This window comes from Trachypithecus francoisi, unplaced genomic scaffold (assembly GCF_009764315.1).
Source record: "Trachypithecus francoisi isolate TF-2019V2 unplaced genomic scaffold, Tfra_2.0 Lachesis_group8, whole genome shotgun sequence".
NCBI classification, from domain to species: domain Eukaryota; kingdom Metazoa; phylum Chordata; class Mammalia; order Primates; family Cercopithecidae; genus Trachypithecus; species Trachypithecus francoisi.
This window is the reverse complement of record NW_022681473.1, coordinates 1,023,772-1,140,368: the sequence shown is the minus strand read 5'-3', so window position 1 is coordinate 1,140,368 and position 116,597 is coordinate 1,023,772. Positions and strand designations below refer to the sequence as shown.

Here is a 116,597-nt window from a genome sequence, read left to right as displayed (position 1 = left end):
CTTCTTTTTCAAAGTTGTTTTGGATTTTCTAGATCTGTTGCATTTTCATATGAATTTTAGCAATACTTTATCAATTCCGTAGAGCCACTGGGATTTTGATTGGGGTTGTATTGAATCTCTAGACCAGTAAGGGGAGAATTAACATCTTAAAGATATTAAGTCTTAACATGAACAAAATGTATCTTTCCATTTATTTAGCTATTCTTTAATCCCTCAGGCATATTTTGTATATTTATTTATTTATTTATTTATTTATTTTTTGAGACAAGAGTCTTGCTCCGTCACCCAGGCTGAAGTGCAGTGGCGCAATCTCGGCTCACTACAACCACCTCTGGGGTTCAAGGGTCTCTTGTGCCTCAGCCTCCTGAGTAGCTGGGATTACAGGCATGCACCACCATGCCTGGCGAATTCTTTTGAATTTTAATAGAGACAGGGTTTCACCACATTGCCCTGGGTGGTCTCAAACTCCTGAGCTCAGTCGATCCGCCCGCCTCCGCCTCCCAAAGTGCTGGGATTACGGGAGTGAGCCACCCCTCCCAGCCTGTAATTTTCAATATGTAAGTTTTGCACATTTTTGTCAGATTTATTTCTAAGTATTTAAGTTTTTGATGTTATTAATAGAATTGCTTTTTATTTAGTGTATGATTGTTTGTTACTGTAGAAATACAACAGTTTTTTTTTACTTCCCTTAAATCTGCAAACTTGCTAAACTCACTAATTACTTCTAGTAGCTACTGCATTCTACAGATTGTGCTACTGCATTCTACATTTCTACAAAACTGTAGAAGTACAACAGTTTTTTTTTGTTTTTTTTTTTTTACTTCCCTTAAAGTCTGCAAACTTGCTAAACTCACTAATTATTTGTAGTAGCTACTGCATTCTACAGATTTTGTAGGATTTTCTACGTAGGCAATCATTTGTCTGTGAATGAAAACAGTTTTCCTTACTTTTCAATTGGGCACCTTTTTTCTTTTTCTTGCCTGATTGTCCTGTCTCTAGCCTGCATTGCAGTGTTTAGTAGAAGTAATTAAAGTGGACATCCCTGCCTCGCTCCTGATCTTAGGATCTTAGGGGAAAGCATTCCTTCTTTCACGATTGGGTACAATGTCAGCTGTATGTTTTTTGCAGACGCCCTTTATCAGATCGAGGGAATTCCCTTCTATTCCTGTGTTGCAGAAAGCTAATATCTGGAATGGATTTTGGATTTTGTCAAATGCTTTTTCTGCCTCTATTGCGATGATCATCTGGTTTTTCTATTAATGTGGTAAATTACATTGCAGGATAATTTTCAAATACTAAACCACTCTTGCATTCCTGAAATAAATGCCACTTTGTCATGATGTATTATCCTTACTATACACTGATAAATTCAATTTGCTCACATTTTTGTTGAGAATTTTGTGTGTGGTTTGTGAAGGCTATTGGTTTTCTCTTTTCTTTTCTTACCATGTATTTGTCTGATGATAGTACCAGCATATGCTGTGGCTTCATGGAATGAGCTGGAAAGTATTTCCTCCTACACTATTTTCTGGAAGAGTCTCTGTAAAATTGATGTTATTTCTTTCTCAAATATTCGTATATGTTTGAGACTTATTATTATTATTATTATTATTTTTTTTTTTTTTTGAGGCAGAGTCTCGCTCTGTCGCCCGGACTGGAGTGCAGTGGCCGGATCTCAGCTCCCTGCAAGCTCCGCCTCCCGGGTTCCCGCCATTCTCCTGCCTCAGCCTCCGGAGTAGCTGGGACTACAGGCGCCGCCACCTCGCCCGACTAGTTTTTGTATTTTTAGTAGAGACAGGGTTTCACCGTGTTAGCCAGGATGGTCTCGATCTCCTGACCTCGTGATCCACCCGTCTCGGCCTCCCAAAGTGCTGGGATTACAGGCTTGAGCCACCGTGCCCGGCCGAGACTTATTATTATGAGATTCACCAGTGAAGCCTTTGAGTCTGGAGTTTTGTTTGTAGAAAGATTTTTTCTTTTTATTTAACTTCTTTAATAAATAAAAGAATATTTTTTTCTATTTTTTCTGGAGTGAGTTTTGATAATTTGTCATTCAAGAAATATGTCTATTTCATTTTGTTGCACTTAAGTAAAGCTGTTCATAACATTCCCTTATTATTCTTTTAATGTGTGTAGACTCTGTAATGATGCCTCCTTTCCCATTCCTGGTACTGGTAATTTGTGTTTTCTTTTTTTTTGAGACGGAGTCTCGCTCTGTCGCCCAGGCTGGAGTGCAGTGGCCGGATCTCAGCTCACTGCAAGCTCCGCCTCCCGGGTTTACGCCATTCTCTCGCCTCAGCCTCCCGAGTAGCTGGGACTACAGGCGCCCGCCATCTCGCCCGGCTAATTTTGTATTTTTTTAGTAGAGACGGGGTTTCACCGTGTTAGCCAGGATGGTCTCGATCTCCTGACCTCGTGATCCGCCCGTCTCGGCCTTCCAAAGTGCTGGGATTACAGGCTTGAGCCACCGCGCCCGGCCTGTGTTTTCTATATTGTTTTTCCTGCTCAGTCTACCCAGAGGTTTATCAATTTTATTTACCTTCTCAAAAATGAGCTTTGGTTTTTACTGATTTTCTCTGTGGTCTGTTTTCTAGTTCATTTGATTTCTGCTGTGACCTTTATTTATTATTTTCTGCTTCCTTAGAACTTAATTTGCTCTTCTTTTTCTAATGTCTAAAGAAAAATACTAATATCAGTTATTTGAGACCTTCCCTCTTTTTTAATGTAGATATTTAGTGCTATGAATTTCCACTTAAATACAGCATTAGCTGCATCCCACAAAACATAATACATGTTTTTATCTTCATTCAGTTCAAAACACTACCTAATTTTCCTTTTGATTTCTTCTTTGACACATGGGATATTTAGTAGTATGTTAGTTTCCAAATATAATGGGAATTTTGCAGATAGCTTTTTACTGTTGATTTCTAATTTTAATTCCATTTTGGTTAGAGAACCTACTCATTTTAGACTTCTTTTCTGGCCCAGAATGTGGTCTATCTTGATACACATTCAATGTATTCTGCTGGCGTTGGGTGGAGTTTTCTATAAATGTCAGCCGGATCAAGTTGTTTGATAGTGTTGTTCAAATCTTCTACCTGAACTAAGCTTCTCTATTTGTTTTATGGAATGCTGAGAAAAGACTGTTGAAATCTCCAGCTACAGTTGTGAATTTGCCTGCTTCTCCTTGCAGTTCCATCAGGTTTTGGTCTTTTGAAGCAAAACTTTAAAAGTATTTTGAAACTCTATAACTAAGTGTACAAATGTTTAGGATTTATATGTCCTCTTGATTTATTTATCCCATTATCATTATAAAATAGCCCACTTATCCCTGGCAATGTGAAGGCAAAACACTTCTGAGTACTCTACTCGGTATCCTGTCAATTCTGTGGTTTTTCACTCTAAATGGTGGGAATAGGAACTATTCCTGGCCCTGTGTTAGCTTGCAATGTTATTTCTGAAATTCTTTTTTTTTTTTTTTTTTTTTGAGGCGGAGTCTCGCTCTGTCGCCCGGACTGGAGTGCAGTGGCCGGATCTCAGCTCACTGCAAGCTCTGCCTCCCGGGTTTACGCCATTCTCCTGCCTCAGCCTCCCGAGTAGCTGGGACTACAGGCGCCCGCCACCTCGCCCAGCTAGTTTTTTGTATTTTTAGTAGAGACGGGGTTTCACCGTGTTAGCCAGGATGGTCTCGATCTCCTGACCTCGTGATCCACCCGTCTCGGCCTCCCAAAGTGCTGGGATTACAGGCTTGAGCCACCGCGCCCGGCCCTGAAATTCTTTCCTTGGCTAGCTTCATCAGATGCATGTACTCATCAGTACTGAGCTGAAGACGCAAGAAGGAGCCTCTGCAGGCCTCTGTTCCTCTTTCACTGTGCAGCTCTCTCCTCCCTGGCACTCTGCCCTGAGAACTCCAGCTTTCCTGTCCTCCCTGGACTCCCAGCGAAGTGTCCTCAGCTCAGGGAGACCACATGTCTTTGCTTATGTTACACATCCCTGTGCTGCAGCCTGGAAACTCTCTAGGTGGTACACAGAGGCAATCACAGGGCTCACCTCATTTGCTTTCTGTCTTGGGGATTGCCGAACTTTACTGTCTTTTAAGTCTGATGTCTTGAAAACTGCTGCTTAAGATATTTGCCTGGATTTTATAAACATATGCAAGTGGTTCTGTGAACACCGACTTTATTGTCTCTGCACTGCACAGTGTTCCAAAGTGTATACTTGTCACATTTTGTTTATTAATTCTTCTAAAGATGAATAATTAGGCTACCAACTTCTGCTACACAAATAACTGTGCAAAAACAGCCTTGAATGCATTCCCGGGTGAGTCAGTGTGAGCCTGTTTACAGGGTGCGCTCTACGCTCTCAAGAGACAGCGCTCACAGGGCACATTTACTTTTACTAAGCACGTCCACATTACTTCTCAGAGATCCTCCACCAGTTCCTACTCAGGGCTACAAGAGCCTCCCTTCTCATCAATTCCCACCCAAACTTGACATCCAACCCCTTTCTAATTTTTACTGAGGGATGTAAATTGGTATGTCAGTGTTGTTTTCTTTATCGTATTGTGAGAAAACATTTTAATGGTCCATTTTCAAGGCATGATAAATCTAAGCACTGGCAGCCAGCCTGTGGATGGAACAAACCATACGGCTCATGCACCTGGAAGGTCATGAGTATGTACATGAGAATGTAGAGGAGGGGTCGGCCATAAAAGGGAAGAAAGTTTCATTATTGGCAAATCGAAACTTAAGTGGGGAAGGGGACGGGGTATAACCTTATAAGGGGGAAAATGAAACTCAGGTGATGTCGGGGAAGATTGTAACTCTGTAGTACTCGACCAATGAGGACGTGGGAGAGGGTTTGTGTGCTAGGAGATCAATTACCTGCTGTAACTGCCCCAGGTGTGCCTGCCTACCAGACATCTGATCTTGCAAGACTGCCATTAAAAGTCTTGCTGGCTGGGCACGGTGGCTCACGCCTGTAATCCCAGCACTTTGGGAGGCCGAGGCTGGCGGATCACAAGGTCAGGAGATTGAGACCATCCTGGTTAACACGGTGAAACCCCATCTCTACTAAAAATACAAAAAATTAGCCGGGTGTAGTGGTGGCACATATTAAGCACTCAAACGTGTTTTGTGTCATTATTACTCAAGAATCCCACTGAAAGTTATGCAGAAAACTTGTCTGGGGCTCTTGGTACATTAGAATGTTCCATGACTATTCAGACCCATGTGTACCATTATGAGTTGAAATCTAGAAACAGAAAGACCAAGGGGAGTGGAACACCCATGACAACATGGAACGGGGCTGGAAGCATTGATGGTTCCACAGGCAGATGACCTCACTCAGGTGATTCGCAGGGTCAGGGTCCATGCATATCAAGCTCTGGATGTTGGCATCAGCTATCTAAGGGAATGTAAGCAATTACTTGGAGCATCTAACATTTAAGTCAGAATTTTCTTTACAGTCTACACTTAGAACATTCACTTAACTCATTCACTTAACTCTGCCCCTCCTTTGTAAAGAGTCCATTCATTACAATCTTTCCAGTCGTCTTTTCCAGCTATCTTCATATTATTGATTTCTAATTTAATGTGGTCTGAGAGTACAACAGAAATCTATCTGGCCAGACCCCAGGCCTCCAGCATTGCCCCTTCTCTTTTTTTTTTTTTTTGAGACGAAATCTCGCTCTGTAGCCCAGGCTAGAGTGCAGTGGCGTGATCTCGGCTCACTACAACCTTTGCCTCCTGGCTTCAAGTGATTCTTCTGCCTCACCCTCCCGATTAGCTGGGATTACAGGCATCTGCCACCACGCCGGGCTAATTTTTGTATTTTTAGTAGAGACAGGGTTTCACCATGTTGGTCAGGCTGGTCTCAAACTCCTGACCTTGTGATCTGCCCACCTCGGCCTCCCAAAGTGCTGGGATTACAGGTGTGAGCCACCACGCCCGGCCGCCCCTTCTTTAATTCTCTTGACAAAGATGTCGTCTCTGCTTACCTCTAAGGCCACACCACTCCACTCCTCAAAGCCCCATGACGATGACTCATTGTTATACATTGTGATGGTTCCTAATGCTCACGCTAGCATTTTTTTTTTCTTCAATTATTTCTTCTCTGATGCTCTTCCTTTCTTTATGTGGATCTGAGTTTCTGACCTGTGTTATTTTCCTTCTGTCTGAAGAACTTCTTTTAGCATTTCTAGCAAGGCAAGTGTACTGGCAACAAATTCTCCCGATTTTGTTTGTCTGAGAAAGTCTGTGTTTCTCCTTTACTTGTAAAGGATTTTCACAGGATACAGAATTCTAGGTTGGTGCAGTTTTATTTTCCTTTCAACACTTTAAATATTTCACTCCACATTCCTCTTACTTGCATGGTTTCCGAGGAGAAGTCAGATGGAATCATTATCTTTACCCCTCTGTAGGTGTATTGGGGAAATTATCAGGCATAATCACTTCAAAGGTTGCTTCTGTTTTTTTGTTTGTTGTTTTGTTTTGTTTTGTTTTTGAGACGGAGTCTTGATCTTGTTGACCAGGCTGGAGTGCAGTGGTGCAATCTTGGCTCATTGCAAGCCCCACCTCCCAGGTTCAAGCAATTCTCCTGCCTCAGCCTCCTGAGTAGCTGGGATTACAGGCGCCCACCACCACGCCTGGCTAATTTTTGTATTTTTAGTAGAGATGGGGTTTCACCATGTTGGCCAGGCTGGTCTCAAACTCCTGACCTTGTGATCCGCCCGCCTCAGCCTCCCAAAGTGCTGGGATTACAGGCGTGAGCCACTGCACCTGGCCTCCTCTGTGTGCTTTTAAGAGTTTCTCCTTGCTTTCTGTTATCAGCAGTATGAATATGACATGACGAAGTGTTTTGTTTATTTGTTTGGAATCCATTGCTTCCTAAATATTTTGTTTGGTGCCTACCATTAATTTGGATAATTATTGGCCATTATTTCTTCAGATTTTCTGCCTCATTCTCCTTTTTTCTTCTGGAATTCTAATAATGCATAAGTCAGATCATGTGGCTGTAAGATAAGTGGCTTAAAACAACACACACTTATCTCAGAGTTTCTGTGGGGGCAGGAGTTCAGGCACAGCTTAGCTGGCTTATTATTGGATCTTACGAGGCTACAGTTAAGGTGTCAGCTGGGTTGCATTCTCATCTGGAGGCTTGACAGGGGAAGGATCAAAGCCCCCTCAGATTCTTGGCAGAATTTGTTTCCTTGAAGTTGTAGGAATTATGGCACCTTGCTTCTCACCCAGCAAATGAGAGACCCTTGAGAATGAGTCTGCGAGCAAGATGGAGTCTTGTATAACATCAGGTGATCGGGGAGGGACATCCTATCACCACTGCCATATTCTGTTGTTTGAAAGCATGCCACAGGCTCTGTCCACCCTCAAGACGAGAGGATTATTCAAGGATGTGAACACCAGGAGGCAGGGATCACGCATCTACCTTAAAACCTGTCCACCCCATAGGGGAAGAATATTAAGGCAAGAGCTGAATCTAGTGTTTAGCGGAGATCCTGGAGATATAGATTTTAGGATCATCAGTATATGGATGGCATTTAAAGGACTGAACTGGATGAGCTCACTGAAGATGTGGATAGAAAAGATGTACAAGGACTGAGGCCTGAGGCAAGGCACCCTGATGTTAAGGAGTCAAAGTGTTACCAGTGTGCCCTGGGATCTTGTAATCTCCCAGGATAGAAATAGAGATCAGCAGTGGTAGCAGCAAGGAGAAAGACAAAGCTTTATTTTGCTTGTGCACAAGCAAGTCAGCACCGTGAAAGGAAAACGGTGGGCTACGCCCCCCCCTCACCCGGGGGGGGGGGGGGGTGGCACGTGGGTTAGTTTCACAGGGAAGGGATTGGTCCAGGCACGGATGGGAGGGGTTTGTCTAGCGCTTCTCAGGAGCTTTGCATGCTTCTTCATGCGTCGCATGCAACATTCACATTTTAAATCTCTACCCCAGGTGTGATTTTTAGCATGAAAATGAGGAAGGGGGCCGGGCGCGGTGGCTCAAGCCTGTAATCCCAGCACTTTGGGAGGCCGAGACGGGCGGATCACGAGGTCAGGAGATCGAGACCATCCTGGCTAACATGGTGAAACCCCATCTCTACTAAAAAAAATACAAAAAAAACTAGCCGGGCGACATGGCGGGCGCCTGTAGTCCCAGCTGCTTGGGAGGCTGAGGCAGGAGAATGGTGTAAACCAGGAGGCGGAGCTTGCAGTGAGCTGAGACCCGCCACTGCACTCCAGCCTGGGCGGCAGAGCGAGACTCCGTCTCAAAAAAAAAAAAAAAAAAAAGAAAATGAGGAAGGGGTAACTATAGTTGAAATTTAAGTCTAACTGCACATGTGGAACCCCGGGGAAGTCCCTTGGCTCCTAAAGCAAGAACTTGTGCTTAATAGTTTCTTGGGTCTTGTGCTGTGGATTGGCTGGAAGTTAAGCTACAACTTAAGGAAGGGGCTTTTGTTCTTTTCCTCTAAACCCCGTCAAAACAGGCAAGTGGCCAGGTTGCCGGTTTCAGAAGGAGAGACGGGTAACTGAGACTTGAAGATGTGGTCTCCGGGATAAGAGGAAAGTGAGAGACGCATGGTGTCCTGGATGGGGAGTGAAGAAAGCGTGTCTAGCAGTAATGACTATCGATTCTGCTGTAGTTCCCGGACGACGAGGACTGAGAACTGACCACTAACAATGTAGAGATCACAGACAAGAGTTTTTGGTGGAGTGGTTGTGTTACTGGTAAAGGGTCCTGATCCAGACCCCCAAAAAGAGTTCTTGGATCTTGTGCAAGAAAGAATTCCAGGCCAGTCCACAGAGTAAAGTGAAAACAAGTTTATTAAGACAGCGAAGGAATAAAAGAATGGCTACTCCATAGAGCAGGATGTTCCCAAAAGCACGAGGAGGAAGGCGTCCACCTGGATACAACGCTTGTTTATATGTAAGATAAAAGCCAAAAAACATCACGTGGGAGACGTGCTGTACTACCTGGGCTCGTCAAACAAAGGACTGCTAATCTTTGCGTAAGGCCTGTCCTCTGCGAGCATCTATATCATTATCTTTATTTTTATTTATTTATTTATTTATTTTTTTTGAGACAGAGTCTCGCTCCATCGCCCAGGCTGGAGTGCAGTGGCCGGATCTCAGCTCACTGCAAGCTCCGCCTCCCGGGTTTACGCCATTCTCCTGCCTCAGCCTCCCAAGCAGCTGGGACTACAGGCGCCGCCACCTCGCCCGGCTAGTTTTTTGTATTTTTTAGTAGAGACGGGGTTTCACGGTGTTAGCCAGGATGGTCTCGATCTCCTGACCTCGTGATCCACCCGTCTCGGCCTCCCAAAGTGCTGGGATTACAGGCTTGAGCCACCGCGCCCGGCCATATATCATTATCTTTAAAGCGAAACTTCAACTAAGAATGCTTTTTGTTCTTAAGATACCCGGACATCAGGACCGAAGTCCCGGGTCTGCTGGGTAAACATTAACTTGTGCCCGTGACCGTAAACGCGCGATTCCTGGGGATGCAGCGAGCGGGGTTCGGCCTCAGTTTACCCAGCGCTGTTGGAGCTGGAGTCGCTCTGGCTGGAGCGCCTGACCGCGGGGGGCGAGGTCAGGCCGGACTGGGGTTCGCAGCGAGCAGGAGGGGAGCGGGGCCCCTGCGGAGCGGCGCCGCGGGGAGGTCGAGGGCAGGGCGGGCTCGAACTCGGGCTCTTCTGGCAGCGCCTCCATCCCCGTTCTGTTCACCCGGCAGCCTCCCCGTGGAGGAACCGCGCCCCATCTTTAGCCCTTTGACACAGAAAGGCCCTTCCTCCCGCAGTCAGCTGAGGGAAAGATCGCGCTGGAGGGGATGTCGGGCCTGCCCCTGTTTTGTTCCGGGCCACAGTTCCCTCCCTTCTCCGTGCGGGCCGCACGGCCGCAGGTCACCCCCGCCAGGTGGCCAGGTCCTGCCGCCACTCAGCAGAGGACCGAGGAGGAGCCAAACTGCCCAGACTGCAGCGCCGCCACACTCGGGTCCGAGCCGACAGCCGTCACGACTGGGCATGCGCAGATGGCCCCGCCGGGAGCCATTTCGCTGAGCTGCGGGGCTCGAGGAGAGAGCGGGTGCGCAGGCGCCGGGCAAGAGGCTGTGCCCGCCCGACACTGGAGCGCGCGTGCGCGAGAGAGCCGGAAGGGGCGGTGCCTGGAGCGGCGCCTGCGCAGTGGAGTGGTCCCGGGGGCGGGGCGCGGCGGCTGTCAGCTGACTGTGGTGGCGGCGGCCTCTAGGTGACAACTGTGTCCGTCGCAGGCTCCGGCAGGGGCGCAGGAGGTCGCCCGGCGCGTCACTTTCGGGTCGGCGAGCCACGGGGGCCACCGCAGCACCATGGCGACCACCGTCAGCACTCAGCGCGGGCCGGTGAGGCCGCCAGGCGGGGGTCGGGCGGGGGCGGCGACCTGCGGCTGCGGGAAGGGCCTGGGGCCCGGGCTACTGCTCAGCGGCGGCGGGCGGGTCGGCTCCTCCGCTCTCCTGGGACACACGGGGCGCCCGGCCGGCCGGAGGGGAGCGGCGGCTCCCCACCTCGGGGCGGGGCGGGACGGACGGACGTGCCCACGCTGCGGGAGGCTTGAGCTCCTGGTCGCTCCCGGGCAGAGCTTTGGGGAGGCGGCCCCGGGGGAGGGGGCCTGCGCCCGTGGCGAGCCCCAGATGGAGGTAGGCCCCGTGCCCCATGGTCCCCCAGAGGAGGCAGGCGCCGCTCCCTAATAGTCCCCAGATGGAGGAGGGTCCGGTGCCCAGATGGAGGCGGGCCCCGAGCTCTGATGGTCTCCCAAATGGAGGAGGGCCCCGCACCCTAATGGTCCCCCAAGTGGAGACGGGCGCGCACCCTGGTGGCCCCCCAGGTGGAGACCAGCCTACACTCTAGTTGGTCCCATAGATGGAGGCTGTTTCCTCTTTCTCCCTTACGCAGAGTGAGGGTAGTGGTGACTACTACTTGGGCCCAATTGTGTCCCCAGTTAGTGGCCACCGCGCAAAGCCTCAGTTTCTTCATTTGCAAATGAGAGGATAGGCGCCAAGAACTTCAGAGAACCTTTCCTGCTCTGAATTCTCTCCAGAGGGTTGCCTGTCAGTTTCTTCTATAGCATTAATATTGCAGGAGAGCTGGTGTAGACTGACTCGGAGATGATGGGCTCCTGGCGTGAGTGGCCTCCGGGCTCACTGTTAGGGCGTTCTTGCATTGCTGTAGAGGAAAACCAGAGACTGGGTAATTTGTAAGAAAAGAGATTTAATTGGCTCCCAGTTCTGCAGGCTGTACAGGTAGCATGGTGCCGGCATCTGCTCCTGGGGAGGCCTCTGGAAGCTTCCAGTCATGGCGGAAGGCCAAGTGGGAGCTTGCACGTCACATGGCGAAAGCAGCGAGAGAGTTGGGGGTGGGGAGGTGCCACACACCTTTTAATGACCAGACCTCGTGAGAACTCACTATCACCAGGACGGCACCAACCCACGAGGGATCTGTCCCTGTGACCCACAGGCCCGCCCTGCCAGGCCCTACCTCCAACGCGGAGGTCATAATTCAGCGTGAGATTTGGCGGGGCCACAGATTCAAACCGTGCCATTCAGAGGCTGGGCTGGGCGGGCTGTCCTGAGCGGCACAGTTTTTATCAACAGTGGCTCTAAACCTGCCGTGGGCGGAAAAAGTCCTCTTTAGGATGTTCCCAGGTCCCTGCACTCGTGCAGCCCAGTACTGGACATGGTGGAGGGTCACCAGGGCTCCCCACCCTTAACACTGTATCCACAGGGTCTAGTGTTTCTCCTGAGGAGAGAATTCTTCAGGTAGAACATTTTTTCTGTGTTTAGAATGAAGCCCCAGGTTTTGGGCATAGATGCTTTTTCTGAGGACTTTGAAAGAAACCTCCTGACACTTACGAGACTCAGGTGTGGAGGCTGCGGGTCGGCAGAGGTCCTGGACGGCCTCTGAGACTCAGGTGTGGAGGCTGCGGGTCGGCAGAGGTCCTGGACGGCCTCTGAGACTCAGGTGTGGAGGCTGCGGGTCGGCAGAGGTCCTGGACGGCCTCTGAGACTCAGGTGTGGAGGCTGCGGGTCGGCAGAGGTCCTGGACGGCCTCTGAGACTCAGGTGTGGAGGCTGCGGGTCGGCAGAGGTCCTGGATGGCCTCTGAGACTCAGGTGTGGAGGCTGCGGGTCGGCAGAGGTCCTGCATGGCCTCTGATGTCAGCGTCTCCACCTCTTCATCTTCGCTCCAGCACAGTGAGTCCCTGCAGGTGGTTATGGCAGTGAGGTGCTCCTTTCTGCCTAACCGGAGGCTCATAGCAACAAGGGAACCAGCACCCTGCCTTTGTGTCCTCCTGGAGAGCCGGGGGGCATGGTGGCCGGGCAGGATGGCCCCTTCCTTGCTGTGTGGTCTGGGAGACATCCTCAGCCTCCTGGGAACTTGTCCCTCATCTGGAACCCCACTGGGGTGTAGGGCTGGGTTTGAATTCATCAGGTGCTGAGCACTCACGGAGCAGTGGGAGGCAGGCCCTTCCTGTTCTGAGGGCACCGGTGTGCAGCCCTGCTACGCCCGCAATGAGGAAGTGGGAGCGGCAGGAGATTTTCTCACATGTAGGGCCCGTGCTGACAAGTGCTGAGGTGTCGTTAGCATCTCCTCTTGCCTGGTGCCTCCTGGGCTGTTTCCCTCACGTAGACGAGCAGGCACTTCAGGGGCACCCCCGCTGCCCAGTAAATGCACAGTAACATCAGATCTGGCTCAGAGCTGCCAGGGTCTCCAAGAAGGTGGTGTCAGCGACGGGGGTCTCGAGTGCTGCTTGGAGTATCTGTGACTTAATCAACCAGCGTTACCGACTGTGACGTTTAGGATGGCCACGATACAGGGGCAACCAGGTGGTTCCTGCCACCGGGATCTTACAGGGCAGCACGGTAGACATGGCAGCACATAAGGACAGTGGAGCCTTGTGGTGACGGCCCGGTGGGTCTGTGATCTTAAACCTCAGGTGCTGGGAGAGTTCATAAATGGTGACTTCACCAGGGCTGGGTGTTGGGGTGAGGACGTGACATCTCTCCTGAGCTTGGAGGAGGAATGGGAGTTGGGGGGTGGGCTGGGAGGGGAGTGCACGGAAAACAGAGGTGTGGGGTCTGGAGGTTGAGAGGAGGGAACCCCAGGGGCTGAGGATGGAGGGAGGCAGGAGCTGGTGGCCACAGGAGGGTCCTGGGCACAGGAGGGCTGGACTTGGCCCTGGGGTTTATCAGATCAGCGCAGCACTCTGTAAAGTGTTGCCCGGCACATGCCCGCTGCAGGGCCCGCCTTGGCGCTGGCCTGCTTCACTGAGCATGTCCCACCCCAGCCCCTCTGAATTAACTCATAGTGGTCCTTTAGCCAGTGTCTCGACACTATTTATCGTGTCCTCCTCTTTCTGTTACCCTTGTGGTGCTGGGGAGGCAGGAGGTTAAGCAGATGCTCGGCTTTCCAGCAGAGAGAGATGTTCCCCAGGGTCCAGGGGCAGGACTCTGGCTCGGGAGACCCTGACTGTGGTCTAGCTGTTGCCTCCCCCTGGTGATGAGGGGAGACAGCAAGATCCCACGTGCCCTGCCGTGAAGGAGCAGAGGCCGCTAATGGGGCCCTGGGAGGTTCTTTTGTCCTTGGGTAGAGGGAGCTTCAGGGGCCCGGGTGGGTAGGTGTGGAGAGGACGTGTGTGAAGCTAGCCAGCCCGCTGTCGTTCTGAGAGAATCATACCGTGTTTAGATCTTCAGGATACTGTTTCCGTGAATAGCCACTAAGGGATGCTTCAGCCCTGTGCAGTGCTTCCCTCACTTTTCAAAAAGGCCAGTGTTTTGGAAAGATAACCTTTTTTCAATATAGTCTGCTTATTATCAGAAAGCACGCAAGGAGTACCGTGTGGGCCCCTGCCTTCTGCAGTGAGAACTCGGGACGTTTGCAGGAGACTCTGCCTTCAGCCACCGCGGCGCCATCGGCTAGAGAGGCCTCCTTGGTAGAGGTGGGTGCGCCGTGCTGGGTCCAGGCTGCTCCTACTCCTTGTCCTGCTTTTGGAGGTGCATGGTTGACCAGCTGGAGGTGGCCTGGCCCCTCCTCTCCTCCCTGTGAGGCCTGTGCCTGTCCAGGTCCCCTCACTCTTCACGTCGCTGATAATTCCTGCCAAATCGGTGACTTCATTAGGGATGGTAGAGGGTAGTTTCTGAACTTTATCACTTATTCAGTGTTTATTAACTGGGATTGTTTGTAAAGATTAGCTTTCCCCATCAACCAGTGTCAACCTGTTGTCCTGAAATACAGTTTGTGAAGGAAAGGCAAGTGAAATGCATTTCCTTTACCTTTCCATGCCTCAAGGAGAGAATTGGTTTTCCTTGTAGGTGTGCGTGGACTTTCTCTCCCGAGTGTGGTGAGGAGCCCCAGGATTTTCCTGCATCCTGTGTGTCTGAGCCAGTGGCACTCACCCGTCCCCACTGGCTCAGGTGGGCTGTTGCTGGGTGGGCGTCTGTTCCTGCCGGCTGCACCTGAGCCAGTGGGGAACGCACTCAACGCCTGCCCATGCGCCCTTTCTCTTTGGGTCCCTGTGAACGTTTGTGCTGGGTTTTTTAGGCCGGGTTGTGAGTGTGGACAGGTGTAGAATTGCTGTGCTTGCCTGGAAATCAGATCTCTTCACTGGGTGGGGACCCATGGGCTTCTTGGAAGATAAAGGTCTTTTGCTTTTAATTATTTTGTCTGATACTGGCATGGCCACTCCAGCTATCTTTTAGAGAGTATTCACCTAGTATTTTTTCCTTCTTTGATTTTACATTTTTTTGAAAAGTCAAATCTAAGAAATCTAAGTCTTTTGATGGGAACATGCTAGTTTCATTTTTCTGGTTATAGACGTCTAGATGGATACACAGATTTACAGATTTTTTAGTTGTTTTCTTTTGTGCTTTTATTTGTCCTACATTTTCTTGTTTCTTTTTCTCTCATTGCCTTCTTTTGGATTTATTAAACGAAGTTTTAAAAAATTCAGTTGTTTATCTCAAGTACATGCACACTGTGCTGGGAAAGTGCGGGGGCTCTCCTGGAAATGGTAACATGCACTTATCAGCTTCTGCTGTGAGGGAGTCTCAGAGTGAACTCTGGCTCCGGAGGCTGCCCGACTGAAAAATAATTAAAGAAGAAGTTAATCATTGTCTGTGCTGCCTCCTGATCCACGCAGAGACCTCGGCTGCCCCGTCCCGGCGCCGGTGCTGCTGTGCCTTGTGTGGGCGCCGCCTCCCCTTGGGGCTCCCACAGGAACGTCCTGCAGGAACGTGTTATTTCTCTCGAGTCAGTGCTTGTTTGGATTCCTTCTGTGTTTCTCTTTTCTTATCCCTTCTGTGTCTCAGGCCTTCCATTTGGGGTCACTTTCCTTTAGCTTCAGGTTCATCTTTTAGAAATTTCTTTGCTGGCAAACTTGATTTTTGCTTGTAAATGCCTTTTCTCTGTGTCCTGACGGCTATTTTTGTGTGTGTGGAACTCCAGGTGGACAGTCATCCAGGTGGACGGTACTCCAGGTGGACGGTCCCTTGTCCTCAGTGCCTCGAAGGTGGGACCCTGCCCCCTCCTGGCTCCCAGAGTGGCTGCTGAGCGGTCGGGGAGTGGACGTCTCTTCCTCCGGTTCCTTCGTTTTTGTCCCCTCTTTGCTGCGTTCTGAATACACTGCCTCTGACCTGCCTCCCAGTTCACTTGAGGCCTTTCTTTTTTTTTTTTTTTTAACATGGCGTGTCGCGCTGTCGCCCAGGCTGGAGTGCAGTGGTGCGATCTCAACTCATTGCAACCTCTACCTCCTGGGTTCAAGCAGTTCTCCTGCCTCAGCCTCCCGAGTAGCTGGGATTACAGGTGCCCACCACCATACCCGGCTAATTTTTGTATTTTTAGTAGAGACGGGGTTTCACCATGTTGGCCAGGCTGTTCTCGAACTCCTGGTCTCAAGTGATCTGCCCACCTTGGCCTCCCAAAGTGTTGGGATTTCAGGCGTGAGCCCCTGCGCCCGGCCCTAACCTCTGTTCATCTGGGCCTCTCACACTGTCCCTCCACCTGCCCGACAGGCCCCTGGTTAGGCCTGCTGTGCAAGCGTTTCCTGTCCCTGAGTCACCGTCTCCAGATCCTGCAGGCCGTGCCCTGGCGCGCCGTGCTGGTGAGGACTGCCCTGCTGCCCTGCGGGAAGTGCAGCTTGCCCCTGCCACCCGGCCTTGCCCTGTTTCTGTGCACAGCACCTCCTGCCATCAGCATATGGTGTAACTCGTGTTGCGTCCCATTTGTCTTCCACTGAAGTGTGAGCACCACGGGAGCGGGGGTCCTCCAGCACCTTACCGTGGAAGCCTCAGGCACACAGTGACACGCAGAGGCTGCTGCAGTGCGCACCCCGTGCCCAGCGCCCAGGGCCTGCCATGTCACACGCCATCCCTCTCTGGACCTCTGTCCGCCCTTGGCCCGCTGCTTGACTGGCTTTTGTTTCGTCTGAATGAGGACGGGTTTTCCGCCTCTGCCTTGCTTGACCGTCCCAGCACTTAGGATGCAAGGCTGTGTGCCGTGGAGTTCCTGGCGGAGACCCCATTTAAAGTCGCTTGTTCTGTAGTCAGCTTTTATGATTTATGCTCATTCTTATTCCGTCCTGTCGTCTTCCCTTTCACCCCTCTTCAGCTTACATGGGTTCATTTCAATACTGTCATCTCCCAGCTCCCCTTATGCAAATTCTAGTGTTCGTTTGGAGACTTCAGCAGAGCCGGGGAACCTCCTGGCATGTTGGCTTTGAAGCGCCTGTTGTGTTCTGTGTAATTAAAGGAAGAGGGGAGGGGGTGCCAGGAAGAGGGAAGGAAAGCCCTGTCTGAGGAAGGCCGCGGAAGGTAAGACAAGGCACAGCGAATGAGTGCTCAGCGAGGGCTCCTGGGAGGGGGCTGCTGAGCGGCTGTGCAGGGAGGATGTGGGAACTGGGGACACAGTCACCAGTGCCCGTCCACACTGGCATGGGAGCTGCCTTGCCAAGAGCAGATGCATGAAATGCCACTTGTTTGCTCCAGGGTTGTTTACTGAACATGCCAGTGCCAGGAGGTTGGCGTGGAGCATGAGGGCCGAGGCTGGCTGGAGTGCCAGGGGCTGCAGGGTGGGGGACTAGTCCAGCTTTTGGAGGTCGGTGCTGTGAAGGGTGGTAGGTGAGGCAGCCAGCAGCTGGGTGGGCGTGGGGAATTGCAGTTTTCCTTCCAGCCTTGTTTTGGAAAATGCTAACCTACAGGGCAATGGCAGTGGCCACCGTTGAGCACCGGTGAGGCCTTCACCTCTGCGGGGCTCCCCTGTTGGCCATGAGTGTGCGGCGCGGGGCATTTGCAGGCCGGCCCTTCAGTCTCTGAAACTCTGTGCACTGAGGGGTCAGTCAGCCGGGCAGAGGGACCGCGAGGGCCACCCAGGGTCTGTCCTGACTGCCCACGGCCCTGTGTCTCAGCCCGGGTGCGCGTTCCTGCCCTCTCGCACCCCTGGGTCTGGATGGGAATCACACAGGTGTGCGGGCGTCAGGTGGACGGGCCGTTTCTCTTGGGCCATAATGAGCTCTGACCTGGATGTGAACCTAGCAGCAGACGTTCCCCTGTAGAACCAGGGCATGGAGCAGGCCCCTTGCAGGGTCTTCAAGGCAGGGCCGGCCCCTCAGACACCGCAGGGAGGCTGGCGATGCCTGGGCTCCAGGTTCTCAGCTTCATCTGGGCCAACTGTGCCGTTCTACGTGAGTCCTGGGGCCCTGACCGAGTCTGGCGCTCCCTTCCTAGCAGACACTCAGACCTCACCCAAGAGTCTTGTGAGACTGACTTCCGCCCGTATCCCCAGGTGTTCCGGTTACGGCAGATGTATTTCTCTCTTGTTTTATTAGCTTCCTCTGTGCCTTTAGCCACGAGCCTCGCCCAGGTCTTCCTGCTGTGGGTCCCACTCTGAAAGTCACGTTGAATCATGGCTGCGTTAGGAACTGGTGAAACCCAGGGCTTGGGGTACAGAGTTTCACTAGTTGGGCTTCCGTGTTGGGTCCTCCATGGGCTGGCTTTGTGGCTTCAGGAGCCCTTAACGCTTTTTCTCAATGTGGGGGTGATATTGACCCTGAGAGGGCAAAAGGGGTTCTTGGGGGAGGAAACTCCTGGGATTTGACAGCTGTGTGTGCCTCCCCAGCTCAGCTCCTGGATTTTTTGTTCCTTAGTATTTCCTTGTCCCCTGGGTTTTCTGGGTGTCCCCAGCACGTGGATCCAAAGTTCTCAGAAGCCCACGACACGTGTGCGAGCTCAGGCCTGCTGTGAGGTGGGCGGGGAGGGTGGGCAGGCGCCCGTGGATGCTGTTTGTGTGGGATCCTCAGTGCTGGTGTGAGACTCTGGGTTGGAGAATTGAATGACAATTGTTGACATTTTGTGATTTAATTCCACTAAACGTATTTAGCCCATCGCTAATGATGTCAGTATGCTCAAAGAATACCAAGCAGCCAGTTAAAAAGTACTTCTCACATCAAGCAAAAGCTTCAGTTCACTAAGGATAGTTTTTACTGTGTTTATATAAGTTGTTTATTTGTACGTGTGATTTGATACATTACAATTTATGTAAATAAATTACACTCAGCGCTGCTCAGCACATAGTCATGAAGTGTTAGAAGCGTTTTAGTTTTTAATTGAACTTAATTTGACTTAGTTATGCTAACCTGGCATTAGCGCTGAGACTCGTTAGAGCCTTGCTTGCAGTGTTTACGTGCCAAGTGCAGGTGCACGCATGGCACACAAACACAAACAGCAGCTCCACAGCCTCATAGCATCATGGAGTGGGGATGGTGAGAAGGTGTAAAAAGGCTCCACAGAGGGCCAGTCGTGGAAGTGGCCAGGAAACCCTGGCGTCCTGCCGCCCGCACGTGGCCAGCTGTGCTCCCGGGGCGTCCGTGGTGTGGTTCCTCAGGTTGATGTCTCCTGGCAGGACTGAGGCCAGGACTGTGTGTGTTCAGGACTCCAAGTCCTGGGCGGAGCAGGGCTCTTCCTGGGCTCTTTCGGGCAGAAAGTGGGGCCTCAGGAAGCAGCGGCTCTCTCAGTTGGAAACATGTCACAGGAATATTCACAGTGGGTGCTTGTTTAATCTGTGTGCTTAAGAAGAAAAAATTAGCTTTGGGTTGACTACACACGTTACATGACAAAAAAAGAAGAATTAAGACTTTATTTCTGTGCCAAAAGTAAAACTTAGACTTGAAGGGAAATTGTTTTAAATTAGAAGTGAATTTTGGCGATCTCTTTTCTTTGATGTGGAAAGGTGCTGCAATGGTTTAGAGCTCTGGCGTCAGCAAGGGAGGAATGGTCGTCAGTCACAGGCGTGGGTCGTGATCCTCTGAGAGCACCACAGGGGGAGGAGAGTCAGCAAGTCCGAGAAATGTGAAGTTACATTTTTAAACTGTATTTAAAACGGACTAATATTTATAAAAGTAGCTTTTATTTTCAGAGAAGATAAAACGCAGAGCGCTCTGTGGGATGAGAGCCCTACACTGTCCTTTTTATTTTAAAAGTAATTCACGAATGTGGTTTTAAAAAAGTTTCTAAAAATAACTAGCAGGATATGAAAGTATAAATAAAGAACCTTCCCTGCCCGTGTCCCTCGAGTTCCATTCTTGAATGCTCCTCCAGAGCTGGTCTCGACAGAGGCCTCCTTATGGCTCCCCCAGCAGGTCGTGCTGTGCCTCCGCCTCCATCCCCCGGGTCTCCTTGTGTTCCAGGCGGGGACTTCTGGCTCCGGTTGAGGCCGCATGTCCCTGCGTTGGGTGGATGTGCCTGGCTGGTGGACAGGGCGTTTTGACGGCACAGGGGATGCAGCCGCAGGCATCCCGTGCTCACGTGCCGGAGTGAGCTCTGACATGGGACTGGTTCCCGAAGTGGAATTATCAGCCTTCACACAGGCGTTTAAACTTACTTGTTAGTGTTGGACTCAGTATGTACATCTAGTACATGGAAGCACAATTCTAGAAAAATCTCTATTATGGCCGGGCGCGGTGGCTCAAGCCTGTAATCCCAGCACTTTGGGAGGCCGAGACGGGCGGATCACGAGGTCAGGAGATCAAGACCATCCTGGCTAACATGGTGAAACCCCGTCTCTACTAAAAAATACAAAAAACTAGCCGGGCGAGGTGGCGGGCGCCTGTAGTCCCAGCTACTCGGGAGGCTGAGGCAGGAGAATGGCGGGAACCCGGGAGGCGGAGCTTGCAGTGAGCTGAGATCCGGCCACTGCACTCCAGCCCGGGCCACAGAGCAAGACTCCGTCTCAAAAAAAAAAAAAAAAAAAAATCCATTATGTATCAGGAGTAATCATTTTTGTTTTCGTATTTCCAAGCCTTTGAACCAGGATACAGCATATGTTTGTGACCATTGGAACATCTCCTCCATCATAATATGGCAAGAGTAAATTTTAGGATTAGCACTGAATTTAAAAAATAAATTCGGCCGGGCGCGGTGGCTCAAGCCTGTAATCCCAGCACTTTGGGAGTCCGAGACGGGTGGATCACAAGGTCAGGAGATCGAGACCATCCTGGCTAACACGGTGAAACCCCGTCTCTACTAAAAAATACAAAAAACTAGCTGGGCGAGGTGGCGGGCGCCTGTAGTCCCAGCTACTTGGGAGGCTGAGGCAGGAGAATGGCGTGAACCCAGGAGGCGGAGCTTGCAGTGAGCTGAGATCCGGCCACTGCACTCCAGCCCGGGTGACAGAACGAGACTCCGTCTCAAAAAAAAAAAAAAAAATTCAAAATAGATGTTTACTGAGTGTCATCACTGAAACAATAGGGTTTACTTCAGCGCCTGGACTCCCCTGTGACTCATGGAGTGTGAACTGGTGGAACTCCCTCCTCCCCGTTTGAAGGGCTTCGCTCTCAGCTGAGAAACGAGGGCATTGCAGCCACCGGGAGCCGCCTCTCCCTGGTAGGCGGGGCAGCAGGTTGCATAACCAGTGTTTGTATGGGGAGGACTGAAGCCCTCTCCTCCCACTCCTCTCTTCTTCTTGCTCTCTTTAGGTTATGTGGAATATTTTTCTGAAAAACCTTGAATTTTGTAGTGTTCAGTTTTATGTGGAATTGAAAAGCTGGCACGAAGAAGTCCTGTGTGTCTCACCCGCGTTCCCTGGCCAACACGCCCCTCACCGGGAACAGCTCTCGCAGCTGTGGTGCTGACCTGGGGCGTGACTGCTGGCTCCAGGTTTTGTTTGGATGTCCTGGTTTTTTGATGACTGTCCCCTGCTGTCCCAGGACCCCACTTGGCGTGTAGCCTTTGTGTCCCCGTCTCCAGTCTGGGGCCGTCTCTCAGGCTTCCCTTGTGTTTTGGGACCCTGACAGTTTGAGGAGGACTGACGGGTCGGGGATGTAGTCAGATGTCTCTTAATCGGGGTGTGGGTTTTGGGGAAGAAACCCAGAGGTGAGACGTGCGTCATCTCGGGTAGCCGGACGCACCCTCGCCACGTGGTGCTGGCCACGGTCCCCGGGCTGCGTGGGCTGACAAGCTGCATCCTTGGGGGCTGCTTCTGCCCGTTCCGTGTTCTGTCCACAAGGCTTATGTTAACAGCCCTCGTCTCCTCTTCATCATTGGATGGTTCAATCCTTGTTGGAGATGACACTTGATCATGAGGCCTTTGGGTATAGTTCTATTTTCTCCCAGCAACGAGCAGTTCCGTTGTCTTGAATGGACATGCAGAGCAAGGAGGTGGAGTGGAGCTTTGGGCGCCTCCAAGTACCAGGACAGCCAGGAGCCAGAACGGCGAGGGACCCACAGTGCTCCCTCAGAGGCCTCTGTGAACCCCACTTCCACACACCCTGTCACCACCCACACCCTTTCCCTGACCAGCTTCTCCATGCTGCTGTTTCCGGGACACGAGCCGCCTGTCTGTCCTGCACCTGTGCCCAGGAGGACACGAGCCGCCTGTCTGTCCCCCACGTGTGCCCGGGAGGACACGAGCCGCCTGTCTGTCCCACACCTGTGCCCGGGAGGACACGAGCCGCCTGTCTGTCCCGCACCTGTGCCCGGGAGGACACGAGCCGCCTGTCTGTCCCCCACGTGTGCCCGGGAGGACACGAGCCGCCTGTCTGTCCCACACCTGTGCCCGGGAGGACACGAGCCGCCTGTCTGTCCCGCACCTGTGCCCGGGAGGACACGAGCCGCCTGTCTGTCCCCCACGTGTGCCCGGGAGGACACGAGCCGCCTGTCTGTCCCCCACGTGTGCCCGGGAGGACACGAGCCGCCTGTCTGTCCCGCCCCTGTGCCCGGGAGGACACGAGCCGCCTGTCTGTCCCCCATGTGTGCCCGGGAGGACACGAGCCGCCTGTCTGTCCCCCACGTGTGCCCGGGAGGACACGAGCCGCCTGTCCCGCCCTTGTGCCCGGGAGGACACGAGCCGCCTGTCTGTCCCGCACCTGTGCCTGGGAGGACACGAGCCGCCTGTCTGTCCCGTACCTCTCTACCTGGGAGGACACGAGCCGCTTGTCTGTCCCCCATATGTGCCCAGGAGGATATGAGCCACCTGTCTGTCCCCGATGTGTGCCCAGGAGGACACAAGCTGCCTGTCTGGCACGTGTGCCCAGGAGGACATGAGCCACCTGTCTGTTCCCACGTGTGCCCAGGAGGATATGAGCCACCTGTCTCCCCCATGTGTGCCCCAGAGGACACGAGCCACCTGTCTGTCCCCCATGTGTGTCCAGGAGGACATGAGCCGCCTGTCTGTCCCCACGTGTGCCCAGGAGATGCAGTGCTTTTCCTGCAGTGTCCCCGGAACTGTGTGTGTGGCACGCAGGAAGCAATTGTCACAAATAAACAGGAATTTGGCCTGTGTATATTAATCCCGAGAACTTGGTTAGCACGAGTCTGTTTCTGCAAGATAACCCATTCCTGGTGAGCAGACAGAGTTAGTGATAGAGTCTGCAGGCATGGGCTGTGCGAGGGCCCTGTGAAGTTGGCAGGGAGGCGCGTCCTGCATGGCCAGGTGTCCCCCGGGGAGAGAACTCTGGGCTGTGAATTCCTTTGGGAGGCAGGTGAGGGGCCCTGGCCTTCTGTACCCCAGTGTTTCCTGTGTGCCAACAGGAACAGGTGCTTAGCATCTCGTGCCACGGGGCCTCTCAGCACCCTCCTGAGCCAGAGCTTGCTGGTAAGCTGTACAGCGCCTCATGAGAGGCTGCCCGGAGGAGGCTGGCCTGGGACTCCTGGCGTGGGCCCGCTCCCCTCAGGCACCTCGGCACCCCCTTGCTTGTCCGTCAGGGGGTCCCTTCAGGCCCTGGCCTGTGCCACACCCTCCAGAGGTGAAGCCGGGGTGCTCTGCTGCTCTCACAAGACGGCTTCTCTCATGGGGCAAAGGTCACTCGTGACGTACCCCGGTCAAAAACGGGGTAAAGTGTGGGGAAAGGCACGAAGTGTGTGTTGAGTTTTAGAGAAGAGTGGTTGAGCACACTCCGCGCTGGCTGCTCGGGTTGGGGCGCAGCCTGCAGGGAGCTCCCCAGACCCGGGGGCCTGAGGCCGTAACCGCGCGGAGCAGTGCTGGGTTGTCCGGCTCCCTTCTGTTTGCTCCCGTTGGTTGTGCATGCAGCGCTGACTGGCTTCTGCTCTCCAGGCCTTAGGTGGGGACACAGGTGAGGAGCTAGACCCTCGTGGGGTCCTTTGAAGTGCCAGGCGGCCAGAGCACAGCAGGTGCAGGGCTGAACTCAGAACCTCCTGGAGCCCTGCCTGGCACCGTGTCGTTGGGAGTCTGTGGCACAGGCGGGTATGAGTTTCTGGTCTGCACGGCAGAGGCGTCTGGTGGCCTCAGCACATGCACTTTGCCTAAGTTCACGTCCAACACACCCAGGGTTCCAGGTTTCCACTCGGTATTTCCTGAAAACAACTGCCCAGGGTACTGGTGCTGGTCGGGGCTGCAGATGGCTGGGTCTCCGCGGCTGGTGTCTCCACCCCACTCCACCAGCAGCCAGGCCTGCCCTCCGGGCCTCGTCAGCCGCCATTCACTGTGGAGGGTGGTTCTTACCCCAGACCCCTTCGGCTGCAGCAGGTGTGCGGGTGGTTTCAGGTTGGCATTGCCCTGCCCGGGCCCATACTCTCTCCTCCCCTTAGGGGCAGCAGCGGTGGACAGAGGGTCGAGGAGAGACGGGATGCAGAGCGGGGAGGTCTTTCGTGGTGGTTTGGAATTAATTTACTTCCTGTGTTCATCTGGGGTACTTTTGAATTTCAGCTGTTTCATGTTGAAACATTTGGAGTATATCAGCAGAGGGTTTTCCAGATCACTTTAGACCTGAGGTTCAGATTTTCTCTCATTCATTTGTATGACCAAGTGACCTGCAGTTCCATGACCCTGCCTTTATCTGTGGACAAGGAGAAGGAAGCCATGGGCACATGTGGTGTAAGGGAGACCCTTTAAAATGACCTGAAAACCCACCTGACCGGGCTTTAAGGACAGGAACCTGTTTTTAGCGGCAGAAATCTGCATTTGGGGGTCTCCTGAGTAAGGGCTGCACCTGTGCCGCTAGGGGCCAGGCCCCAGGCTGGACGCCCTTGACCCCTGGGTTTAGAGATGAGGAAACGGAGGTTGAGCACAGTCCAGGACTTGATTAGGAAATGGGTGGGGGCGGGGCCGGGTCTCGGGAATGCTGGGGCAGCTGCTATCGGGCTGCTTTGTGTCCTCACCCTGACTTACTGCCTCTCTGGTCCCCGGCCCCGCAGGTGTACATCGGGGAGCTCCCGCAGGACTTCCTCCGCATCACGCCCACACAACAGCAGCGGCAGGTCCAGCTGGACGCGCAGGCGGCCCAGCAGCTGCAGTACGGAGGCGCCGTGGGCACCGTGGGCCGACTGAACATCACTGTGGTTCAGGTGGGCCTTGGGGCACCCTCCTGCCTGCCTGGGGCTGGTGCACTCAGGTGGGGTGGGATTGAGGATTTTGGCGTTTACACTGCATTTCCTAAGCGGGCAAACGGAACTTCCGATTCCCGCTTTTCCTGAAACGTGTGATGTTGAAAACGATCTGTGTGAAAAATATTGGCATTGACCCCGGGTTCTGCCAAACATAACTCAAATGATGAGTAGTGGGTGTAGGTGGCATCCGCTCCGTGTAGGGTCCAACCGGCTCCACCACGAGGCTTGAGGATGCCCCAGGACGCCTCCCGGGCCCCTGCCGGCAGCTGGAGGAGGCGCCGCTGGCCCCCCACCACTTGGTGTGTGCTACACGAGTGGCTTCCTGTTGGCCCCAGTGCCGGTGCCCGCACCCTCCCCTCCCCACAGAGCAGCCCTCGGTTAGCCTCAGGGCTGGACACCGGCCACCAGGACGTGGTCACTCAGTGGACTTTCAAGTGAAAGCCAAAATCGGCAGATTGAACACCGATTTTGATCACACCAAAACATGCCGTAAGACCACAGGAAAGGAAACGCATTGTGAGCGACGCAGGCTTTTGTAGAAATGCACAAATACAGCAGGCAGAAGAGTCGCTGCGGACCTCACAAATAAGATTTGGTTTCAGGGGCTTCACGTGGTGTGGTGGGCACAGCTGCGCTGTCACCCCTTCCTTGCAGCGTGTCTCAGACCCTTGCCTGTGCAGCTGTTTCTCTGCTGGTGTGGCCCATCCCTCTGCCCACCCAGTGAACTCCTGTAAGCCCATGCTTTCCTGCCCCAGCTGCCACCAGGCCACCTAGTGCCATCACCCATTCTCAGCCGCCACCTCCTGGCAGGGCCTGGTGACCGCAGGGCACTCCGCCTCACACAGTTCAAACTCCAGACCTGGCTGGGCCTTGGAGGTGGCCCTGGCATTGCCCACGCCTCCGGCCCCCGTTGGTCTTCTCCCACATCCTGGAGCCCACTGCAGGCAGCCTGTCTGTTTCCTCCACGTGAGTTCACCCAGCTTCCATGCCACAGCTCCAGTGGTGGGGACATTCCTGCCTCCTCACTGGGCCACGTAGCTCAGCACCCGCTTCCTGCTTCTCTTGGCTTCTGGGCAGCTGCACATGTGGTTCCCTGCTTGCCTCCCCTGGCTGCTTCCCCTCATTGTCTCCTGGGGCCCCCATGGGATGCCAAGGGGTCTGGTCCTCAGCCCTTCTCCCCTCTCTGCCCATACACCCCAGTGACTCCTGCGTCCCTGTGGGTCTAAACACCTGTGTGCTGTCCCCGGCCTGAGCCAGGCACTCAGCTCCACCCCAGATTCCTAGGTACAGACCATGGCCACATGGCCTCCCCGGGTGTCCTGTGGGCACGCCGGACGCCATGTGCCCAAGGTGGACCTCTCAAGCCACCCTCCCAGCTTCTCCCCCATGTCTGCAGGTGGCTGCCCCACACTCTGGAAGCTGAGGCCCAAAGCTCTGGTGCTCCTGGTGCTCCTGGTGCTCCACGGTTCATCTCTGCTTCTTGCCCTTCAGGCCTGACCCTCAGCACAGGCGCCACCTTCCGCCGGTCCAGGCGGCGAGCCCCCTGCACCACCCACTGCCTCCGCTCAGCCACTGGCATGTGGCCAGAGTAGGTCACTCCCTGCACAGGCCTTTCTCGTGGGCATTGTCCTGCCGAGGCTTCTCAAGCCGGGGCCCATGTTTTGCCTCCCCCTGGTCACTCCTGACCTTCCTGTTCCCTGGCCGTTCTCTTCCCGCTTCCTGCAGCTCTTCCTCCAGATCCTGCAGCCCATGCATTTGGTCCTCCGAGCTGGTCACTCCCTGCAGTGGTAGCACCGTCTGCCGTGCCGTGTGTCTGCCGCACGTCTCTTGCCCATTGTCGGGGAGGCAGCGGTGCCTGCGTGTCCCCACAGTGCCCGCAGTGCCCGCAGCGTCTGCCGCATCACAACAGCATGTGGTTGTGAGGGGTCACAGTGAATGGGCAGGTGCTTCCGTAAACATCAAGGAGGTCACTTGAGTAGAGCAGTTGATGTCACAGGACGCTCCTCCTAGAGTTTTGTAGCCACAGTGCAGAGGGCAGTGGGAGGAGACGGGAATGACAGGACAAGGCTGAGTGGCAGAAGCGGGCAGGACCCAGTGTGAACGGGTGTTGGTGACGGGCACAGGGATGCTGGCAGCGGGAGTCCTACGTGCCGCCTGGAAAGCTGGCTTTGCTCAAAGCCTTTAAAGTTAATAATAATAAAAAGTCTTAGTAACTAGGCAGAAACAGCACAGTTACCTGAAAGCTTTGGAACATCACGCTGGTCTCAGACTTTCCTGCTACATACCTTCCAGAAAATAGGGCAATTTCTAAGGAGTTTAGAGAGCGGAGTTTTGAGTGTAAGAGCTGATCTAGCAGATCTGTGGGTGTGCAGCAGAAGGGAATTGGAAGCTGCTAGAGGCTGAGCATGCTTGTCACCCAGGAGCTTCCAGAAAACTGTCACTCCATAGTATTCCAGAGTACGCTCCGGCCACCCAAGAAACATGCTAAAATTAAGGACCCAAGAATGGGGCAGTTTTGACATAAAGGGGCCGGCCACAGCTTTGGTTAGAAGTGAAAGGAGGGGCCAGGTGCGGTGGCTCAAGCCTGTAATCCCAGCACTTTGGGAGGCCGAGACGGACGGATCATGAGGTCGGGAGATCGAGACCATCCTGGCTAACACGGTGAAACCCCATCTCTACTAAAAATACAAACAAATTAGGTGTGGTGACGGGCGCCTGTAGTCCCAGCTACTGGGGAGGCTGAGGCAGGAGAATGGCGTGAACCCGGGAGGCAGAGCTTGCAGTGAGCCGAGATCGTGCTACTGCACTCCAGCCTGGGCGACAGAGCAAGACTCCGCCTCAAAAAAAAAAAAAAAAAAAAGAAGTGAAAGGAGGGAACTTGTATGTGGAAGAGAATAGAAAACAGAAGATCTGGCAGTCCAGAGATGTGGGTACAGGAGGGGATAGTTCAGCTGTGCAGCGGGGGGTGGCGAGGATGGGACGGCTGTGCCCTCAGAGGGGGGCGGTGAGGATAGGGCAGCGGTACCCTCAGGATTCACTGAGGACGGAGTGGCAGTGCTCTCAGAGGGGGCGGTGAGGACAGGGTGGTGGTGCCCTCAGAGAGGGTTCAGCGAGGATGGGATGACTGTGCCCTCAGAGGGGGGTTGGTGAGGACGGGGCGGCCATGCCTTCAGAGGGGGTCACCGAGGACTGGGTGGCTGTGCCCTCAGAGGGGGGCGGTGAGGATGGGGTGGTCGTGCCTTCAGAGAGAGGGCAGAGGACGGGGAGGCCGTGCCCTCAGAGGGGTCGGGGGGCAGCGTCTGGACTCTGTTACACTGGGAAGGAGGAACTGGTGGGCTCCATGTGGCTGGGAGGGCCGGGATGGCTCCTGGGGTCTCTGTCACCAGCTCCTGGGGGTGAGCCAGGTTGGCCGCAGAAGAGCGGGTGGCAGCAGTGCGGGGAGGCCATCTGCGTTCCAGGGAGGACGCTGTAATTACAGGCAGCCGGAGCTGCAGGGGTGAACCCAACCCAGCTCACAAGGGCTTTTCTCCTGATTTTTCCTTGTAAAAGTTTTACAGTTTTAGGTTTTATATTTGAACCTGCCATCCACGTTGAGTTTGTTTCCTGAACAATCATCTTATGTGCCACAGTCTTCTGTCTTACGTGCCATGGTCTTCTGTCTTATTCTGAATATTCATTCCCTGTAACACACGTTCACTCCCACCCCGGGGACCTCAAATGTCCCAGCCCAGCCGAGTGCCTGGCCTGAAGTCGAATCTCATGGTCTACATGTGATGTGGCTCCTTATGATTGTGAGACACAAGAAAGACAAGTTCCTGTCCCCAAAATGCCTACTCCAATAGCACAGGCAAGGCTGCTGCCTTCATGACGGGACTTCATGATGGGAGGAAAGCAGCCACGTGGCGTCTGAACACGCACAGCAGGCGTCCTCGCTCCCACCTGGAGCAGGGATGCACCTCTCCCGGGTCACCGCGCTCCGGGGCGGGTTCACGCCCCCTGTCTCCCGGTTGTCACACTCCCTGTCTCCCGGGTCGTCGCGCTCCGGGGTGGGTTCACGCTCCCAGTCGTGCTCTGGCTCTCAGCTCTGTCCTGGGACCACCTCCTCTTTCCCTCCTCAGCTGCTTCTGAGGAACTTAGAGCGTGCGCCCTTCGTGGCGGCTGAGTGGCGGCCTCAGCTGTGTCTGTGAGCGTTGTCGGTTTCTGCTGTCCAGGATGAGCCACGTGCTTTGTCTCAGAACTGCACGATTCATCTGTGGCTCGGTCTTCTTGCTCCTGGCCTCCTGGGAAGCAGGTCACAGTCGTGTTTGGGCGACTCTGAGTGTCTGTAGTCTGTATGTTAGGAAAAGGCCTCATGGAAGGGTTCAGGGAGGCAGACGGCCTAGAGAACCCGCCCTCTCCCGATGGTTGGCACCTCCTTTTCCTGACATTGGCTTCATTCCAGGCAAAGTTGGCCAAGAATTATGGCATGACCCGCATGGACCCCTACTGCCGACTGCGCCTGGGCTATGCAGTGTATGAGACACCCACGGCACACAATGGCGCCAAGAATCCCCGCTGGAATAAGGTCATCCACTGCACGGTGCCCCCAGGCGTGGACTCCTTCTATCTCGAAATCTTCGATGAGGTGAGAGGGACATGCCGGCTATTATGGGAGGCCGCACGTGGCTGAGCGTGGCTGCCGTGGGAACACACCTGCCCACACAACCACGTTCCTGGCTGGCTTCGAGGTGTGGGTCCCCACTGGGTGTTTCATTGGGTGCGTAACAGGGTCCTGCTCTCCCCAAGGAATGTGAAAAAGAGATTGTTTCCAGCTCCTTGAACACCCTTACATTTGGAAACATCCCCAGTGACAAGCATGACCCAGGGACAGAGCGTGCACGTGTCCCCTCCATTGGGCAGGTGCACTGGGTCTGGCCGCTCACCAGCAGGTGGGATTTCCAGCGAGTCCGGCCGCCTGCCGGGTGGGAAAGCTGTTCTTGATGGTGCGAGTGGCTGTGACCGTTGAGGGTCCTGAGTCCTGTCCATGGCTGCACCTGCAGCGCTTCTGAGGCAGAGTCAGGAGGTCAGAGGGGATGTGGCGAGGCTGCTGCTCCGTGTGGTCCCGGCACCTCGCACCTGTGCCATTGGGAGGCTAGGGAGCCTGGGTTGGGGCTAGGGAGCAGTGTGGGGCAGCCAGGCCAGCAGATGGCCAGTCCTCCCTGCCTGGGCCCTGCCTTTTCCTCCTGGCTTTTCTCTCCCCATCCCTACCTGCTTTCCCCTCCCTGGCCCTCAGAAGAGTAGAGAGCGCATGGGAAGTACAGAGGCAGCTGTGGGAGGCAGACCCCATGTCCTGTCCAGCCTGCGCCCCGGCTGCTCTGGTTTTTGGGAGGTGGCAGCCGGTGGAGCAAGGATGGGGCCCCGAGGGCTGGGGAGGAGCAACCAGTGTCCCTGAATTGGAACTGGAGGGGGACAGCAGCCCAGGACCTCACTTTCCCCAGCCCCAGACCTAGCCCTGGCCCTGGCCCATCCTGGTGGAGAGAGGGAAGGATCGTTGATAAACGATCGTGAAGCCTGTGCTGCCTGAGGGGTCTCATTGATGGGGTGCTGGTGCAGGTGGGAGCCCTGTGCCACCGATGAGATGGGGACTCGAGACAGGCCCATGATGATGAGACCACAGGGGTAGGGCGGCCCTTCCCTGATGCCTGGGGCATCTCCCTCTTCTCCCCCAGAGAGCCTTCTCCATGGACGACCGCATCGCGTGGACCCACATCACCATCCCCGAGTCCCTGAGGCAAGGCAAGGTGGAGGACAAGTGGTACAGCCTGAGCGGGAGGCAGGGGGACGACAAGGAGGGCATGATCAACCTCGTCATGTCCTACGCGGTGAGCTGCCGGCCTGATATCAGGGGCATCGGGGAGGGGCGGGACGCGTCAGGGGCATTGGGGTGGGGCGGGGCGGGTCAGGGTATGTTGGGACACGTCGGGGCAGTGCCACCCCGCAGACACCCTGGTCTCTTTCCTGGAGGCACTGAGTCCGTAAAACAGCAGGGCTCAGTGTTCTGAGGACAGAGGGCAGGGCCCTGGGTGGTTTGGTGGCAGAGAGGGGCTGCCCCGCCCACTGCTCCTGCCCGTCAGTTCTGTCTGGAGAAACAGCATCGGGGTTGTGTTCCTGAGATGGGCCCACCCTTTGTGGTAGTCTGCACTGCAGGCCCCTGTGTCCTCGGAGGCCCCTCACAGCCCTTCCAAGCTCTGCCCTTAGGGTCCAGCTGAGCAGCCCTCCAGGGTCTGAGATACAGCCCTGGGCCCTGCAGGACACCAGGCTCCTCCCCACAGGGCAGGCACTGGCCAGGGTGTGGAAGGGCATCTCTGGAGATGTGGGGGAAGCCTGGGGGCTGCCGCACTCAGGGTCAGGAAGTCGAGGCCTGGCCGTGGGGCCAGCACGTCAGCCACCCTGGCTCCCAGCCATCTACATCCTCAGGACACCTGCAGCTCCTGGGGGCATCAGGAGGGCCAGTTAGAGGCTCCAGGACGTAGAACTCCTGCCGTCTTCTCTGTATTATCACTCAGAGTTTTTTAGGTTGTTACTGAAAAATGGTGCTGTGGGAAATGCAAGGCCCATGTGACGGCAGAGAGGGCGCAGCAGGGAGCCGCTCTTCTGGGCGATCTTGACTCTTCCCACTCCCTTTTTTGTTAACGTTGGGATATTTTAAAGCAAGACCCAGCCATGAGTGACCATGTGTAAATGCCTCAGGACGCAGCTTTAACCGACGCTTCATACGCAGAACCATCATGATGCCTCAGTGACTACCTGCAGGCGACAGTTTTAATCTCAGAGACCACAGCAGTGCAGTGACTTATCTGAAGTGGACAGTTTTAAACTCAGACACCACAGCTGTGCAGTGTGGTTCCCCCCAGGCCCACTTGACACCTACACTGGGATGTCCCTCCTGACACCATCCTCTCTCTGTCACATCCCAGTTAGTGGGGGGTCTGTAAGCCCGAGCCATGTCACCTCCTGGATGTGAGGAGGTGTGGTATGGGGGTGGGAGTGGGCCCTGGCATCCCCTGTGCACTCAGGGCTCACAGCCGGGTTCGGGGCTGGCATGGGGAGGGCGATTCCCGAGGTTCTGATGGGTAGATGTTCCTTCCTGACCCCGGGACCATCTCCACTGTGTTCCAGCTGCTGCCAGCTGCCATGGTGATGCCACCCCAGCCTGTGGTCCTGATGCCGACGGTGTACCAGCAGGGCGTCGGCTACGTGCCCATCACAGGTGTGTGTGCCCCCTCCTCCTCGGTGCCTCTCCCCTGGTAGAAACCCCAGGGCCTAGGGCAGGCGTGGGAGGAGGGAACAGGGCTTAGAGCACCGGCAGGGGACGTCATCCGTTCTAGAATCCTGCAGACGTGCCGACTGCGTGCAGATCCTTCCAGGCTAGGGAGCCAAGGGTTACGTTTGAATTTTGTTTGCGTATCCAGAGAATAGAATTGTTTTTTTTCTAATTGCTGGCAGAAATGAGATGAGTTGAAAGTTTCAGAGGTGTGGAAGTGGAACTGAAACCCCGTCGTGCCCAGCTCTCCGCAGGAGAACCTCACACCCCTGTCGGGCGACGCATGCTCTACATTGCGCTGTTGCGGCCATTGTTGTGTGTCCCTGTTAAGAGCGAGCAGCCGGTGGCTGCAGCAACAGCAAGCGAGAATGTCGCTTTTCACACTGTTGCATTTTCGGTCCAGCTGTGACTGTCATAGCAGCTGGTGCAAGGCCGGCCCCTACCATGGACGGGCCCAGCCATCCTCAGCAGGCCGGGGGTCAGCAGCCCCTGAGAGGAGGTGCTCGGGGGGTGCCTGTGGTCACCCTGGTTCTCCTCCCAAGGTGGCCTCTCTCATTCCGGGGAGCTGGTGTCCAAGCAGAGCGTGGGTCCCTCTGCACTGAGGGACCAGGGCGCTGGGGATGCGTGGTGGTGTTGGGGGAGGGTCTCGGGACCTGCGTGAGGCCCCGGCTGCTTGTGCTCAGGGGCTGCTTTGGAGTTGGGGTGGGACAGAGCTGCTGGCAGGCGAGAGTGCTATCAGGCCGGTGCTGGTGTCCAGCCCAGCTGGAGTGGAGAGGCCTGGTCAGAGCACCCCAGTCCTGCCAGCGTCCCGCACAGATGCAGAAAGGCCACCTTGGGAGTCAGGACGTTGCCCTAGACCCACCTGATGTGGCCTGAAACCCAGCCTGACGGTGGGGAGGAGGAGACAGCGCTGGGAGACTCTGGGCTGTTCAGGACATTCCCTGACGAAACTCTTGTGAGAACAGCATGACCGCGCCCTCACTTGCTCACGTCGCAGACTGTTTCCAAGTAAAGCCGCCTGCGCAGGTGCCAGGGCTGCCTTTCTCCAGGGGAAAGAGCAGAGCCCGTGTCTGAGCAGGGCCTCTGTGGTGTCCAGTGTCTTAGAAAACCACCAGCCTGGGGCCGGGCACGGTGGCTCACGCCTGTAATCCCAGCACTTTGGGAGGCTGAAGCGGGAGGATCACGAGGTCGGGAGATCAAGACCATCCTGACCAACACGGTGAAACCCCATCTCCACTAAAAATACAAACAAATTAGCCGGGCGAGGTGGTGGCGCCTGTAGTCCCAACTACTCGGGAGGCTGAGGCAGGAGAATGGTGTGAACCCAGGAGGTGGAGGTTGCAGTGAGCCAAGATTGCGCCACTGCATTCTAGCCTGGTGACAGAGTGAGACTCCCTCTCAAAAAAAAAAAAAAAAGAAAAGAAAGAAAACCACCAGCCCAGCGGAGGCCGTACCTGCGCCCCGTCGCTGAGGAAACAATGCTTCATAGGAAGTGACCGGAGGTGAGCCAGAAACGCAGAAGCAGCCGTTAGGCGTTCTGAGTTAGAGGAGGGCGGGCGTCTGGGTAAGCGGAAGAGCCAGCACCGTGGCAGAGAAACGGGGGCGAGCACGGGAGCCCCGCAGGTGTTCCTGAGCCTGGAGCCTGGCCAGGGGAGCTCTGCTGCCCTGGGGGCCCTGTTGTGCCCTGGGTGCCCCTGGAGTGGCTCCTGGGGGTTCTGGTTTGTCACTGGGAGAGCCCAGAGCCGCCGTTGTGGGGTGGAAGTGCCTTCTGTGGCGTGCAGTTCGTGGCGCTAGTGAGGTTCTGTCTGGTTGTCCTGAGCTGGAGACAGATGGGCAACCTGAAAGAACAGAGACCCAGGCCCTCCAGCTTCCTGAGGCTGGAAGTCCAAGCCCCGGCAGGCAGGGCCGCTCACTCGCCAAGGCTGTGGGGAGGATCCTCCCCGTCTCCTCCAGCTTCTGGGCCGGGCGCTCCGTAGCTGCCACCTCCTCCTCCCTTGAGGACCCCAGTCCCTGGATTGCGGGCCCGCCCGCCCCAGCGTGCCGTCATCCTCACCTGCTCACATCTGCAGAGACTCCATCTTAAGACCCCCCCCTGCAGGTTAGGACTCGGCCTGTCTTTTTGGGGGGTGCAGTTCCATCGACTGGATACAGCGCCGGGGTGTATCTGGCTGGAAGAGCATTCAGATGACAGAGAACATTGATTGACATACCTCTTTCTGGTTCCTATCCTTAATTCTCTTTGTAGATGCCTTTCAAGTTTGCCCTAAAACGCTTGTTTAGGAAAGGCTAGATTTCTTTATAAACAGACTTTGAAATTTTCTTTTGATAGACATTGTAAATTTTGAAACAGCCGCACACTTCATAGGAAAGTTACCAAGGAGATGCAGGGACATCTGCCAGAGCCCGTGAGGACTCGTCCACCTGCCGCCCCACCGGAGCCCCCAGCCCCACGCCCCACCCCCAGGCGTGCGTTTCCCATAAGCAGGGGCGTTCCTGGCACAGGACGGCCGTCCAGATGAAGGTGACACTGTCCCCTGCTTGGACCCCGTCTGAGTGTCCTGGGGGTCGCAGCGTCCAGGCCGGGGTTGCTGTCCCTCTGTGGCCTTGCCTCCCTTGGCCTGAAGGGGTCCCCATCTTGCTCCTGGGGTGTGCTCTGGTCAGGGACCTGGTGGGGCTGCTGACGTGGCCTTGCAGGGTAGGGCTGAGTCTCCCCAGGGCTGCTGGCAGGGCCCCCGCATTTTACTCGGTGCAGATTCCACCCAGCGCAGGGCTAGTGGTGTGACTTGCTCACCTCTCACAGTGGGCTCCGCCTGGCCGCTTCCCGGGAGCTAGAAAGTGTCCGTGTGGGAGGCTCCACAGGACCGCGGGGAGATCCCGCCCTTGTCGACCCTTGAGTTTATCCGACTTCTTCAGCAATGTGGGTTTGCAGTTTCCTGTTTTATTCCGTGGGTCAGAATCCTGTACGAATGGTGTTTATTTTTTCACTCAAATTATCCCCGATTTGGCCAGAGGGAGCCCCTCGGGCAGGGTCTTTGTTCTTTGGGCTCCTCCGATCCTTCTTGGGCCGGCTTCCTGCTTCCTGGCACTGCAGGAAGCCCCTGGCTCTCTGCGTTTCTGGCCTCAGCCCTGGCGTTAGCTGTCCTCCCAGGAGCCCTGGTTCCCATTAGGAGAGCATTGCTTTGAGGAGCCTTTGAAGTATTTTTTAACTGTCCTAACAGCACTGTAGAGTGTGAATAAGGCGCCCTTCTTCACTGGAAGCTGATGCCCTGATTTTCCTCTGAGTACCCTAATTTCTGAGTGTCTGTGATCACAGCCCGTCCTCCCAGCAGCCACTGCCAGCTGGAGGGCGAAGTCTGCAGAGACCTCGGGGAGGCTGGCGGCTGCGTGCTCAGGGCGTCTCGGGCCGACCGGTCAAGCGCGGCGGATTCACACCAGGGTTTTCTTCTCAGAAGTGGAATCTCAAAGTGCATCTTGGCCAGAGCACGTGTCTCGCCCACAGCTTCAACTGTTTAGGACTCACGTAGTGTGGAAGGCTGTGCCGCTGCTCTGCCTGGCTGCGTGGCTTCGGGCCTGCGTGTCTGCACGGCAGCCTGGCGAAGCCCTCTGCGGAGGCGGGGCTGCGGGAGCTGGCCAGGAAGGGAGGGCCAGCGTCTCAGGACCCTGCTTCTCACCGGCCCCTTCAGCCGCTCGCTCATTCAGCTGCCGCCTGCTGGGCGCTGCCCAGAGACTCCTGCGCGGGGTGCAGGTCTCGGGGACTCACTGTGCATGTTGGGTGGGCTCAGGCCCCGAGAGCCTCCTGTGTTGTCTGAGCCTGGCTGCCACCTCTGTGGAGACTGAGGGCTGAACGCTGGCCGAGCCCTCGCCAGGACTATCCATTTTCCTCAGTGAAAAACCAGAGTCCCCCACAAAGCAGCTCCGAAGCCAGGTGTGCTGAGGTCAGGCCGTCTCTTTCACAAAAAGAAAGTGTAACCACAACAGTGAGGAAGGGAGGCTGAGACACAAAGCACAGCTTGATCATTAAAGCTTTTATGCCACGATCATGGCCTGAAAAGAACAGTTTTAAGTTTTGATTTTTTTAAACCAAGTATTATTTTGATTAGATATTTTACAGATTTCAAATAATTAGTGGCAGGCATCATGTGATTATAGCGGGGTTTTTAGCCTCAATTTTAAAGAAACATCTAGGCGTGAAGCATCTGGAAACCATGTGGCCTCATGAAGCGCGTTCTCTTCCACGGAGCTGCAGGGTGGACAGAGACCGCCAGGTTGGTGACGGCAGCCAACTGCTCAATTTCCTGTGCGTTCTCCACACGTGAGAAACCAGTGCAGTCGCCACTGGGCCTCAGCCCTGCCTGCACTGTTCCTCCAGCTGTCCCTGGCAAGGAGGGGCACTCAGGCTGTAGGCACTGCCAGGGGTCTGCCCTGAGAGTCCCCACGAGACTGACAGGCTCCGAGGCGGATGGTGGCGCCGGCCGCGCTGTCCTCTGGGGCCCTCCTTGCTTTCCCTCCTCCGTGTTGCTTTCCACCTCCTTCTGCCTGGTGGTGGGAGGAGAGTCGGCATGGAAAGTGGGCTGTCCAGTGCCTCCCCAGCCCGGGCTTGGACAGGCAGCACCAGAGCGTACATCGGCTCATTCTCTGCTCACCATGGCTGCAGCTGCCAGTTGATGCTGTTTCTGTCTGTCCCCTTGTGCGCCTCCGTTTCACACAGGCCTGGAGTGCTTTTCTCTGGGTGAGGGGACAGAGCTGCTGCCCTGCGTCCTCAGCAGCACAGTCCCTCCCGTCATCCTGGCCTGCGTCTCTGTGGGCTCAACCCCCACTGGTTTCTGTGGAGCCGACCAGACTGTGATGTGGATGCCTGTCCACAAAGTATGAAAGCAAAGCTGCTGTAATCCCAGCACTTTGGGAGGCCGAGACGGGCGGATCACGAGGTCAGGAGATCGAGACCATCCTGGCTAACACGGTGAAACCCCGTCTCTACTAAAAATACAAAAAACTAGCTGGGCGAGGTGGCGGGCGCCTGTAGTCCCAGCTGCTCGGGAGGCTGAGGCAGGAGAATGGCGTGAACCCGGGAGGCGGAGCTTGCAGGGAGCTGAGATCCGGCCACTGCACTCCAGTCCGGGCGACAGAGCGAGACACCGCCTCAAAAAAAAAAAAAAAAAAAAAAAAAGCAAAGCTGAATGCGCAGGTGCACGCCTGCTGCCGGGACAGACAAGAGGGAGGTCCATAGAGAACGTGCACGCGTGGCACCATGCATGGGAACAGCCAGCGTTCACAGCGCCCATGAGTTCCAGAGAGGGCCAGCCCAGGGCTCACCCGACGGCCCAGGCGTGCTCCCCCTCCCAGGTGGAATTCCAGCAAACACGGAGTTTGCAGCTGAGCAGCGCGTGTCGTTTAAAGTACGAAACGGTTCCATTCAAAATGAGAATTGGATGCCTAAGTTTCCCAGACTGTCACTTAGAGCTCTCTGCTGTTGGGTTTGTTACCCGCTCACTGAGTCGCTGTGAAACAATCACGTGGGTTTCTTCTTTGTGACACGCTCTGGAGTGAGAAGAGCAACAAGCCTTGGGGGTTCTGGAACGGTCTCTGAGCTGGGTGGTAGTCCTCACCTGCTCTTTGGATGTCTTTCCACTCTCGTGCGAGACGTCTGGGGCCCAGAGCCACATGCCTTCAGCCTGAGCAGGGCCGATGCTCCCCTGCCCACCCGCGGCCGGGGCTCATCGTGCTGTGTGGTCTGAGGTCAGGACGTTCTCGGAGCAGTTTTTCCTGAATGGAAAAGGGACAGGTTTTGGTTTTCCGGGGTACCGTTTTTGTCAGTAGAGTATTTGATTTTGCCGAGGTATGACAGCAGATTCACGCAGCATGAAGAACGTGAGTGAGGTGGGGCCTGTCCTGTGCTGCACGTCCGTCCGCGTGGGTGCAGGTGGCTGGTGGGGCTGAGTGCGGTAGACAGCGGGGACACAGCAAAGCCGCCCACCACTCCTCCCAGGGCCGCTACAGGTGGGGTCTGGGCTGCCCCCGGCTCCCATGGCATCCTCTCTGCCCACGTTTCGAGGAATTTGCTCTCCGCCAGGCCCCAGAGCTCCTGGTCTGTCCTCCTGAAGTCCCCAGGCAGCCCTGACGCGGGGCACTCACTGTTCCCGGAGGGCTGGATGGACATGTCACACTTGGTGACCAGGATGGGTCAGGCTCAGGCCAGGCACATGGCCTCTGCCCTGCAGGGAGGAGGGGAATGAGCCGGGCCACTGCCCCTCGGCCCACACCGTGGAAGCACTCACCTCTTCCCCAGGGTGCCTGGTCCCGAGTGTGTTGGGGCCGTGCTGTCGGGACTCACTTGAGGGCCAGTTGGCGCCACATCCCCTCGTTGTCAGCAGAGCGGGTTTCTCAGGCGCCCCAGGCCCTGACGTCACAGCGTCACAGTCCCCATCGTAGATTTTGCAGCAATCTCCCCTCCTGTCCCTTCTCCATCAGACTGGAAAAGGCTGGAGAGAGTGGCAGTGCCCAGCTCTGTTCCTCTTGTGGCCATGCTGTGGGGAGCCGTGTGGGCAGGGACAGGTGATGGCTGAGCTCCTGCCCTCCTGCCGACTGGGGCACCCGGAAAGCCACGGGGGTCCCGGGGGTCCCTCCAGGACAGGTAGCGGCTGAGCCTTTGTCTTGTTTGAGGAAGAAGAAAGGGTGGTGAGGGTGGCCACGTCCCCACCTGGCCGTGGTTTGGTTCATTTTGCCTCATTGCTGAAAGGCTGATCAGCGTGGGGATGATGCTTTCCCAGTGAGGTGAGGTGTCCGTTGGCCAGGACAAGAGGCAGGCGTGGGTATGGAGAAAAGGTGGGCCTGGCCCGGAGAGAGCCGAGAAGCAGAGGAGGCAGGGATGGGTGTAGAGGAAGTGTCGGCCTGGCCTGGAAGGAGCCGGGAAGCGGCGGCTTTCCTTGCTGAGGAGCCCTGGCCTTTACAGCAGCTGCTGGAGGCTCAGTGGCCAGCTCCGTCCGCTCTGTTTCCACCGCTGCAGGTCCTTGTTGCCGGTGTTGGTTCAGGCCAGAGTTGAAATGGCTTCTGTTGCCTTTAGGGTCCTCCGAGTGTAGAAAGGAACAAAAGTCCTATCCTAAGATTGGGGCTCTAGCACTCCAATGAGTCTAGCTGGGAGACCGTTCGTGCTTTTAAAGGTGAACGAATGGGTGCGTGGTGAACCCTTGCCCTGCTCCAGCTGCTGCTGCAGGAGGAGCTCTGTGCCTCGCTGGTCGCTGAGCCCTGCGCACGCTGCCTGTGCTCAGGGCTGCTTGTGGTTTTAGGGAGCGGCCACCAGGCTGGGAGGCGAGTCTTAAGTCCGGCCACACCATGCCTTTGGGGTGTGTGCGCTGCAGTGGCTGAACCACTGTGCAGCTCCTGCTGGATAGATTGCATCTCAGTGTGTCCACCCGCATCAGACACAAGGCAAGGGGCCTGCGTAGCTGTGGGGTGGTGATGCCAGGAACCCTGGACGGTGGCCCCAGTACACTGAGGGTCCCCGGTGCACCACACCTGCTGCCCGACTTGCGTGATTTTTGTGAGCATTTTCTTGGTGTAGTTTGTATGTGTGTGTGTGGTTGTCATTCTGGGCATCGGCTGCAGCTTTGCTGAGGTCTTCAGTGCCTGTGGTGTGATTGCTCCCCACCAGCACACAGTTTAGTGACACACCGGCCAAGCTGCAAAAGCATCTTGTAGAATGCCTGATAAAGGAGGAGGCTCAGACCCTGCAGTGTTTGGATCAGCGGGCGTGACATTTTGCGTAGTCCGTCCCCAGATGAAGAGAAGGCTGTGTGCCCTCTGGTCAGTGAAGACGAGCATGTACACTGCAAATTCACAAGTTCTGAAGGGATTAAAATACCACTCCCCAGCCTGCTAGTTAGAAAACAGGCTCGGGTGAGATTTGAAAGATCAAACTTTGATTTTTGTGTGGAAGGAACATGAGTCAGTGAAGGAGGCGTCTCAGAGACCCCTGCCCCGCCTTCCCTGTGGCTATGCCTGGGGACCCCTGCCCCGCCTTCCCCGTGGCTGTGCCTGGGTTTGCTGTTTGAGGGTTTGTGTTTCCAGGGTGTCCTGCGGGACTGGTGTTTGCTGAGACCCGAGGTGGCCCCTCCCTCAGGAAGGCCGGTGGGATGCGTTGTGTTCTTCCTTCAGCAGGAGCTAGTGTGGCACTTCTGGAACCTTCCGATGTTTTTACCAAACTTGATCTTTGCTTCCAGGGATGCCCGCCGTCTGCAGCCCCGGCATGGTGCCCGTGGCCCTGCCCCCGGCCGCCGTGAACGCCCAGCCCCGCTGTAGTGAGGAGGACCTGAAAGCCATCCAGGACATGTTCCCCAACATGGACCAGGAGGTGATCCGCTCCGTGCTGGAAGCCCAGCGAGGGAACAAGGACGCTGCCATTAACTCTCTGCTGCAGATGGGGGAGGAGCCGTAGAGCCTCCGCCTCGCTGCTGTGTCACCCCAGCTCTTTGGACACGCCGACTGGGCGCTCCCCAAGGAATGCTGTCCCAACAAGATCCCCGTGACACAGCACCCTGTCGCCCCTCCCGTGGACGTCTGGGCTGCCCCGCCCAGGCCTGCTCTTGGATGCATGGGGTTTTCGGTTCCTGGCGGCCCAGGACGGGGCGGGGGCTCCCTTCGCCTCTTGTGCTGGGAGGTCTCAGCTCATTCTCCTGTCCCCAGGACGTGCGTCTCCCCTTCTCATGCTGTTCTGGAAAATGTTCTTGCTGTAGAGAGCAGCTGCTTCTGCCAGGGTGTTGGAGGTGGTGGAGCGCCTTCTGATTCCATTCATGGCATTTTGTGATGTGATGTAATTGGAATAGAGCTGTTGATTTAAGGCACACACAATCCCTCACACTGATTTGTGGGTTTTTTTTAGAACTTCCCAGCCGAAAACTCACGTCTTTGCCCTAACGCGCTTTGCTGTGAGCCTGGCCCCTGCCCAGGGCTTGGGTCTGGTGAGCCGAGCCGCCTCCTGTGGATGGCATGGGGCCGGCCTCTGGCTGGCTCACCTGGCCACTGTCCAGCCAGCCTTGTGACAGACTCCAGCCTGAAGGCAGGATGAACCCACACCTGGCATGAGGAGGGGAGCCTGGCACAGTTGGCCGGGCTCTGCCTGATTGCCAGCCAGCGGGCATCTGAAGCCCAGTCCTTCACCCGCGGGAGGCTGCCATCCGTCTGTCCTGCTGCTCACGCCAGCTCCGTGGGTGCCCTCCCAGGGGGCTTCTCTTCTCAACAGGCCTTGCAAGGCTGGGGTGGGAGGTGATAGAGGCAGCACGTGCATGATTCTGAGAGGGGTTGCGGCACTGCCAGCTGACTGCTGATGACAGCTTGGGCAGCTGCTGTGCCCGGGACCTAGGTTCAGTGTGGGCGAGGGAAGCCTGGCGAACGTGGCCCTGTAAAAGCTTTCTGAGGCGGGAGGCGTGCGCTCACCTCTGACTGCCTGGGTACCGTGTGTAGCATCTTGGGTTACAGGACAGATTTTAGGTGACACCTGGTTATGAAAGGAATTTGAGAAACTTCTCACAAGTGATGCACTTTACATAATCCGCATGCCATCGAGACGCGCGTGTGCGCACCCGCATGTCTGCTGTTTGTGGTTCAAGTGTCTGCCCCCAGCCTTTGGACAGAAACGCATTGATACGGACAGAAGGAGAAGGCCCACAAGTGGGTCTTCTATGGAAGATGCGGAAGGAGGAAGTTAGTGCTTACGTTTTAGTCTTTTTCTCCCTCGAAAAAATAGGTTAAGTTTCAGTGTCAGCTAGAAAATACTGCTTTCCGCCACCGCCTGGGGGTGGTTTTTGTCAAATATACTGTTGATAAATATTTATTTTTGTAAACTTGAAGTGTGTGGTGGCCGTTGGGGAGGGACATGGCAGCAGCAGGCGCCTTCTTCAGCCGTGGGTCCTAAAGGCCTTTGATTGTGCGAAGAAGAAAGACATGGCGTTTGCTCAGCAGACGCTGACCACTCAGACAGAGGGCCCTGGGATTCTGTCTCAGATGGCCTGGTCTTACGTCTTCTCCATTGGGAATGAAGGTGTCAGGCGGGACTGGAACGTTCTAGATGATATGTTCTGTGATATTAACAACTCTTACCCGGGACGGACCGCAGGCCACACTTGGAGGCCTCGCTGTGCTGGGGGCTTCGGCGTCCAGGCGCCCAGGTGTGGCCACCAGCACTGGTTTCTGCCTTCGCATTGCTGGGGTGCAGTGAGACTGCCACACCATGCACGTGTGGCTCTGTGGGTGTCTCTTGGAGAGGACGTGGCCCCTGCTGCCAGCCCCTGAGCAGCCCGTGTCAGGGCCAGAGGGAGCCGCACAGTGGGGGCCGGCCTCACCGGAAGGAGAGCAACCCTTTGCCAATGATGTGTGAGGGCCCGAGGGAGCCGCACGGTGGGGCCGCCTCGCTGGAGGGAGAGCAACCCTTCGCCAATGACCACGCTTGCTGCCATCTCTTAGTTTTCTTTTTCACGAATGCTTTATTTTTTTAATAGATAAATCACATTTGTAAGTCCTTTAATAAGATGCTGCTTCCCTTCATTCTGTGCTGTATTTCCTGCGTGAAGGCTACTGTAGCAGCAGCTTGCTGAGCCCCTCCAAGCGGTCCCCAGAATTAGCTGGTTCACGCCCCCCACCCGCCCCCGCCCCCGCCCCCGCCTGTCGGATGTGGATGAGGTCGTCGCACTCAGAATGACAGGCTTGTTCGCCAGGTCACAAGGGCAGGCTGCAGCGGGTTTGGGAGCTGGGCTTAGGCCCCTGGTGTCTGAGGGCCCGGGGCCTTGCCAGGCCTCTGCCTCTCCTGCTCCTGGGTTTGAAGATGCAGGCCGATCGCCAGCTCTGTGGCAGCGGTCACTAAGGACAGCCTGACTGTGCCATCTCGGAGCCTCGGGCAGGGCTCCGGAGGCTCCCTGCTCCTGTCCACTCTGCAGATGCTCCACTGTGCAGGCGCTGCCCTGCAGGGTATCAGCGGGCGGGGTCTCGGCACATGTGCTTCTGATTATTTTACTGGGGTCCATTGTCCAGATTTTTCTTTGACTGTAAAATATATTTTTACTTTTTAGCCTCCTAATTTAATAAATGATCCATATAAAAATAGAGAAATAAAGTTCTTTAAGGGAAGGTTTACCATGTTTGTTCCCGAGTATTTTTTAACTTAATTCACAGTACGCAGGAGTAAGGAATCAGTCAGAGTCAGAGCTCACTCGTTAACAGACTCAGAGCAGGAACCGCACGCCTTCAGACCAAGCCTGGCCTTTGTTTCCCAGATTGAATTAGAGGCAAGTCCTGGGAGCTCCTCCCTCAACAGCGGCAGTGGGTGTGGGTCTACTCTTCGGGCCCAGGCACCCTCTCCCCGCTGGGTGGTTCTGTTGTGCCTTTTCATTTCCATCTGGGAGTGAGCGTGGAGCACGACCCCGTTCTGAGAGAGCCCGCTGGGAACTGTGGCACCCCCAGCTCAGGAGTCTGAGCCCCTAGTGATGAGCGGCTCATGCTTAGGGACCCGCAGCATCCTTAAATGTGAGCAGCCCTGCGGAGACCCCGAGCCACCCCTCACACCCAGGCACAGACGTGTTGCTGGAGCGTCCACAGACACGGTGGGGTGTCTGCCCCCTCTGCTGCTCCACCCCCGAGGCATGCCCGCCGGTTCCCTGCCCCCACCTGAATGCAGCCTTGCTGCAGGGTCGGCTCCACAGCAGACTGCCAGCCCTTAGCTCTGCGATTCCGTGAACACTTTTTGCCCAAACAGCTGACAGAAGCTGAGCCTGTGTTAGTGCTGGACACAAAGCCAAGAAGTGGCACGTCTAAAAGCCCGTGACAGAACACCAAGCTTGCTGGGAAACCACAGTACCTCAGGGCACAGCCGGGCTCGGGAAAGCGGGGAGGGCCCCGAGGCGGGGATGGGGAGTGGGCGCGACAGGGAGTGGGCCAGTGATACCAGCAGGCCGGGACCCAGGGGCCCATGTGCGAGGCCCCAGTGCGTTTGCCGAGGGAGCACAGGGTGCCGTGTCCCGGGTGTCCTGGGCATCCGCAGCCGGCGGGTCTGGAACCTGTGCCTGGGCAGCTGGGAGATGTGACTGAGCCCAAGAATGGGGTTCCTCTCACGCCAGGACGTTGGGAAGGTGGTTCCCTCGTTGAAAGGTGAGCTAGGAAGAAGGCCACATGCTGGGACCCAGAGGCCCTCAGAGCCCCAGGAAGCCATGACCACGCCCCCTTTCCCCCGACTCAACGGGCTTTGGGTTTGATCTGCACCTGGCCTGGTCCAGGAAACTTCCAGGGGCCAAGTGCATTCCTGTGGTTCTTTCTGAAGGGGCCATGTCCACACAGGCTGCAAGGATCCGGCACTCGGAACCACTCCACATGCACTTACTTCAAAGAGCAAAACAGGCCGGGTGCTGTGGCTCACACCACGAATGCCAGTGCTGTAGGAGGCCAAGGTGGGCGGATCACCTGAGGTCAGGAGTTCGAGACCAGCCTGGCCAACATGGTGAAACCCATCTCTACTAAAAATACAAAAATCAGCCGAGTGTGGTGGTGAGCGCCTGTAACCCCAGCTACTTGGGAGGCTGAGGCCGGAGAATTGCTTGAACCTGGGAGGCGGAGGTTGCAGTGAGCTGAGATCGTGCCATTGCACTCCAGCCTGGGTGAAAGAGTGAGACCCTGTCTAAAATTTTTAAAAAGGCAAAGCACTAGGATTTTGTTCTATGATATATAAAATATTTTATGGTCCAGAGTCAAAACATAAAACAAGGTGAATTCACAGAGACCACGTCTTCCTGGCCTGTGCTGCTGTCCCCATCGGCTCTCCTCCCTGTAGGTGGGTGTGCCCATTCCCCTTCGCGTGGCCTTCCTTGGCCTGGTGTGTATTTGATGCAAGCAAATCACACGTGTGCACGGAAAAGTGGAGAGGCCTCCACACTCACAGGGACCCTTCCTTTCCGCAGCAGCCTGGCCTGTGGTGTGTGCCTTCCATGGACGTCTGGGTCACTCTGTGTGGCTATGACTGATGGCATCGCTGCTTCTGTGGAAAAGACCCCTGGGCGTGGGACTCCTGAGCAAAGATGGACCCGCCTCCCCTGCCCGAATCCCCACCCAATTCCTGGTGCCCCGTCCCCATCGCCGGGCGTCCCCATCACTGCATGTCCCCATGGCCGGGCTGGCCTCTCCCTCTCGGTGCTGTCTTGGTGCAGCTGCCCTTAGGATCTCTTTCATTTATTATTTGTTTATTGATTGATTGATTGTTGTTGTTGTTGTTGTTGAGATGGAGTCTCGCTCTGTCGCCCAGGCTGGAGTGCAGTGACGCAGTCTTAGCTCGCAACCTCCTCCCGCAGGGTTCAAGCAATTCTCTCGCCTCAGCCTCCCGAGTAGCTGGGGTTACCGGCGCCCACCACCACACTTGGGCTGATTTTTGTACTTTTAGTAGAGACGGGTTTCACCATGTTGGCCGAGATGGTCTCCATCCCCTGATCTCATGATCCACCCGCCTCCGCCTCTTAAAGTGCTGGGATTACAGGCGTGAGCCACCGCGCCCAGCCAGGATTCTTTTTAGGAGGAGGTTGAGCACAGCCTTGGGGCTGCCTTTTTCTTCTGTCTCCTCTGCTCTTTCCACTTTACAGAGGGTAACTCCAGGATACACGCTGCACGTTCTTTCCCTTCTTTATCATTTGTTTATGTTGCTAATGATTTTGTCTCGTGTAAAATGTTCTTTTTTTTTTTTTTTTTTTTGAGACGGAGTCTCGCTCTGTCGCCGGGACTGGAGTGCAGTGGCCAGATCTCAGCTCACTGCAAGCTCCGCCTCCCGGGTTCACGCCATTCTCCTGCCTCAGCCTCCCAAGCAGCTGGGATTACAGGCGCCGCCACCTCGCCCGGCTAGTTTTTTGTATTTTTAGTAGAGACGGGGTTTCACCGTGTTAACCAGGATGGTTTCGATCTCCTGACCTCGTGATCCGCCCGTCTCGGCCTCCCAAAGTGCTGGGATTACAGGCTTCAGCCACCGCGCCCGGCCCCATGTTCTGTTTTTAATGTTGTCACGTGTTCATCTTTTCCCTTATTGTTCCTGGATTTCTGTTTCTTAGGAAAGTTTTCCACATTCAAGTTTTAAAGGCTCTTCTCTCACTTATTTTCCTTTTTTTTTTTTTGCCCTTCCTCACGGACCCCACTGGAGGCACCGGGCCCGCTGCGCGGGATGGACCGACCCTCGCTGTGCGGCGGGTGCGCAGCCCCCAATCCCCTGGGCCCGGCCTGGCCTTCCCGGCACCCGCCGACCCCGCCCCGCCTCCTGCATCCCCGCAGGGCTGGCCCGCGCCGGCTTCTCCGTCTAGAGGCTTCTGGCGGCTCGTGTTGGGACTTACCCAGGAGCTTCTTCCGGACAGGCTTGTTCAGAGCTCATTTAATGAACTCGGGGAAAGTCGCTTCCCACACGCGCATCCATCGTGCGGAGCCCCGGGGGCCGCTGCGCTGCGGGGTGAGGGGGTCGCAGCTGCGTCGCCTGCTTGTCCCTGAACTCCGGGGGTTTCCATCCTTCTCGAGGTTTCCATGGTTACCCGGCTCCGGCTCGGAAAGAGAAGACGTCGCTTTCCCTCCCCGCTGGGTTCCTGCTGCAGCGTCCCAGGCCCCGGTGCGGCTGAGATCAGGGAGGGGCGGGGGGTTCCGGGCGGGGGGTTCCGGGCGGGGGGTTCCAGGGCGGGGGGTGGGGGAGCAGGGCGGGGGGCTGGGTACGGGGTGGGGCGTTCCAGGGCCCGCCCCAGACGCGGGAAGCGCCCACTCTGGAGTGCTGCAGGCCGGGGCGCCGCAGGCACCGGTGAGAGGAGCAGGGCCAGTCCTGGGGACCCGCTGCGGGGATGGGAAGCGGCTGCGAGGCGGGGTCCTGCTCCCTCCCCGCGGAAGGGGACCCGGGACCCACTCAGACCGCGGCGCATCCCAAACATCCCAGCGCCCCTTAGTTGGAGAAACGGGCAGAGACCCTGCAAGGGGTGGCCCAGGCCCTGCGTGTCCTCCGGGGCCTTTGCCGCGGCCCCTCCTGCGCCCCGCGCCCCTGACATGCTCTGTGTGGGCGGGTGGCTCAGCCCTGCGCGGTGGCCCCAGGAAGTGCTGAAATGAAGGAGCGCTTGGGCGGCCCCCTCACAGGAGTCTCCAGAGCCCCTTGATGTGGACACAGCACAGCTGGCCGCTTGCAAGGTGTGAGTGGGCAGAACTGACAGGTCCTGCTATACTCTGAGGCCTGTATCCTCTCTTGAAAGGGGACACCTCATTCCAGAAATCCAGCAAGGTGGGTTTATTGAGACCATCCCACTGAAAACTGCAAAATGATGGATACCATATGTTTTTAAATTCTTCTTGGAGTTTCTGAAAAGATGACAAAGGAAAGGGGAAGCCACAGAGGTGATTACAGCAAACTTCAGCTTCAGTCCAGGTGGTCTTGTGGGGATGGAGGGTGGAGATCTACAATGTTCATGGATTGAAATAGTCACTATGTAAAGATGTCAGCTTCTCTCAAATTAATTTAGTCAGTATAATCCCAAAGTCCCAGCAAGCCCTGTTTTGTTGTACTGTTTTTTGGTAAAGCTTGATAAGTTAATTCTCAATAGCTAGGAAGAGTCAAGACATTCTTGTAAAAGAAGCACAAAATGTGAAAGCTTGCTCAAATAGCTATCAAGGCTGGGCGCAGTGGCTCACACCTGTCATCCCAGCACTTTGGGAGGCCAAGCAGGGGAATCACTAGGTTCAGGAGTTTGAGAGCAGCCTGACCAGCATGGCCCACCTCTACTAAAAATGCAAAATTAGCTGGGTGTGGTGGCAGGCACCTGTAATCTGTTACTCAGGAGGCTGAGGCAGGAGAATCACTAGAACCCGGGAGGTGGAGGTCACAGTGAGCTGAGATCATGCCATTGCACTCCAGCCTGGGCAACAGAGCGAGACTCTGTCTCAAAAAAAAAAAAAAAAAAAAAAAAAATTGGCCGGGTGCAGTGGCTCACACCTGTAATCCCAGCACTGTGGGAGGCCGAGGTGGGCAGATCACCAGGTCAGGAGTTTGAGACTAGCTTGGCCAACATAGTGAAACCCCATCTCTACTAAAAATACAAAAAATTAGCTGGGCATGGTGGTGGGTGCCTGTAATCCCAGCTACTTTGGAGGCTGAGGCAGGAGAATCGCTTGAAGCTGGGAGTCAGAGGTTGCAGCGAGCTGAGATCGTGCCACTGCACTCCAGCCTGGGGGACAGTGCAAGACTGTGTCTCAAAAAAAAAAAAAAAGATATCAGGACTATCAAGACTATTGTCTACAGTAAGACAATAGAGTCCAGGGAACAACACAGAGACTGCAGAGATGACAGGGTGGGCAACAGATGCCCTTTTTAGTACATGATATTGGGCCAAGCAGCAAGATCTATGAAATAAAATGGAGTCAGACCCCTACTTCATGCCACTTTCATACACCAATTCTGGGTGGATTCAAAATTTAAAGGCAGAGGGCAAAATTGCAGAGCTTTTAGGAAATAATTCAGAATACAGTATTCCTGATCCCAGGGAAGAGAGGGGTTTTCTTAAATAAGACTGAGAGGCACTAGCTGTGAAGGATTGAGTCGTTAAAGTAGCAACTTCTGTATTGTGACCTGTGGATTTCTGCTAGGTGTGTTTCTTATTTGGATATAACAGGGCATGTGGGCCAGGCATGGTGCCTCACACCTGTAATCCCAGCACTTTGGGAGGTCGAGGTGGGCGGATCGCCTGAGGTCAGGAGTTCAAGACCAGCCTGGCCAACATGATGAAACCCCGTCTCTACTAAAAATACAAAAATTAGCTTGGTTTGGTGGTGCATGCCTGTAATCCCAGCTACTTGGGAGACTGAGGCAGCAGAATCGCTTGAACCTGGGAGGCGGAGGTTGCAGTGAGCCGAGGTCATGCCACTGCACTCCAGCCTATGCAACACAGCAAGACTCCATCTCAAAAAAACAAAAAACAAAACCAAACAATAAAAAAACAGGGCATGTCACCCATTTCTTTGCTCACCATTATTGCATGTGTGTGACTGCACTTGGCCACTGGTCACCTCTGTTAGTAGCTCATTCACAGAGGATCTGTGGGAGGTGACCTTCTCAGTCCCTGTATGTAAAAAATGTCCTTGTCACTCTTAAATGACAGTCTAGTTGGGTATATAATTCTACGTTGAGTTACCTTCCCTCAGTGCTTTGAAAAATTCCGTGGCACCATCTTGCTTCATCCAGTGCTACTAATGAGAAACCAGGTACCTGTCTGCTTCTCATGCCTTTGTAGGTGAACTGCCTTGTCTTTCTGGTAGCTTTGAGGTTTTCCCTTTCTCTTGGGCGTATTTTTGCTTGGTCTGCCTTGGCACTCACTGGAAGCTCTGAGTCTAAGACTTCATGTTTTTGTTCTGAAAATATGGCCTCTCTTCCACTCTCTATTCTTTCCTTTTGGGGCTCACTAGAAAAAGTATTGAGATTTCCAGATCTGTCCTCCATATCCTCTAATCTTAAAAAATAAAATCATCCTATTAAACCTGATAGCTTGAGCGCATGGCCTTTGTCTTCCTCTACTGACAGAGTGTTTGCTGTCTTTCAGGATGTTGGCATCTCTGAGCTGCTTGGTGGTTTCAGGCTGAATGCCCATTTTCTTTTTTCTTTCTTTTCTTTTTTTGAGACAGAGTCTCGCTCTGTCGCCCAGGCTGGAGTGCAGTGGCCGGATCTCAGCTCACTGCAAGCTCCGCCTCCTGGGTTTAGGCCATTCTCCTGCCTCAGCCTCCCGAGTAGCTGGGACTACAGGCGCCCGCCACCTCGCCCGGCTCGTTTTTTGTATTTTTTAGTAGAGACGGGGTTTCACTGTGTTAGCCAGGATGGTCTCGATCTCCTGACCTCGTGATCTGCCCGTCTCGGCCTCCCAAAGTGCTGGGATTACAGGCTTGAGCCACTGCGCCCGGCCTGAATGCCCATTTTCTATAAAGAAATGTGATGTAGTCAGACTCTGTGTCCCCGCCCAAATCTCGCCTTGAATTGTATCTCCCAGAATTCCCACGTGTTGTGGGAGGGACCCAGGCAAAGGTAATTGAATCATGGAGGCTGGTCTTTCCCACACTGTTCTTGTGATTGTGACTAAGTCTCGCAAGATCTCACGGGTTTATCAGGGTTTCCACTTTTGGTTCTTCCTCATTTTCTCTTGCTGCCACCACGTAAGAAGTGCGTTTTGCCTCCTGCCGTGATTCTGATGCCTCCCCAGCCATGTGGAACTGTGAGTCCAGTTAAACCTTTTTTTCTTCCCAGTCTCGGGTATGTCTTTATCAGCAGTGTGAAAACGGACTAATACAGTAAATTGGTACCGAGAATGGGGCATTGCTGAAAAGATACCTGAAAATGTGGAAGTGACTTTGGAACTGGGGAACAGACAGAGATTGGAACAGTTTGGAGGGCTCGGAAGAAGACAGGACAGTGTGGGAAAGTTTGGGACTTCCTGGAGACTTGTTGAATGGCTTTGACAAAAATGCTGATAGTGATATGAACAAAAAGGTCCAGGCTGAGGTGGTCTCAGGTGAAGATGAGGAACTTATTGGGAACTAGAGCAAAGGTGACACTTGTTATGTTTTAGCAAAGAAACTGGTGGCATTTTGCCCCTGCCCTAGAGATTTGTGGAACTTTGAACTTGAGAGAGATGATTTAAGGTATCTGGCAGAAGAAATTTTTAAGCAGCAAAGCATTAAAAAGCTGACTTGGATGCTGTTAAACATTCCATTTTAAAAGGGAAACAGGCCAGGCATGGTGGCTCATGCCTGTAATCCCAGCACTTTGGGAGGCTGAGGCAGGTGGATCACCTCAGGTCAGGAGTTTGAGACCAGCCTGGCCAACATGGAGAAACCCTGTCTCTACTAAAAATACAAAAATTAGCCAGGCATAATGGTTCATGCCTGTAATCTCAGCTAGGGAGGCTAAGGCAGGAGAATCACTTGAACCTGGGAGGTGGAGGTTGCAGTGAGCCAAGATTGCACCACTGTACTCCAGCATGGGTAACAGAGCAAGATTCAATCTCAAAAAAAAATTTTTTGTTGTTGTTAAAGAGAAAAACAGAGCATAAAAGTTCAGAAAATTTGCAGCCTGATGATACAGTAGTAAAGAAAAACCCATTTTTTGAGGAGAAATGTAAGCCAACTGCAGAAATTTGCTTAAGTAGCAAGGAGCCTAATGTTAATCCCCAAGACCATGGGGAAAGTGTCTCCAGGCCATGTCAGAGACCTTCACGGCACCCCCTCCCATCAGAAACCTGGAGGCCCAGGAGGAAAAAGTGGTTTTGTGGGCTGGGCCCAGGGTCCCTGTTCTGTGTGCAACCTAGGGACTTGGTGCTCTGCATCCCAACCTCTCCAACTGTGGCTGAAAGGGGCCCAATGTAGAGTTCAGGCTGTGGTTTCAGAGGGTGGAAGCTCCAAGGCTTAGCAACTTCCATATGGTGTTGAGTCTGTGGGTGCACAGAGGTCAAGAACTGAGGTTTTGGAACCTCTGCCTCAATTTCAGAACATGTATGGAAATACCTGAATGTCCAGGCAGAAGCTTGCTGTAGGCGTGGGGCCCTCATAGACAACCTCTACTAGGGCAGTGCATAAGGGAAATGTGGAGTTGGAGCCCCGACACAGAGTCCCTACTGGGCCACCACCTAGTGGAGCTATGAAAAGAGGGCCACTGTCTTCCAGACCCCAGAAAAGTAGATCCACCAACAGCTTGCACCATGGGCCTGTAAAAGCCACAGACACTCAACATCAGCCCATGAAAGCGGCCAGGAAGGAGGCTGTATCCTGCAAAGCTGCCCAAGACCATGGGAACCCACCTCTTGCATCAGCATGAACTGGACATGAGACCTGGAGTCAAAGGAGATCATTCTGGAGCTTTAAAATTTGACTGCCCCACTGGATTTCAGACTTGCATGGGCCCTGTAACCACTTGGTTTTGGCCAGTTTCTCCCATTTGGAACAGCTGTATTTATCCAGTACATGTACCCTCATTGTATCTAGGAAGTAACTAACTTGCTTTTGATTTTACAGGTTCATAGGCAGAAGGGACTTGCCTTGTCTCAGATGAGATGTTGAACTGTAGACTTTTGGATTAATGCTGAAATTAGTTAAGACTTTTGGGGACTGTTAGGAAGGCATGATTGGTTTTGAAATGTGAGGACATGAGATTTGGAGGTTCCAGGGGCAGAATGATATGGTTTGGCTGTGTCCCCACCCAAATCTCACTGTGAATTGTATCTTCCAGAATTTTCTTTTTTTTTTTTTTTTTTTTGAGGCGGAGTCTCGCTCTGTTGCCCGGACTGGAGTGCAGTGGCCGGATCTCAGCTCACTGCAAGCTCCGCCTCCCGGGTTTACGCCATTCTCCTGCCTCAGCCTCCCGAGTAGCTGGGACTACAGGCACCCGCCACCTCACCCAGCTAGTTTTTTTTGTATTTTTAGTAGAGACGGGGTTTCACTGTGTTAGCCAGGATGGTCTCGATCTCCTGACCTCATGATCCGCCCGTCTCGGCCTCCCAAAGTGCTGGGATTACAGGCTTGAGCCACCGCGCCCGGCCCAGAATTTTCACATGTTGTGGGAGGGACCCAGGCAGAGGTCATTGAATCATGGGGACCGGTCTTTCCTGTGCTGTTCTTGTGATACTGAATAGGTCTCACAGGATCTGATGGGTTTATCAGGGGCTTCTGCTTTTGCTGCTTCCTCATTTTCTCTTGCCACCGCCATGTAAGAAGTGCCTTTCATCTCCCACCGTGATTCTGAGGCCTCCCGCAGCCATGTGGAACTGTAGGTCCAATTAAACCTCTTTTTGTTCCCAGTCTTGGGTATGAAGACGGTGTGAAAATGGACTAATACATCACTGTAATCCCCACATGTCGTGGGAGGGACACCGTGGGAGTGATTGGATCCTGGGGGTGGTTCCCCCAGACTGTTCTCGTGATAGTGAGTTCTCACAAGATCTGATGGTTTCCTAAGCATCTGGCATCTTTCCTGCTAGATCTCATTCTCTCTCCTGATACCTTGTGAAGAAAGTGCCTGCTTCTGCTTCGCCCTCTGCCATGATTGTAAGTTTCCTGAGGCCTCCTCAGCCAGGCAGAACTGTGAGTCAGGCCTCTTTTCTTTATAAATTACACAGTCTCGGGTATTTCTTTATAGCAGGGTGAGAACAGCCTCATGCAAAAGGCTTTGGGCCCCCCTCTCAGCACTTCCCAAATGTCTCCTTTTCAGGATATCTGCCAGCGTTGCAGATGATTTACTTTCCTGTTTTCAATTGCTGCTATTTTAAAGTTTCTTTCTATCATTGTCATGATTTTGTGTCTGTGGGGGAAGACATGCCCACTTTTCCATCTGGAAACCAGAAATCCCTTTTAAAACATCTTTAAAGTCTAAGTAACATTGGTTTGTATTCACTGTGTTTATTTTTATAGTTCCTTGCTCTGGGGCATCAGCAGAGCCCTGTGGTTTTGAGTGTGGCCTCGACTCGAGCTGCCTGGGTGTGAGCCCAGCTTTGCCCCTGACAGAACCACACCTTCTCATTGTTTTGTGCCTCAGTGTTCCCTTCTGTGGAGTGGGAGACACAAAAGCAGACACCACACAGGGTACTGTCAGGATTGAATGAAATGGTTCTGGAGCACAGAGACTGCGCAGCACGGGCCTCTGAGAGCGGTGCTTGTACCCACACACTGACATAAATGGGTCTAAGGAAATCATTGCACCGTGGGAATGACTGAGGCTTAGGAAGCCATTTGTTTACACGTGGCTGAATGCAGACCCAGATCAGGCAGTGACCTGGCGCAACCTCCAGGGAATCAGCCTCGGAGACGCAGGGTAAACCTATAGAGGCTCACCCCAGTGGTGACCATCCTAGTCCACCACCCACCGGAGCCCACCTGTAACCTTGTCAGGCCCCTGACTATCTCCAGCCCAGTCCTGGGGTGGCCGGCCCTGCTGGGCCTCGGCCAGGAGGGCAGGAGAGGCTGGAGCTTTGTAGCACTGGCAGGGGCCTGGCCAGCCCCCTAGGAGCTGGGAGCTTTGTAAATGTACAGCACGATAGCATCACCTTCTGGGCAGGGCAGGACCCACCCAAGGGCAGAGGGCAGAGGCAGGCCCCAGTGTGGGGAAGGCCCCACTCTGCACCCACAGCAGAGGCTTCCGCAGCCAGGCACGAGCATTGCTTTTGTCTCCCCAGGTCACAGTCTGCCTGTAACCACCCCCTGCCCAGTAGGAGGTCATTTTGTGTCCAAAGCTCCCTGCATCCCACTGTGCCTAGGTCCTGGCTGCTACCACCTTCACTGTCTTCCCTGCCCACACCTGCAGCCCCAGCTGCCAACCCCACCCATCCCACAGGCTCCTCGATACCCTACTGTCTGCACCCGGTGCTCTCTGCTCTGGACAGAGCAATGGAAAGGAAGGGCAGAAAGCCCTGCCAGTGCATGTGGAGGTGGGACAGGAGGCAAGCAAGCTCACGTGTGGCTCATGTAGCAAGTGGCCCAAGGAAAGCATTCCCGGGGAGGTGTGCATGGGACGGGGTGAAAAGCGGCTCCGCAGGGCCCAGCACCAGCCTGGCAGCATTGCGCCCGGCTCCATGCACCTGCCCTGGGGAGCGGCTGCCTCCCCGCTGACCAGGCCTGGTTGCCTGCTTGCCCCACTGACTGCCTCCATCTTCCTGCATGAGCTGGTTTCCTCACACAATCCCCCATACTGGAAATAACAGCCGGGGTGACCTCTGGGTCCTGGTGGCCCCCTGCCCCTCGTGCCCTGGGCAGTGCTCCCACAGCCCAAGAGTGACTCCCAGGGTGCCCACAGGGGCATGTGGATGACCAAGCGGCTCCTTGTCCCCCACCCTGCCTGGCCCTCCCAGAGGCTGCCTGGACCCTCAGTGGCTGCTGGGGGTCCTGCACTGTCCCCCAGATGTGGCCTCCAGCCTTCAGGCCCCAGGCAAGCAGCTCACAGAGAACCTGGACAGCCTGGGAGAGATGGCAGGCAAGGAAAGACATCAGGACAGGAAACACACTCGATGCTCAGGGTTTATTTGCAAAACTGGGCTGGGTTGAGCGGAGGGGGCTTTGGGATGCCGACCTCTCTCTGACCTGGCCGTTGTGACCTCAGCCCTGAGGTACCCTGCAGCAGGCAAGCCTAGCACAGCTTCCTGGCAGCAGCCGGCCTTGCCTGGACCAGCCTGTCTGTGCCCCAGTGGCCAGATGTGGCCAGCCAGAATCCCTGCTGCATGGGGACTCTGGCCATGGCAGGGACACACAGGCCCACACATTCTTAGCTTGTTTCAGGGCGTCCCAGTGACATCAAGGAGGGGCAAGGCCAAGGTGGGCCACAGGCTCTCCCAGGACAGGACTCCTGAGTGGTGCCCTCCTGAAAGGGATCCTGCTGGCCCCTCACCCTTCCGGGGTCCGGTTTCACCCACAGGGTGGGCAGCAGGAGCACAGAGGCACGGGGTGCCACACACAGAGGCCGGGGGGCTCCGCAGAGCAGGCCCAAGGTTTTCATGATCGGGCAATGCACGTCCTGGCTCCAGGTGGACAGAGCATGGGGATGGAGGCAGAACATCCTCAGACAGCAGTGGCCTCCTGGGCCAGGAAGCCAGGGGGGTATGTGGGAGCCATGGGCGCAGGGACACAGAAGGGCGTGCAGCCACACTCATCCACATGGTTGTAGGTGTGCAGGACAGTCGAGCCGTCGGGACAGCGCAAGAGCACCGTCTCCTCGTGGACCCGCCTCTCCTGGCAGCAGGTGCACTGGTGCTGCATGGCCTGGGCCTCTGCCGAGTACCTGTGGACACAGGGGGCCCCTCACATCGGCCACCTTGGCCCTGCCGTTTCTCTGCCCAGGCACACTGACACGCGGGCCTCTGGGGTCCTGGGCCAGATGGCCATCCCCTTCTGTCCACAGTGGCCTGCTCTGTGGGCACGTGTGGCTTTGCCTTCTCCGAAAGGGCAGCTCTGGGCCCCAGGGTCCCTTGGCTCCCGGCTCTGTCTTCTGTGGCTTGCTCTTCCCCTGTCTGAACCAGCTCCTCCAATCCTGCTGACTCTGAGCAGTCCTTGACCCTTCCTCCTGCTGCTTCTAGCTAAGGGTCAACCCTCCTGGCCCTTCCTGCTGACAGCCAGCCACAGCGGCAAGTCATGGGGGCTCTACAGAAGGCTCTGGTTCCACCCACTCTTTCCGGGGGGGACACCTGAACCTGGGTTCGCAGCTGGGAGGTCTGTGCCATGTGGCTCAGCTCAGCCGGGCCCTGGCTTTCTACCGATGGACGTGGAGAGGGGGAGCCCTGCTGGGGAGCTCCTTCCCTCCTTCCTGGAGCTGGCGTAGGCCCCCCTGTCTCAGAGCAGGGTGCCAGTCAACTGACGGGCCAGGGCGGACCCACCGCACTCACTTGGACTCTCCGGGGCAGGAGCCCTCACAGAAGGTGATGTTGACCTCAGTCCTGCAGCCCTGGTGCCACAGGACGGTCGTGTTGACGCGGACTTGACAGAAGTCTGGGAGGAGGAAAGGCAGATTTAGAGCCCCACCGGACCCTCACTCTGAGGGCCTGTACCTGCTGGGCCGACCCTCCCCATAGGCCCACCCCTCCCATGGCCCTCCAGGACTGAGGGTGGAGTCTGTATGCTGGCATCACACTGCTGCCCGGTGCAGATGTCTGGGCAGGAATGGATGGGCAGCGACGGGCTGGAGCTGGAGCTGGAGCTGGTGTGGGAAGGTGGCTTCCACTTACCCTCCTCACAGGAGTAGCAGCAGCCGGTTTTCCTGAGGCTCCCCTGGGGGGCCAAAGACAGGGGACAGGGCTGTGGGCGGGGCCTCCCTCCTGGGGAGAGGGGGCCACCCAGGCAGGGGCGTGGCCTCCCAGGCAGGGGTGGGGCCTCTCAGGCAGGGGCGTGGCCTCCCAGGCAGGGGTGGGGCCTCCCAGGCAGGGGTGGGCCTCTCAGGTGGGGGCGTGGCCTCCCAGGCAGGAGTGGGGCCTCCCAGGCAGGGGTGGGGCCTCCCAGGCAGGGGCGTGGCCTCCAAGGCAGGGGCGGGGCCTCCCAGGCAGGGGTGTGGCCTCCAAGGCAGGGGCGGGGCCTCTCAGGCAGGGGTGGGGCCTCCCAGGCAGGGGTGGGGCCTCCAGCACACACCCTGCAGCTGGACACATCTGGGCAGGATGCAGGCTGTGGGGTCAGCAAATAGACTCCGCTCTCGACCTCACAGTGGTACACGGTGCAGTTGTCCACACGGCTATTGACCCAGGTTTCGTTCAGCTGAAATGCAAGGGTGGGAGTGGAAGCTGAGTGTCGATGATCTCTTGTGCGGAGCCCTGTTGGGGGTGAGGGTCTCCAGGGAGGGAGCTGAGACCTGCCCCCACATGCCTCTGCTGTTACCTGGACTGGTGGACCACCAGGCGTGAGGCAGGCGGTCTGCACGCACTCCCCGCAGCACTGCCCGGCCACGCTCTTGTACTCAAAGCCCTGTGGGGACAGGAGGGGCATCAGGCCCTAACCCTCTCCTCCAGTGTATGCCCCAGCGCAGCCTGCCCTCCTGTCTACACCCCAGTGGCCCAGGGGTCCTTAGCCCTGTCCCTGCCTGGGTCTATACCCGAAAAAGTTGCCCTCACCCAGTTATCCTGGCTCAGCCTCACCCCAGTTTCCAGCACCTTGTCTCTAACTACCCCTGCCTTCCTGGAACCTGATCCCAGACCCTGTCCCCAGCAGCCTGCAGGTCCTATCCCACCCCCAGACCCCCTCAGTCATCATCCTACTTCATACCCTCCCTTTGGGAACAAACAAGACCCCAGCAATGGCTGAGCTAGAGAACCCCAGGGAGCTGGGATAACAGTGACTCGGGGCTGGGTCTGCCCAGCAGCTGTGGGCTCAGCTGGGGACGGGTGCCTCGGGTCTCACCTGGGGGCAGGTAGTATTGTGGCAGGCATCCTCCTGACATTGCACCGCTGGGTCCTGGGTGTCCCCAGAGAGGCAGGTACACATGTGGCAGGGAAGGGCCCCTGGGAAGGTTGCACCAACCTGCAATGGGTGGGAGGGTGGCACTGAGGGCACCGGTGGGGCACCAGGGCCAGGACTCCTCCCCATGACCCGCTGGGGCCTGCAGGGAGTTGTTCCTTCCCCAAATGGAGCATGGATGCACCCCTGGCTGAACGTGGACCCAGGCAGGCAGGGAGCCGATGCACACAGGGACCAACACAGGGACCACAGGTGGGCAGGGAATCTGGGCAGGAAGAGACCGCATATGGGCAGGAATCTTGGTGGGCAGAGACCCCGTGGGGGCAGGAATCCGGCGGGCAGGAATCTGGGTGGGCAGGGACCCCGGGCAGGCGTGTGCTGCCCCGAGGCCATTGCTGGGAGCCCCTGAAGGGACCTCTCAGAGGCAGCAGGTGTGGAACTCACGGCTGTCGACATCAGGTGCCCCCAAGTCCCAAGCATGTCCCAGCTCTGACCTGCCCAGGGCCCCTGTGTGGATCTGCCCTCATGGCAGGAATGTCAAGACAAGGAGTGGGGCTCAGAAGGCCGCGGGGCATCCCACACACATGTTCAAGTCCCATTGCCACACCCGCCCGCTGCTGTGCCCTTACCCCATAGAAGATGCCGTTGTAGGAACACAGCTGAGGTCCTGGAAGGAAAGGGAGCTGAGCCCACGACAGATGGCAGGGAGCACGTGCCCCAGCGCCCCCACCGTCCTGCACCCCCTACCCCCGGGCAAGTGGCCACCCACAGCCCGGCCCCAGTCCCACCCCAGCCCTGCTCACTGCAGAGGAGGGTGGGACAGCAGTCGCCCTCCTTCTGGGTGCTGATCAACTCCTGCCCTAGGGGGCACACGGGTGGGCTCTGGTGGCAGGTGGTTGTGTTGCATACTGCGGGAGGACGGAGGGCTCTGTCTGGGCGTTGCTCACTCCTCCTCCCGACCGATTGTTCCCAGCATAAGTCGCAGGCGTGCTCTTCCCTGAGGACCTGACTGCCTCACGGCCCCTCGGGGCTCCCGCCAGGCCCCTTGGTTGGCCACCTCCCCGCTGCTTCCCACGTCCCCAGGCCACTCCTGGGCAGGCCTGAGGTCACCAGCCTCATCTTTAGGAGGAGAATAATGCACCTGGAGCCATCTCTGCCGAGTGGTCCCGCCGCAGTCGTGCCAGGACACAGTGGCTCTCCTCTGCTCTCCTGTGCCCACCCCACGGGCCCCTGGTGGGCACCAGCTCTGTTCCCCCTCACCCTACGCCGGGCACCTCTGCTCCACAGGGTCTTACCGCACACCGTCTCAGGGCAACAGGGGTTGTCGGCCCGGGGCCTGGTCACGGTCACGAAGCCGGGGTGGCTGCACGGTGGGGGCTGACCCTGGGCCTCACAGGGCAGGGGCTTGCACTGCACCGACACTGAGCCCTCATCACACACACAGGACTGGCAGTTGCTGATCCACTGCTGCCCGGGCTGGAATGGATTGAGGGGGTCCTTGAGGGCTCCTGGACAGGCACAGGTCAACCCTGGGCATCTGTCTGGCCACCCCCTCCCTTGGGCTGGTACCCGAGTGGCCCAGACTGGGGGGGCAGGAAGCCCACACCAGCCACCGACACGTCCATGTCACACTCGGGCGCCCCACAGCTGCCCTGTGGGATGGAGATTGCTCCTTCGCTCCCTCCCTAAGCTCACAAGAGGGTGGGGTTGGGCAGGTGGGGGTGGAGCCACTCACAGATTTGGGAAATCCATCAGGTCCCACGCAGGCTGGAAAGAAAACAGCACGGCGTCACTGAGGTTGCTGAGGTTGCAGGCGGAGGGGCTTTTGGTCCCTGAGAGCACGGGAGGTGCTCTCAGGCCTGGCGCCTGCTTCCCCCGTGGGATGGAAGGCCCTGGAGAACTTTCGGGGTGTCAGATGTGGCTGGAGCTCAGGCCAGGGCACCGTGAGCCCAGCTGTCAGTGCATGGAAGCCTCGGCCATGGTGGTGGGAGGCAGGGCTCAGGCGAGGCAGCACCGCAGGATCACACAAGGACGGAGCCTCCCAGTGGGGCTTCAGGGGACCGTGGGGACTCTGCAGGGCTCAGGGCCACAATAGGGCCATCTTGTGCCTCTGGGGGCACAGAACAGGTCGCAGGGGTCAGCTGGGGAGAGCATGTCGCGGGCCTGGGTGGCCCCTCCCACCCTGCGTGTGCTTGGGTCGGGCCCAGGGTCGTGCCCCGCGGCAGGTGGAGGAGCTTACCGCAGGCCTGCACGCAGGTGTCCGTGTGTGTGCTGAAGAGGATCTGGTCCTCAGGGCAGAAGCAGCCCTCCGCCAGCCCCTCCAGTTGTGGGTTCTGGTTCCTGCAGAGCGACAAGAGAGGCCCTGGGACCTAGAGATCCAGGAGGCCTCCTGGTACTGTCATCCATGTGAGTCCCCAGGATGGGCAGTGGGGAGCGGGGAAGGAGACGAATGGGTGGAGTGCGGGACTCAGAGTGGGCGGGGTTGGAGACGGGGCTGGGTGGGGCTAAGGGTAGTCGGGGATGGGTGGGACTCAGGGGCGGAGCCAGGTGGGGATGGGGGGCCAGGCCTAGCCAGGGATGTGCCCCCTGCCTGACTCTTGTCTCTAAGGCATCTGGGAGCAGCAGGGGATGTTTTCCAAGGAGTCCTGGGCTCAGGGGCAACCCAGAGATCTGTGACTCCCAGCGGGATACCCTCTGGCCTCCTCCTGCTCCCCCCGACCAGTCAGGCAGGCCTGGGTGGCGGGGAAGGCGCCAGCCATCCCTGTACTCACCTGGAGTTGCAGGAGGCAGGCTGTATGGGGCCGCACGGCTTGTACACTTTGGTGGGTGGGCAAGTGAGATCTGTGGGCACAGAGAGGTGTCAGACAAGCTGAGAGGTCTGGGGAGCCCAGGACCACCCCCACTCACCACACAGGCCACTCAGGCCGAGGGGTCCGGGGCGGCCCAGGGCCGCCCCCACTCACCGCACAGACCGCCGGTTGCACCTCGCCAGTCACTGCACACTCCCCGGGCACGGCAGAGCGCTGCGTAGGCCTCCAGGCTCTGGCAGGGCACCTCGGGGCGGCCCTGGCAGCTGTCGCTGATGCAGGCATTGAAGAATGGGCCCGGGGGGACAAGGTCGTGGCACTCGGCAAAGACCCTGTGGGGCAAAGCAATCAGCATGCCTCTGCCCGGCCCCAGGGAGCTGCGTGCGTGTGGGCAGGCGGGGGCACCCCAGGGCCTGCAACCCCCGAGGGGAGGACTCACTGGCTCAGCATCAGATCACAGAGCGGCTGCGGCGGGCACGGGCTGGGGGTGGGTGCACTAGACACCGGGGCCGGGGGACTGGCAGTGGGGGGCGTGCCGGTCGGGGCCCAGCAGCCGTCCTTTCTGCTGTCAGGGACCAACCAAGTCTTGGCCATGTCCTTACAGCTGGCGGCAGTGGTTCCATCCCGCTGGAGACAGTCGTCCCTCTGGTTGTTGGTGCAGGTGCCTGCGGGCGAGGTGTCACCGCGGGGCTGGAATCCGGGGAGCCTTTCACAGCCCCCACCTGCCTCCCCCACTCATTCCCCTCCCTGGGCTTCCGCTATGCTCACCGGGTCGTCAGGCCCAGCAGCAGCCCTGGCCGGGGCAGGACCCGCCGCCCACTCACCACACTGGCCCTCGGTGTTGTTGTGGAAGAGGCTGTAGGGCAGCCGGGCCTGGAAGACGTGGCCATCAAAGGTGACGCTCACACCCAGGGCGGGAATGTCCACGCGCATGGTGGTGGTCCCCGTCACAGACACAAGCACGCCGTTCTTGCTGAAACCGCTGCTCACCGGAATTTGGTCAAACAGGATCTGGGGGAATCCAGGGGAACCCTGAGCTGGGAGGCAGTGCCAGGTGGGCTCAGGGAGTGGGGCTTGCCTTTGGGGCTCTGCCTCAACGTGCAGAGACCCCCCTGTATATCCCTCACCCCAAAGCCCAGCTCTTTCCTGAGGGCCTGGGGTCTCCGGTCGACTGCATTTAGGCCACAAGGTGTACTCGGCCTAAGGCGGCCCCGCAGGCCTTCCCTGCCTCCTGGGAGCTGTCTTGGGCATCGGGCCATCGCTGCGGCACCTGGGTCACCCGGCCTGCAGTCGGCCTGCCCAGGTGTAGTTGGGACTGGGCCAACATTGCCGCCCGCAGCCTGGACTCACCAGGTCCTCCTCCTTCCCATGCACCGTGGTGACGGTGAGGACGATATCCATGGACTTGTAGTGGATGCTGAGGGCGCGGGAGCAGCTGGCAGCAGCAGCCGCGCAGTAGTGGTTGTCCAAGTAGAGGCTGAGATTCCCAAGGCGTGCATGGATCTCTCTCATGAGGACATAGGTGCAGTTGCCCCGGAAGGTGTAAGAGGTGCCGTCAAAGGTGGAATAGTGGGAACTGCCCCACACACTGCAGATGCCTGCGGGACACAGATGGACGGGCTGGCAGGCTCCGTGGTGGTGCCCTGGGTCCCCAGGCGCCATGGCAGCCAGTGTCACCACCGTGACTGCCGCCTGGGGGAGCCACTGAAGCCCTAGGGCCTCAACTGCTTTGTCTATAAAATGGATCCGCTGTTTGCAATGGTGTCCCCCAGAAATCTGTGGCCACCCAGAACCTCTGCATGTGGCTTTGCCGGGAGAAAGCGTCTTTGCCGATTGGGGTTAAGGGAAGCATCTTGAAGTGACATCATCGAGGACTAGCTGGGTGGGCCCTCAATCCAATGACCAGTGTCCCCACAGGAGACAGAAGAGACACAGACAGAGAGGGGAGGCCACAGAGAGACAGGGGCGGGGATTGGAGGGATGCGGTCCCAGCCAAGGGACACCTGGAGCCCCCAAAGCTGGGGGAGGCAGGAAGGACCTCCCCAGACCCTCGGCAGGGAGCGTAGCCCTGATCTCAGACCTCCAGCTCCAGAACAGAGAGCATGTTTCTATTGTCTAAGCTCCCCAGCTTGTGGTGGTTTGGAACAGCTGCCCTGGGCCAAGGACGTGGGGAGGAGAGAGAACGCCGTCACCTCTTAGCGGCGGGTCCCGCACAGTGATGGAAGCCGCTGTTAGGACCCAGGAGACAAAAGCTCCTCTGGGCTCCCACTTCCATCCTGAGCTTCTCCAGGCCCCAGAAGCCCCTGGATGGGGTCCCTTTCAAACCACACAGGCTGATGTGCAGGCAAGCTCAGCAACCTGGCCTCTGCTCCCTCTCCTTTGGGCTGTGTCAGCATTTTCAGCCCTGTGGACACAGAGCCTGCACACTAAGAGCTCACACAACATGCACCACTGAAGCCCAAGACATCATGGTACAAGATGGTTTCCTGAAGGGTTGCCACCCACCTGCCAAACACCCCCACCACGCCCCACCACCCCCGCCATGCCCTACTGCACCCCATCATGCCCCATCGCACCCTACTGCACCCCACTGCGCCCCACCATGCCCCACTGTGCCCCACCGTGCCCCACCACACCCTACCACAGCCCACCATGCCTCACTATGCCCACCACACCCCACCATGCCCCACCACGCCCCACCATGCCCCATTCTGCCAGCTTGTCCGATGGCACCCTCTGCTCCACCTGCCCCCCGGGGGACTCCCGCGGCCGCCCACGCACTCACACTCGCACTCATAGTGGAAGTCACAGGGCTGGCTCGGGTCCGACACTTTGATGGGCAGGTGCTTGTTCACGCAGGTGACGTTGGCCACAGGCTTTGGGTCCAGCAGGGCAACACGGTTGTCACCCACGCACCTGGCCACCGTGCAGTTCTCCAGGGTCCAGGTCTCATTCACCTGCAGCAGGAACATGCACGTCCTCACCTGGACCGGCTCACGGGACCCATCCCTTGCCCATCCCACCCCTCGTGGCCCACAGCCCCAGGTAGCCACAAGAGCCTGCCTGGGGAGGGTGGCCCCTGTGCTAGCCTGGCCCCCAGACCCTGTGTGCCTCCTCCAGCTGGGGCTACTGGCGGGGGGTCACTGAGTTGGGCCTCGGGGGCTGGGCCCTGGCTGTGCCTCCAGCCAACCCAGACCCTGTGTACACAGCAGGGGAGGTGGAGGGCAGGCGGGGCCCACCTGCCGGGGAGGGTTGGCATTGTCACAGCCAGGGGCAGGGGAGGGCGAGGGCAGCGGGGTGGAGGACGCTGGTGGTGGGGAGGTGGGGCAGGTGCCCTGGAAGCGGTCGAGGCCACAGTGCTGGTTGCACACGGCATAGAATTGGCAGCCGGCTCGGTCTGTCCTATTGTAGATTACTTCCCCTGTGAAGAACGACACCGCAGGGAGATGAGCCACTCCCAGCGACCAGCAAGCCAGAGTCCCCGGGGAGCAAAGGCAGAGGCCACGCAGAAGGGAGCAGCTGTTCCAGGGAGGGACCGTGGAGGGCAGAGACAGCGTGGCCGGTGGGGACCGGGTGTGGCCAGGGGGAGCCAGGTGAGGCCAATGGGGAACAAGCATGGCTGGCAGGGAGAAAGCAACTGGCTCCCAGGACAGGCAGACCCAGGTTAGCATAGCATGTGGGGAAAGGGTACAGGAGCATTATCCACGTCCACTCACCGGGTGAGAAGAACTGTCCAAATGCCCTGCAGAAGCAGGGAGTAGAGAAGTGGGAGCTGGGGAAGTGAGTGGGTCTGAGGGTGGTGAGGACTGAGGAGGACACAGTGGACATGCTGAAGGCTGGCAGGCTGCTGGGGAGCACTGCAGGGGTGTGGGTGGTCCCCAGGGTGGATGAGCTGGGAACCGTGGAGCCAGTGGCTGTGGGCCTGGGGGCCGTGGTGGTCAGCACTTTGGGGGTGCGAGCTGTTCTCACAGTGGAGGAGGGGATGGCCGTAGACCTACTGGCCATGGTCGTGGTTGCTGTAGTGGTCCGCACTGGAAGGGTGCCTGCAGTCCCTGGGCTGGAGAAGGGGGTAACTGAGGAGCTGGGCACTGTGGGTATGGTGGCTGTGGAGCCAGTGGCCTCAGTCGGGGTGGCTAGAGTGGTCGGCTCTGTGAGGATCCAGGTCGTCCCTGGAGTGGAGGAGGGGATGGCCGTGGAGCTAGTGGCCACAGTTATGGTGGCAGTGGTGGTCGGCTCTGTGAAGATCACAGTGGTCCCCGGAGTGGAAGAGGGGATGGCCGTGGAGCCCATGGCCACTGTTGTGATGGCTGTAGTGCTCGGCTCTGTCAGGATCCAGGTTGACGCTGGAGTGGAAGAGGGCGTGGCCGTGGACCTTGTGGCCACTGTTGTGATGGCTGTAGTGGTGGGCTCTGTGAGGATCCTGGTCGTCCCCAGAGTGGAGGAGGGTGTGGCCGTGGAGCCTGTGGCCACTGTTGTGATGGCTGTAGTGGCCGGCTCTGTGAGGATCCTGGTCGTCCCCAGAGTGGAGGAGGGTGTGGCCGTGGAGCCTGTGGCCACTGTTGTGATGGTTGTAGTGGTCGGCTCTGTGAGGATCCCGGTGGTCCCTAGAGTGGAGGAGGGCATGACCGTGGAACCTGTGGCCACTGTTGTGATGGCGGTAGTGTTTGGCTCTGTGAGGATCAAGGTCGTCCCTGGAGTGGAGGAGGGCGTGGCCGTGGAACTGGTGGCCACAGTTATGGTGGCAGTGTTGATTGGCTCTGTGAGGATCCCAGTCGTCCCCCGAGTGGAGGAGGGCGTGGCCATGGAGCCCGTGGCCACTGTTGTGATGGCTGTAGTGGTCGGCTCTGTGAGGATCGAGGTCATCCCGGGAGTGGAGGAGGGTGTGGCCGTGGAGCCCGTGGCCACTGTTGTGGTGGCTGTAGTGGTCGGCTCTGTGAGGATCGAGGTCGTCCCTGGAGTGGAGGAGGGCGTGGCCGTGGAGCCCGTGGCCACTGCTGTGATGGTTGTAGTGGTCAGCTCTGTGAGGATCTCGGTCATCCTCGGAGTAGAGGAGGGCGTGGCCGTGGAGCCTGTGGTCACTGTTGTGACGGCAGTAGTGGTTGGCTCTATGAAGATCGAGGTCGTCCCTTGAGTGGAGGACGTTGCCATGGAACTGGTGGCCACAGTTATGGTGGCAGTGGTGGTTGGCTCTGTGAGGAGGCTGGTTGTCCCCGGAGGGGAGGAGGGCCTGGTCGTGGAGCCCGTGGCCACTGTTGTGATGGCTGTAGTGATCGGCTCTATGAGGATTGAGGTAGTCCCTGGAGTGTAGGAGGAGGTGGCTGTGGAACTGTGGGCCACAGTCTGTGGGCTAGAGGAGGGTGTTGCCATAGAGCCAGTGGCCACAGTTGTGGTGGTGTTGGTCAGCACTGTGGGGGTGTGGGTGGTCCCTGGGATGGAGGAGGGGGTCACTGTGGAACCACTGGTTGTGGGTGTGGTGTTTGTGGTGATCAGTGCTGTAAGGGTGCTTGCAGTCCCTGGGCTGGAGGAAGGGGTGGCTGTGGAGCTTGTGGTGATGGCCATGGTGGTCAGCACTTTAGAGGTGTGAGCTGTTCCTGAGGTGAGGAGGGTGGCCGTGGAGCCAGTGGCCTGGGTCGTGGTGGCCATGGTGGTTAGTGCTGTGGAGGTGTGGGTGGTCCTTGGAGTGGAGGAGGCGTGGGCTGTCGACTGGGTGGCCGTTGGTGCGGTGGTCTGTGCTGTGAGGTTCCAAGTGGTTCTCAGGGAGGAGGACGGGATGGCTGTAAAGCTGGTAGCTGTGGGTGTGTTGGCTGTGCTTGTCAGCACAACTGGAAGGGTGGATGCAGTCCCTGGACTGGTGGAGGGAGTGGCTTTGGAGCCAGTGGCTGTGGGTTTTGTGGCCGTGGTTGTCAGCAATTCTGAGGTGGCAGCAGTTGCTGGGGTGGAGGAGGGGGTGACTGTGGAGCCGGTGGCCACAGTCGTGGTCAATGTTGTGGTTGGCTCTGTGAGGATCCAGGTGGTCCCAGGAGTGGAGGAGGAGGTGGCCGTGGAGCCAGTGGCCACAGTTATGGTGGCTGTGGTGGTTGGTTCTGTGAGGATCCAGGTGGTCCCTGGGGTAGAGGAGGGGTTGGCCGTGGAGCCAGTGGCTTCAGTTGTTGCGGTTGTGGAGGGAAATACTTCAGTGATTCGAGTAGTCTGTGGGGTGGAGGAGGGGATGGCTGTGGAGCCCGTGACCACTGTTGTGATGGCTGTGCTGGTCGGCTCTGTGAGGATCTCGGTCGTCCCCGAGTGGAGGAGGGCGTGGCCGTGGAGCTGGTGGCCAGGTGCTGGGGCAGCGGCCGTAGTTGCAACAGACACACGGATTTCGTAGTTGAAGCACATCTTGAAGTTCCCCACCTGCTGACGGTTCCAGCAGACCAGGCCGACGTCCAGGCTGCATTCCACGACCTGGCCCAACTCCTGCAGGGGGACACCAGGCTGGGCCTGGCGCGGCACTCGAGGCCCAGGGGCTGCTCACAGATGGCCCCTCCAGCCGCGCGGATGTTGGAGTAGGTCTCCAAGTCCCCGCCAGAGGGCCCCGACGTGGGGTAGCTGTAGTCCAGCCAGTCTGACCAGGCACACTGGGGCTCACAGCCCGTGGACACCACCGGGGTCGTGGGGGCCGATGTGGGGCTGCTGGGCAGCAGGGTCGAGGTGCGGGTCTCACTGGGTGTGGCCGTGGCCGTGGTCCTAGAGGTGGCCGTGGTGAGGCCCGGAGTGGTCTTCCCTGGAGAAGGGGGTGACTCAGTGGTTCTGCTGTGAGTGTGAGGTCTGGACAGGGCTGGAGTCGAGTGTGAGGTGGTACTGGTGGTTCCTGCTGGGGTGTGGGAAGTCACCGTGGATGGCTCTGTGATGTGGGTGGTGCCCGAGGTGGCCATGGAAGTCCGGGCTGTGGGTACCGTGCGGGGACTCTCGGGGAGCTGGGATCGCCCATGTGTGGTGGCCGTGGTGGACAGCACTGGGGGTGTATGGGTGGTCCCTAGGGCAGAGGAGGGAGCCACTGTGGTGCTGGTGGCTGCAGGTGTGGTGGCCGTGGTGGTCAGCACTGGGGAGATGGGAGTTTTTCCTGGAGTGGAGGAGGGGGTGGTGGTGGAGCCTGTGGCCGTGATTGTTGTGACCGTGGTGGCCAGTGCTGGGGGAGTACTAGTGGTCTGTGGGCTAGAGGAGGATGTTGCAAAAGAGCCAGTGGCCACAGTTGTGGTGGTGTTGGTCAGCACTGTGGGGGTGTGGGTGGTCCCCGGGATGGAGGAGGGGTCACTGTGGAACCACTGGTTGTGGGTGTGGTGTTTGTGGTGATCAGTGCTGTAAGGGTGCTTGCAGTCCCTGGGCTGGAGGAAGGGGTGGCTGTGGAGCTTGTGGTGATGGCCATGGTGGTCAGCACTTTAGAGGTGTGAGCTGTTCCTGAGGTGAGGAGGGTGGCCGTGGAGCCAGTGGCCTGGGTCGTGGTGGCCATGGTGGTTAGTGCTGTGGAGGTGTGGGTGGTCCTTGGAGTGGAGGAGGCGTGGGCTGTCGACTGGGTGCCGTTGGTGCGGTGGTCTGTGCTGTGAGGTTCCAAGTGGTTCTCAGGGAGGAGGACGGGATGGCTGTAAAGCTGGTAGCTGTGGGTGTGTTGGCTGTGCTTGTCAGCACAACTGGAAGGGTGGATGCAGTCCCTGGACTGGTGGAGGGAGTGGCTTTGGAGCCAGTGGCTGTGGGTTTTGTGGCCGTGGTTGTCAGCAATTCTGAGTGGCAGCAGTTGCTGGGGTGGAGGAGGGGGTGACTGTGGAGCCGGTGGCCACAGTCGTGGTCAATGTTGTGGTTGGCTCTGTGAGGATCCAGGTGGTCCCAGGAGTGGAGGAGGAGGTGGCTGTGGAGCCAGTGGCCACAGTTGGTGGCTGTGGTGGTTGGTTCTGTGAGGATCCAGGTGGTCCCTGGGGTAGAGGAGGGGTTGGCCGTGGAGCCAGTGGCTTCAGTTGTTGCGGTGTGGAGGGAAATACTTCAGTGATTCGAGTAGTCTGTGGGGTGGAGGAGGGGATGGCTGTGGAGCCCGTGACCACTGTTGTGATGGCTGTGCTGGTCGGCTCTGTGAGGATCTCGGTCGTCCCCGAGTGGAGGAGGGCGTGGCCGTGGAGCTGGTGGCCAGGGTGCTGGGGCAGCGGCCGTAGTTGCAACAGAACACACGGATTTCGTAGTTGAAGCACATCTTGAAGTTCCCCACCTGCTGACGGTTCCAGCAGACCAGGCCGACGTCCAGGCTGCATTCCACGACCTGGCCCAACTCCTGCAGGGGGACACCAGGCTGGGCCTGGGCGGGCACTCGAGGCCCAGGGGCTGCTCACAGATGGCCCCTCCAGCCGCGCGGATGTTGGAGTAGGTCTCCAAGTCCCCGCCAGAGGGCCCCGACGTGGGGTAGCTGTAGTCCAGCCAGTCTGACCAGGCACACTGGGGCTCACAGCCCGTGGACACCACCGGGGTCGTGGGGGCCGATGTGGGGCTGCTGGGCAGCAGGGTCGAGGTGCGGGTCTCACTGGGTGTGGCCGTGGCCGTGGTCCTAGAGGTGGCCGTGGTGAGGCCCGGAGTGGTCTTCCCTGGAGAAGGGGGTGACTCAGTGGTTCTGCTGTGAGTGTGAGGTCTGGACAGGGCTGGAGTCGAGTGTGAGGTGGTACTGGTGGTTCCTGCTGGGGTGTGGGAAGTCACCGTGGATGGCTCTGTGATGTGGGTGGGGTGGCGCCGAGGGTGGCCATGAAGTCGGGCTGTGGGTACCGTGCGGGGACTCTCGGGGAGCTGGGATCGCCCATGTGTGGTGGCCGTGGGGACAGCACTGGGGGGTATGGGTGGTCCCTAGGGCAGAGGAGGGAGCCACTGTGGTGCTGGTGGCTGCAGGTGTGGTGGCCGTGGTGGTCAGCACTGGGGAGATGGGAGTTTTTCCTGGAGTGGAGGGGGGGGTGGTGGTGGAGCCTGTGGCCGTGATTGTTGTGACCGTGGTGGCCAGTGCTGGGGGAGTACTAGTGGTCTGTGGGCTAGAGGAGGATGTTGCAAAAGAGCCAGTGGCCACAGTTGTGGTGGTGTTGGTCAGCACTGTGGGGGTGTGGGTGGTCCCCGGGATGGAGGAGGGGGTCACTGTGGAACCACTGGTTGGGGTGTGTGGTGTTGTGGTGATCAGTGCTGTAAGGGTGCTTGCAGTCCCTGGGCTGGAGGAGGGGGTGGCTGTGGAGCTTGTGGTGATGGCCATGGTGGTCAGCACTTAGAGGTGTGAGCTGTTCCTGAGGTGAGGAGGGTGGCCGTGGAGCCAGTGGCCTGGGTCGTGGTGGCCATGGTGGTTAGTGCTGTGGAGGTGTGGGTGGTCCTTGGAGTGGAGGAGGCGTGGGCTGTCGACTGGGTGGCCGTTGGTGCGGTGGTCTGTGCTGTGAGGTTCCAAGTGGTTCTCAGGGAGGAGGACGGGATGGCTGTAAAGCTGGTAGCTGTGGGTGTGTTGGCTGTGCTTGTCAGCACAACTGGAAGGGTGGATGCAGTCCCTGGACTGGTGGAGGGAGTGGCTTTGGAGCCAGTGGCTGTGGGTTTTGTGGCCGTGGTTGTCAGCAATTCTGAGGTGGCAGCAGTTGCTGGGGTGGAGGAGGGGGTGACTGTGGAGCCGGTGGCCACAGTCGTGGTCAATGTTGTGGTTGGCTCTGTGAGGATCCAGGTGGTCCAGGAGTGGAGGAGGAGGTGGCTGTGGAGCCAGTGGCCACAGTTATGGTGGCTGTGGTGGTTGGTTCTGTGAGGATCCAGGTGGTCCCTGGGGTAGAGGAGGGGTTGGCCGTGGAGCCAGTGGCTTCAGTTGTTGCGGTTGTGGAGGGAAATACTTCAGTGATTCGAGTAGTCTGTGGGGTGGAGGAGGGGATGGCTGTGGAGCCCGTGACCACTGTTGTGATGGCTGTGCTGGTCGGCTCTGTGAGGATCTCGGTCGTCCCCGGAGTGGAGGAGGGCGTGGCCGTGGAGCTGGTGGCCAGGGTGCTGGGGCAGCGGCCGTAGTTGCAACAGAACACACGGATTTCGTAGTTGAAGCACATCTTGAAGTTCCCCACCTGCTGACGGTTCCAGCAGACCAGGCCGACGTCCAGGCTGCATTCCACGACCTGGCCCAACTCCTGGGGGACACCAGGCTGGGCCTGGGCGCGGCACTCGAGGCCCAGGGGCTGCTCACAGATGGCCCCTCCAGCCGCGCGGATGTTGGAGTAGGTCTCCAAGTCCCCGCCAGAGGGCCCCGACGTGGGGTAGCTGTAGTCCAGCCAGTCTGACCAGGCACATGGGGCTCACAGCCCGTGGACACCACTGGGGTCGTGGGGGCCGATGTGGGGCTGCTGGGCAGCAGGGTCGAGGTGCGGGTCTCACTGGGTGTGGCCGTGGCCGTGGTCCTAGAGGTGGCCGTGGTGAGGCCCGGAGTGGTCTTCCCTGGAGAAGGGGGTGACTCAGTGGTTCTGCTGTGAGTGTGAGGTCTGGACAGGGCTGGAGTCGAGTGTGAGGTGGTACTGGTGGTTCCTGCTGGGGTGTGGGAAGTCACCGTGGATGGCTCTGTGATGTGGGTGGTGCCCGAGGTGGCCATGGAAGTCCGGGCTGTGGGTACCGTGCGGGGACTCTCGGGGAGCTGGGATCGCCCATGTGTGGTGGCCGTGGTGGACAGCACTGGGGGTGTATGGGTGGTCCCTAGGGCAGAGGAGGGAGCCACTGTGGTGCTGGTGGCTGCAGGTGTGGTGGCCGTGGTGGTCAGCACTGGGGATGGGAGTTTTCCCTGGAGTGGAGGAGGGGGTGGTGGTGGAGCCTGTGGCCGTGATTGTTGTGACCGTGGTGGCCAGTGCTGGGGGAGTAGTACTAGTGGTCTGTGGGCTAGAGGAGGGTGTTGCAAAAGAGCCAGTGGCCACAGTTGTGGTGGTGTTGGTCAGCACTGTGGGGGTGTGGGTGGTCCCCGGGATGGAGGAGGGGGTCACTGTGGAACCACTGGTTGTGGGTGTGGTGTTTGTGGTGATCAGTGCTGTAAGGGTGCTTGCAGTCCCTGGGCTGGAGGAAGGGGTGGCTGTGGAGCTTGTGGTGATGGCCATGGTGGTCAGCACTTTAGAGGTGTGAGCTGTTCCTGAGGTGAGGAGGGTGGCCGTGGAGCCAGTGGCCTGGGTCGTGGTGGCCATGGTGGTTAGTGCTGTGGAGGTGTGGGTGGTCCTTGGAGTGGAGGAGGCGTGGGCTGTCGACTGGGTGGCCGTTGGTGCGGTGGTCTGTGCTGTGAGGTTCCAAGTGGTTCTCAGGGAGGAGGACGGGATGGCTGTAAAGCTGGTAGCTGTGGGTGTGGTTGGCTGTGCTTGTCAGCACAACTGGAAGGGTGGATGCAGTCCCGGACTGGTGGAGGGAGTGGCTTTGGAGCCAGTGGCTGTGGGTTTTGTGGCCGTGGTTGTCAGCAATTCTGAGGTGGCAGCAGTTGCTGGGGTGGAGGAGGGGGTGACTGTGGAGCCGGTGGCCACAGTCGTGGTCAATGTTGTGGTTGGCTCTGTGAGGATCCAGGTGGTCCCAGGAGTGGAGGAGGAGGTGGCCGTGGAGCCAGTGGCCACAGTTATGGTGGCTGTGGTGGTTGGTTCTGTGAGGATCCAGGTGGTCCTGGGGTAGAGGAGGGGTTGGCCGTGGAGCCAGTGGCTTCAGTTGTTGCGGTTGTGGAGGGAAATACTTCAGTGATTCGAGTAGTGTGTGGGGTGGAGGAGGGGATGGCTGTGGAGCCCGTGACCACTGTTGTGATGGCTGTGCTGGTCGGCTCTGTGAGGATCTCGTCGTCCCCGGAGTGGAGGAGGGCGTGGCCGTGGAGCTGGTGGCCAGGGTGCTGGGGCAGCGGCCGTAGTTGCAACAGAACACACGGATTTCGTAGTTGAAGCACATCTTGAAGTTCCCCACCTGCTGACGGTTCCAGCAGACCAGGCCGACGTCCAGGCTGCATTCCACGACCTGGCCCAACTCCTGCAGGGGGACACCAGGCTGGGCCTGGGCGCGGCACTCGAGGCCCAGGGGCTGCTCACAGATGGCCCCTCCAGCCGCGCGGATGTTGGAGTAGGTCTCCAAGTCCCCGCCAGAGGCCCCGACGTGGGGTAGCTGTAGTCCAGCCAGTCTGACCAGGCACACTGGGGCTCACAGCCCGTGGACACCACCGGGGTCGTGCGGGCCGATGTGGGGCTGCTGGCAGCAGGGTCGAGGTGCGGGTCTCACTGGGTGTGGCCGTGGCCGTGGTCCTAGAGGTGGCCGTGGTGAGGCGGACCGGAGTGGTCTTCCCTGGAGAAGGGGGTGACTCAGTGGTTCTGCTGTGAGTGTGAGGTCTGGACAGGGCTGGAGTCGACTGTGAGGTGGTACTGGTGGTTCCTGCTGGGGTGTGGGAAGTCACCGTGGATGGCTCTGTGATGTGGGTGGTGCCCGAGGTGGCCATGGAAGTCCGGGCTGTGGGTACCGTGCGGGGACTCTCGGGGAGCTGGGATCGCCCATGTGTGGTGGCCGTGGTGGACAGCACTGGGGGTGTATGGGTGGTCCCTAGGGCAGAGGAGGGAGCCACTGTGGGTGGTGGCTGCAGGTGTGGTGGCCGTGGTGGTCAGCACTGGGGAGATGGGAGTTTTTCCTGGAGTGGAGGAGGGGGTGGTGGTGGAGCCTGTGGCCGTGATTGTTGTGACCGTGGTGGCCAGTGCTGGGGGAGTACTAGTGGTCTGTGGGCTAGAGGAGGATGTTGCAAAAGAGCCAGTGGCCACAGTTGTGGTGGTGTTGGTCAGCACTGTGGGGGTGTGGGTGGTCCCCGGGATGGAGGAGGGGGTCACTGTGGAACCACTGGTTGTGGTGTGTGGTGTTTGTGGTGATCAGTGCTGTAAGGGTGCTTGCAGTCCCTGGGCTGGAGGAAGGGGTGGCTGTGGAGCTTGTGGTGATGGCCATGGTGGTCAGCACTTTAGAGGTGTGAGCTGTTCCTGAGGTGAGGAGGGTGGCCGTGGAGCCAGTGGCCTGGGTCGTGGTGGCCATGGTGGTTAGTGCTGTGGAGGTGTGGGTGGTCCTTGGAGTGGAGGAGGCGTGGGCTGTCGACTGGGTGGCCGTTGGTGCGGTGGTCTGTGCTGTGAGGTTCCAAGTGGTTCTCAGGGAGGAGGACGGGATGGCTGTAAAGCTGGTAGCTGTGGGTGTGTTGGCTGTGCTTGTCAGCACAACTGGAAGGGTGGATGCAGTCCCTGGACTGGTGGAGGGAGTGGCTTTGGAGCCAGTGGCTGTGGGTTTTGTGGCCGTGGTTGTCAGCAATTCTGAGGTGGCAGCAGTTGCTGGGGTGGAGGAGGGGGGACTGTGGAGCCGGTGGCCACAGTCGTGGTCAATGTTGTGGTGGCTCTGTGAGGATCCAGGTGGTCCCAGGAGTGGAGGAGGAGGTGGCCGTGGAGCCAGTGGCCACAGTTATGGTGGCTGTGGGGTTGGTTCTGTGAGGATCCAGGTGGTCCCTGGGGTAGAGGAGGGGTTGGCCGTGGAGCCAGTGGCTTCAGTTGTTGCGGTTGTGGAGGGAAATACTTCAGTGATTCGAGTAGTCTGTGGGGTGGAGGAGGGGATGGCTGTGGAGCCCGTGACCACTGTTGTGATGGCTGTGCTGGTCGGCTCTGTGAGGATCTCGGTCGTCCCCGGAGTGGAGGAGGGCGTGGCCGTGGAGCTGGTGGCCAGGGTGCTGGGGCAGCGGCCGTAGTTGCAACAGAACACACGGATTTCGTAGTTGAAGCACAGCTTGAAGTTCCCCACCTGCTGACGGTTCCAGCAGACCAGGCCGACGTCCAGGCTGCATTCCACGACCTGGCCCAACTCCTGCAGGGGGACACCAGGCTGGGCCTGGGCGCGGCACTCGAGGCCCAGGGGCTGCTCACAGATGGCCCCTCCAGCCGCGCGGATGTTGGAGTAGGTCTCCAAGTCCCCGCCAGAGGGCCCCGACGTGGGGTAGCTGTAGTCCAGCCAGTCTGACCAGGCACACTGGGGCTCACAGCCCGTGGACACCACCGGGGTCGTGCGGGCCGATGTGGGGCTGCTGGGCAGCAGGGTTGAGGTGCGGGTCTCACTGGGTGTGGCCGTGGCCGTGGTCCTAGAGGTGGCCGTGGTGAGGCCCGGAGTGGTCTTCCCTGGAGAAGGGGGTGACTCAGTGGTTCTGCTGTGAGTGTGAGGTCTGGACAGGGCTGGAGTCGAGTGTGAGGTGGTACTGGTGGTTCCTGCTGGGGTGTGGGAAGTCACCGTGGATGGCTCTGTGATGTGGGTGGTGCCCGAGGTGGCCATGGAAGTCCGGGCTGTGGGTACCGTGCGGGGACTCTCGGGGAGCTGGGATCGCCCATGTGTGGTGGCCGTGGTGGACAGCACTGGGGGTGTATGGGTGGTCCCTAGGGCAGAGGAGGGAGCCACTGTGGTGCTGGTGGCTGCAGGTGTGGTGGCCGTGGTGGTCAGCACTGGGGAGATGGGAGTTTTCCCTGGAGTGGAGGAGGGGGTGGTGGTGGAGCCTGTGGCCGTGATTGTTGTGACCGTGGTGGCCAGTGCTGGGGGAGTACTAGTGGTCTGTGGGCTAGAGGAGGGTGTTGCAAAAGAGCCAGTGGCCACAGTTGTGGTGGTGTTGGTCAGCACTGTGGGGGTGTGGGTGGTCCCCGGGATGGAGGAGGGGGTCACTGTGGAACCACTGGTTGTGGGTGTGGTGTTTGTGGTGATCAGTGCTGTAAGGGTGCTTGCAGTCCCTGGGCTGGAGGAAGGGGTGGCTGTGGAGCTTGTGGTGATGGCCATGGTGGTCAGCACTTTAGAGGTGTGAGCTGTTCTGAGGTGAGGAGGGTGGCCGTGGAGCCAGTGGCCTGGGTCGTGGTGGCCATGGTGGTTAGTGCTGTGGAGGTGTGGGTGGTCCTTGGAGTGGAGGAGGCGTGGGCTGTCGACTGGGTGGCCGTTGGTGCGGTGGTCTGTGCTGTGAGGTTCCAAGTGGTTCTCAGGGAGGAGGACGGGATGGCTGTAAAGCTGGTAGCTGTGGGTGTGTTGGCTGTGCTTGTCAGCACAACTGGAAGGGTGGATGCAGTCCCTGGACTGGTGGAGGGAGTGGCTTTGGAGCCAGTGGCTGTGGGTTTTGTGGCCGTGGTTGTCAGCAATTCTGAGGTGGCAGCAGTTGCTGGGGTGGAGGAGGGGGTGACTGTGGAGCCGGTGGCCACAGTCGTGGTCAATGTTGTGGTTGGCTCTGTGAGGATCCAGGTGGTCCCAGAGTGGAGGAGGAGGTGGCCGTGGAGCCAGTGGCCACAGTTATGGTGGCTGTGGTGGTTGGTTCTGTGAGGATCCAGGTGGTCCCTGGGGTAGAGAGAGGGGTTGGCCGTGGAGCCAGTGGCTTCAGTTGTTGCGGTTGTGGAGGGAAATACTTCAGTGATTCGAGTAGTCTGTGGGGTGGAGGAGGGGATGGCTGTGGAGCCCGTGACCACTGTTGTGATGGCTGTGTGGTCGGCTCTGTGAGGATCTCGGTCGTCCCCGGAGTGGAGGAGGGCGTGGCCGTGGAGCTGGTGGCCAGGGTGCTGGGGCAGCGGCCGTAGTTGCAACAGAACACACGGATTTCGTAGTGTAGTTGAAGCACATCTTGAAGTTCCCCACCTGCTGACGGTTCCAGCAGACCAGGCCGACGTCCAGGCTGCATTCCACGACCTGGCCCAACTCCTGCAGGGGGACACCAGGCTGGGCCTGGGCGCGGCACTCGAGGCCCAGGGGCTGCTCACAGATGGCCCCTCCAGCCGCGCGGATGTTGGAGTAGGTCTCCAAGTCCCCGCCAGAGGGCCCCGACGTGGGGTAGCTGTAGTCCAGCCAGTCTGACCAGGCACACTGGGGCTCACAGCCCGTGGACACCACCGGGGTCGTGGGGGCCGATGTGGGGCTGCTGGGCAGCAGGGTCGAGGTGCGGGTCTCACTGGGTGTGGCCGTGGCCGTGGTCCTAGAGGTGGCCGTGGTGAGGCCCGGAGTGGTCTTCCCTGGAGAAGGGGGTGACTCAGTGGTTCTGCTGTGAGTGTGAGGGTGGACAGGGCTGGAGTCGAGTGTGAGGTGGTACTGGTGGTTCCTGCTGGGGTGTGGGAAGTCACCGTGGATGGCTCTGTGATGTGGGTGGTGCCCGAGGTGGCCATGGAAGTCGGGCTGTGGGTACCGTGCGGGGACTCTCGGGGAGCTGGGATCGCCCATGTGTGGTGGCCGTGGTGGACAGCACTGGGGGTGTATGGGTGGTCCCTAGGGCAGAGGAGGGAGCCACTGTGGTGCTGGTGGCTGCAGGTGTGGTGGCCGTGGTGGTCAGCACTGGGGAGATGGGAGTTTTCCCTGGAGTGGAGGAGGGGGTGGTGGTGGAGCCTGTGGCCGTGATTGTTGTGACCGTGGTGGCCAGTGCTGGGGGAGTACTAGTGGTCTGTGGGCTAGAGGAGGGTGTTGCAAAAGAGCCAGTGGCCACAGTTGTGGTGGTGTTGGTCAGCACTGTGGGGGTGTGGGTGGTCCCTGGGATGGAGGAGGAGGTCACCCTGGAGCCTCTGGTTGTGGGTGTGGTGTTTGTGCGGATCCGCACTGGAAGTGTGCGTGCAGTCCCTGGGCTGGAGGAGGGAGTGGCTGTGAAACCCATGGTTGTGGTAGTCAGCACTTTGGTAGTGTGAGCTGTTCCTGGGCTGGAGGAGGCGGTGGCCATGGAGCCAGTGGCCCCGGTTGTGGTGGCCTTGGTGGTAAGCCCTGTGAAAATATGGGCAGTCTCTGAAGTGGAGGAGGGTCTGGCTGTGGACATGGTGGCTGTGGGTGTGGTGGTCTGTGCTGTGAGGGTCCAGGTGGTCCCCAGAGAGGAAGAGGGGATGGCTGTAAAGCTGGTAGCTGTGGGTGTGGTGGCTGTGCTTGTCAGTGCTGGAAGGGTGGGTGCAGTTCCTGGACTGGAGGAGGGAGTGGCTTTGGAGCCGGTGACTCTGGGTGTCGTGGTCATGGTGGTCAGCACATTTGGGGTGGCAGCAGTTGCTGGGGTGGGGGAGGGGTTGGCTTTGGATGTGGTGGCCATGGTTGTGATGGTCGTGGTGGTCAGCACTTTTGGGGTGTGAGCTGTTCCTTGGCTGGAGGAGGCGGTGGCCATGGAGCCAGTGGGCATGGTCACGGTGGCTTTAGTGGTTGGCTCTGTGAGGATCAAGGTGGTACCACCCAGGGTGGTACCAGTGGTTCCTGCTGGGGTGTGGGAAGTCACCGTGGAGCTGGCAGCCACATTTGTGGTGGCTGTGGTGGTCGACCCTTTGGGGGTCTGAGCAGTGCTTGAGGTGGAGGAGGGGGTGGCTGTGGAGCTGGTGGCCTGGGTTGTGATGGCTGTGGTGGTCAGCACTTTCACAGTGTGAGCTGTTCCTGGGGTGGAGGAGCGCCTGGCTGTGGCGCCTGTGCTCCTGGGTGTGGCAGCCGTGGAACCGGTGCTCATGGGCACGGTAACTGTGGATCCGGTGCTTGTGGGAGTGGTAACCGTGGGTCCAGTGCTCGTGGGAGTGGTAGCTGTGGATCCGGTGCTTGTGGGAGTGGTAGCCGTGGATCCGGTGCTCGTGGAAGTGGTACCCATGGATCTGGTGCTCGTGGAAGTGGTGGCACAGTGGCTGTCATCACAGCACAACAGCCGCACATGAAAGTTGTGGCAGTACCACAGGGGCCCAGACTGGTCACGGTTCCTACACACCAGCCCAATGCTCACGTCACATTGCACCACCTGCCCCAGGGCCTCCAGGTGTTGGTTGGGCTCCTTCTCAGAGCGGCACTCAATGTCCCATGGATGCTCGCAGAAGGTGTGGCCAGCAGAGCGGATGACCCCAAAGGTCTCAAAGTCCCCGCCATCAGGGTCAGAGCTGGGGTAGTCCTCATCAAACCAGTCTGTCCAGGTGCAGCGAGGCACACAGCCCGTGCTGGAAGACGGGGGGCCAGAGGGCAGGGTCGTCCTGATGGTGGGCCCAGAGCTGGAAGTCCACAGGGTTGTGTGCACATGGGCGGTCACCAGGGGGGACGTTGTGGGGGTGCTGGTCACAGTTGGACTGGTGGGCATGGATGGAGCCTGGGAGGTCTGCTGCCCCCTGGTAGGGAGGAGGCTGGTGGTGGAAGGTGGAGGGGCAGAGGGACTGGGGAGGGATACCCTCTCTGTGGACTTGGAGAAGCTGGGGCCAGTTTGAGTGGTGGCCAGAGTTGAGGATCCTGTTACTGCTGGTGACTTGGTGCTCCAGGTTGCAATGGCTGTGGAGGCAGTCACTGTGGGGCTGGTGGCACCCATGGAGGTGGGTCTGGGTGCCTGTGTGGAGGAGGTGGGCGTGGGGGCGGCTGTGTGGGGGCATTGGCTGTAGTCGTCACAGCAAAGCACACGCACATTGTAGTTGAAGCACATGTTGAACCTGCCTGTCTGGTCCTCATTCTTGCAGATCAGCCCCGTCTCCAGGCTGCAGGTCAGCACCTGCCCGATCTGGTCGATGCTTACCTCGGGGTAGTTCTCCGCCCGGCACTCTATGCTCTTTGGTGCCCAGCACATCTTACCCCCAGCGGCCCTGATGTTTTCAAAAGTTTCCATGTCCCCGCCTGCGACCCCTGAGGTTGGGAAGTCCACGTCAAACCACTCTGTCCACTCACACTTCGGTTGACAGTGGGTAGTGCTCTGGCTGGTGGTGGCCTCAATCAAGGGGCTCGGCGTCGTCTCTGTCCTGGGGGTGCTGGTCTCAGCCTGAGAGGTCAACAGTTCGCTTGAGAGTGTCGGCGCCAGGCTCGTGGTCAGCGGCTGTTTGGAGCCGGAACTGGCTGTGCCTGTCAGGTGAGCTCTGGAGGTTGCCGTTGTCGTTGGGGCTGGCGTGGGTGGCTGTGAGGGATGCCATGTGCCCGAACTCCCCGTGGTCCCTGGCAGGACTGAGCGTGTTGGAAGGCTGGATGTGGCCACCCCTGGGACAGTGGGTTCTGTGGAGCCTGCAGGAACCGTGGGGCCTCCTGTGGTGGCTGTACCAAGGGTGCCCGTGTATCTGGGGGATGTCAGTCCTTTTGAGAGGGTGGGGACTGCTGCGGTGCTGGTCACCCCCAGGCTACTTGTTGACTGCAGCGTTGAGAACAGGACCTGGGTGGTGGTGGTGGTGGTGGCGGTCTCCAGCTCTGTGGCTGGTGGTGGGGTTGTGGCTCTTCCCCTGCAGTGGTCGGTGCTGCAGCACAGGACCCGGATCCTGTAGTTGTAGCACATCTTGAATATGCCCTCCTGCTCCCAGTTCCTGCACACCAGGCCAAAGCGGACGTCACAGTGCACCTTCTGCCCCACCTGAGCCAGGGGCCAGTGGGGGAAGCTCTCGGCCTGGCACTCTATGTCCTTAGGCTGCTCACATAAGTGCCCTCCTGCAGCTCTGATCTTATCGTAGGACTCAACGTCCCCTCCAAGTTGTTCAGACTTGGGGTAGTCCTCATCAAACCACTCTGTCCACTGACACTGGGGATGGCAGGTAGTGGTACCTGGGGCCAGGGAGGTGACCGTCGTGGGGCCTGAGCTGGACCCAGTCTGTGAGGTGAGGGCTGCTGTTGACCGGATGCTCGGGATCACCCACAGGGTGGTCTTTTCAGTTGCTGTGGTCTGGGTAGGGGTAGGCACAGCAGGCTCCGTGCTGGCACTGAGGGAGGGCTGGGGGCTGGTACCTGGGGCCAGGGAGGGGCCACAGGGCACGTATTCACAGCAGAGAACCCGCAGCTCATAGTCGTGACAGAGCGGGGGGCTCTGCTGGCTGTTGGCGCACATCAGCCCCCTCACGCGGTCACAGTCCACCTGCTGGCCCAGCTCCCCCAGTGGCATGTCGGGAAGCTGCCCTGCCCGACACTCGATGTCGGCCGGCACAGGGCACACCTGGTACCCTCTCTGCCTCAGGTTTTCAAACGTCTCGAAGTCTCCGCCTCCCAGACCAGGCTCTGGGTGGTGCCCGTTGTACCAGCTGGACCAGTGGCAGACCTCGCGGACACACACGGTGGAGACCGGGAGGGCCGGGCCTGCAAGGGGTGTGGGAGGGGGGTCCTGGCTCAGCATCCTCCAGTCCTGGCCTCACAAGGTGGAGGGGCCCCAGAGGACCCTTGTCCCAGGGCTGGCCCTGCCCCTGTGGGATACTGGGGACCCCAGGTGTCTGCCTTAGCCTTGGTTAGAGCATTTCTGCATGAGGGACTGGAGCCTGGCAGCCTGGCCTTGAGGGAGCCGGCCAGCTGGGATAGGCCATGCTGAGGGATGGGATGGGGTCTGGGAAAGCTTTACTGCCCCCTTGGGTTATCCCATCAATCATTGTGCAGAGGCTTCCTGGGGAGCCCCTGAAGACACACAGGGTGTTGGGGAGGCCGTGCACCCCTAGACAGAGCTCAGCAGGTCAGTGGATTGGGACTGTTGCTACCATTCAGGGCACCTGCATCAAGAGCCCAGGGGTTCCCTCCTTGTTACCCAGACATGACCAGGCCTCAGGAGAGCCAGGCAGGGCTTACTTGTCGTGGAGTGGGGAACCCAGCTAGTGGTGAAGGTGAATGGCGTTGTGGCCGGAGTTCCAGGACATGCCACAGCCTTCCTGACGATGGTGCCGTTGCTTCCACAGATGGCGATCAAACAGGCACCAAGCCCATCGGTGGTGTTGTAGATGACATCCTGGTAGCCGTAGGTCCTGTCCTCATAGGTGCAGGTGCAGGCTGGGGATGGACCAGAGTCACCCGGTGTCTTCGAGCCCCTGGCCCCGGCCCTCACCACTCCCCCACCCCCCTGGCCCTTCCTTACCCTCAAGGCTGTGAGCGCACTGGATGCCACTGGGCGTGCAGTTACTGGGGGTGGGGGAGAGGTGAGCTGAGGGCCTGGGTGGCAGCCTGAGGGGCCTGCTCCCCAGCCCTGCTCCCCCAGCACCACCCTCTCCCCACCCCCTCACCAGCTCTGGCAGTTCTCCGCTGTGGGGACTCTTGCGCCAACGTCATAGTAGTTTCCATCCCTGTCGTAGCAGCCACACTGGGCCACGCACTTCATCTGGTCCTCATTGAAGAAGGGCTGGCTGGGCGGGCACTTTGGGTAGCAGCCTAGGGCCGGCAGAGTGAGCAGAAGACTCACTGGGGCCCTTTAGTCTCTCCAGCCAGGGGCGCCATGCTGTAGGGAGTAGCCGCCCCTACCAGCCAGCAGGGGCCTGCCCTCAAGGCTTGCATTGTGCAGTTTAAGGGAGCCTACACCACATCCCTGGGGAACCCCGGCCCCCCATGTACACTCGGGAACCCAAGGATAGGAGGCTCCATCCAAGACAGGCTGTCCCTCACCTTCCAGGCCAGGCAGGTCCACCAGGCAGTGCCCACTGGGGTTCCGGCAGGTTTTTAGGCAGGGTGCCCCACAGGGCTGGTAGTGCCACTCACAGCCCCCATGTGGGTTGTAGAAGTCACAGAACAAAGCTGGGGCACAGAGGGCGGAGGCTAAGGAGGCGCCCACCGGCCCTCACCATTGTTGTGAAGGGCAGCCCCCACCCTGGGTGTGGGGGCCGGTGTCCCCAGGGCGAGATCCAGGCTTGTCCCAGACATGCAGGGCCTTGGGCCAGGTGGTGCCTCACCTTCCCCTCCACTCCCCAGCCCAGCCCTTGGAACTCCCGTCCCCCAGGAGCCGTCTCGTGCTGGGGTGACCTGTCTGGTGGTTTTGCACAGGTCTGCCTCTGTGCATAGGAATGTGTGCACTCGCATGGAGGCACATGCGTGTTGGATGTCTGTGTGCGACTCAGGCCCAGGTCAATGCACCTACAGAGGCGGCCACACCTCCTCTCCTGCCCCGGCTGCTCCACCCTTCAGCACCACGGACAGAGCCCGACTCACGGCAAGTGTCCGGAGTCCGCCAGGACACACACAGGCCCGCGTCGTGGCAAGCCTGGGCGTAGGCAGCCACAGCCGTGCAGAAACACTCGCAGTCACCACCCGAGTCACAGGCACATGCGTCGTTCACGCAGGCCTCGTAGTACTTGGTGGAGTCAACCTAGGGGTGAGGCCAAGGTGCAGCTCAGCCAGGCCAAGGTCCCCCCCGGCCAGGGGGTAGCTGGCCCAGGGCCAGTCGCTGGAACCATTTGTATTTCAACACCCCCATGGCAGCTCTCTGAGCTCCCTGACTCCTGGGTCCCGGAATACCTCAGAGCGTGCCCCAAATAGGAGCTGCCCCAGCACCACTTCTCCAGCCCACCTGTGTCCTTTTCCAGCTATATCCCTGCCCACCTGCCCACCTGCCCACCTATGCACCTGCCCATCTGCCCACCTGTGCACCTGCCCATCTGCCCACCTGTCCACCTGCCCACCTGTGCACCTGCCTACCTGTGCACCTCTCCATCTGCCCACCTATGCACCTGCCCACCTGTGCACCTGTCCTTCTGCCCACCTGTGCACCTGTCCGTCTGCCTGCCTTCACATGTGCTCTTTGGATCTTTCTATCACATGGATCTGGTCATGTGGCCCACAGGTTTCAAATCCATGTGGAGCATAGCACCCCTGCTCACCCTCTGCCCTCACCCCCACCTCCCTCCGCTGCAGTTGTACTGGCCTCCTTTCCACCTGGGGGCCTTCCCTCCAGCCGACCCAACCCCATGGTGACCCCCGCCCAGGGCCCTCCAAGTCTGAGCATCCAACCACCCAGCGCCCACTACGCTACTGTCTCCTCTGGAAGCTCTGTGAGGGTCGGCCTTGTCCCCTGGGGTGACGAGGGGTCACTGGGGTGAGCCCAGAACATGCCAGGCTCTTCCAGGCACGCAGTGAACGTGCACTAAGGAAGGACTGGTCACTTCCTTTCCAGACCAGCCACGTAGGGAGCTGAGCTGTGAACCTGTCCTGACCATGGGGAGCTGCCTGCTTCCTCGAGGCAGCCCACACCCCTTCTAGGCCCCATCTGAACCTGGGCTCAGCTTTGTCAGGCCACAGGACCTTCCAAGGGGACACCAGCTGCCTTCTCAAGAGGGCAAGCGGCGGCCAACATGAGAATGCTTCAGGGCCTCCCACGAGCGAGTGTGCCCACTGCTGCCCGTATGCCAGCCCCACATCTCAGCCTCTGACCGCCATGCTGCGTGCCTAAGTGGGCACTCAAGTCTTCCTTAAGATGACAGGAAACTGCTTTTTGGGTTTTTGGTTTTTTGTTTTGAAACAGAGTCTCACTCTTTTTGCTCAGGCTGGAGTGCAGTGGCGCAGTCTCGGCTCACTGCAACCTCCTCCTCCAGGGTTCAAGGGATTCTCCTGCCTCAGCCTCCCGAGTAGCTGGGATTATAGGCACACACCACCACACCCGGCTAATTTTTGTATTTTTAGTAGAGACAGTTTCACCATGTTGGCCAGGCTGGTCTCGAACCCCTGATCTCAGGTGATCCACCTGCCTCAGCCTCTCAAAGTGCTGGGATTCCAGGCGTGAGCCACTGCGCCCGGTCAGGAAACTGCTTTTTGGAATTCTCTGCTTAAGGCTGATCTCTGATTCCTCCCTGGCTGGGCGGGGAGCCAGGCTGGCGTTCCAGTTTGCGCTGAGGATTGGGCAGGTCTAGGGATCACAGAGGAGGGTGGCTGGGACCACATCGAGGGCTGCCCCTCCCTGTGAGCCTCTGGGTGTGGCTGAGGCTGTGGTCAAGGGAGTGGCTGGGAAACAGCTGAGATGGCTTTGTGCCAGGGGCAGGAGGCACAGGTGCGGGGCTGATGGGAGATCCAGACTTGGGACCTGACATCCAGGACCGTGTGCCGTGGGACATGGTCAGACCCTCCTTGGAACCCTGCCGTGTGCCCAGAAGACCCAGTTCTCGGCGGGAACGAAGCAGCCGCTGTCCCCACCAGACCCTGCCTGCCAAGACCAAAGCCCCACCTGGGAGCGGCAGGCGGCAAAGGTAGGGCCATGGAGGATGCTGCACTGCTTCTGGGCCCAGGACTTGCGGAAGGGGTTGGCCGTGCAGGGGTCCTTGGGCGCCAGGGCATCCGGGCAGGATGGGGAGAGCTTCCAACTGTTCCCAAACTCCAGCGCGTCCCCCACCACGGACCGGCTACGCGTGGCAAAGTCATTGATGGCATGGTCGTCAAAGTTCCCACACAGGCCGCAGACCCTGCCCTGCAGAGGCAGCCAGAAAGTGGGGCCCTGGAGCTGGGGCCACAGGCACCCGTGGGAGGCAGCACAGAGCCTGCCCTGGGGTCCAGAGCCCTCGGGGGAGGGAGGGAGGGCAGGTGGTTCCCCAGGCAGTGCCCGGTGAACTTGCAGGGGACAGGTGTGCAGTGGGTCCATGGGTGGGCTGCTGGGTGGCACCTGCTCCCCTGTAAAACCCTCTGCCCACTGTGGAGGCCACAGGCAGGGCCCTTACCAGCCAGGCTCACGTACCCACAGGTCAGTGAGTCCCACAGGCCCCACCGGGCACTGGGGATTCTGTTGCTGTGAGAGGGTCCTGCAGGGCTGAGGAGTGCACGGCCCGAGCTCACCTTGTAGTCCTGGTGCAGTCGGATGAACACGCTGGTCTTCCGGTCCCAGGACACGGCCATCCCGCGGGTCTCGATGACCAGGAAGATCCCCATGTAGCGGATCTTGTAGGGCGGGTCCCCGCCCAGCCCCCTCGCCACTACCTTAAAGGTGCCCTCCTGGAGGATCAACTCGTAGCTCTGCAGGGGAGGCAGACATGGCCGGAAGCTGACCTTGTGGCCCCTGGGGAGGGGCCTGAGACCCGGGGATGTCCCACCCAGTGCAGGGCCCTGCAGGTGCACAGGGGCTCTTGGCACAAGGGGCTGGCATTAGGAACGAGCTGGGTCCATGAGACCCTCAGCGAAGGTTTGGCAAGAGGCTGGCCAGGAAGTGCTGGGAACAGGGGCTGCCTGGGAATGCTGGGGCCACATGGGGGTAGCAGAGGCTGCAGTGGGCCGGCTCCACCCCACCCTGCTCCCTATCCAGCCCTGCATGCAGCCCCCACACCCCCACACCAGCCTCCCCTGATCTGCTGTGGTCCTCAGCCCCTCTCGCCATCTGCAGGGAGTGTCCCAGCCAGTGGCTCTTTCTCCCCGGGAGCTCTGGCCCCCCTTTGCTGGAGTGGGTGTCTCTGGGTGTGGCAGGGTGAATGGTGGCTCCTGGAAATGTCTGTCCACATGCGAACTCCCAGAACCTCGGCCTGGGGCTCACTGGGAGAAAGCGTCTCTGCAGGTGGGATGGAGTGAAGCATCTTGAAATGAGGTCGTCCTGGACTACCTGGGGGGCCCTAAATCCAATGACCAGTGTTCTTACAAGAGACAGAAGAGAAAAACAAAAACAAAAAGAGAAGACAGACGCAGACACAGCGGGAGGCCACAGGCAACCGCAGCCCAGGGACGCCTGCGGCCCATGAAGCTGGGAGAGGCAGGAAGGACCTCCCCAGGCCCTCAACGGGGAATGTGGTCCTACCCGCCTGGATCTCCGACTTCCGACTCCAGGACTGAGAATGCATTTCTGTTGTCTAAGGCCCCTGGTTTGTGGCTGTTTGGAACAGCATCCCGGGGCCAGGACACTGCTGAAAACCTATGGGTGCAGCTGAAGCCTCACGAAGCTTCCCTGGGGGCCGGCTCACTGGCTGCAGGGTCAGGGGGCTCACAGCCGGGGCCGCTCTCACCTCCACGAAGAGCTTGATGGCCTTGGAGCAGGTGGTGCCGGTGGTCCCACAGGGGATGTTCTCGGTGACGATGCGGAAGGTCCCTTGAGTGGCGTTGTCCCCACAGTAGTCCTGGGCCAGGAAGAGACAAGCTGCTGGCCGCGGGCCGGGGCGTGCCTGGCCTGCAGGAGCGGGCGAGGGGGCGGCGTACCTGAGCCAGGATGTACTCGCAACTGCCTTCAAAGCTGTAACGCTCGCCATCAAAGGTGATGAAGTGGCCGTCCCCGTAGGCCACGCAGGTGCCCAGGCAGAGCCGGTGGCTGCACTCCCATCTCCGGTTCCTGCAGGTGCTGCGAGGGGCCAGGGACGGTGCCTGCTCACAGGGGCCTGCCCTCCCGGCCTTCCTGAGACCCAGCACCCAGGCCTGTGCAGGTCACCACAGGGCCTCAGCCTCCCCAGGCCCAGCCTGACCCGTCCTCGGTGGAAGGGGTGACACTCCCCACTGTGAATGCAGGGCACGCAGCCCCACCAGGCTCCTGGTAGCACCACTGGCCCTGGGCCACCTTCCAGAGGACGCACAGGACGGCCCATGGCTTTCCCAGCAACTCTGTCTCCTGTCACGACCCCATCTTGCCCTGGCCAGCTGGCCCCCTGCCCTCCCCGCCCGCTGCCCTCCCCGCCCGCTGCCCTCCCTGCCCGCTGCCTCTGAGGGACCCACGACCCACCAGGTGTTGCAGTCGACCCTGATGGTCTCTCCAGGCTTGTAGGTGGCCTCGTTGTGCACACAGGGGCAGTCCTCCTCGGCGATGCAGCCCCCACTCCCATCTGACACCAGCCCAGGGGGACAGACACAGCCGGACACACAGTGTGTGCTGAACTGTGGGGCCCAGGCAGGTACCGGTCAGGGCTGGACACCAGGGTAGGCAGATGCCACTCACCCTCTGGGACAGGCGCACCCAGTGGGCCCCAGGGCAATTCATGGGCTGGGGCGGAGCTTCCGGGTGAGTAAGTGTCTCCAGGACCACCAGATCCCTGGGCTCGGGAGCTGGGAAAGCTGAGACCCCTTCCTTGCCCACCCCTCCCTGAAGCACGAGACAGCCGGGGCCAGGAACTCACACAGCCCACGTCCAGCGTGTGGCAGCTCCGGAGGCACTCGGCCCCAGGGGTGCCCGCCGAGCTGTTGCTGCAGTCCAGGTACACCATGGGAGCCACACACCCTGGGGGCAGAGCTTGGTGGGAGGGGTTCTGGGGAAGGGCGGCCCTTGACTGACCCTAGGCAGCCCTAAGGCTGTCCTGCTGGCCAAGCTAGCAGCCCCCGAGCCAAAGCTTCCATGACACCTGCAGCCCCCAACCCCAGGACACCAGGGCCACACTGCGGGGCAGAGACCCATTGACTCCTCTGTCCCTGGCATGTCGGGGCATGGTTGCCTGTGGCAGAGCGCAGGTGAGGACTGACCTGGCCTGGCAGGGCTCAGGTGGGGTGGGACGAGTCGGGGCGAGTCGGGGCGGGGCTGTGCGGGGCTGCGTGGTGCAGGGCTGGGCGGGGTGGGGCAGGGCCGGGCAGGGTGGGGTGGGGCGGGGCGGGGCAGGGCAGGGCCGGGAAGGGCGGGGCGGGGGTGGCACTTACCTGTGCTTTTCTCCAGAGAGGCTCCCAGGCAGCTCAGCTTCCCACCCTCACATGAACTACAAGAGATGGACGGCATGGCCTGGACCTGCGGCCCTTACCCCACAGACCCCACCCCCAGGCTCCTGAGCCCCCACGGAGCGCTGGGCCTCCCCAGCCTGGCCTCCTCCTCGTAAGACCGGACGGTGCCGGCCACTGTTCGCTGGGAGCCCCCAGATCCCCTGGAGGCTCGTGGGTAAATACGCACAGGTGGGCGACAAAGCAGCCAGGACCCTGCAGTTAGGAGCAGCCTTTGAACCCAGGGTGGGAGTGGGGACCACCCACCTTTCCTGGCAGGGGCCGCTGTTTGGACCCAGCTGAGAACAGCCAGCAGGCGTCCTCCCAGGGCCACCTCCACTCCTGGCCTCTTTCCCAGCCGGGAATTTTCTTTAGAATGTGCTGGGTCCACCCTGTGCCACCCTCCCCAGCCTGGCCCCTCGTGTCTCAGAACCCTCGGAGGGAGGCACAGAAGCCTTCGGGGAGGGCGGGAGGTGGCTTTGAGGAGCACTCGGGGACCTGCTTTCCCCCCTGCCCAGCCCCTTACCACACAGCGCCTTCGTCATGCACGACCTCTCCAGGAGCCAGCACAGTGCCATGAACATAGCAGGGGCACTCCCGGGCAGGCACACAGGCCCCCGCGTCATTGAGGAAGGTGCCCATGGGGCAGGTGCAGCCGTCCACAGGCACAAAGGAAACACTGCAGGTGACGTCGGCCTCACTCAGGCCGCGGCAAGTCGGCTGGCAGGTGTCCACCACGTAGGCGTAGTGCTGGGACTTGGGGCAGTTCTGCATGTACTTGGCTATGGTCGGTGGGACCAGGGAGGACAGTTCAGCGGCCGAGCAGCCTGGCCAGCCCCCGCCCACCCCATCTTCAACTCAGCATCCCTGTCTGTGACGTGGCGATCGCAAGGATACGAGATTCTTGCGAGGCTGGGATGAGGAGGCACAAAGCTCTGGGCTGAGAACCGTGTGAGTGACGGCTGCCGCTGGCCGGGGTCCCCCACACCCCACGCAGCGTGGACACATCCCCCCTCCAGTGCAGGCACTCACTGCAGACGCCGTCCCTCCAGCCTCTGAGCTGCACGCCCTTGGCGGCGCAGGCGTGCACATAGGAGGACAGCGCGGCACACAGGCAGTCCTCGCTCCTCTCACAGTTGCAGGTGTCAAACAGGCAGTTCTGTGGAGGTGGGCGGGCATCGGGGCGTCAGGGACCCCAGCCCGCCAGGGCTCCCCCACCCATCCTGCTCAGGCGTAGGGATCTGGCCTCACGGCCTCTTACCGAGTGGAAAGGCTTGGGGTTGATGACGGAGTGGCAGCGCGAGAAGGAGCCGGTGGGGTCAGTCAGGCGTGAGCACCAGTGCCGGGCATAGTTCTCTGTGGGGAAGACCCGGCCCCGTCTCCATGTCCTGCCACGAAGCCCACACCCCCAGCATGCAGGCCTGCACCCCTCAGCCTGGGGAACAGTGAGTTGGAATTTGCGGCTTACCTGCTGCGCCTTGGGGGATTCTGGCCGCCTGGTCCCAAGCACCTCCTCCCAATGCCTTCCACCCGCCTCCATGGGGTCCCCAGTCCCACCCGGGGTCCCCGTGGCTCAGGGGACAGGAAGGTGCTAGGTGGCACTTGAGCCTGGGGTGACTGGGGGTGGGGGCGAGGAGTACCATTCTCTACACTGAGGGAGCAGGGGTCCTCAAAGCTGTTCCTGGCATTGGCACAGGCGGCCTGGGCCTTCCAGGTGTTGGCGAAGGCTGCACCTGTGGCCTCCACCACCCCGCTGAGGGCTGTGAAGTCGTCAGCCTGGTTCTGGTTGAAGTTCCCACACAGGCCTGCGAGCCAGGGTTGGGGGATGTCAGCAGCCGCTGTTGGGCCCACCCGGCTCCCGGCCCCTGCCATCCCTCTAGGCACCACACAGGGTGGAACGGCTGGGAGCCCTGTCCCAGGATTCTACTTCCAGAACCCTCTGCAGATAAGCCCCAGTGGGGGGCAGCCCCTGTGCAAAGCTGGCCTGAGCCAGGGCAGGGCTGCCTGCTCCAACCTCCCGGCTGGTTGCTTCCGGGGCCGCCAGTCAGATGTTGGCGTCCTGTGCTGGCACCAGGGTCTCAGCCTTGCCCTGGGAGCAGCCCTCTCCCTTGTCCCCTGCCCGCCTCTGCCTGCCCCTCCCTGCAGCCTGGCGCTAGTCCAGGCCCCGTCCCCACTGGCCCTGTCCCTGAAGGCTCCTGCCCAGCCTCACCGCACATCTGGCCCTGGTGGGCGGGGTCCAGCCTGACAAACACCTGCATGAGCGGCACCAGCTGCACCAGCAGCTGCAGCCCGAGGCCTGTGTGCACCACGATGAAGAAGCTTGAGGGTGTGAACAGGGTGATGTTGGCTGCCGGGAGTGTGGGAGAGAGGCCGGTCAGGGGTGCAGGGCCAGATCTGGCCAGATGGGAGGGGCAGGGCATCCAGTGGGCCGGGCTACCCCACTGAGACCCGGGAATGAGACCCAGGAGTGGCCAGGAGCCCTCATGCTCCCTGTCCCAGGCCTGTGGCCGCCAAGCGGGCTCAGGTGGAGACTCTGGGCTCCCTGACAGAGCGGGGCTGAGCGAGTTGGATGTGGGTTCCCCACAGCTGCCTGGATGGGAGCCTGGCATTCCCACTCTGCAGATGAGAAACCGAGCACAGGAAGCTCTTGGAGCTGCCCAAGGCCACGGAGAACTAGCAAGGGATGGAGCGGACGCTGCCCAGATTGTGGGAGCCGCCCCTGCTAGGAGGCGCCACCCGGCCCAGCCGTCCTGGGAGAGCCACGTACCTGCCGACAGGGGCAGCTGTGTGTAGATGGAGTTGAGGAACACGCTGCCGTCTGCCTGGACCCGGATGGCCTGCGGGAGGAGGCGGGCAGGAGGTCAGCTCTGGAGAGGAACCTGTTCCCGACTCTCAAATGAGGGGGTGGCCTGCCCAGGAGCCCCCATTGCGGACAGCCCACAAGAAGCTCAGGCCTGGACCTGCGGTGGGCTCTGCATTTTCCCCCCGGGAGGGTCTGACCTTGGAGCTGGAGAGGGGACCTGACTTTGGGGCTGGAGGGGGACCTGACCTCAGCGCGGGAGGGGGGACCTGACCGTGCTCGCTCCCTGCACACCTTCGTACGCCCCTTCCTGTCCCAGCCCAGGGCCCCAGCCAGGCCCTTACCGTGTCCCCGCCATCCAGGCTAAGAGTAACTCACCGTGTCCCCGCTGTCCAGGCTGAGCGTCACGGCCTTCAGGCAGTTCTCGTTGTCCGTCAGTCCACACTTCCGCAGCTCGGCCAGCACGGTGAAGCTGCCATCAGCACATTTCTGGGGGAAGGACCCACGCATGCATTGGGCCTGGCTCGATGATGTGGGGGCCCCCCAAAAGCGTGCTGGGGACGCCCATGTGGGGGATGTGTCTCCGTGGGGAGGTGGCCCTTGGCACCTCTGGTCACCTCCCAGCGGCTTGTCTCAGGGCCTGGGGGCTTCTTGGCCCCATGATGCTCAACAGGGAGAACCACCCCTCTATGACCATCGTGGGGACCCAGGGCTCCCCCCCAACAGGGACATCCAGCCCTCTATGACCATCGTGGGGGCCTCCCCTGGGCAGAAGGGGAGGGCCTGGGTGTCCGGAGACACAGCCCTGTGCCCAGACCTTGGACAGAATGTAGCTGCAGTCGCCATGCAGGTCGTAAAGTTTCTCGTCGTAGGTGGAGATGTGGGCCCCACCCTGCACGGAGCAGGTGCCAGGGCACGGCAGGTCCTGGCACTGCCACAGCCCCCCAGAGCAGGTGCTGGGGAGGGAGGCCATGAGCAGAACAGACATGTCAGGAGGAGGTGGGCCCCACCCTCCACACCCCCACCCCAGGTGGAGGCTGGCGGGTTCATAGGTACCAGGAGCTGCAGGTGGTGTTGACGGAGGCGCCCGGGCTGTAGGTGTGGCCGCCGTGGGTGCAGGGGCACTGCTCGAGGGGCAGGCAGCCAGAGTGTGTGACATCATCCAGCACCGTGCCTGTGGGGCGGGGCGTGAGGCAGGACCGGCCCATGCACGGGGGACACCAAGGTCAGAAGACCCCCAGCCTGGGGGACAAACTGCCTCCCTCGGGGAGGAACTCCTGCTCCAGGACACTACCCCTGCCCTGAGCCCCACCCGCTTGGATGAACACCAAGCACCTCTGGGCCTCAGTTTCCCTACCAGACCCAGCTGGCTCATGGCACTGCTCTGCCTCCCTCCATGCATCGTCGGGTCTTCCGGCACCCTCCCAGCCAGTGCCCTTCCCACCCTGGGCCCTCTGGTGGGACCCTCTGGCATGAGGGACTCTGCTTCCAGGCCTGATGAGGCTGGCGGCGGGGCTGGGAACAGGGATATGAAAGCCCCCTGAGGGGGCCCAGGGCACGCGAGACCTGCCTGGGGGGCAGAAGCAGCCATCCACGCAGTGGTCCTCGCAGAGCTGCGCATGCTGGGGGTTGGAGCAGGTGTCCACGCAGGGTGAGCCACACTCCTGGTGCTGCATGTTGACAGGGCAGGTCCGGGCTGCACAAAAGGAGGCGGGGCTGGGCCAGGGGAAGGGCCCTGTACTGCCCGCGTGGTCAGCCCCAGCCGCCTTCCACTGCCTTCCACATGCCGTCAAGTCCGCAGAAGCCAGAGCTGGGCCTGGGGGTGGCCCTGATGCCCCTCATCATGGCAGCTCCACCCTCCAGTCCCAGCCCCCACCACCTGCACAGCCTCTTCTTCTCCTGTAGCCCCCGGAGGCACCATCCCCTCCTGGGGTCCTGGGGTGGCCTCTGCCCTCCACCCCTGTCCCCCAGGCCTCCCCACCCCCCCATGGCCCCCAAAGTGCTCCCAATGCCCCTTCTCTCCAGCGCAATCCTTGTCAAAGGCCCTGGGAGCACTCACGGCAGAGCTCAGGGCGCCTCCAGTTCTGCGGCTGGCCCCCCGCGTGGGCGCACTGGCGTGAGTATTCCACAAAGGTGGCGCACGGGCAGGTGGGGCAGCGGCACAGGTCCTGGGCGCAGGCAGCCAGGTACGGGGCACTGTCCACCAGTGCGTGGCACTCTGCAAAGGCCGGCCCCAGCAGGGTGTGGTGGCAAATGCCTTCCTGGGGAGCACAGTGGGCCAGGCTGGGCACCCCTGCCCTCCATGAGGGCTGCCACAGTGCTGGAACAGGACCCATGGCAGGCCAGGCTGGGAAGCCATCTCCCCATCCGGGTTTCTTGTACCCAGCCCCATCCCTTCCACCCACTGTGGCCGTGTAGCTGCCGGTGCAGAGATCTGCTTGGCCCTTGGGGAGTGACGCATGACTCTGAATCCCCCACCTGGGATGTGCCTGCCCACGGAGTGAGCGCCCAAGAAAGGTGCAGACCCTGCCCCAGGAGGCGGAGCCAAGGAGGCAGACCCTGCCCCACGAGGCAGAGCCAAGCAGGGGAGGTGGAGGCCCCGCCTCTCTGAAGAAAGGTGCAGACCCCGCCCCAGGAGGTGGAGCCAAGGAGGGCAAGTGCAGACCCCGCCCCAGGAGGCAGAGCCAAGGAGGGGAGGTGCAGACCCCGCCCCAGGAGGCGGGGCCAAGGAGGGGAGGTGCAGACCCTGCCCCAGGAGGCGGAGCCAAGGAGGGGAGGTGGCGGCACTCCCTCTCCGGGTAGCCTGGCAAGTTCAGGGCAGTCCAGTGCTGAGTGTCCTCCCTTCCCAGGCCCCGGGCTGCTGGCTGTGGGGCCCAGCTCCCAGGGGGGCTGCTGCTGTCATTCAATGCACAATTTAAGGCTCAGAGATTCTGCTGATTTAGGGATCCTGGAGCCTCCAGGCCCCTTCTGAGTCCCCCTGCTGGTGGGAAGAGCTGGCTCCAGGCTCCCAGAGTACCCACCCTCAGCCCAGCCCGTGCAGCATGGGCCTATATTTGCTCGCACAGCTGGGAACACGCATGGCCTGAGGAACATGCACATCACCACACTCGGACAGTGTGTACCATGGAACTGAGCACACAGAGGGTGGCTGCCAGGCCTCCCTCCAACGCCACCATCTCTCCTCCAGCTGGGAACGTTCCTCAGACCTCGGCCTGGCTCCCCCGGACCTGGAGGTCATCCCTGCCCAGGAGCGAGGGGCTCACCTCTGGAGGCCGTCCCTGCCCAGGAGCTGGGGGCTAGGGGGAAACTCACCTCGTCTGTGCAATTGCTGTCCGGCAAGGGCAGCGGGTCCGGGCACTGCTCCGTGGGCCCATCCAACTTCTGCAGGTTCCCAAACTGGAGCGGGGTCAGTCTGGCGTCTGCGGGGAAGAAAGCAGGAGTGTGGTGGCTCTGAGAGGATCCTGGGGACAGGGTATGGGCTCCCACTTCCTGAGCCCAGGCCAGAGGACTCCCACTCCTGCCTAGGGCCCGATGTCCCCAATGGGCGCTCCTCCCACCATGTAGGGCACAGCCCTTGCGGCCCCTCCCTGCCCGGTGCCTGGTCCCCACTCTACCCCCTCCCAGCCTCCATGGGACTGTGACCCTTGGCTGGTTGACATAATCAGTCACCGCCCCCTCACCCAGGTGGCACTCACTGTGGGCATAGAACTCGTTGAAGGCTGGGAGGCCGTTGAAGTCCCCGCACAGGCCACAGGTCTGGTTGGCGTATTTGGGGTCCAGCTCCAGCTGAGAGTGGGGGAGGGGCAGCTCCAGGCTCAGGACTTCTGATCCCCCCACTGGCAACATGCACCAAGCCCCGTGACCCCAAGCCCAGGGAGGCATCCCTCAACCCCCTGTGGGGCTTTTGTGGCCAGGCCTGGAGGGGCAAGGGATGAGAGGGCTTCCTCACCAGGGCACTATCCTCTCCATTCCACAGGAAGGTCAGGACCAGCCGGATGCTGACCTTGACATAGTCCCCGCTCTGCTCCACCAGGAGCCCAGTGCGGCTGTAAGGCAGCTCCTCCCTGCACAGACAGCTGGGTCTCTCCCTGGGCCCAGCCATCCCAGCTGCCCGCCTGCCCAACCCCACCCCAGCCCTGGCCCAGGTCAGACACGGCTGTGTGGGGAGGTCATACCACGTGGCCCGGCCCGCGCCTCTCCCCATGGTGGCCGGCTCACCGCTGCCCGTTGACGAGGACAGAGCCATTGGACGCCTCTAGCACCAGCCCCTGGGCCTTGATGGTAACACGGGTGACCACAGGCCTGGAGCCCACCAGGCCTCGGCGCAGCTGGACGTTGAAGTCCTCGTAGGCAGCGCCGCAGTGCTCAGAGAACACGTAGTTGCAGAGGCCGGGGAAGCGGAAGACGTCGCCGTCGAAGGTCTTGTAGTGGAAGTCACCCCAGGTGCTGCACACCCGCCCGTTGTGTGCCGGGTTCAGGGCTGCGGGGAACGTGGGATGAGGCCCACCCCCATGCCAGCCCCCCACGGGGTAGCCTCCCCTGGGCTGAGGCGCCCTGGTTTTTGGAGCAGAAAAGCCCATGGTCGGCTGCTGGCTGTGCCCTGCCTGGTTCACCCTGGGCTGCCTCTATTTCGCTCCAAGAGCCCTGACCCGCCCCCATCCCCCAAGGCGGCCAGTGATCAGGAGACTGCCCAGAGGGAGGACTCTGGGTCTGGCCCAATGGCCCCACCTGATGGCAGCTGCACCCCTAGATCTGGGCCCCCACCTTTGGGGCTGGCAAACACCCCCTTCCCAGCCAGCAGGGGCGGCGTCTGCTTACGGCTCAGGCTGGGGAAGACAGTGACGGGTGGAACAAAGCTCACACGCCGGGTGGGCGAGGATGTCGGGGCACCTGTGGGCGAAGGCCGGTCACCCCAGGAACGTGTCCGGGAAGGGGCAGCAGAGACGCCCTCCCCAGGTCCCACCCTCCTCGCCAGCCACCAGAGTTGAAGGGGAGCCCGAAACTGATGGGCTGGGGGCAAGGCAGCCCCTCTACCCTTGGCCCTGTCTGCTCACAAACACTGCTGCCTTGTGTTTTGGCCTGTGTGCGCACGTGTGTGTGCTGGTGCAAGTGTGGGTGCATGTGTGCCTGCACGTGTGTGCGTGTGTGTGTGCGTGCGTGTGTGTGCGTGTGTGTGCGCACGTCTCTCTGCTTTGCACTTTCCTCTTCTTTGGAGCGTTCAGCTCCGCCTCAGGTGCCAGGCATTGTCCTGGGCAGGGGACCCAGGGAGGGTCTCTGTCGGATGCATGGCTGCTCGGAGACGCCTCTGCCTGTCCCAGCCCAAATCCCAGCACCTCCAGCCTGGTCAGGAACCCCCCACCCGAGTCTGGCCACGTACCGCCATCTGTGGTGGGCCCTGCACTCCCCCAGCTCGGCTCCGCAGGGCCCTGGGTCTCTGTGGGAAGAGGAGATGGGAGTCAATGAGGAACCAGATATGGCTGCTGGCCACGAACCCGACCGTGGACCCGGCTACATCCCTGGTGCGGCAGCCTCATGTGGGGTCCACGGTGACTGTCTCCACGCTCTGCAGGGTCACCCACACGGCACACTCTGGCCAAGGCCAGGACTCCTCCCCAGCCGCTCAGGCCACCCCAACCGTGAACCACAGATGCCTCCCCCGCCACTCAATGCTGTGGAAAGCCTGCGGGATGGAAGCCTCCAGCTGGGAGCCCTGAGCTGCCCCCGGCACGACCTGCACCTGTCCAGGGACCCCAGCCCTCCCCGACTGACATGCAGGGATGATGCCTCCTTCTGAAGTGATGGGGGAGAAAACGGAATCAGGAAAAGGCGTTGGCCGCCCCAAGGGGGGATTCCGTCTCATCCCACATGTCCCCTGGAGAAGGACAAAGGCCAGCTTTGTTGGGAGGACACACTTGGAACCTTCCAGGCGTGACTTAGCAGAAACCTAAGCCCAGAGCCAGTTTCGAACTAGATCCCTAAGTCCGGGCGAGTGGGGCGGGGTGGGGGCAAGCCTCAGGGCTGTGAGGCTGTAGATACTGGGATGGCGCCAAGGTCCCCCAGGATGACCACCACCTCCGGGCAAGGCCTCACCCACCAGTCCCATGGAGGCTGGACTCTGGGCTGAGAGACTGGGAAGAGGCAGCTCCAACCCCCAGGACTGTGAGGCCCCCTGGCCCCCAGGCCATTGTCTGCTCGGTGTGGGTTGGGTTGCCCCCTTCACTGGGCCCCAGAGCTCCTCCCTAGAGCCTGATCTGAGATGGCCCAGCCCAAACCTGTGCTTCCTGGGGAGGCGGGAGGGGAGGCCCCAGCCCCCACAGCACGGTCAGGGCTCAGCAAGGGGCCGGCCTCTGTGGTTTGCGCTCTGGCCTGGCTTTTCCAGTCAGGTCCTGCTGACATCTGGGAACCACAGCAGAGGCCGCCTCCAGAGGTCCAGGTTGACGGCCTTTCCCAGAAGGCCAGCTGCTGCCTGTGTCCTCCACCCCAACCCCCAGCCCACAGCCCTGCCCACGGGTGCCGGCCCACTCAGCCACTCCCACGCACTGGCGCCCGCCCCAGGCAGCCCCTCCCTACCCCAGGGAGCCCCTCCCCACCCCAGCAGCCCCTGCCCAGCCCCAGGCAGCCCTTCCCCACCCAGGCAGCCCCTCCCCACCCAAGCTGATCGCCCTTGGTCATCTGCTCCATGCCGTGCCCTCATTGGACTGGGCCACCTGGGCCTCCATCTTGAGGCCAGAGAAGTGCCCACCACCAGCCATCCCATCACCCTGGGGTGTGTCCCCTAACGTGAAGCCGCTCTGTGCAGGGCCCACCTTGCCCTGGCCATAGGACGTGCGTCTTGTGACTAAAGCACAGTCCTTGCCGAGGGCTTGATCTCCCCAACTTGGATGTGCATGGAGAACTGGAGGACGTGGGGGCTGACAGTCCCTGGGCCCTGCCTGCTTGGGTGAGGGGAGCCCAGGCTGCATGGCCTGGAAGAACTAGATGCAAGGATGTGGCTATTCTGGTCAAACCAGCACCCAAACCTTGCGGCCAGAGGCAGCTCCCCCCGGGCCCAAGTTGGGAGCCACTGGGGGAAGCCCCCTGCCTTCAGCCCTGCTGACCACCCAGCCTCCCTTCCACGGACAGAGAGCCCCCGGGGAGCCTCGCCTGCCTAGCCCAGATCCCAAGCTTGGGAGGGGGTGGACGGCAGGGCAGGGAGGGGCTGCGGCTGCCTCGTGGCCAGCCTGGCTGGGTGTCTCCAGGTGGCCCCTGGGGCCGCATCTTTCTCTGTTGACAGTAAGTATTAAAGCTGCGGCTCTGGCCAAGAGACAGCAGACGAGGGAAAAAGCTTGGCTGAGAGCCGGGCAGCCCGTGCGGCCTGAGATACCCGCAGATGACCTGTGGGAGTCACGCGTGGGTTGAGGCCGGGGCTCTCGTGGCTGGCTGTGCAACCCTTGAGGGTGGTGCCCTCACCTGCCCTGCCAGCTGTGATCCCCAGGCGGGTCGTGAAGGGCAAAGCCGGTCCTGGGCAGGGGCCCACACTAAGCCCATCCCTGTTCACTCTGATGCCTCACAGGGCTCCAGAGAGACCCGCAGCCGTGGCCCCTCCCCCATTGCCCACTCCTGTCTCACCCCCAAGACCAAGACCCTTTCGGTGGTCTCCCAGGGTCCTTGTCCTGAGGTCAGGGGCCCAACTTCCCCCTGACATCCCATCCAAGCCAGTCCCTGAGTTCCCTGACACTGTGGGCCCATGGGCCAGGGAGCTCTGTGTTGGGGACACGTAGAGTCCCATCCAGGACACTTGGGATCCTAGGGGGATCTACCTGTCCACTCTGCAGGAGAAGCTCCCAGACAAGTGGCCTGCAGAGATCCCCACCGTGAAGACAGCATCTGAGAGGGGGCTGAGTGGGGGGCTCTTACCTGCCTGCTGCACCAGGAGCACGGCCGCCAGAGCCAACACCAGCGTCCGGCACGTGCTCAGGGCACTCATCCTGGGGACTGGCACAGGTGGGGGGCGCGGACGGGCAGGGAGGGAGCCGGGCCGGGTGCTTGCTCCCCTGGGGGCCCCAGCTTATGTAGCAGGGAGTCTTGGCCTTAGGCCAGGCCAGGCCACGCAGGGCACCCTGCTCTTTCCCGCGCCAGCCACGTGTGTTTGCTCTCGGGGAGGGGCTGTGGCAGGGGAGAGGCCTGGATCAGGAAGGATTTGCAGCTCTGTGCCCTGAGGCCCAGGACGCCCCCACCCCCAGCAGCTTCTGAGAATCGGAAGGGAGAGGAGAAGGGCCCATCCCGCCTGGCACCTTCCTAGATGGCAAAGCTGCTGGAGGGCAGGGCTGGCCTTGGACACAGGGTCCCCGGAAACGGTGGTCAGCCAGCCTGTCTCACACTCAGCCCCACTCTGGCTCCTGCTGAGAGGGAACCCCAGCCTCTGGGCAGCTCCCCCAGCCAGTGGGTGCCCCTCCCACTGGGGCATGGTGGAGCTCCCCCAGCTCCACCATGGGTGCCCGAGGCCCGGGGAGGGCCCGCGAGGCTGGAGCTCCTCTCCGGCCACTGCTCAGCCAGCGGGAAGGCCGGGAGGCTCCTGCTCAGCTCAGGTGTGCACGTGGCCAGGATGCTCAGTCTGGGTGGTTTGTGGGAGTCCCTGGATGAGGCCCCATTTCTAGAGATCCCAGCCCAGCTGACCAGAACCCCTTGAAGACCATGGGAGGTCTCTGGGCTCATCTGTTTCAAAGTTCATATTCAAGGGGAAACTGAGGCCCAGAGTGTCCCCTGGCCATGCACATCGGGAGTCAGCCGTGCTTGTCCAATGCCAGCCCTGATCCAGCCAGGCCAGAGTCTCCAGCCCTGAGTCCCATTTGGCCTCCACCTCACTCTGGGCCCCTCATTAACCTTGGCAGGGTTGAGGAGGCAGCAGCTCCTGGAGGTCCTGGACCTGCCCGGGGTCCTCAGCCTGCCCCAGGTGGGAGCCACAGAAGCCTAGCACCTTCCACTGGGGCCGGGTGGGCTTCCCCGGGGGCCGCGTGGTAAACCTCCCCAACCAATGTCATCTACAGGGCAGACAGTGTCATCTACAGGACACTCCGTCCGCGCTGCAAACACCTCCTGCAAACGCCTCCTGCCCGTGTGGCCTGCACTTGAGAGGCTCCCACCCTCTGGCTCCCTGGCCACCAGCGTCCTGAACGCTCCGTGGCACGGACCCTAGGCTTCCGGGAAGCACCAGGTCGGGTGGTGTGACCTCGTCCGACCCCACGGGGACCCCAGGTTGGCTTCCAGGTCTGTTGTTTTGTTTGCCTAACAGTCCCCGTCACGGGGCCCTGCGCCAGCTCCCCTGCGTTTGGCTTTCTGAAGTTAAATTCTTAGAAGTGGAATTTCTGGGGCAAGAGGAAAGCCCGTCTTCAAAGCTTCTGACCTGCCTCACGCTCAATAGGATGGCGGGGATCAAGAAACACAAGAAGTAAGAAGTGTTGGCAGAGACGTGGAGACCCGGAGCCCTGTGCCCTGCCGGTGGGGGTGACCAGCAACTCCACTCTGGGTCTGTCCCCGGAAGAACTGAAGGCGGGTCATGAGGGACATTTGCACCCCTATGTTCACAGCAGCATCACTGACAAAGGGCAAAAGCTGCCCACATGTCCTGGATGGAGGACTGCGCCAGCATTGTGAGGCCGATCCGTGTGGTGGAATAGAGTTCAGCCGTGAAAAAGAGAGGCTGGCCCAGGCTGCTCCAGGGGGGAAGCTGGGGACACTGTGCAGAGTGAGGTAGGTGGACACAGAGGACAAAGGCAGAAGGGGCCGCTCGTGTGCTGCCCCTGGAGTCATGAAACCCGCAGAAACGGAGCATGGACCGTGGGCGCCAGGGGCTGGCAGAGGGCCTGGGGAGCTGGTGGTTCATGGGGACAGGGTTTCAGCGTGGGAAGATGAGAACGTTCTAGAAATGGAGGGAGAGACACCTGCACAGCAATGTGAATGGACCTGGCCCATTTTGCCACCTGTCACCCCCTCATGGCTGAGGCCCCCAGGCGACTGCTTAGAGCGCAAGGCCTGTGGCGGAAGCTGGGACCTGCCTTCTCCCTTTGTGGCGGTTTCTTTAACTCAGGGCACACCTTGGGCTTCTGCTTGGCCCTGTGCCTGGGCTGGAGGAGGGGTCTCCCAGATCTCAGCACAGTGCAGACGCCTGCTCCCCGCTCACTTCCGGGACTCCAGAGCCTGTGCTCCCCCCACGCCACCGACATCGTTTCCAAAGCTGAAGTTTCCGAGGTCTCTGGCTGGGGTCTCCAAGCTCTCTTTCATATCCGGGCTGGTAGTCCCCACTGCAGCACGGCACTGCGGGAGGGGTGGCAGGGAATGCCTGGGCCAGTGGGCCTTGAGGATGGTCTGGAGGGTGGGCCAGAGCCCCCACCCCTGGCTCATGGCTGTGACTGTGCCCGGGCCCCAGCCAGACCCCTCTCCCTGGCCTACCTGCCTGCTCCAGGCCAGGCTGGGCAAATGGGGGGCTCCCTGACACTGTGGCGCCTTGTCCCTCACACCCGGGGGGAGGGGTGTGCCTGCTGCCCGGGCCTCTGCTGCAGACGTCCCCACGACACACCCACCCAGGTCTCCCACCTTGGCCACTGGCCCTCGTGGCCTCCCCACTCCGTGCCCGCGGCTCCAGCTCACAAGCTGATGCCCACCTGGGTGCTGGGGCCAAGCCTGGGGTCTCCCCTGCTTGCCCCTACTCCTGTCCCCTGCCCTCCCTGACCACGGCCAGTGTCTGCGGCCTTCATGAGGGCTGGCGGCCCACTGGGGAGCAGTCCCCTCATCCCCAGCTCAAGCGGGCCGGGCACCTCTGCATCAGCGAGATGGCGTTTTCTCCGTGGCAGAGCTGGGACCCTCAGCAGCTCCCCTGTCCCAGCTCAGTGCCTGTGGTCCAACCCTCCCCGCCTCCACCCTGGAAGAGCCTCGCCCGCCTGTGGCCACTGGCACGTAGTGACAGCAAACAAGTGGGGGCCCTGACTCTGCCCTCGTCCCTCCCACTAGGCACCTCCCCCGGGCAGAGGGCCCCTTGGGGACTGGGCTGGGTCCGGGGCAGGGGTCCGAGGTGGACGTCAAGGCCACAGCTATTGAGACATCCCGGATGCGGCCCTGGGAGTCCGGCCTGTTTGCTCAGCGTGTTTAAAGAGTTTGCGTCTTCACAGTTGAAGGCGCTGAAAACAGGAGATAAAGGAAGGAAAGGGACGCAGCCGGTTCCTGCCGGGAAGGGGGGCCGGGCATAGCCTCCTGGAGCGCAGAGGAGCCTCCCGCCTCAGACGTGCCAAGAACTTGCCCTGTGGCTCTGACGGGGTCTGAGCCAGTTCCAGCCCTGGGCGGGTCACTGTCTATCATCTGGCCAGGGGGTAGTGGGGACAAAGGGGCAGCCTGGGTGACACGGAACCCAAGGGGGATTAATCCCGCCATGAATGGGGACCCGCCTGGGACCCCACAGACCCCTCAGAGGCCCTCCAGGCACCAGTGGTCAGAGCCACCATCTGCTCTCACCAGCTGCCCCAAGCCCAGCCCCTCAGCCCTGGGGGGCCACCTGGAGGGCTTGGCTGCCGCAAAGAGTCGTCCCTGGGGCTGGGGTCCCCATGTGGCTCAACCTTCCCCTCCCCCAACCACAGCGATGCAGGTTTGAGCTGGGCCCCAGCATCCATCAGGCCCCGGGCACTGAGCCAGACCCTAGGGTCCATCAGCCCCTGGGCACTGAGCCGGGCCCCAGCATCCATCAGCCCCTGGGCACTGAGCTGGGCCCCAGCTCCACACTGGACACCTGGGGTATCAGGCACAGCCCAGGGGGTCACAAAGCAGGGATGAACTCTTGGTCTGCTCAGAGCCAGGCCCCAGGCTGTGCTGGGGACAGGGGGTGGTGACTGTGTGGGACTCTTCACCTCGGCAGCCTCCTGCTCCCTGGCACGGGGCTCCCCCCCGCTCCTGGCCACACCCACGCTCCTGGAGGCGCACCTGCTGATGGGCCGAGGGTCCCAGTGTGTGACCTTGCGGGACAGGTCCAGGGCTGGGTGGGCCCAGTAGGAAGGTGTTCCAGGCCTCGGGGCCCCTGGCAGGTGACGGGCTGCTTGCTCCTGGGTGTTGGGATGGCCAGGCCCCTGTCCCCTGGCCCAGTACACCTGAGGAGGTGTCCAGCAAAGCCCAGGGGTCTCAGAGCCAGCGCCTGGTGTCCAGAAGCAGCAGGTGGGGGCACATTGGGTCTTCATGGCCCTTAGACCCCGGGCCACTGAGCGACAGGCACGACTGGGGGCGTGGAATCACCTGGCAGGACATGAAGCTGAGGGATGGCAGGACATGGACATCCCAGTGCCCTGAGCTGCCCCTGCTCTAAGGATGCCCTGCACAGGGGCTGCAAGACACAGAGACCCCCCCAGGATGGCCCCTGCCCTGTGTGAAGGCCTCGGCTTCCCCACTACCTGTCTCTGGTTTCTCCTGGTCTTTGCACAGACCCCCTTCTCTGCCTGTCTCCCCACCCGCTTCCTCCCTGCCAGTTCCGAGGAGCCCCAGCTGGGTCCTGGTGCTGCCCTGGGCAGTGGGATTTGACAAGGACCAGAACAGAGTCCCCCCGACTTCAAGGCTTCCAGTAGCGTGGCCTTTGCAGCAGCAGCACCAGCATCCAAAGAACGAGAGAGGATGGTCCTCTGGGTGGGGTGGGGGGGATGACGGCTGAGCTGCAAACCAGGGAACAGCAGGTGCAGAGATCCCGGGGCAGGGATGGACTCGGCCCCCTGGAGGGTCCAAATGCACCTGGTGTGGCTGGGGCACAGGGGGCTGAGAGGAGCCAGAGGTGAGGGCAGGGTCAGATGTGGGGAGGAGCCTGGGGGAGTGGGGCAAATTGAATGGATCATTTAAAGCAGGAAAACTATAGGGCATTTTTCTAAAACAGTGGTGAAATGTATGTGACTTAACATTGATCATTTTAGCCTTGTTTGTTGATTGATTGATTGATTGATTGATTGTAGAGACGAGGTCTCACTCTGTTGCCCAGGCTGTCATGAACTCCCAGCCTCAAGTGATCCTCCCACCTCAGCCTTCCAAAGTGCTGGGATGACAGGAGTCAGCCACCACACAACCCAATTTGCAATTTTTTTTTTTTTTTTTTTTTTTTTTGAGGTGGAGTCTTGTTCTGTCACCCAGGCTGGAGTGCAGTGGCTCGATCTCAGCTCATTGCAACCTCCGCCTCCTGGGTTCAAGTGAGTTTCCTGTCTCAGCCTCCCAAGTAGCTGGGACTACAGGTGCATACCACCACGCCTGGCTAATTTTTGCATTTTTAGTAGAGACGGGGTTTCACCATGTTGGCCAGGATGGTCTCAATCTCTTGACCTCGTGATCTGCCTGCCTCAGCCTCCCAAAGTGCTGGGATGACAGGAGTAAGCCACCGCGACACCCATTTTGCCGTTTTTAAGTGAATATAGGAGCATTAAGTCCACCTACATTGTCATCCAACCATCCCCACCGCACACCCTCAGAGCTTTCCCATCGTCCTGCACTGAAACTCAGTCCCCATGAAACACCGGCTCCCACTCCCTGCCCCCCCGAGCCCCACGCATCCACCAGCCTCGCCTCTCTCTGTAAGTTTGGTCCTCTAGAGGACCTCGTATAAATGGACTCATACAATACCCGTTCTGGCGTGACTGGCTTGTTTCACGGAGCACGATGTCCCAAGTCTCGTCCGTGTCGTTGCCTGTGTCCAGGTCTCCTTCCTTGTTGAAGGCAGAGTCATTTTCCACCGCATGAATGGGTCCCGCTGGGTTCATCGAGTCACCCGTTGATGGACTCTGGGGTTGCTTCTGCCTTTGGCTTTGTGAATAAAGCTGCAACGGACATTGCAATGTGCCCAGGAATCCAAGTCCCTGTTTCCAGTTCCTCAGGTAGGAGTCCCTCTGGCTGGGAGCGGAGTGGCTGGGTCACACAGTAAGTCTATGTTTGGCTTTCTGAGCAGCTGCTGGACTGCCCCACAGCGGCTGTGCCGTTTTACACTCCCACCAGCTGTGCACAGCGGTTCCAATTTCTCTATATCTTCACCAACACGTGTTATCTTTAAAAAAAAAAAAATCACCACCTGATATTTCCATGTGGTCTGGACTTGCATTTCCCTGATAGTTAGTGATGTCGAGTGTCTTTTTATGTGCCTATGGGCCATTCGTACATTTCCTCTGGAAAAATGTCCATTCAGGCCGGACACAGTGGCTCACGCCTGTAATCCCAGCACTTTGTGAGGCCAAAGCGGGTGGATCACTTGAGGTCAGGAGTTCAAGACCAGCTTGGCCAACATGGTGAAACCCCATCTCTACTAAAAATATAAAAATTAGCCAGGCATAGTGATGAGCGCCTGTAATCTCAGCTCGGGAGACTGAGGCGGGAGAATTGCTTGAACCCGGGAGGCAGAGGTTGCAGTGAGCTGAGATTGCACCACTGCACTTCAGCCTGGGTGACAGAAAAAGACTCTGCCTCAAAAAATAAAAAAAGAAAGGAAGAAAGAAAAATGTCCATTCATGTCCTTTGCCAATTTTTTAGTTGGGTCGATTGGGTTTTGTCGTCGTTGTTATGTTTTAGGAGTTCTTTATATGCTCCAGATATTGATTCTTTATGAGTTATTGATTCTTTATGAGTCATTGATTCTTTATGAGCTATTGATTCTGTATCAGATATTAATATTATTGGTCAGTATTTTCTCCTGGGCTTGTCTTTTCACTCTCTTTTGATGCACAAGAGGTTTTAATTTTGACAAAGTCTTATTTATCTATTTTGTTGCCTGTGCTTTTGCTGCAAGTTCAAGAAATCATTGCCAAATTCAGTGTCAAAAATATTTTCTCCTATGTTTTCTTCTCAGGGTTTTATAATTTTAGCTCCTATGTTTAGGAGTTTGATCTATTTCGAGGATTTTTTAAAAACAGCCATAAGGTAAGTGTTCAATTGCATTCTTTTGCATGTGGATATATAGTTTTCCCAGAGCCCTTTGTCAAAAAGATTTCCCTTTCTTCATTAAGTGGTCTTGGCACACACGTGGAAAATCAAATGACCAGGCTGGGCACAGTGGCTCACGCCTGTCATCCCAGCACTTTGGGAGGCTGAGGCCGGTGGATCAGCTGAGCTCAGGAGTTCGAGACCACCCTGGGCAACACGGTGAAACCCCGTTCCTACTAAAATACAAAAAATTAGCCAGGCGTGGTGGTGGGTGCCTGGAGTCCCAATTACTTGGGAGGCTGAGGCAGGAGAATCACTTGAGTCCAGGTTGCAGCAAACCAAGATTGTGCCACTGCACTCCAGCCTGGGCAGCCGAGTGAAACTCTGTCTCAAAAAGAAAAAAAAAGAAAAAGAAAAGAAAAGAAAATCAATTGATCATATATGCCAAGGATTATTCCTGGCTCTCTGTTCCAGTCCATTGGTCCATATATCTGTCCTTATGCCAGTGCAGGGACTACTGTGGCGTTGCTATGCATTTTAAACATAAGAAGTATGAGTCCTCCAATGTTGTTCTTTTGAAAGACTATTTTGGCTATTCAGGGTCCCTTGAGATTCTATACAAAGTTTAGCATGGATTTTTTTATTTCTACAAAAGTACCGTGAGAATTTTGATAAGGATTGCATGGAAACTGTACTACCTTTGGGTAGTGCTGTTACCTTGTCAATATTGTCTTCAAATTCATGAACACAGGATGTCTTTCCACTTTATGTCTTTAAATATTTTTTTCAACAATGTGCTGTAGTTTTCAGTGTACAGATGTTTTGCCTCTTTGGTTATGTTTATTTCCTAAGCATTTTATTCTTTTTGATGCTATGTAAATGGAACTGTTTTTCTTAATATCCTTTTCCCAATGCCCATGGCTAGTGTATAGCAATTGCTGAATGCTTTAGTCAGCTTGAATAGTTTTGGGGTAGAATTTTGGGGGATTTCTATATATAATATCATGTCATGTGTGAACATAGTAATGTTACATCATCCTTACCAATTTTAGTTTCTGTTATTTCTCTTTTTTGCCTTATTGCTTGGCTAGAACAAAGTTGAATAACACTACGTTGAATACAAATGGTGAACACAAGCCTTCTTGTCTTTTTCCCAATCTTAGAGGAAAAGTTTTCAATCTTTCATCATTGAATATGGGGTTGGCTGTGGGCTTTTTACATATGGCCTTTATTATGTTGAAGTAGTTTCCTCCTATTTCTACTTGGTTGTTTTGTCTTGGTTTGGTTTATTTTTAACCATGAAATGGTGTTGAATTTTGGCAAATGCTTTTTCTGCATCAATTGAAATGATCATGGGTTTTTTTCCCCTTCATTCTATTAACGTGGTGTATTTCCATGGTTGATTTTCGTATCTTGAACCATCCTTGCAGCCCAGGAACAAAACCCATTTGATCATGGTGTAGAATCCTCTTCAAAAGTTCCTGAATTGAGTTTGCTGGTATTTTGTTGAGGATTTTTTTCATCAGTGTTTTTAAGGGATATTGGTCTTTAGTTTTCTTTGTTTTGTCTTTGTCTGCTTTGGTATCAGTGTAGTGCTAGCTTCATAGAATGACTTAGGAAGTTGATATGGGTGCTGTTCTCAGGACAGTGGATAAATCTCAGGGGATCTGGTGGTTTTATAAAGGGCAGTTCCCCTGCACACACTCTCCCCCCAGCTGCCATATGAGAAGTGCTTTTGCTCCTTCTTTGCCTTCTACCATGATTGTGAGGCCTCCCCAGTCGTGTGGAACTGTGAGTCCATTAAACCTCTTTTTCTTTATACATTGTTCAGTCGTGGGTATTTTTTTAGCAGTATGAAAATGGACTAATACAAAAGTGTTGCCCTTTTCTTCCCCAGTTTTATGGAAGAATTTGATACATATCGGTGTTAATTCTTCTTTAAATGTCTGTTAGAATTAACCAGCAAAGCCATCAGGTCCTGTGAGATACATATCAGTGTTAATTCTTCTTTAAATGTCTGTTAGAATTAACCAGCAAAGCCATCAGCTCCCGTGATTTTCTGTGTTAGGAGGGATTTGATTACTGACTTCACCTCCTTTTCTACATCTACTCAGTTTGCCTGTTTCTTCCTGAGGCAGTTTTGCTAGGAGAGAGTGCTTTTGAGGAATTTGCCTATTTCTTCTAAGTGATCAAATTTGTTGGCAGATAATCGTTCATAGCATTCTCTTACAATCATTTTTGTTCCTGTAAAATTCGTAGTAATATCCTTTTCATTTCCGATTTTAGCAGTTTGAATCTTCCCTTTTTTCTTAGCCAATCTAGCCAAAAGTTTGTCAATTTGGCTGATCTTTTTAAAGAACCAACTTTTGGTTTCATTGAAGGCTTTTTTTTTTCTATTATTATTTAAAATTCCTTATTTTATTTATGTCTACTGTAACCTTTATTATGTCCTCCCTTTTGGTAGCTTTGGGTTTAGTTTTCTCTTCTTTTTCTAGTTCCTTAAGGTATACAATTAGGTTATTGATTTAAGATATTTCTTCTTTTTTGATTTAGTTATTTCTAGCTATACATTTCCCTCTCATTGCTGGCTTTGTGTGTCTTATATGTTTGGATACGTTGTGGTTTTGTTTTCATTCAAGCTCTAAGAATGCCTAGTATTTTGGTGATTTCTTCTTTGGCCTGTTTGTTATTTAAGGGTGTGATATTCAATTTCCTTATATTTGTACATTTTAGTTTTTCTTTTATTTTTGATTTTTAGCTTCATTCCTTTGTATAATACTTTGTGTGATTTCAATCTTTTAAAATTTATCAAGACTTGTTTTGGATCCTCTCATATAGTTTATCCTGAAGAATGTTTCATGTGCACTTGGAAGAAAATGTGTCTTCTGCCATTGGTAGGTGGAGTGTTCTGTGCATGTACATTGTATCTAATTGGTCTCTAGTGTTGTTCAAGTCCTCTGTTTCCTTATTGATCTGTCTGGTTGTTGTATTGATTATTGAAAGTGTGGTACTGAAGTCTTCAGCTATTGTTGTAGAATGGTTTATTTCTCCCTTCATTCTGTCAATGTTTGCTTTGTCTATCTCAAGGCTCTGTTGTTTGGTTCATATATATTTATAGTTGTTATATCTTCTTGTTGAATTGACTTTTTTTTTTTTTTTTTTTTGAGAGAGTCTCACTCTGTTGCCCAGGCTGGAGTGCAGTGGCATGATCTTGGTTCACTACAACCTCTGCCTCCTAGGTTCATGCAATTCTTATGCCTCAACCTCCTGAGTAGCTGGGATTACAGGTGTGCACCACCATACCTGACTAATGTTTGTATTTTTATTAGAGATGGGGTTTTGCCACGTTGGCCAGGCTGGTCTTGAACTCCCAACCTCAGATGATCTGTCCACCTCAACCTCCCAAAGTGCCAAAATTGCCTTTTTTATCAATATATAATGTCTTTCTTTGTCTCTTGTAAACTTTTTTTTTTTTAACATGGAGTTTCACTCCTGTTGCCCAGGCTGGAGTGCAGTGGTGTGATCTCGGCTCACTGCAACCTCCATCTCCTGAGTTCAAGCAATTCTCCCTGCTTCAGCCTCACAAGTAACTGGGGTTACAGGTGCCTGACATCACACCTGGCTAATTTTTGTATTTTTAGTAGAGACAGAGTTTCACCATGTTGGCCAGGCCAGTCTCAAACTCCTGACCTCCGGTGATGCACCTGCCTTGGTCCCCCACAGTGCTGGGATTATTACAGGCATGAGCCACTGTGCCCAGTCTTGTAAACTTTCTAAAATATAAATAGTTTTGTCTTACAGTATGGCCACCCCAGCTCTCTTCTGATTATTATTTGCATTAAATATCTTTTTCCATCCTTTCACTTTCAACATATTTGTATCTTTAGTTCTAAAGTGACTCTGTTGTGGACAGCATATGGCTAGATCATGACTTTTTTTGTTTTGTTTTGTTTGAGACAGCAGAGTCTTGCTCTGTCACCCAGGCTGGAGTGCAGTGGCGATCTCGGCTCACTGTAAGCTCCACCTCCCGGGTTTACACCATTCTCCTGCCTCAGCCTCCCAAGTAGCTGGGACTACAGGCACCTGCCACCATGCCTGGCTAATTTTTTTTTGTATTTTTAGTAGAGATGGGGTTTCACCATGTTAGCCAGGATGGTCTCGATCTCCTGACCTCGTGATCCACCTACCTCGGCCTCCCAAAGTGCTGGGATTACAGGTGTGAGCCACCATGCCCAGCCGATCATGGTTTTTTAAAAATTGATTTTAACCAGTCTCTGCATTTTAAAGGGAGAGTCTATGTCTATTTGCATTTAAAGTAATTGCTGATAAGGATGCACTTACCACTGCCATTTTACTATTTTTTTGTATGTCTTCTAATTTTTTGTTTCTCATTGTCTCCATCACTGCCTTCTTTTGTGTTCAGTTGATTTTTTGGGGTGACAAATTTTTATTCCCTTCTCATTTCATTTTGTGTATATTCTATAGCATTTTCATTGTGGTTACCCTGGGGATGACATATAACATTCTAAAGTTATAACGGTCTAGTTTGAATTGATACCAACATAACTTTAATTGCACACAAAACCCTCCTTCTACACAGCTCCACCCCCTCCCTTTATGTCATTGATGTCACAAATTACATCTTTATACCTGTATATTCAATAACATAGATTTATTGTTATTTTTATGCATTTGCCTTTTATATCCTGTAGAAAAGAAGAAGTGGAGTAAAATCAAATTTACAGTAATACTGGATTTTTATATCTGTCCATGTATGTAGTTTCACTGAAGATCTACTTCTTTTTACAGCTTTGAGTTACTGTCTAGTGTCCTTTTATTTATTTCTTGCATTTCTTGCATTCCATTTATTTATTTCAGCATTTCTTGCAGGGCTTGGCTAGTGGCAACAAATCCCTCGCCTTTTGTTTATCTAGTAATGTCCTAATCTCACCCTAAGTTTTGAAAGACAGTTTTGCCAGATATAGAATTCTTGGTTGACAGTGTTGTTGTTTTTTTTAATTTCAGCACTTTAAATATTATCATCCACTACCTTGTTGGCCTTTAAGGTTTCTGATGGTAAATATGCTGCCAGTCTTACTGAAGATCCCTTGAATGTGACAAGTCACGTCTCTGGTTGCTTTTGAGATTCTTTCTTTGCTTTTGTCTTTCAACTGTTGGATTGTAATGTGTCTCCGTGTGGATCTCTTTGAGTTTGTCCTACTTGGAGTTTCTTGAACTCCTTGGATTTGTAGACTCATGTTTTTCATCAGTTTTAGGAAGTTTTTGGCCATTTTTGTTCCTTTGAATTTTTTTGAGTTTCTTTGAATAATTTCCCCCTTTCTCTCCTCCTATAAGACCTACTTGGTTGTCAACAAGTACCTTAGACTCTATTTACTTTTCTTCAATCTTTTTTTCTTTCTGCTCCTCAGACTGGACCATTTCAACTCCCCTGTCTTCAGGTTTGGCTGAGCCTTTCTTATGACTGCTCAAATCTGTTGTTGAACCCCTCTAGTGGTTTTTATTCATTTCAGTTATTATAATTTCCAAGTACAGAATATCTGTTCGGTTCTTTTTAAAAATGATTTCTGTCTCTCTGTGGTATTATCTTTAGGCACAGGCGTTGTTTTACTGACCTCCTTTGGTGCTTTGTCCATCTGTTGCTTTAGCTCTTTGAGCAACTTAAGACAGTTGCTTTAAAATCATTGGCTAGTAAGACTGATGTCTGAATTTACCCAGGGATAATTTCTCCCAGTTTATTTTGTTCCTTTGAATGGGCTGTATTGTTTCTTTGTAAGTCTTGTGATTTTGTTGTTGTTGTTGTTGAAAATTGGGGATTTAACTATTATAACGTGGTAACTCTGGAAATCAGACTTCCCCCTTTTTCTAGTGTCGGCTGGGTTTTTGTTTCTTCTTTTTTTATTACTGAAACCTGTAGTGATCCATTTGAGATGCTTTTAAGTGAATTTTGCAAAGGCTATTTCTTGGAGTTTTTTTTTTTTTTTTTTTTTACAGAGTCTTGCTCTGTTGTCCACGCTGGAGTGCAATGGCACGCTCACTGCAACCTCTGCCTCCTGAGTTCAAGCAATTCTCCTGCTTCACAGCCTCCCAAGTATCTGGGATTATAGGCACCCACCACCACGCCTGACTACTTTTTTGTATTTTTAGCAGAGGTGGGTTTCGCTATGTTGGTCGGGCTGGTCTTGAGCTGCAAACTTCAGGTGATCCACCTGCCTCAGCCTCCCATAGTTCTGGGACTACAGGCGTGAGCCACCATGCCCGGCTGGAAAGGACTGTTTCTTGTCCTGTGTGATCATGAAGTCTCTGTTCCTTTAGCTCGTGTCCAGCTGAGGTTTTGACAGAGGTTTCCTTGAATGCCCTGAGCTCTCCCAGTTTTTAGAGAGAAAGACTAAGAAAAGTGGGAGGAATTAGAGTCATTGATGGATATTAACACTAATTAAGGCACAGCAGCCAGGGAGGAATAGAATAACTGCGTGGTCCGGAAGCGTCTCCCACAAGACACTCTTTAGCTCCAAGGGAGGAGATGGCAACTTTCTGCTGAGACCAACTCAGTCAGGGAGACTCTAACGCAGCGGCGCTAAAGGAGTTAAAGACACACACACAGAAATAGAGAGGTGTGGAGTGGGAAATCGGGGGTCTCACAGCCTTCAGAGCTGAGAACCTCAAACAGAGATTTACCCACATATTTATTAACAGCAAGCCGGTCATTAGCATTGTTTCTATAGATATTAGATTAACCAAAAGTATCCCTATGGGAAACGAAGGGATGGGCCGAAATAGAGATGGGTTGGACTAGTTATCTGCAGCAGGAGCATGTCCTTAAGGCACAGATCACTCATGCTGTTGTTTGTGGGTTCAGAATGGCTTTAAGCGGTTTTCCACCCTGGGTGGGCCAGGTGTTCCTTGCCCTCATTCCGGTAAACCCACAACCTTCCAGCGTGGGCGTCGTGGCCATCGCGAACATGTCACAGTGCTGCAGAGATTTTGTTTATGGCCAGTTTTGGGGCTGGTTTATGGCCAGATATGGGGGGAACCTGTTCCCAACAACTTTCTAGTGGAGAAAACTGGCAGGCACCCCTGAACCAAGTGATGAAGGCTGGCGTCCCAGGGCTGGGTCCAGCCGACATCACATCCTCTGGAGATGCACACAGCTTCCCTGTGGTGACCCTGCCAGGCTACAGCCCAGCCAGAGCACGAGCAAACCTCAGACAGACTTAGGGGTGCCACGCAACATAACCAGCCTGCGCTCCTCAAAAGACCACAGCCAAGAAACAGAAAAGCTGAGGACAGGTTCCAGATACAAGGAGACTGAAAAGCAGGCAGTGGTGGGACAGGTGGTCCTGCGCCAAATCCTGGGGTGGGAAAGTTGAGAGCTGTGATGGACATGGGCAGGACAGTGGAGGGGTCTGCCTCTGGGCTGTGATGTCCCATCTGGGTGCGACCCCTGCTGTTTCTGGGAGACATGTCTGCGTATATAAGAGTGAAGGGACATGCTTCTCAAACTCAAGAGGTTCAGAAAAATATGTAGCTACAAAGAGCAAATAGCAAAGTCCCTGGAACAAAATGCAAGCCCCAGAGCCTGGGGAAGGGCATAGAGGAGGTTTCTGCTCTACTCATTCAACTTACCTGTGAGTTCAGAACCACAGCAAAGAAGGACTTTCCCCAGAGGCATGACGCTGCCAGAGCGGGTCCTCTGCAGTAGCCCAGTGGGGCCTGGATGCAGGGGTGCAGTAGTGAAGGGGGACAAAAGGGAAAAGGGAGTAGAGGGCACACGTACAGGAGGAGGAGGAGGGGGACACGGCAGAGCCAGCCTGAGCAGGCAACAGGGATGCAAGGGGCAGGCACGCCGTGGCCAGACACTAAGGCCAGTGTCAAGGGGGTCCTGGCCCCTGCACTGTGGGTGCTTAGCGGCTCCCCAGCCCTGAGAGTCTCCTGGGGAAGCGGCACCCCCATGCAGGGCCAGAGTCTTGGGGTGGCTCGCAGTGGCAGGCAGGCGTGGCCTCAGTGTGGCAGGCAGGCGAGGATGCGGGCAGGTGTGGACAGAGGACAAGGCAGAGGCAGGCCCCTTGGCCGCGTTTGCTTGGGATTAAGACAACTCGAGTCAGAGCAAACAGGAGTGGGGTGCACGTTGTCCTGGTTCCCTGCCAAGTGTCCATGGCAAACAGGCCCTCCCTTCCCTCCAGGAACCCCAATGTTGACTTAGCGCCTACGGGGTTGGCAGAGGGGCCAGCATGGCCCCGTGTGGCCAAGGCCACCTTCCCCAGTGGCCCGGTGCTGGGTGAGGCACCTGATACCAAGGCCAGCACCCACACCCAAGTCCTACAGGCTCCTGCTACCGCTCGCTCCTGCCCCACCTGGCCCCAGGGCCCCTGCAGGAACTGGGAGAGGGAGATCCAGGCCCAGCCCAAGGGACTCACCACGGTCCTGGCTCTGGCGCCGGGATGGGGCAGGCCGAGCAGCAGAGGGGCAGCCTACCTGCAGGGCCCAACCTTCACGGGACACAGGCCCAGGCGTGATCCCTGCCTCTTGCACCTTCCAGCTCTGCCGCCCTGTCTGTGCACTCGGCCTCACCAGGGCCCTGCCTGCCCCACATCTGGGATGCAGGCGATGTTCCAAAAGCCTGTGTGGTCTGAGCAGATGGCGGCGAATGCGCCCACACCCCTGTGGGGTACAGAGTCTGAGCTGCTCCAAGGACAGTGGTTAGTGAACTCTGAACTCTGACCTACGACCCCATTCAGAGGTCAGGGTGGTCAGAAAGCCTCAAGGGGCACAATGAGGACTTGTTTGTGGCGGGGAGGTTGGCGGTCCGACCAAGGCCTCGTGCCCAGCTCTGCCCAGCTGTGGGGACACGAGGGGCAGACTCGCTCATGGCCGGCCTGAGGCCTTGGCAGAGCTTGGGTGAGAGCTGCTGCCAGGCCCCTTTCTCAGAACTTAGGATCACTCAGCACCGACCCTTTGTCACCAGGAGGATGGTGGGACTAGCCTGGGGTTGGCAGGGGCCCTGCCCTGAAGTTGCTGAGCCTCTGGATGGACAGGCTTCTACCCAGCTGAGCAGACCCACCCTCTGCTTCCAGGGTAGGGGCAAAGCCCCAGGCCCAGCTCTTAGCAGGGATGAAGGAGGCATTTCCAAGCCTCTGTGTGTCCACGTCCGTATGTCCGCATGTCTGCCCAGGGTCTTGCAGCTCTGTCCATGCAGCATCACGTAGGCAAACAGGAGCCACCGCACGATTCTCCAGAAGCAGAGTCTGCAAACCAGCCCGGCTGGTGCTGCTGTGGAGACCCAAGTGTGGGGCGAGGGACATGGCCCTGGGGACAGCTGAGACACTCCGGGCGAGGAGGCTGGTCTCAGTGCAGCTACCAGTGGCTTCCTGAGCTGGGCACATGTGCACAGGTCCACAGCAGGGGAGTGGGGTGCTGGGAGCAAGGCCATCGTGCCTCTTGGCTCTGGGGACCTAAGGCACATCCTGCCAGGAGAGTGTGGCCTGGTGACCTCCTTGCGCCCCGGGGCTTCTTCCTGGACCCTATGAGTGGAGCCGGCCTGCCAGGGCCCTTCCCGGCAGGACGTGAATTCTCGGTTTTCACTAAATTCTGAACCATCCTTTTGTGGGAGGGTAGAAGCTTGAGAACCATTGGCTTGCGACGTCGGCTCGGGGGCCCTTCCCTGGCACCCGCCTGCCGGACCCTGCCCAGGCAGGCTCTGCTTGGCCTCTGAGGCCCCCAGGGTGGATGCTGGGCGAGGCAGGGTCCTGAGCCCCGGGGCCTGCAGGGGTGGTGCGTCAGGGCTGAGCCCCCTTCTGGGCAGGACGGTCAGAGGAGCAGCCCCCAACCCTGCCCGGGTGGGAATGAGCCTCTGGCTCCGCCCAGCCAGGGAGGAGCCAGTGGGCGCTGGCCTGGGACGGGTCTGGACGGTTTGGGGTGCAGGACCTCTGCCTCTGGTTTGGTAAGCACTGCCCTCGGGGCCCCTGCAGGGTCTGGGACTAGGGTGGCATGTGGTGGGTCGTGAGCAGGGCGAGCTCCCGGAGGTGACAGAGCCGCCCCCACCACTGGCAGGGGCCCAGCCAGGGGCCTCTGAGTCCCCCAGGCCCCACAGCTCAGGTGGCCTCTGGCGAGGGCAGGGCCAGCACAGGAGCCCCCACCCCACAGGCCCCACTAAGGCCCCGAGGCTGGAGGATCCCAGGGGTGGGCTCCGAGGGCTGAGGAGCCCCACGTTTGGAGAAGTGGGCGGGCCGGGTGGGGATGGTTGTGCGAGGCAGGGCGTGGGGTGAGAGTGCCGTGAGGGCTGCATGTCACCTTCGGGTAAACAGTCGGCCCGGACGACGATGGCGGATGAGAGCAGAGAGTGCAGCACCCGCACATCCTTCCCACCGGGCCCGTGTGGGGGCCGCCGGACACACCGCAGCCTCCCAGCCAGGCAGTCCCGCCTGCAGGCGCCTTCTCTCTGACCAGGACTTGCTGCTCTCCACGTCCTCCGGGCTGCCGTGTCTACGCCTCGCAGAACCTCAGTCATACGAATGTCTCTCCAGGCCCAGGACGCCCACACTCTCTCATGGTCACCCTCTGACATTTTATTTTTTATTCTATTCTGTAAAAATACAGCAGCCTGGGTGTGACCTCCGGGTGGGTTTTATGAGTGTTGAGAAAGCCCCAGGGTGAGTGAGAGGCAGCAGGATTTGAAGCAGACTTCGAGGTGCCTCTGCTGGGACCTCCAAAGCCCACTGCACTCGGCCTGGCCTGGCCACCTCT

General features: G+C 57.9%; 2 protein-coding genes across 2 annotated transcripts; one reads left to right on the top strand and one right to left on the bottom strand.

The window, feature by feature from the left end:
- The first annotated feature begins 10,179 nt into the window (after window positions 1-10,179).
- Window positions 10,180-43,289, top strand: TOLLIP (toll interacting protein). The gene is made up of 6 exons (XM_033207515.1): window positions 10,180-10,380; window positions 24,674-24,823; window positions 29,307-29,489; window positions 30,574-30,726; window positions 32,024-32,114; window positions 40,385-43,289. The coding sequence occupies exons 1-6, from the start codon at window positions 10,348-10,350 to the stop codon at window positions 40,597-40,599; spliced, it is 825 nt and encodes a 274-aa protein (XP_033063406.1). The 5' UTR covers window positions 10,180-10,347; the 3' UTR covers window positions 40,600-43,289.
- Window positions 43,290-55,169: 11,880 nt separating this feature from the next.
- MUC5B (mucin 5B, oligomeric mucus/gel-forming) lies at window positions 55,170-98,904 on the bottom strand. The gene is given in 75 exon segments (XM_033204010.1): window positions 55,170-55,941; window positions 56,543-56,645; window positions 56,882-56,924; window positions 57,279-57,401; window positions 57,522-57,608; window positions 58,041-58,160; window positions 58,727-58,764; window positions 58,901-59,005; window positions 59,393-59,573; window positions 59,833-59,864; window positions 60,337-60,437; window positions 60,869-60,938; window positions 61,061-61,236; window positions 61,344-61,569; window positions 61,729-61,915; window positions 62,255-62,502; window positions 63,690-63,861; window positions 64,144-64,325; window positions 64,621-64,869; window positions 65,161-65,538; window positions 65,713-65,920; window positions 66,224-67,044; window positions 67,947-68,033; window positions 68,366-68,461; window positions 68,464-68,664; window positions 68,667-68,777; window positions 69,035-69,229; window positions 69,232-69,739; window positions 69,741-70,156; window positions 70,159-70,505; window positions 70,595-70,739; window positions 70,827-71,204; window positions 71,207-71,670; window positions 71,672-72,536; window positions 73,533-73,562; window positions 73,897-74,199; window positions 74,458-75,714; window positions 75,717-76,142; window positions 76,145-76,236; window positions 76,411-76,490; window positions 76,493-76,935; window positions 76,938-77,048; window positions 77,051-77,896; window positions 78,182-78,303; window positions 79,207-80,899; window positions 81,377-81,574; window positions 81,660-81,703; window positions 81,805-81,949; window positions 82,181-82,309; window positions 82,721-82,877; window positions 84,726-84,965; window positions 85,328-85,504; window positions 86,479-86,589; window positions 86,669-86,807; window positions 87,183-87,334; window positions 87,574-87,674; window positions 88,085-88,140; window positions 88,665-88,920; window positions 89,171-89,297; window positions 89,400-89,494; window positions 89,779-89,943; window positions 90,348-90,485; window positions 90,906-90,975; window positions 91,317-91,427; window positions 91,756-91,894; window positions 91,995-92,112; window positions 92,509-92,634; window positions 92,998-93,199; window positions 94,251-94,357; window positions 94,634-94,724; window positions 94,888-95,002; window positions 95,157-95,418; window positions 95,757-95,828; window positions 96,316-96,372; window positions 98,835-98,904. Coding segments are annotated over 75 exon segments (17,256 nt in total). The 3' UTR covers window positions 55,170-55,721.
- Window positions 98,905-116,597: the final 17,693 nt, after the last annotated feature.

Excerpts from the sequence above, each read along its gene's own strand:
- TOLLIP (XM_033207515.1), top strand. The coding sequence starts at position 10,348 with ATGGCGACCACCGTCAGCACTCAGCGCGGGCCG. Across the intron at positions 10,381-24,673 it reads TCAGCACTCAGCGCGGGCCG|GTGTACATCGGGGAGCTCCC; the intron begins GTGAGGCCGCCA and ends CCGGCCCCGCAG. Across the intron at positions 29,490-30,573 it reads ATCTCGAAATCTTCGATGAG|AGAGCCTTCTCCATGGACGA; the intron begins GTGAGAGGGACA and ends CTTCTCCCCCAG.